The sequence below is a fragment of the Dipodomys merriami genome, unplaced genomic scaffold (genome assembly GCF_024711535.1).
Source record: "Dipodomys merriami isolate MVZ:Mamm:240054 unplaced genomic scaffold, mDipMer1.0.p SCAF_106, whole genome shotgun sequence".
Lineage (NCBI taxonomy): Eukaryota > Metazoa > Chordata > Mammalia > Rodentia > Heteromyidae > Dipodomys > Dipodomys merriami.
The window spans coordinates 3,752,859-3,857,562 of NW_027202338.1; the positions used below are offsets into that span (position 1 = coordinate 3,752,859).

At 48.7% G+C, this 104,704-nt stretch overlaps 2 protein-coding genes and 1 non-coding gene across 3 annotated transcripts; 1 reads left to right on the forward strand and 2 right to left on the reverse strand.

The window, feature by feature from the left end:
- Nucleotides 1-3,986: 3,986 nt before the first annotated feature.
- Nucleotides 3,987-10,823, reverse strand: LOC138814236 (AP-2 complex subunit sigma). Its single transcript, XM_070003251.1, has 5 exons — nucleotides 10,670-10,823; nucleotides 7,255-7,404; nucleotides 5,353-5,466; nucleotides 4,437-4,496; nucleotides 3,987-4,313 (listed from the first exon to the last, which is right to left on the reverse strand). Exons 1-5 carry the CDS (start codon nucleotides 10,670-10,672, stop codon nucleotides 4,212-4,214), a joined length of 429 nt encoding a protein of 142 aa, XP_069859352.1. The 5' UTR covers nucleotides 10,673-10,823; the 3' UTR covers nucleotides 3,987-4,211.
- Nucleotides 8,868-8,995, reverse strand: LOC138814671 (small nucleolar RNA SNORA18). Its single transcript, XR_011368048.1, has one exon. It is a non-coding gene; the product is annotated as a small nucleolar RNA SNORA18 (small nucleolar RNA).
- Nucleotides 10,824-21,212: 10,389 nt separating the features above from the next.
- On the forward strand, nucleotides 21,213-102,817 carry LOC138814247 (rho GTPase-activating protein 35). Its single transcript, XM_070003260.1, has 7 exons — nucleotides 21,213-21,552; nucleotides 68,948-72,818; nucleotides 78,111-78,255; nucleotides 97,562-97,639; nucleotides 98,844-98,975; nucleotides 101,638-101,743; nucleotides 102,363-102,817. The coding sequence occupies exons 2-7, from the start codon at nucleotides 69,135-69,137 to the stop codon at nucleotides 102,718-102,720; spliced, it is 4,503 nt and encodes a 1,500-aa protein (XP_069859361.1). The 5' UTR covers nucleotides 21,213-21,552; nucleotides 68,948-69,134; the 3' UTR covers nucleotides 102,721-102,817.
- The last annotated feature ends 1,887 nt before the right edge of the window (nucleotides 102,818-104,704 follow it).

Genomic DNA, 104,704 nt, shown 5'->3' on the forward strand with positions numbered 1-104,704 from the left:
AGGCCTGGCCCTCCCCGGGACTCCCCTCTAACTGACTTGAGGGTCTCTCAGAGAGACACCTCAATTATCTGTGCCCCAATATAGCAAGACTCCCCAGAGTTCCAACCACTTCCCAGCATCCCTGGGGAAAAGCTTGTTTTTTTTTTTTTTTTTTTTTAACTGGCCATGTCCCAAAGAGGAGGTGAGGCTCACATCTGGCCTTCCTGCTCCCTCCTCCCCACTCCACCCTCCCTCTTTCTTTCCATCCTCCTCTCCTCCCTCTAGGCAGCCAGATCCAACTTCCCCAGGGTGCCAGCACCTCCTGTCCCCCTCCCCCCCCTTCCCTCCCCACCTCCTCCCCACCCTGCCTCTTCTTGACATCTTGGCTTCCTTCCTTGGGGTGCAAATATTTGCTGGACACCAGTCCCTCCACCTGGCGCCCTGCCAGGGACTAGGAGGAAGTGAGGAGAGACCACATCATACCCAGAAGCAGAGGGTGTTTTAGAAGAGCTCATGGCTTCAGGAACCCTGGGTCTGGCTGGGAAGGGAAAGTCAGGCAGGAGGAACAAAAAGTGAGGTGGCTCAGAGGCACAGATGAGCTTATGGAGGCCAGCAACCAGAAAGCAACCCAGGGGCTAGATCTGAGGTACTGAGAAGAAATGGCTGAAGGGGCTGGGAAGGTGGCTCAGTGGTAGAGCGCTTGCCTTGCATGCATGAAGCCCTGGGTTCGATTCCTCAGCACCACATAAGCAAAAAGAAAAAAGCTGGAAGTGGCGCTGTGGCTCAAGTGGTAGAGCGCTAGCCTTGAGCTGAAGAGCTGAGGGACAGCACGCAGGCCCAGAGTTCACGCAGGCCCCACGACCGGACCCCCCCCCCAAAAAAAAAGAAGAAATGGCTGAAAAGGTGGTTTCCATTAATTCCCCCCGCCTTCCTCCCCCCCCACCCCCCACCCCCGCCCTGACTGTGGACCTTGAACTCAGGGCCTGGGCACTATCCCTCAAGGCTGATCCCTCTAACCACTTGCACCCACAGCTCCATTTCCAGCATTCTGATGGTTAACTGGAGCTATTGAAGTCTCAGGATTTGTCTGCCTGGGCTGGCTTGGAACCACGATCCTCAGATCTCACCCTCCTGAATAGCTAAGATTACAAGTGTAATGTGCCTGGCTTCTTAGTAATATTAGTGACAGTTTAAATAGTAATTTTTTTCTCTTTTTTAGGGGGGTGGGGTGGAGTGTGCCAATCTTAGGGCTTGAACTCAACCTGAGCACTGTCCCTGAGCTTTTGTACCTTTTGTACTCAAGACTGGTGCTCTACCACTGGAGCCACAGCTGTGCCTCTGCGGTCTTTTGGGACTCTGGGGTGGGTGACTCTTGTACTCAGGGGGAGGGGCCCACCTGGCCACACAGGAAGCCAGAAGGCCAGGCATGCTCTGACTCTCAACCATGACAGGACTGGGGCAGGTGGGAGGCTCTGCGCCAGCTCCTCTCCCATCTGACATTCTCCCTCTGGGCTGGGCCTGCCTTTCCTTTCCTCAGGCCAGGAACAAACTCTCCCGCTCCACCTTGAACCTGCTTTCACCCAGGCTAAAGAGGCTCCCTTCCCTCTGCCAGCTCCATTCCCCCCCAGCCTCTGACAACTACCAGCAGGCCCCTGCCCATCTTTTGTGTACTTTAGGAGGTAGAAATCCAACCTGCCATCCGGTGTGCCAACTGCATCCTCCTCCGCCCACCTCCCATGGCTTCACTTTCCCTTTTGGCACATTTTCCTATTCACTTGTTTGCCTAGTTCTTATTGATTTACTGGAGCTCTTTACCTATTGTAGATATTCCTCTGTCTCAGTGATATGGGACAAGTTCCAACATTTCTGTGTTTGGCCTCAAACTTGAGAAGTCTCCTGCCTCAGGCTTCTGTGAGTGCTGGGATTGCAGGCATGTACTGCTATACCTGCCCTTGTGCAGATAGAGCATGTCTGACACGGATGGCCATTCAGGTGCCTTTGCTTCTCAGCAATGTATTATACAAACAGGATTTGGACTGTTGAGTCAGGGAGGAAGTGTGTTTACCCTTGAAAGAAACTGCAGGGCAGATTGCCAGGACTGCCCTGGGCCTCCTCACCAGCTGCTCTGCGCTGGTGGATATTGGGTGTAACTTAACTAGCCATTCACAGTGAACTCAATTGCAAGCTCTCCACCTTATTTTTATTTTATTGCCTTGGGCTTACTTGGCAGGTGCTGTACTGCCGAGCCACCCCCAGGGTTTTGTCTTTGAGCTGTTTATTTTATTTATGTATTTATTAAGCCAATCCTAGGACTTGAACTCAGGGCTTAGGCACTGACCCTGAGTTGTTTTTTTTTGTCAGTCATGGGGCCTGAACTCTGGGCCTGGGCGCTGTCCCTCAGCTCTTCAGCTCAAGGCTAGTGCTCTACCACTTGAGCCACAATACCACTTCTGTCTTTTTTCTGTTTATGTGGTCCTGAGGAATGAAACCCAGGGCTTCATGCATGCTAGGCAAGCACTCTACCACCAAGCCACATTCCTAGCCCTGAGCTACTTTTTAAAAAAAAATTTATTTTATTGTAAAGATGCTGTACAGAGGGGTTGCAGTTATATGAGTAAGGTAACGAGTATATTTCTTGTCAAGAATTGTTACTCCGCCGGGCGCTGGTGGCTCACGCTTGTAATCCTAGCTACTCAGGAGGCTGAGATCTGAGGATCGCGGTTCAAAGCCAACCCGGGCAAGAAAGACCGTAGACTCCTATCTCCAATAAACCACCAGAAAACCGGAAGTGGCGCTGTAGCTCAAGTGGTAGCGCACTTGCCTTGAGCTGAAGAGCTGAGGGACAACGCCCAGGCCCAGAGTTCAAGCCCCACGACCGACAAAAAAAAAAAAAAAAAAAGAATTGTTACTCCTTTATTGTTCTCCCACTATCCCTTCCCTCCCCGATAAGCTTCTTATTTCTCTCTTTTTTTTTTTTTTTTTTTGGGGGGGGTCCGGTTGTGGGGCCTGAACTGTGGGCCTGGGCGCTGTCCCTCAGCTCTTCAGCTCAAGGCTAACGCTGTACCATATGAGCCATGGCGCCACTTCCGGCTTTTTTCTTTTTGCTTATGTGGTGCTGAGGAATCGAACCCAGGGCCTCAGGCATGCAAGGCAAGCGCTCTACCACTGAGCCACCTTCCCAGCCCCTGAGCTACTTATTTCTAAGATAGGGTCTCACTTTCCTGTTCCGGCAGCATTGCCTATTTTGGGCTTCCCGTTGTAACCAGGGTAACAGGCACATTACCATGTAATGTTCTTGGTTGAGATGGAGTCTGATGGGCTTTTCAGCCTCAAACCACAATACTCCCAAGGTCAACCTCCTAAGCAGCTGGATTACAGGTGAGAGCCACAGGTGCGCAGTCCAAGTTTTGGTGATTAGTTACAGCAACAGTAGGAAAGGAATATGCTGTTTTATGATTACACTGTAACAATGCTAATTAGAATGGAATTCACCAACTAGCTTCTCTCAGTGCTGTCAATATTAGCTGTGAGTATTATTTTATTTTTTTCCCAGTCCTGGGGCTTGAACTCAGGGCCAGGGCACTGTCCCTGAGCTTCTTTTGCCCAAGGCTAGCACTCTACCACTTGAGCCATAGCACTACCTTCTGTGGTACTGAGGAATTGAACCCAGGGCTTCATACATCTGCGCAAGCACTCTACCACTATGCCACATTCCCAGATCCTTATTTTATTTTACTTTGTGCCATTATTTGGGCTTAAACTTAGGGCCTGGATACTGTTCCTCAGCTTTTGTGTGTTCCAGGCTAGTGTTCTACCACTTGAGCCATAGCTCTACTTCTGGCTTTTGGGTGGTTAGCTGGAGCTAAGAGCCTCATAGAATTTCCAGCCTGGGCTGGCTTCGAACCTGGAACCTCAGACCTCAGCTGCCTCAGTATGGCTGACAGGCGAGCATGTGCATAGGGACTCTGGGCCCACGGCGGAGGGGTTTCCAGGGAAGACCTCGAGGACCAGGCAGGACCACAGGTTTATTGGGGTTCCACGCACACACGCACAGCATCACAGACAAGGAACAGCACTGCATGGTGACGGCCACTGGGAACACCAGGGCGGCCCGAGGCAGTGGGGGGGCGCGGTCTCCTGTCCCGCGGCCCGGACACCCCCGGTCCTTCCTGAGGTCCTTCCTGGGGCGGCTGAGGGGGGCAGGGGTGTGGGGTGCAGGGGCGGCGCCTCCCTCACTCCAGGGACTGCAGCATGAGCAGCTGCTTCAGCACCTTCGTCTGGCTCGTCTCCCGGATCTCCCCAGCCAGGAACATCTCATCCACCACCGTGTAAACCTGCGCCCAGGGAGGCCGGGAGGCCCATGTGAGGGAGTGGGGAAAGGGGGGAGGGCTCAGGCCTTCAGAGCCTGGAAATGGGACTCGTGGGGACCTCCACCCATCTCCTACCCCAGAGCCTACCTTGTAGAAGTTGAACACCAGGTCCAGCTCGCACACATTGTGGAAATACTCATTTAGGACCTGGGAAAGGGAGAGATGATAAGAGCTGGGCAGGGAGGGGGTCGCAGAGACACAGGGCAAGGTCATGAGCATGAGAAGGGAGGGTGACAGAGAAGGTGAGGACTGGAAGAGCCACGCAGAGGAGGAGGAGCAAAGATCATCCTAAAGAGATAGAACAGGGAAAGGTGTGGTGGGACATGCCTGTAATCGCAGCTACTGGGGAGGCTGAGATTGGAGGATCTTGTATTCAGGTCAGTCTGAGCTGCACAGTGAGACCCTATCTCAAAATGGCGAGGGGAAAAAAAAAAAAAGAACTGAAGAAGAGACAGCTAGGGCTGGGGCGTGGCTCAGAAGTAGGGTGCAGGGTTGGGAAGGTGGCTCAGTGGTAGAGTGCTTGCCTTGCATGCATGAGGCCCTGGGTTCGATTCCTCAGCACCACATAAGCAGAAAAAGCCAGAAGTGGCGCTGTGGCTCAAGTGGTAGAGCGCTAGCCTTGAGCTGAAGAGCTGAGGGACAGCGCCCAGGCCCAGAGTTCAGGACCCACGACCACCACCACCACCAACAACAACAAAAAAAGTAGACTGCTTTGGACCTTGAATTCAAAACTCAGTTCTACAAAAACAAAAAGGCAGACAAAGGCCTAAGGAGGAGACAAAAGAGGTAGAGACATATGGCCTGAAGACAGCCAATCAGGTTGGGAATGATAGCTCATGGGTGCAGCGGTACATGGCTGTCAGCTCAGATATTTGGGGAATATAAACAAGAAGGACATTGCAGGATCACTCTGGGTGTACACAAACACAAGGCTATTAGGCTATTAGCAAAAATGGCTGAGGGCGGGGAATAGCGAGGTGCCCCCACGCACACACCCACGCACCTCCACAAAGTTGTGGATGGCTTCCAGATAGGCGAGGTTGTTGTCGTTGACGTCCACGCAGATACAGAAGTAGAGACCGGCGTAGCGGCGGTAAATGATCTTGAAATTCCGGAACTGTGGGCAGAGGGGTCTTGAGTGAGGGCAGGCGTGGGGCACCCTGGGCTGGGTGGGTGGGCTAAGCTGGGCTGAGTGCCTAGCAAAGCCAGGCCCAACCCTGTCCTCCCACGATCGCTCATTCCAGGGGTGCAACAGGCAGCAAGGAGGGGGCAACCATGTTCCTTCCAAAGGTGGGAGCAGGGAGGACAGGCAGGAATGTTCCAGGAAGGGAGGAGCTTGCACAAAAGCCCAGAATGAGGGAAAGCCAGGCACATCCACCAGGCCCATACCTGGGCCTCTCCCTCTATGACCCCTGGGAGTCAAATTCCTTGCCCAATGGATGTGGAAGCAGTCGCCTGTGATCCCAGCACCCAGGAGGCTGAGGCAGGAGGATCAAGAGTTTGAGGCCAGCCTGGACTATGTTAAGACTTCAAAAAATAAAAATCCTGGGTAAATTCCTTTGGTAACTACACACATTCCGTGAGTAGCAGCTCTGTCCTGGGGGGGAAGGGGGGATCACCACTGTCACCAAGGCAACTCAGGCCTTGTAGCCCAGGCTGGCCTCAAATCTCCATCTTCTACCTCTGCCTCTGTGTGCTGGGATTACAGGCATATACTACCACACTGGATCAACATCTGAGACTTTCTGAGCTTCCTGTTACCACCCCATAAGGTTTAGATCTTGCTGGGGCGTGACTCAAATGGTACAGCACCTTCCGAATTAGCATGAGGCCCCGAGTTCAAACCTCAGTACTGCCAAACCACCATATACGTATGGACATGCATACTGGAGTGCAAAGAATTTGGCCAAAATCTGGAGGAAAAAAGTCTAGGCTGTCAGGGTGGTAGTGTGGAGCCACCTAGTGGCAGCTCTGGGTACCAACAACCAGTCCTGGTACTCGGAGCTCAGCTTCTGGTTAATTTCTGCAGGGGTACAGTGAGGCCCCCACACAGTCCCAGGACAAATGGCCCTCTGTTCCCAGCTGGCCCGGTCCTCCCCGGCCCTTTCCACCACACTACTGCCCCATCTCCACATACCCTCTTCCTCTTTTTTTTTTCCTTTTAGTTTGAGGTACTGGGAACTGAATTTGGGGCCTGTTGTTTTTTATTGTTTCTGAGATAGACTCTTTAAATTTTTTTTTTTTTTTGGTAGGTTGTGAGGCTTGAACTCAGGGCCTGGGCACTGTCCCTCAGCTCTTTAGCTCAAGGTAAGTGCTCTACCCCTTGAGCCACAGCACCACTTCTGTTTTTCTGGTGGTTCATTGGAGATAAGAGTCTCATGGACTTTCCTGCTGGGGCTGGCTTTGACGTGCAATCCTCAGATCTCAGCCTACTGAGTAGCTAGGATGTCAGGCATGAGCCACAGGTGAGCCTGGCTCTTTGAGACTCTTATCTCCAATTAACTTCCAGAAAACTGGAAATGGAGCTGTGGCTCACTAGCCTTGAGCACAAAGAGGCTCAGGGATAGCCCCCAAGCACTGAGTTCAAGCCCCACAACCAAAAATAAATAGCTGGGTGCTGATGGCTCATGTCTGTAATTCTAGCTACTCAAGAGACTGAGATCTGAGGATGGAGGTTCAAAGCCAGCTGGGGCAGGAAAGTCTGTGAGACTCTGATCTCCAATAAACCACTGGAAATAGTGGTGTGGCTCAGATGGCAGAGCACTGGCCTTGAGCTGAAGAGTTGAGGGACAGCACCCAGACCCAGAGTTCAAGCCCCACGACCACCACCACCAACAACAAAAAATAATAAAGTGAGAAGACGTGGGTGTGGGGGAGGTGCGGGAGGCAGGGAAGGAGCAGTCACCTCCACGAAGTTGGTGTGCTTGGCATCCCGGACCGTGACCACGGCATGGACTTCTTCGATCAGCTTTTGTTTCTCATCATCGTCGAACTGCATGTACCACTTGGCCAGCCGCGTCTTGCCCGCCCGGTTCTGGATGAGGATGAAGCGGATCTGGGGAGGCAGAGGAAGTAGAGTGAGAGGCAGGCAGGGTGGGAAGCCGGAGGTGGGCACTGCCCAAGAGCCCCACCCATCCTCACAGGGGAGATAGGGTGCAGCCCTCACACCCCCACCCCCACCCCTCTGGGCCCCTCCAGCCTCCCTTCTATCAATGGCTGATCAAGTCCCAGGTCCCATCACTGCCTTTTTTGGTTTAGTTTTCAAGATAGGGTCTCACTATGGAGTCCAGTTCCATGATCCTCCTGCCTCCATCTTCCAAATGTTGGGATTACAGAGGTGTACTCCCATGCCTGGCTCTAGCATTTATTTGCCTCTTGAAGCCTGTTTCCTCACTGGCCAAGCAAATTTCTCAAGATTTATTTTGCTAGGGTGTTTTCAAAATTAAGTTTATAAACTTTTTTTTTTCTGGTGGTCCTGGAGTTTGGTCTCAAGACCTTTTGCTTGCTAGCAAGTGAAAGCCATGCCCTTTGCCCTTTCTGCTTTTACTTACTTATTTATTTCTGTCATTTGTAGGGCTTGAATTCTGGGCCTGGGCACTGTCCAGCTCTTCAGCTCAAGGCTAGCGCCCTACCACTTGAGCCACAGCACCACTTCTGGCCTTTTCTGCTTATGTGGTGCTGAGGAATCGAACCCAGGACCCCATACATGCAAGGTTAGCTCTCTATCACTGAGCCACCTTCCTAGCCCCCTCTGCTTTATTTTGCTTGGCTGGCCTTGGACTGTGATCCTCCTTTTTCTGCCTCCTGCATAGCTGAGACATAAATGTCAAACACCATAATTGGCTTGTTTGTTGAAATGGGGGGGGGACAGTCTCTCTAACACTTTGCCCCCGCTAGCCTCAAACCATGTCTTCTTGATCTCTACCTCGCAAGCAGCTATAATTACAAGTGTGAATCATCTAGCTCTGTTCCTTTTTAATTTTTTTTTTCTTCTGTCGGTCATGGGGCTTGAACTCTGGGCCTGGGCACTGTCCCTCAGCTCTTCAGCTCAAGGTGAGCACTTTATTGGAGAGAGGAGTCTCAGGGTCTTTCCTGCCCAGGGTGGCTTTGAATCGTGATCCTCAGATCTCAGCCTGCTGAGTAGCTAGGATTACAGGCGTGAGCCACTGTCACCTGGCTTCAGTTCCTTTTTAGTACACAATTAAAAACCCTGAAATATAATTTACCTATCCCAAATTGCTTTTGTTTGTTCGTTTTTTTGCTAGTCCTGGGGCTTGAACTCAGGGCCTAGGCACTGTCCCTGAGCCTCTTTGTCCTCAAGACTAGCACTCTACCATTTGAGCCACAGTGCCACTTCCAGCCTTTTCTGAGAAGTTTATTAGAAATAAGAGTTTCATGGACTTTTCTGCCTGGGCTGGCCTCAAATGACAATCCTCAGATCGCAGCCCCCTGAGTAGCTAGGATTACAAATGTGAGCCACCAGCGCCCGGCACAAATTTATTTATTTATTTATTTTCCTTGTGTCTTGCAGTTACTTCCCACAGACATAGAGAATAGTCCTGTGAGTAAAGCACACCACATATTTATTCTGTGAGGCGTTTCCAACAATGTGTTGCCACAGATGCTCCATTGGGATAGACCTCACCTCAAATTTATTTCTTTAAGCCAATACTGGGGCTTGAACTCTGGGCCTACGCATTGTCCTCTTAGCTTTTTTTTTTTTTTTTTTCCTCAAGACTAGCACTCTACCACTTGAGTGGCAGCTCCACTGCCTTCTGGTTAACTGGAGATAAAGAGTCTCACAGACTTTGCTACCCACAATGGCTTTGAACTATCTTCCTCAGTTCTCAGGATGACAGGCGTGTGCCACCAGTGCCTGGCTTTGTTATATGACATTGAAGTGAGACAGCGCTGTCCAAGTCCCCTCTGTGAGGAAGCCTGGATTTGGGCCCCTGAGTCTGGCATGCTATTGCCCATTTTATTATGAGACAATTTATGGGTCAGGGAAAGGAGATCTCACAGCTAGACCCTCTAAGCCTCCAAACTCCTGACTTGTGTGAAGCCCTGACTCCTTAATGGGGGGAGGAAATGGGTCCTTCTTCTTACACTCAATCTGCACCCCTCTCCCCCAAGCTGGAAAGGAACAGGATATTATTACATTCTCCTTCTAAGAACTCCTCTGCGGAGGCAGCAAAACTCACTTCCTCACAGGACAGAGGACCAGGGCAGGACAGGAAGGGGCTGGGTGAGCACCCCAGAATTCAGAGACCTGAGAACACATGATTAGAGCAGCTAGAGGCAAGCCTGGGGGTGACAGCTCCCTCATTCTCAGATCCCCTCAACACCTCCTGAGGACCCTAGTGGGTCTGCCACTCCCTGGCTTGCTCCTTTAGTGGTTCATTTTAGACCTCCCCACCTCCAGCCTCAATGGGTTTTCTTTGGAGATACATAACCCATCTCCAGCTTCAAGGCCACATCCTTTGTTCCAAAGGTCACCACCTACCTCCAAGGACCTTGTTTCCTGGGGAGGCTCGTCCATGTTCTTATACCTTTCCTCCCACCCAAACAACCCTTCTTAGTTTCAAAGCCCCACGTTGGAGTGGGGGTGGGAGCAGGGTGGCCTCTAAATCCGAAATTCAGTTCTTGCCTCAAAAGTCCCCCTCAAATGTCACAATTTCAAGCCTATTCTGTACCCTGGCCCCAAGCCTCTCCTCCTGAAATCTGCTCCCTATTTGTTTCTAGGATGCACTCCCTAGCTCCAAGCCTTGGGGGTGCAGTTCACCTGCTCTGACTCCATCCACTGCTTCTGCAGTTCCAACCTCCAGCTTCCCAGTGTCCAGCCTCTTCCCGCCTCCCCACCCCCTCCCCGGGATTCTCACCTTCAGCCAAATCCTCTCCGGTCCTAACATCCCCTCTGCCCCTGCAGGGCCAGCTCCTGAACTTCGGGGACCCCCTCACCCCGGTTCTGCTCCAGCGCTTCCTCCCCACTACAATGCCTGCACCCACCCCCACCCCCGCCAAGATCGGACCTCACCAGCTGCGTCTCTAGTTTCCAAAGGCCCCTCCCAAACCTGCAGGATCGCCCACCCTTCTTCTCCAATGCCCCTTGAGCGGACACCCCAGAGCACCCCCGAGCGCAGAATCCAGACGCTGTTTCCCCTTCTGGATCTCCCCTCGGCCTCAATCCTCGCCGCCCGCGCCTGGCCGGGACCATCCACCACTGGGGGAGGGGACCGACGCCCGGCGCCGACCCAGGCCGGCACACTGCCCGCGCGCCGACCCTCCCTCGGCTCGTCCCCGGTGTGGCGCGCCCCCGTTACCATGACGACCCCCGTTCGGACCCCAGCGGCCCGGGTCCCCTCTGCTACTGGGCGGCTCTGGCTCCGGCTGCAGTTGTGGGGGCCCCCAAAGGCTGGCGCAGACTTCCGGCAGAAGGACCCGCCCGCCTTCACGCGCACAGCCTGTTGGGAGTTGTAGTTCCCCCCCACACACCAACAAGTCTACTCAAGGAAGAGTCGGGTCCGCCTCCCAACATGCTGCGCGACTGCCCTTTTCTACCAAATGATCCGAACAACAAACGCATGCTGGGAGTTGTGGAACTAGTTCTCTACGGAAGACTACAATCCCCACATGCTAGGCGGCACACACAAAGAGCGTTGCATTTTGGGAAATGTAGTTCGACTACACCCATCACCACCACCACCACCACCACCACCACCACCACCACGACCACCTGCCCCGCCAAAAAAAAAAAAAGAAAAAAAAGAGTGCTCGAAATAACCGTTTTAGGTAAGAAACTGCATTGGACTGAACGCCAGTGGCTCTAGCCTGGAGATGGGAGGACAAGAGTTCGAGGCCAGCCAAGGCAGGAAAGTCCTATACTCCATGTCTAATTAAGCAACAAAAAGGCAAACTAGCTGGGCACCGGTGGCTCATGCTTGTTATCCTAGCTACTCAGAAGGCTGAGATCTGAGGATCACGGTTCAAAACCAGCCTGGGTAGGAAAGTCCGTGACACTCATCTCCAATAAACCACCAGAAAACCGGAAGTGGCGCAATGGCTCTAGTGGTAGAGCGCGAGCTTTGAGCTGAAGAGCTGAGGGACAGCGTCTAGGCCAAGTTCAAGCCCCAGATTGAAGGCTTGGCTCAAGTAGTAACACACCAGGCTAGCCAGAAAGTTAACTATCTTTTTATGCTTATACATTGAGACCAAGGCAGTATCTTAACGACGTACCAAAACACAAAACCCAACCAAACCGGACGCTAATTTGCTATTTGACAGGTTCACACCTGTCATCCTAGCTACTCAAGAGGCTGAGAGCTGAGGATCATGGTTCAAAGCCAGCCCAGGCAGGAAAGTCTGCGAAACTCATCTCCCTCCAATGAACCCCCAGAAAACCAGAAATGGAGCTGTGGCTCAGAGAGGTAGAACAGTAGCGTTAGGGAGAAGAGCTTAGGGACAACACCCAGGCCTGGAGACAAAAATAAATAGATAGATAGATGGATAGATAGATAGATAGATAATATATTAGTTTTTTGTCAGTTATGGGGCTTGAACTCTGGGCTTGAGTGCTGTCCTGCGCTCTTCAGCTCAAGGCGAGCGCTCTACCACTTGAGCCACAGCACCACTTCCGGTTTTCTAGTGGTTTATTGGAGATAAGAGTCTCAAGGACTTTGCTGCCTGGGCTGGCTTTGAACCCTGATCCTCAGATCTCAGCCTCCTGAGAAGCTAGGAATACAGGTGTGAGAGCCACCGGCGCCCAACTAGATAATATATTAGTTATATCACTGTTTATGTTATATTATTGATTTTGTTTTGTTTTGTTTTTTGCTGGTTCTGGAGCTTGAATTCAGGGCCTGAGAGTTGTTTCTAAGTTGCTTTGTGCTCAAGGCTAGCAGTCTTCAACTTGAGCCAGAGTGCCACCTTCAGTACTTGATTGGAGATAAGAGCCTTACAGACTTTCCTGCTTGGGCTGGCTTTGAACCAGTATCCTCAGATGTCAGCCTCCTGAGTAGCTAGGATTACAGACAGGAGCCACAGGTGCCCAGCATGAACCATAATTCTTCTACTTGTGTTTTTCCAGTACCAGGGATCACAGGTATGTGCCACCATGCCTTATACTTACACTGAGATGGGGGTCTCATGAACATGTCTTGACTGGCCTTGAATTGCCACTCCTTGTCTCCCCATACCAAGTTAGCTGGGGATATAGGCATGATCCACCCTGCCTGTTCTGCTCTGTGACTTTTGGGTTATACAGTCTGGGGCTGAGGATAAGGATCAGTGATAGAGCATTTGTCAAACATATGAAAGTCCTTGAATTCAATCCCCAGGACTACCAAAAAAAAAAAAAAAGCTTCTACTCACAGACTTTGCTGCCCAGGCTGGCTTTGAACCCAGATCCTCAGATCTCAGCCTCCTGAGTAGCTAGGATTACAGGCGTGAGCTACCCGTGCCCGGCTCCCCCGCCCCCCTTTTTTTGTCAGTCATGGGGCTTGAACTCTGGGCTTCGGCTGTCCCTGAGATCTTCAGCTCTACCACTTGAGCCACAGTGCCACTTCCAGTTTTCTAGTTTTACTGGAGATAAGAGTCTCATAGACTTTCCTGCCCAGGCTGGCTTTGAACCATGATCCTCAGATTTCAGCCTCCTGAGCAGCTAGGATTACAGGCCTGGTGCCCAGCCCAATTGCATTCCTCAACCTACTAACTAACCTCTCAGTTGGTCCAAAAACCACTTGTTTTTTCCACTCCAGTGTCTCAGGCTATAGAACACATTAAATTTCTTCTGAAAGGTTAAAAAAAAAAGCTTCTAAAAATTAAAAATACATACATAGGGCTGGGAATGTGGCTTTGTGGTAGAGTGCTTGCTTAGCATGCATGAAGCCCTGGATTTCATTCCTCAGGATCACATAAACAGAAAAGGCTGGAAGTGGCGCTGTGGCTCAAGTGGTATGGTGTTAGCCTTGAGCAAAACTCAGTGTCCAAACCCTGAGTTCAAGCCCCAGGACTGGCATAAATAAATAAATAAATAAATAAATAAATAAATAAATAAATAAATAAATAAATAAATATACATATATGCAGTCCAGTCCAGAGCATTCTCTAAATTGCAATCCTCCTGTTATTAAAGTTTAGGGCAAAGCTCCTTACTTGGAGAGTCTCAAACTGGGCTCAGCCCCCTGGGTAACAAATGCCAATTGAAGAGACAAGTGGTGACAAAGGGTGGAGAAAGAAGATGTATTTAAAGCAGCTAATATGGGAAAGAATAAAGAGTTTCAGTGACCCCCCCCCCCCAACACTGTCTTTAAGGTACTGACATGAGCTACCAGTTTATATGTATTTAAAAAAAAAAACAAGCAAGAAGCACAGTTAATGAGTCTTGGTCCTAGTGTGGCCTGGTTGATCTTTATCACTGGCTACTGCTTGTTCTGATAAGAAAAGCATTGCTGCCTTGGGGTAGATGTTTATCAATTAGGCAGGCCTTCCCAAAATGACTACTGGGGAGAGAGAGAGAGAGAGAGAGAGAGACAGAGAGAGAGACAGAGACAGAGACAGAGACAGAGACAGAGACAGAGACAGAGACAGAGACAGAGACAGAGAGACAGAGAGACAGAGAGACAGAGAGAATCAGGAGGAAAAGGTTAAAGGTTAACAGAGCAAAAATAGAGCCAGAGGGGCCAAAACTTAGTTTAAAGGTCAGTAGTCCAGGCTTTCTTCACATCTGTAATGCCACAATGTAAGAGGATTAAAGGGTAAAGTGTAAGAGATCAGTTTTTTTCTGTAACTACTGCCTGCTGGTAGGGGGCGCTGCAGGACTCTTGGGATGGAGAATCACAAGGTCAGAAAATTGTTTCCTGTGGCTTTTGGAGGGGATGATTAAGATTTAAGTCCTTTAGTGATTAACATGCAGTTATGCAGAAGTCTGGTTCCCAGTTTTAAGACAAAAGAGACAGATGATTCAAAATGAGGTTGGAGACACCAGGCTTTTCCCCTGTTTTGGGGTAACCTTTGGGCCAAAGTGTTATTTAGCAAAAGTAGTTTCTAAAAAGCCATTGTAGTGCTGTCCCAGAGTCCAGAGAACTGGAATCACAGTTATGAACTACCATACTTGCCTATGCTAGCCTCAAACTCTTGGTCCTTCTGCCTCAGCCTCCCAAGTAACTGAGATTCTCATAAGAGATTCATATCCAGAATACAGAAAACTCCTACAGTTCAACAGCAACAACCACAACCAACTCCACAGAACTTAACCCCAACATAGACAGAGAACTTGAATAGATAGTTCCTTAAAATGATCTACAAATGACCAATGAATCACATGAAAAAATATTTAACATCAGTAGGCATTAGGGAAATTGCAAAGCAAAAGCTTAATCACTTTCCACCCATCAGTAGGATGTATACTATAAAAACAAAACAAAAATAAACGAAATCTGGAACCAAGCTAAGTTCTAGTGACTCAAACCAGTAATCCTACATACTTAGGAGAATGGGATCTAAAGTATAGTGTCTTGAAGTCAGCTAAGACATAAAAGCCTAATAGACTCCACCTCCAATTAAGTAGAAAAACACAGGGGTGAAGGTATGGTTCAAACTGCAGTGTACCAGCTATACATCAAACACACAGAGAAAGTAAAAGATCCTGAGTTCAAACTTTGGTACCTCTACAAAAAAAAAAAAAAAGTAAGTTGGGTGGGGTGCTAGTGATTCACACCTGTAATCCTAGCTACTCAGAAGGCTGAGATCTGAGGATCGAGCTTCATAGCCAGCCTGAGCACGAATGTCCATGAGATTGATATCTCCAATTAACCACCAGAAAACTGGAAGTGGTGCTGTGGCTCAAGTTGTATAACACTGGTCTTGAGCTGAAGAGCTCAGGGACAGTGCCCAGGCCCAGAGTTCAAGCAATACAACTGACAAAAAAAAAAAAGGCTGGACATTGGTGGCTCACACCTGTTATCCTAGCTGCTTGGGATATTGAGCAAGGATCTTGGTTCAAGGTCTGACTGAGCAGAAAAAGTTGTCAAGGCCTTTTTTGGACAGTAGGTGGCTGTGGTGGTACATGTCTGTCATTCTAGTGCCATGGGAAGGGTAAACAGGTGGATCAAAGTCCAGACAGGCATGCTGGCAAGAACTGAGACCCTGTGTGAAGAATATCCATTGCTGCTGGGTGCAGTGGATCACCAACTAGCTACTGAAGCCTAGCTACTCAAGAGATTGAGCTCTGAGGATCAAGGTTCAAGCCCAGCCAAGGCAGACAAATCTGAGAGGCACTTCTTTCTGATTAACAAAATTCAGGAGGTGGAAGTGTGGGTCAAGTGGCAGAACTCCAGCCTTGAGTGAAAAAACTAAGCAAGAGCTAAGGACATGAGTTCAAGTTCCAGTACAAACGAAAAGGAATAGTATACAAAAGGGTTGGAGTTGTGACTCAGTGGCACAGCACCCGCCTAGCAAATATAAGGCCATAACTTAATCCCTTGTCAAAAAATAAAATAAAAAAATAGAATTTGGAGGTAAAAATCTTACCTACGTTCTCTAGCACTGTAAAATAACTAATCCAGGTGCCAGTGGCTCTCACCTGTAATCATAGCTACTAGGAAGCTGAGATCTGAGGATTGAGGTTCAAAGCCAACTCAGGCAGTAAAGTCTGGGAGACTCTTCCCTCCAATTAACCATAACCACCAGAAAACTGGAATTGGTGTTGTGGCTTAGGGGTGTAGAGCACTATACTTGAGTAAAAAATGCCCAGGCCCTGAAACTGACAATAAACAAACAAACAAATATTACATAGTAGGAAATAAGGCATGAAGATTTGTGCATTCTATTCCCTAAAGATGCTCTTCACATAGAAACACATCAAGGCTGTTGTGGTTCTAGCTGGTCATCCAGCACACCGGAGGCTGAGGCAGGAGAATTGCCAGCCTGGGCAAATTGTCAAGGCCTGTAAAAAAAAGAAAACACAGGGTTGGGAAGGTGGCTCAGTGGTAGAGTGCTTGCCTTGCATGCATGAGGCCCTGGGTTCAATTCCTCAGCACTACATAAGCAGAAAAAGCCAGAAGTGATGCTGTGGCTCAAGCGGTAAGGTGCTAGCCTTGAGCTGAAGAGCTGAGGGACAGCGTCCAGGCCCAGAGTTCAGGCCTCACGACTGGCAAAAAACAAAACAAAACAAAAACAAACACAACCAAATTCATGGTAATAGAAGTGTAGAGAAAAGTTCCCTTTGTCAGTAGGAGAGAACCTGAAAGTATGGGGGTGTGGGATTCTGAGAGCAAGGTCTCCTTTGTGGGGGCGTTACAGGTGTGTTCTCTTGGTGAATATTCATTGAGATGCTTCCTTGCAATTGATGTGCACTTCATACTTCAATTTGTAAAGTTTGTGAAGATAGGTGGTTCGAGCCTCCTCCCCTTCAAATATTTAGCACCTGCCAGGCTATGTTTCAAGGCTGAGCCAGGTGCGCTGGGATTGAGCGGCAAATCGAAGCATCCCAGGCTCTCGTTCCTGCCTCTTGATTGGCTGCCCTGCTGGCCAATGACAGGCGAGCTGACAGCATCCTCGAACATCTATCTCCAAGTCCTAGCAACTGATTCCTGAGAATGGACACAGAACATTTCCCACCACACACACACCTACACAGAATTCTTTGGTGGACTTTTTTTTTTCTTCTTTTCTGTCCGTGCATCTCTGTAATGGGGATCCAGACTCTCACTCCTGCATAGTTCAGCCTCTGGCCTCTTTTTGGTGGCTGTAGCCTCCACCCATTCCAGCCTCTAGGGAAATGCTTGGGAACTCTTGATAACTGCCTAAAGCAGCAGCCAGGACTTTTCTCTGTCGGCTAATTGTTTATTAGCTTGTTTATTTATTCTGGATGGGAGGGTAGCTGGACCAGGGGGAGGGGCTGCCCCCAGGGAAGCCTGCTTCCGGTAGTTCAGGCTTGCTCAGCTGCAAGAATTGCTGAGCTAGAAAGGCCCTCTTTCCGGAGCCCCGGCTCCCTGTCTAGCCAGGGGATCTCAGGATGCCCGAGTTAGAGAGCTCCAGCCCTGCCTTTCCACCAGGAGACACAAAGACCTACTACCAGACAGCAATGACCCAGGGAGTTCAAGGGCTGGGTTAGGGACCTAGATGTGGCTGTAGGAACCTAGATGGGCCACCTAACCCAAGCAGGACATATGAACTAGTACTGAAATAAGGGTAGGATTTAGTAAACAAGGACCTTGTCTTTTTGGCTATGTTTCCAGGGTCTTCCACCCCTTTTATTATTGAACTGATTACTTATTTACTAATAAATACTCTGTGTGTGTGTGTGTGTGTGTGTGTGTGCGCGCGCGCGCGCGCGTGCTTGCGTGCGTGCGCGTGCCAGACTAAGGCTTTAACTTAGAGACTGGATGCTGTTCCTTAGCTTTTTCACTCACTGCTGGCACTCTACAGCTTGAACTACAGTTCTACTTCTGGCTTTTTGGAGATTAATTGGAGATAAGAATTTGAAGGGTTTTCCTATCCGGGCTAGCTTTGAACTGTGATCTTCAGATCTCAGCCTCCTCTATACTTAGGATTATAGAGATGAACCTTACTTTTAAGGTATTGCTCTATGTAATGAGGCTAAAGTCAAACTTGAGAGCCTGCTGCCTCAGCTCCTGAGTGCCAGGATTACAAGCATGTACCACCAAGCTCCCCAGTAAACAAGTATTGTGCACTATTTGCTATGCTTTGGAAATGAGCTTTCCAAGGACACCTCACCACTACAGGCCCTCAAATCATAGTGGAGTACTATGAAGAAGTAACTTGTATGTAGTCACTTGACCCTTAGTTTGAGTATCCAATATATCACTTACAGTATGTGCTACTTCTGTGCACTATAATTTTTTCAATAGTGTGCAAATTGATGTACTCTGTCTAAAATGTGTTAGGATATTCCTTAACACAGAATATTCCTTTTAATTAAAAGTGCAGAAGTTAGTCAATCAGGCCTCATCTGGGAGTCCACCCTGAGGAAGTGATTTCCCTTTGAAACAATGCATCAGATGAGGTTGACAGGATCCAAAAGGGGAAGGGAGAATCTGGGTGGAGTTAGGTACTGCCTGTTGGCCAATTTCCCAAGATTGCAAGGCCTAGTGTAGGTGTTTCAAAAAGATTAATTTGAGGTAAGGATATCACTCCCCACTCTTGCCTTTCCAGTATTACCTCCAAAAGCTTAAAACCAAAATTAAAAAGGAGAAGCAGACATTCTAAAAATCTGACTTGGCAGCCTATGTGAGTAAAAAAAGATTTAAAAGTTGCCACTAATCTAAACGTTAGATTTTATACATAAAAAAGCACTAAATTAGCTGGGCATGGTAGTGCATTCCTTTAATTCCAACTCTCAGAAGGCTGAGGAAGGACGATTGATATTACCATTCCCTATCTCTAACAAAACAGAACAAAATGTCATGGAAATGGTCATTAATCAAAAATGCTTTACTAAATGGCACATGTTTTTACAGCTTATGTCTTTTATTTACTAATGCTTGTAAAAGTTCTATGTGAAAACCATAATTTTTAGCACTTTGCAGATTGCATTAGTTCTCCCTTAAGGCTACTTTTGCTGTCCAAAGTTTCAGTTACTTATCTTGTCTTTTTCAAGCAAAATACCATATTCACATTAACCTCAGCAGAGTATTGTGGTGGTGTTGTTTTGCCAGTCCTGAGGCTTGAACTCAGGGCCTGGACACTTCTCTGAGCTTTCTTCCTCAAGGCTAGCAGTCTACCACTTGAGCCACAGCTCCACTTCTGGCTTTTTCTGTTTTTTTTTTTTTTTTTTTGGGTCCGGTCGTGGGGCCTGAACTCTGGGCCTGGGCGCTGTCCCTCAGCTCTTCAGCTCAAGGCTAGCGCTCTACCACTTGAGCCACAGTGCCACTTCCGGCTTTTTTCTTTTTGCTTATGTGGTGCTGAGGAATCGAACCCAGGGCCTCGAGCATGCAAGGCAAGCGCTCTACCACTGAGCCACCTTCCCAGCCCTGGCTTTTTCTGTTTATGTGGTCCTGAGGAATTGAACCCAGGGCTTCACGCATGCTAGGCAAGCACTCCATCACTAAGCCACACTCCCAGCCTATAATTATTCTTTATTTATGTTGTTAATCCCTTTATCTGTTGAACTAGTAAATTAAACCTTATTATAGCTACATAAGTAGAAGGGCAAAAAAAAAAAAATCATATATCCAGGTTTCAGGTGGTTTGGAGTATACAGTTGAGGACTATTTGAACTTTTTCTTTGCCAGTTGTGGGGCTTGAATTCAGGGCCTGAGTGTTGTCCCTGAGCTTCTTTGTGCTCAAAGCTAGCTCTCTACCACTTGAGCCACAGCACTATTTTCAGTTTTTGAGTGGCTAATTGGACATAAGAGTCTCAAGGGGACTTTTCTGGCTGGGCTGGCTTTGAACCATGATCCTCAGTTCTCAGCCTCCTGAGTAGCTAGGATTGCAGGTGTGAGCCATCAGCGACAGGATTATTTGAACTTTAATTCTCTAATCAATGCTTTGAGAAAGGGAAAATCACCACCCCATTTTGTAGAGGTAAATACCAAGGAGGAAAGAAATACAAAACAGGAATAGGAAACAGGCTTTTTACATGCATTCCACAAATTTTAGTGTTGGCGCCTGGAAAGCTCATCTTCCATAATCCATACTTCCGCGGGAATCTCAGGGGTGTCGAGGGTTACAGCGGTGCCCTACCATCCCCTCAAATGACATTTTGCCCCAGAGCTGGGGCTTGAATTCAGGGCCTGAGCACTGTTCCTGAGCTTCTTTTTGTTTCTTTTTGCTTCTACCACCTGAGTCACAGCGCCACTTCTGGCTTTTTCTGTTTATGTGGTCCTGAGGAATCGAACCCAGGACTTCATGCACGCTAGGGAAGCCCTCAACCACTAAGCCACCCTCCCAGCCCCTCAAATGACATTTGATTTGCATTAGTTTGCACAAGGCTGATTTTGTGGTCAAGGCTGAGCGCAGAATTGGACCAGTCTTTCTTCTGCCTAGGATCAAACGATCATGGAACCAGGAGCAACTTGTAACCAACGCACGTTGCCTACAGATTTTCTTCGCTGCCCAGCGAAGGAGCACGCGCTCTCTAGCCCCGCCCCTTCTTCCGGGACCATAGATGGCACGCCTTGGATTGGTCTAAAGCGGACCATGCCTCCTCTCGCTAACCAATCAACGCCTCCGCTGGTGCGCTCCCTCCTTCCCAGCCCCGCCTCACTGCCCCACGCTACGTCGCCCCTTCTGTGTCCTACTCCGTTATCCCGGGGGCTGCGGCTGAAGCTGCAAGCCCACCCCCCTCTTGCCTCTCATTGGCTGGCTAGGTCCCGCGCGAGCGGGATCGCGCCCTTCGCTTCCCCCTCGAGAGCTGGGCCAAGCCTCTGCTCTGGCTTTCTCTGGAGGCAGCTCGAGGCCGGGGCTCGGTGGCTTCGGGCGCGCTCCCGCGGGCCACTCCCTCTGTTTTGCGCCTGCCAGCCGCGCCGGCTGGCATTCTCTACAGCGCATGCGCACGTACCGACTCTCTCTCCTCCCCCCCCCCCGCGGCTTATTCGTGGGTGTCTCCTCGCGCTGTGTCTCGCGCGCCACGACCGCCGCAGTAGCGGCATTTTCTTGGAGGGGGGGCGCGCACGCGCACTTCACCCTCCGCGCCCGTTCTTGCAGCGTGCACTCCCCCCCCCTCCCTCGCGACTTGGTCTTCACGCGTTGGGTCATCCTTACTGCGGCGCGCGCCCGGGGGGCCGTTATCCACACACAGCTCCCCCCCGTCCGCGCGCTCCCCCTGCAACGGTCCTCGCGCCGCGCACGCGCAGTAGCGCGGGGGTCGCGCGCGCGGGAGCGGCGGCCGAAGGAAGGAGGTGCCCGTCGCCATTGCGCGGGAGGGAGTGAAGGAGGGAGGGAGCGAGCGAGAGAGCGAGGCTGGTCCGCCCTCCCCCTGGTTCCCGCCCCTCCCCCCTTCCCCTCCCCGCCCCCCGCCCCGAGGGAGAGCCGCGGCGCGGCGGGAGGAGGAGGTGGAGGAGGCGGAGGAGGAGGGAGCCCGCGAGGGAGGGTCCGCCCGGCCCCCCGCCGCCGCCGCCGCCGCCGCCGCCGCCGCCGCCGCCTCAGCCGCCGCTGGACGAGGAGCAGGGGAACATGGCGCCGGGGCCGCCGTCGCCAAGGCCGGGATCTTGGAAGCCCGGGCCACGCTGAGGGCGCGCAGCTGGTGAGTGCGCGAGCTCGCGGGACCCAGGCGGCGAGGCCGGGCGCCGCCCCAATGCGGGGTCCAAGGAGGGAGGGGGAGGCGGGGACGACGGGGCCCCGAGCCCGCGAACAATGGAGGAGCCGGAGGGGGAGGGGAGGGAGCGCCCCCACCCCCCCGGCGCCCCGGGCCCGGCCGTCCCCTCCGATCGGCGCCGGGGCTCCCGGCCTGCGTGGCCCGCCTGCCGCGCGGACCGGCCCCTGACCACCGCAGCCCGGCCGTCCCCACGCCTGTCCCCAACCCCCGACGCCTTGGGATCTCGGTGTCCGTCTCAGGGCCTCCCCGAATTCAGCTACCCCGATTCCAATTCTATTCCCCCCGCTTGCCCCCCCTACTCCCCGCTCCGTGTCCCTCTTCCCCGCGTAATACGCTTCGTCCCTCCGGGGCCCCCGCAGTACTCCTCGGACCCACCTCCTCTTTCTCCTCCTCCTCCTCCTCCTCCGCGGTCACCCCTCCGGCTGCACCCCCTTAATTCTGGCGCCCACTCTGGAGATGACCCTGCTCTCCCTCTTTCATGAGGCTCGGTCGCAGCCCCCTTCTTTGATCTGTCTGCTATTATTCCTGTTCCCTGAGCCTGTTGCACCCCCCCCCCCCCCAGGAGCTGTCCCTTTAGGACCTGCGTTCTACCTCCTTGGAGATCCATTCAGACCTGGGTTGAGTGCCAGTCTCTTGTTCCTGGGAATTTCCCTTAGACTTAATTCCGTCTCCCTCTTGGGCCCAGTTGCCCTGTGTGTTTCTGATCCCGGCCTATTGGCAGAACCCGCTGCACCCCCGGGGTGCTCCTCTGCTGCTTTCCCACCCTGGTCGGACTTGGATGCACCGTGGTCGGCTTCCTCCCTTCCCAGCTCTGGCTCCCGTTTTGCCAGTCGGGCCCTTTCCACGTTTCCAGACCTTTCTGCCTTTCAGTTCTGCTACCCCTTCCTTGCTGGATCTCACATCTGCTGTACGATGCCTCCGGGGCCTGCTGGCTTTCAGCCTCTGCCTACCGGGGTAGCACTCCCTCCCCCTGCTCCGACCCTGTAAGCGCTGACCTTTCTGCCATCGCTTACCTGACCTCTCTCCCCACTGTCTCCCTTAGCCTAGCTCTGCCCGGTATCCTCTGAGCCGTCCTCTCCTCTGCACTTTCATTTTGGCCCTCCTCTGCGCGGCTCCATTCATTTACCTCCTTTCTGTCTAGAACCTGCTGCTGCCCCCTTTTTGCTTCAATCCTCTCCCCCTCTGGTAGCCCTTCTCAGACTTGCCCCTAAACTCACCCTGTACCTGCTGTAAACTGCACCCCAGCCCACCCCCTTCTCCTTCTGCCTCTGGTAGGTCTGCTCCTGGATAGGGCTCACACACCTGCCCTTCTCTCTGGTTAGTTCTGCTCAGCCCCCTCCTGTTCATTTAGTGTTCCCTCACTACCTCCTCTCCCCAGCTGTCCACTTGCCTGCCTATGTTTTGACCCATTTTTAACTTTACTATTGCTGCACCTCTTGAAGTGATCCTCTGTAGCACTGGTCTTAGAACCGTGTTCTACCTCTGCCCCTCTCCGTTCTAAGTTCACCATCTGACTTTGTCCCTCCCATTTCCATTCAGTTCTGCCCTCCACTTTTTTTTATTTGTGCTCCTCTATTGCTGTCTTTTGCCCCTCTTTTGAGTCCTCTTCCCCCTAGTTCTGCCATGAACCTCCTCATTACCCCTCTCCTTCTTGGCACTGCCTCAGTTCTCTGATGGATGCCCATTGCTTTCCATTCCTCCCCGGCATGTTTCCTTCCTCACCTTGTCTTCCTTCCCCCTCCATGTCCTGTCAGGTTCCTCTCCCATCAGACTTGCCTCCCTGTGCTCTCCTCTGGTGGCCCGCCCATTCCCATTGAGGGCTTCCCGGGTTCAGGCATGTCTGTCTCCGCTCCTGCTTCTCAGCCCTCAGCCCCAGCTCTGGAAGAAAGGGGCTAGCCTGGGTTCTCTAGGCGCCGATCCAGGCTGCAGATTCTCTCCGGATTTTGTCCCCAGGGGATCTGTGAGATCTGGTAAATAGATGGGGATTGGTTACTGCTCTCACTTGTACTAAGGTTGGTGGAGGGTGGAGGGTTGAGCTGGTTCAGGTGTCCCTTTTTCCCTGTGCTGTATTTGCTCCCCCTTCAGGTCTCTGGGCCTTGCAGCTTTGTGTCCTTTGGAAAGGGGGTTGCAGCTGCCCACAGCTCTTTATCCTCATTCTCACCTCCCTCCCTTCTCTGAGCGTTGCAGAGAGACAGTTGTGTCCTCTCTCCTCTTCCTCTTCCAGCCTGGCCCCCCTCCTCTTGGGAGGACTTAGGAGTGGGCTTTTTGTTTTTTCTCCAGCTGACAAGTCATGTTCTTGTTTTACCTCTGGCGAGGGAAATGCCAGTTCTCAAGTTCTCCTGCTCCCACGGGGTTATGGCCATGCTTGCTGTTTACTGCTTGGCCCTACAAAAGCAGTAGTCTTGCCTCCCCTAATGGCCTTTGGTTTGCACTGTGACCTCGGGGGAGGGGCTGGGCAGGATGGGTTTATTTCTTTTTTCACCTCTGCCCCCTGTGCTCCAGCTTCCCCGTCTTCCAAACGGTCAGGGCTTGGGTTTAGAAAGCAATTTTAAGTTGTTTGTGGAGAGAGAGTGCCAAGTATCAGTCAGATTCCTGCCCTCTGGTATTGCAGGCATTCATAGTCACCGGAGCCCCATGTCTGTGGGAAGACTCCCTCTGGGTTCTCCTGCTTATTGATGTCCAAAGCGGGTGTGGGTGGGCCCTGACATTCCCCAGACATTTTGAGACACAAGTTGGGGTGCTCTGGGGTGCCAGAATGGACTGATGTGTAGTGAGTTTGGTCATGTCTGTGCACTGTGCCTTTACCACCTTTCCTGGGCTGTTCTCATCAATGGTCTTGGGATAGAGTGTGGGGTTTAGAAAATTCATTCAGAGGTAGAGATGGTTTGTGCAGAAAAGCAAACCAACCAGCTTCCTTCCTTCACTTATGAAGGGATCTTTAGCATGTTCTAGATTTATTTATTTATTTTATTAAGTAAATCAATAGCTTGATTTTTTTTCCCCCCTGTGGCCTAGGGCAATTGGATATTAAAGCAGCTATCCAGCTGTGAAGGAACATTTACTGGAAAGTCTTTCTTAAGGGAGCAATGATCAAATTGTTTATTTCAGCACTTATTTAGAAATAGTTCTGTGTGAATATATTTGGAATAAAAAACATTGACTGTCATCTACAGAATTGGACTATTGACTCATCAGATGTTAGGGCATTGTATATGAGACAGTGAAGGGTACTGGGTAGAAGATCTGTATGACTGTTCTCACTCCCCCACCTTTTTTTTGTGCCAGTATTAGGGCTTGAACTCAGGACTCAGGGCCTAGAAGCAGTCCCTGAGCCTTTTTCCTCAAGGCTAGCACACTACCACTTGAGCCATAGCTCCACTTCTGGCTTTTTTGGTGGTTAATTGGAGATCAGAGTCTCAAGGACTTCCCTGCCAATTGAGGCTTGGAACCTCTATCTTTAGATCTCACTCAGCCTCCTGAGTAGCTAGGATTTCAGGTGTAACCCACTGGCACCTCACTATTAAGTTTTCTTTTCTTGGTCCTGGGATCAAACTCAGAACCTTTCACAATCTAACCAGATGTTCTACCTTTAAATCACTTCCCTAATCCTAGAAATTTAAATTTTCTGGCAAGTAGCGTCTTATGATTTTTATGAGCTATAGATGGCATGTGTTTTCATTGTTATAGATGTAAAGAATTTTGGTTTATTTCCTGTGGTGAATCTTTGGTTTCATGTGAATTTATTTTAGAGTTTATACTCCCTTTGTTGGTATAATTGTTTTTTATTCTTAATGTGGAGGTAGCAACTAATTAAGAATAGAAACAATAGTGGATGTAGTGTTGCTTAGATTTGTGTTCCTCAGTTTTAATATCACTGACAGCATCAAAAGTTTCTGCATGCCCAGAGCCTAAGTTTACATAATAGGAAGAGGAGACATCAAGAACAAAGAGCTAGTTTTTCTTCCTAAGCTGGTAGCTGGTGTTCCAGAGAGAGACAAGCAGATTTCTCTGATGGCCACGAAGTTCTCTTCCCAGCCCTGACATTTACTTTTGTGATGGACTTTGGTGCTACAGAAATGTGAGGTGGTAGCCTTGTGCTTCTGGAGCAGTTTGGGTGCCAGTTGGGGTGGGGTGTGGAGCAGGCAGTGGTAGTAGATGACACTTTTTAACCTAGTAACATATCTTCAAGGGCTAGACTTAGAAACTGGTCTAATCAAAGCTTCTTTGCCACCACCCTCTTTCCTCTTCCCCCCTTCCCCCCCCCCATCCTCTCCTTGAACCTCATCTCTTTTCCTCCTTTTCCTCCTCCTCTTCCCTCTGCAAAAAAAAAAAAATTTTTTTTTTTTTTTTTTTGGCTATGCCCTTGTTACCTTCCCCTGAGCCTGCTTCTTAACATGGTAAAGTCATGACCATGGTCCTTCCTCTTCATACCAGACAAATGGAAGAAGTTGGAAATTGTTGGACGCAGATCCCTGGGCCTGATGGTGACTTTTGGGAAGGGACAGTGTGGGAGGTTGAGGCTTGCACACATGACACATGAGCTACAGCCTCATGAGTGTGTTGGGTCAGTGTGTTTGATGAGGAAACACTGGGGGTCCACACAGATGGAGGTACAGGAGGTGGGAGGGGCTCTGAGCCTCTTTCTATAGTCTGCTCTGCTTTCTGCCTTTGGTCGGCTGTGTTCTCCTGAGACGTTTAGCCTCTTACTGGCCTGCATGTGAAGTGTCATGACTATTGTCATCAATTGCCTGGTGTTCTAAGCAATGTGAATTGACATAGTCCTTGTGACATTTGGCTGATCATTCTGTCCAGTTGTTTAAAATTTCTTTTCTGTATTTCATATGTACAATAAGTAAAAAAAATGTTTTTGAGAGTCTTTGCTTGGAAGAGGGACGGTAACTAGTAGAAATGCCTCTTTTGGCTCCTTGGGTTTCCTGGAGCTTAGTTTGAAAATCATTGGCAAATCTGGACTCCTCATTGGCAGGCCAGGAAGTGCAAGGCTTGCCTGGAGCACTGTGGCAGGCTCCTGTGGAGGCGAAGAACACTGGGCATGGGGCAAGGGCCTGCCTTCTGTCTAGCCCTTGTCCTAATTAGTTAGGACAAATTGCTTCTCCTCTCTGGGTTTCATGTTGCTAGCCTGCAGTCTACTGTGCTGTCCAGCCCCGATGGCAGGTTCTTTTTGTCCTAGGTCACACGTCATGTCCTTGTCAAAACCAGTCACATAGAATTTCCACAGGGCTCTTCCTAGGGGGTAGGGAGATCTAGAGGAAAGTAAACCAGATTACCTTGGATATTTTTTTTGTTATAAAATACATTGTCTTTTTCTCAACCATTCACATAGAAATTAGTCTACAATTTGGGAGGATGGGCTTTCCAGGTTGTGTTAGCTACATAACTAAAATTACCCACCTCTTCAACACTATATGGAAAGTTTTCAAGCTGAGTCATTGTTGACCAAGGCTCTCAAATTGCAATGGTCTGAATGGCACTTGAGTTGGTGGTATTAAGCAATGCAAACAAATCATTCGTGTTCATCTTCCCGTAAGTTTATTTCTGTTTAATTTTTGATATAACATTTTTTGGAGACTAACTTGGCATCTGTCAAGCAAGTTTTTATTTATTTGCTTCTCTGATAGTGAGAAAGCTATTCAGTTGATAACATAGCAGAAAACCAGTTACTTTGAGCCATGAAGCATCCTCACAGAAAGTCATGATTACTTGTGCTGAAAATAGCCAGACATCACTGTGTGCTTTGTCTTCCCCATGGAAGGGCACATGGCACATTGTGGAGTGTGCAGCAGCTGGCCCATACTGGCCTGCATGATTCCTCTGGAGGCCTTCATGCCTCTTCTGTCCTTGGGGCTCTGCTGTCTTACTTGGAGATGGTATCTTTCTCTGGTCACTGTAGTAAGTTGGTAACTGGATTTGAACACTTGAGAGGCAGCTTCTCACAGTATAAAAAAAAATGCTGGAGAAACTCCCATCCTAGTTGGCTCCCACTCTGCTTTCCTTTATAGCTAGCAGCCCTTGATTATCTTGTCTGCATGGGAGACTCCTGAGGGTGAGGACCCTGGTGTGGAATGCCTTGATCACATGAATATTGTCCCCACTGCACCTAACAGGTGCCAAAGCCTCATCTTGGAGGTTGTATACCAACTCTTAATGGTTGTTCTCAGGCTCTAGATGTTTGGAGGGCAACCCTCCTGGCTGGCATCGAGTCCCATTCCTTCTGCATCACTAGTGTCGTGGCCAGGCTGAAAAGCTCAATGAGTGGTAGGATGGTATTAGGAACCCATGTGTGTCTAGGGTATCAAATAAGATATGGTTCATCCTTTTAAGGATTTTATATTCTGTGGATAATTATGTATTAAAGTGTGAAGGAATGAAGTGTGGAGTAGACTATTCTCATTGATGGCTGGCAGTCCCATATTAACAGTCTTAATGATGTCATCTTTAGAGACTGAACTCATTGTAGGCTCCATATCATGGTGCTTTGATTTTTTTTTTTTTTGCAGTCTTGGGGCTTGAACTCTGGGCCTGAGCATTGTCCCTGAGCAATTCAGCTCAAGGCTAGCACTCTACCATTTGAGCTACAGCGCCACTTTATCATGGTGCTTTGAAAAATACCTACAGTCATGCTGTGCATCAGTGGCTCATGCCTGTAATCTTAGCTACCCAGGAGGGTCAGCTTGGGCAGGAAAGCCCAATGAGATACCTATCTCCAATAAACTAAAAAAAAAAAAAGCTGGAGCTGTGGTTCAAATGGTAGAGCTCTAGCCTCGAACAAAAAGAAGTTCAGGGGCAGTGCCCAGAGTTTAAGCCCCAGGATTGGCACCAAAAAATCCTCACAAAACTATAGTCATAAGTTTTGGCTTATCTTTCTAGCAAGCACATTAGAAAAGGTGGACATTTTTTTCTGACGTAGGTTCAAATCTAGATGTAACAAAACTATGTAAAAGTAAAATAGAACCTGGTACCGGAGGCTCACGCCTGTAATCCTAGCTACTCAGGAGGCTGAGATCTGAGGATTGTGGTTCAAAGATAGTCCAGTAGGAAAGTCTGTGAGACTCTTATCTCCAATTAACTACTTCCCCCCCCCAAAAAAAAAGCTAGAAATGGAGCTGTGGCTTAAAGTGATAGAGCACTACCATTGAGCAGAAGAGTTCAGGGACAGTTCCTTGGCCCTAAGTTCAAGCCCTATGACCGACCAAAAAAAAAAAAAAGGAAAGTAGACTAAATGAATTAGAATGTTTGGTTATGTAATGACTCCTTACATCTGTATTTTCTTTGGCAAATAGAAAAGTATTTGGTTAGCTTCTAATTGAGAGTGCTTTTGGTGCTGCAGATGGGACTTGGGATTGAACTCAGGACCTCACACATGCTAAGTAATAGCACTACTAGAAGTAAATAAAAATTAAAACAAAGTCATTAAAATTAAAAATTACATAGAAATGTATAGGTGTCTGGATAGAAAAACACTTTGCTCCTTAAATTATTTTTGTGGTGCTCAGTTATAATGAGTAGCTCTTTTTTTTTTTTTTTTTTTTTTTTGACAGTTGTGGGGCTTGAACTCTGGGTCTGGGCGCCGTCCCTCAGCTCTTCAGCTCCAGGATAGTACTCTACCACTTGAGCCAAAGCGCCACTACTGGTTTTCTGGTGGTTAATTGAAGATAAGCATCTCACGGACTTTCCTGCTCAGGCTGACTTTGAACTTCGATCCTCAAATCTCAGCCTCCTGAGTAGCTAGGATTACAGGCTACAATTAATAGCCTTCTGAAGGGTAAAAAATTTAAAAGTTGCATGTACAGTTCTTTTTCCCATCTCTGTTTAAAAGAAAGGTCAACACTATGGCTTCTCTTGCAGCCTGTGCTACGTAGGAATGAGACAAAGGAAAATCACTGTTAATTGCCATAGGTAATTAAAAAGGCTTCTTTGTTCAGTAACAAATTGATTGTGTACAAATGAAAATCAGCACTGCATTAATACAAGATTATTAGATTTTGAAATCTGCATCTTCAGCTAGAATGGCTTTCATCTCACTGAGAATAGTGAGCCAAAATGCCTGGTGGTAAAAAGTACCTCTAGGTCTTAATTTTTCAAAAGTGCCTACTAAGTTTGTGAGGAAGTTAGTGAGTACTGGCCTTTGTGATCACTTCTGCTGAGCCACACCTCCAGCCAAGATTGGAAATCTTTTTTTTTTTTTTTGGGTCCTGTGATGGGACCTGAACTCTGGGCCTGGGCGCTGTCCCTCAGCTCTTCAGCTCAAGGCTAGCACTCTACCACTTGAGCCACAGTGCCACTTCCAGCTTTTTTCTTTCTGCTTATGTGGTGCTGAGGAATCGAACCCAGGGCCTCAGGCATGCAAGGCAAGCGCTCTACCACTGAGCCACCTTTCCAGCCCAAGATTGGAAATCTTAAAGAGTGCATTTCTTTTGCTCAAGGCCAGCATTCTACCACTTGAGCCACAATGCCACTTCTGTTTATATGGTACTGAGGAATTGAACCCAGGGCTTCATTCATGCTAGGTAAGCTCTCTACCACTAAGCCACATTCCCGGCCTCTTCCGTAATTATTCTTTTTTTTATTTTTTATTTTTTGGGTCCAGTCGTGGGGCCTGAACTCTGGGCCTGGGCGCTGTCCCTCAGCTCTTCAGCTCAAGGCTAGCGCTCTACTACTTGAGCCACAGCGCCACTTCCGGCTTTTTAAAGATTGATTTACTTAATCTGTGTATGTATTTTGTTTTGTTTTTAGACAGCCATGGGGCTTGAACTCATGGCCTAGATGCTGTTCCTGAGCTTTTTTGCTCAAGGCTAGCATTCTACCACTGAGCCACAGCACCACTTCCAGTTTTCTGGTGGTTAATTGGAAGTAAGAGTTTTATGAACTTTCCTGCCTGGGCTGGCTTTGAACCATGATCCTCAGATCTCAGCCTCCTGAGTAGCTGGGCAGGTGTGAGCCACCAGTGCCCAGCTGTTTTTGTTTTTTTTTTTAAACAGGGTCACACAATGTGGACTGCCTCAGCCTCTTGAGGGCTGGGATTACAGGTGTTCTCTACCACTCCTGACTCTCTGCTTACAGTAATCTGCATGGATCAAGAAGTAGAGATGCAAACAAAGATTGTATCTAAAAATGTTAGCTATGGTGATGTTTATAAATTTAAGAAAGAAAAAAAAAGAAACCAGCTGAACATTTTAACCTTAGGGGAATATGGAAAAGCATGGAGTCATTCAGAAAATATGTTTTTGGAGAGTTCTTGACATGGGAAAGTGCACACAAAATAAAGTTAAGTATGGGAAAAAGAAAGATATAGAACCATAAATAGTATGAGTTCAAGGTATTTTATATATATGGAAAGTCATATATATGGAAAAAAATGGAAGAACTGCTGGGCGCTGGTGGCTCACGCCTGTAATCCTAACTACTCAGGAGGCTGAGATCTGAGGATGGCAGTTGGAAGCCATTTGGGACAGGAAAGTCTGTGCGACTCTTATTTCCAATTATCCAGCAGAAAACTGGAATTAGCATTACAGCTCAAAGTGGTAGGGTGGTAGCCTTGAGCAAAAAAGAGCAAAAAAAGCCGGTCCCTGAGTTGAAGCCCCACAGTGGACCTACCCCCTCCCTCCAAAAAAAAGTGGAAGAACTATGGTGAAATGCTTTTAGTAGGTACCTCTGATGGAGGATTTGGGATAAATTACTATACTTTTTTTTCTCCCTGAGTTTCTACAATTATTATTATTTTGCCAGTCCTCTGGCACTTGAGCCACAGCGCCACTTCCATTTTTTCCCCTTGATGTGGTACTGACGAATGGAACCCAGGGCTTTGTGCATGTTAGGTAAGCACTCTACCACTTAGCCACATTCCTAGCCCTGAGTTTCTACAATTATTTTGTTATTTAAAAAAAATAATAATTAGCAAGCTGGATGCTGGTGGCTCATGCCTGTAATCCTAGTTACTCAGGAGGCTGAGATCTGAGGATTGCGATTCAAAGCCAACCTGGGCAGGAAAGTCGGTGAGACTCTTATTACAATAAATCACTAGAAAACCGGAAGTGGCATTGTGACTGGAGCGGTAGAGCGCTCCCATTGAGCTGAAGAGTGCAGGGACAGCGCCCAACCCCAGGGTTCAAGCCCCATGACTGACCAAAAAAAAAAAAATTAGCATATATTTGTTGTTACAAAGAACAACTTTCACAAATGTATACAATGGATCCTGATCTTCCTAACCGCCTCTTACCACCTTCCCTTACCTAACTTCCACTGCCTTTTAAAACAAGATAAGGTGGCCCACGTTTGTAATCCTAGCTACTAAGGAGGCTGAGACATGAGAATTCAGGTTGAAACCAGCCTGGCAGAAAAGTCAATGAGACTCGCAATCAGCCAGCTAAATACTGGTCTCTAGATGTGGTTCAAGTGATAGAATACCAGCTGTGAGAAAAAAGCCTAGCAAGAGCATGATGTCTTGAGTTCAAGCCCCAGTATGAGCACAAAAGAAAACCAATTTCAACAGGCTTCTTGTTCTATTTTCATAGAACATAGCAAACTACTTCCACTCTAGTTTTCCTCATTTACTCTCTTTGATAGTCCTCATCCTCCTGCTGGTACTACTCCCTAATTTCATTATTAAAAAAAAGTAGGGCTGAGCGCTGGTAGCTCACACCTGTAATCCTAGCTCCTAAGGAAGCTGAGATCTGAGGATCATGGTTCAAAGCCAGCCAAGGCAGGAAAGTCCATAAGACTCTTCTCTCCAATTAACTACCAGAAAACCAGAAGTGTCGCTGTAGCTTAAGGGGTAGTATGCTAGCCTTGAGCTGAAGACCTAAGGGGCAGCGCCCAAGCCCAAAGTTTAAGCCCCATGACCAACCAAAAAAAAGAAAAAGAAAAGAAAAATGAGGTTTAGTAGAGTAGCTGAATTGGTAGAGTCCCTACTTAACTGTGAGGCAATGAGTTTATTCCCAATACTCTCTCCCCCTCAAAAAAAAAAAAGATAACATAAGTTCATTGTTTTGCAGTTTGGCTATATTATGTTAATTGAGATGAGAAGTGAGAAAGTAGAAATGGTAGAGATTTGTCAGACTTTAGTCCCTTTAGGGCAATCACTCTTAGAGAATAATCCAATTAAGTATTAAGACTATTAACAATAATAATCACCAGAAGATTACAGAGTACTGTCTTCCTTTCTTGGAATATAACCCTCTGAGGTGGGTGCTGTTTTCAGCTTCTGGATGGAAAAGGAGGCACTGGACGGTGCTGCCTAAGGTTACATGGCTAACATATGCTTGAGGCAGACTGGCTGAGACCCCTCTGTTCTTGAGCCCCATGGAGATGCTGAGAAGTAGTGTCCTGCCTGGGTGGCAGTCAGAGCTCAGCTCTGACTCTGGCCCGGAGCCTCCATGTGTTCTTGTACTAAGGGACAGAGCCATTGATCAAAGTCAGGAGCATCCCACTTTGTTAGGTCTTCTTTTTTATGGGCCATAATCTTAGTAAGATTTAAGTGATTTACTTAATGCCTGCTTAATTAGTTTTTCTCAGATAATTTAAATAGCCTAAGAGTTACTAAGAGAAGCAGTAATACATTAGTTCCACATAGCTTCAGAGAATAGAGGGACATATTATTTTTCTTTTTTTTTCCCCATCCAACCACTATTGGGTGTCTGGTTGTGGATGGGACTAGTTATACAAACCACACTACCTAGAACACAAAAACAGTTCTTCCTTTACAGCTAATAAAAGGCATACCCTTGGTCTGAACCAGAAAGTAAAAATTTTAGAGGGCCAGTGACCCAATTCTTTTCCCTGATCTTATCATAAAGAATCAAGTGTGACTAAACATTTCAATGCAAGAATGCATTGACTCGGAAGACAGATTTCATCTTATTTTGAGAAAACTTTTTAAAAAGAAGGTTTTTTTTTTTTCTTTTTCTTTTGTATTTGTTTTGGTCAGTCGTGGGGGTTGAACTCAAGTCCTGGGTGCTATCCTTGAGCTTTTGTGCACAAGGGTAACACTCTACCACTTTGAGCCACAGCACCACTTCCAGTTTTCTGGTGGCTAATTAGAGATAAGAGTCACACAGACTTGGCAGCCCCTGGAGGCTTCAAACCACAATCCTCAGATCTCAGCCTCCTGAGTAGTTAGGGTTACAGGCAGGAGCCATGCAGTGCCCAGCAAAGAAGCAAGTTTTTGTTTTTTTTTGTCAGTCATTGGGGCTTGAACTCTGGGCCTGGGTGCTGTCCCTCAGCTCTTCAGCTCAGGGTGAGCGCTCTACCACTTGAACCATAGTGCTACTTCTGGTTTTCTGGTGGTTTATTGGAGATAAGAGTCACATAGACTTTCCTGCCTTGGCTGGCTTTGAACAATGATCCTCAGATCTCAGCCTTCTGAGATTACAAGTGTGAGCCACTGGTGCCTGGCTCTTTCTCTATTTAGATTGGATCCTGGGACTTAAACTCAGTACCTGCCACTTTTGCTCATTGGCTAATGCTCTACCAACTGAGCCATTCCTCTAGTCCCAAAGGATTGGTTTGTTTGGTGTTTTGTTTTGTTTTGTTTTGTTTTTGGTCAGTCGTGGGGCTTGAACTCTGGGTCTGGGTGCTGTCCCTCAGCTTTTCAGCTTGTCAAGGCTAGTGCTCTACCACATGAGCCACAGTGCCATTTCTGGTTTTCTAGTGGTTTATTGGAGATAAGCATCTCATGGACTTTCCTGCCTGGCCTGCCTTGAACTGTGATCCTTAGATCTGAGCCTCTTAGGATTACAGGTATGAGCCACCATTGCCCAGCTGGTTCTTTTTTTTTTTTTTAAATTAATTTACTTTATTGTTATTATAGAGGTGATGTACAGAGGTATTACAATGACATGAGTCAGGTAATGAGTACATTTCCTTTTGAACAGTGTCTTCTGTTCCCTCATTCTCTCCCAGTCCCTCCCTCCCGTCTCCACCCATGAGTTGTATAGTACACTTTCATCCATGTCCAGTGAGCTCCACTGCCACATTTTTTGCCCCTTTTGCCTCAAGTTCTGTGTCCTCTCCCTCCTCCTCCTAAGATACGTACATGAATATATCATACATAAAGTAAAGAAGACAGAATCATCAAAAAATTTAAAAGGAGCCCTTAGTTTCCATATCTTGGAGTTCGTTTCAGTATGTATATTATTTTATACAAATATGAAGAGGCACTTAGGCATTGAGCCTTTGTGTTTCTCTCCTAACAGTATCCTCCTTTGGTCTCACTGTGTGTGAGTATCTAGAATTCTGTATAATTGGTCATATCCTAGTATGTTTTAGATCTAACTTCTGCCTATCAGAGAGAACATGCACCATTTCTCTCCCTGAGCGTGGTTTATCTCACTTAGCAAGATTTTTTCTAGTTCTATCCATTTCCCTGCAAATGACATCATTTTGATTTTTCTGATGGTTGGGTAAAATTCCATTGTGTATAGGTACCACATTTTTTGGATCCACTCATCTATTGTGGGGTACCTGGGCTGTTCCTTATCGTGGCTATTGTGAAAAGTTCAGTAATGAACATGATGTGCAGGTGTCCTGATTTCCTGGCTGGTTATGCTCAGGATAGATGGCCAGGAGTAGTATGGCTAGGTTATAGGGAAAGTCTATGTTTAGTTTTTTGAGGAACCTCCAGATGGCTTTCCAGAGTGGTTATACTAGTTTGCATTCCCACCAACAGTACAGTAGAGTTCCTTTTCCCTCACTTGGACACCAACATTTGTTGTTTGAATTCACAATGTCGACCAATCTTACTGGGATGAGATGGAATCTCAGAGTTGTTTTGATTTGTATGTCCTTTATGGCCAGGATCATGAACGTTACCATTCCCTCTTCTTCTGAGAAGACTGTCCTTAGTTAGCTCCCTTGTCCTTTTAGTGATTGGTTCATTAGGTTTGGGAGAGGTTAGTTTCTTGAGCTCTTTGTATATATTGGGTATTAAGCCTTTGTCTAATATATTGCTGGTAAAGATCTTTTCCCAGTTTGTTGGCTGTCTCTCTAGTAACTATGTCTTTAGCTGTGCAGAAACTTTTTTTTTTTTTTTTTTGTCGGTCGTGAGGCTTGAACTCTGGGCCTGGACGCTGTCCCTCAGCTCTTCAACTCAAGGCGAGCCCTCTACCACTTGAGCTACAACGCCACTTCCGGTTTTCTGGTGATTTATTGGAGATAGGAGTCTCACGGTCTCTCCTGCCCGGGCTGGTTTTGAACCGTGATCCTCAGATCTCAGCCTCCTGAGTAGCTAAGATTACAGGCGTGAGCCACCAGTGCCCGGCTTGCAGAAACTTTTTATTTTGATGACTGGTTCTTTTTTTTTTTCTCTCCTGGAATATAGTTGCATAGTGAATGCGTTTACATTTAGGCATCAGATGAAATTATAAAGTATTCTGGCTGGTCTAGTTGTGTTTGCACTAAGACTGGTAATCAGTACACTGGAGGCTGAGGACTAGGGTTCTAGGCCAGCCTGGGCTATATCATGAAACCCCATTTCCCTATGTCACCAAGCCAGCCAACTAGCCAAACAAAATGACAAGCTCTCTTGTTCCCCTCCCGCCCCCACCCGAGCTGGGGACAAAGCTCAGGACCTCAAGGTGCTTGTTAATAAGTACTCTACCATTGAGCTATACCTCTAGTCCCTTGGGCCTCTTTTTATTTCTAGAATAGTCCTGACAGGTCAGTCTGAGCTCAGTTAGTATTTGTTGAATGACAGATACATAGTTCTGAGCCAGAAACCTGGAGACGAGGTTATTTTGGTTCCTAGGTTCTGGGGTCTCTCAGGTGAGGTGGAGGCTGCTGTCATTTTGCTACTTACAATTTCCTGACCTTGGACAGGTTATTTTTATTCTGAGCTCTCCTCCCTAAGGTGGCTAAGACCTATTCTGACTGCCCAAAGTCATTTATATTTTTGAAAACTAAATGCCAAGGTTACACATGAAAACTCTCCAAATGTGGAACAGCCTTAGGTTAGTTGGGAGAATGAAAGAAAGGCTTGGTTAATGGACTTGTTGGGGTTGGAGTTAGCAGCATATTAGATGCAACACAGCTCTGAGAAATTTTGGACAGCTATTGGCTTCTTATCTCTTAGTCTTTGCACTGTTTGTAACCTGCCCCCAGGGTAGCTACAGCCCAGCAGGTTTGGGGTCTTATCAGTGAGCTGATCATACTTGTAGATATTAACTCAAAGTCCTTGGCCTGGGAGCTGTTGTTGAGGTTTGTTTGGCATTCTGGCCTCGGGATAGGCCTGTAGCTCTGGTCTCAGCCTGACATGGCTGAGTCCCAGCCCCTCCCCCTACCAGCTCTGCACCTTCAGGCAAGGCCTCAGGCACCTTTTCCTGCCTTGGGGCCTGACACTGTTTCTTTGGGGCCACTGTGCAAGTGAAATTTAGGAAAGGGATGTAGGAAGCTTAAAATAATGCATAGGTCCCAGTGAATACTCAGTAAGTGTCCTTTAGTGTTGTAGACTTGGGGGCTTCCTGCTCATCCTGTGCCCCTCTGAGGCCTTGTTATTACTGGGTTTCCTCACTGGTATAATGGCTTGTTTTGCATAGTGATCTGTAAGTATGGTTTTGTCACAGTGGTTAGGATACTTCCCCTGGTATTGCTCCCTAATCCCTGATCCCAGATACCCCATCCTCTTTCGAGACACATCAGTCTTTTATTTAGTGCCCATACAAACAATGCACAAGAATTGTGCATCTTGAAAGGTGCATCTTTTTTTGTTTACTATCCTAGAAGGTTGTTCCATTCCATGTATCATAGAGGGAACATCCTCATTATATGTTACATGTTATCCTATTAGATAATTCAGCCAGTCTCCCACAGGTGGGTATCTGAGTGGTTCCACTTAGCACTGTAGGAAGGCCCAAGTATAGTATTTTGCATGTGGACAGCTGTTCCCGCAGGCCAACTCCCAGGAGTGCAGTCCCTGGCTGCTTCTTGAAACTACAGATTTGTTCTTTTATTTATTTTTTGGTCATGGGCTTGAAGTTAAGGCCTGAGCACTATTCCAGAGCTTTTTTGCCCAAGGGTAGTACCCTATCCCTTTGAGCCACAGCTATACTTCCAGTTTTCTGGTGGTTAATTAGAGATAAGAATCTCATGGAGGGGCTGGGAAGGTGGCTCAGTGGTAGAGCGCTTGCCTTGCATGCCTGAGGCCCTGGGTTCAATTCCTCGGCACCACATAAGCAAAAAGAAAAAAGCTGGAAGTGGCGCTGTGGCTCAAGTGGTAGAACACTAGCCTTGAGCTGAAGAGCTGAGGGATAGTGCCCAGGCCCAGAGTTCAGGCCCCACGACCGGACCCAAAAACAAACAAAAAAAAAGAATCTCATGGAGGGGCTGGGAAAGGGCTCAGTGGTAGAGTGCTTGCCTTGCATGCTTGAGGCCCTGGGTTCTATTCCTCAGTACCACATAGACAGAAAAAGCTGGAAGTGGTGCTGTGGCTCAAGTGGTAGAGCTAGCCTTGAGCTGAAAAGCTGAGGCACAGCGCCCAGGTCCAGAGTTCAAGTCCCATGACTGACAAAAAAAAAAAAAAAAAAATCTCATGGACTTTCTTGCTTGGGCTGGCTTCAAACTGTGATTCTCAGATCTCCTTCTGAGTAGCTAGGATTATAGGCATGAGCCACTAGCACCTGGCCAGATTTAGTCTTTTTGCTTTCCATGATACCCAGTGTAGTGCCTAGCTTGTCATGGGCACCTGACAAAAGTCTGTATAAAGGATAGAGCAGTTTAGCTGCAGGGACAGTTAAAAAATGGAGCCTGGGTTTTTTTTTTGGGTGTGCAGTTAAGTCCTACAGCTTATAGCACTTTCTGCTTCCCCTCGAGTCAATGGGCATACTGAGCCCATAGGATGATATTGGAACATGTCTGCTTGGGATGGATCACCATTCAGAACCTACTCCTGATATGGCAGAACATTATTCCTTTCCCCTGTGAACCAGCAAAGTCCTTTACCTTCCAGGCGTTTACTTGTTTTGTTAGTGTGGGGTTACTGGCCCAAGGTTTCCATACTGACTTTGATTATTGGGAAATGTTCTTCCTAGTAAAAGGCATTTGGATGGACACCGCGTATTCTTTGCTTTGTTCCCTTGATGCCTGGTTTAGTTTACCTGTTAAAAATTTCCAGACCTGACAGTTAATTCCAGTTCGATTTTCCCCTTCTCTCTCTCCCTCTTTGTTTTTGTTTTTTTTTTTTGTTTTGGTTTTGGTTTTTGGTTGGTTGTGGGGCCTGAACTCTGGGCCTGGGAGCTATCCCTCAGCTTTTCAGCTCAAGGTGAGCGCTCTACTTGAGCCACAGTGCCACTTCCGGGTTTTTCTGCTTATGTGGTGCTGAGGAATCGAACCCAGAGCTTCATGCATGTAAAGCAAGCACTCTACCACTGAGCCACCTTCCAAGCCCCTCTCCCTCTTTTTTAATGAGGTCCTACTAGATTTATAGTGCAGTTGTTTCCATTTCAGACAGTTTTCATCTCAGCTTATATTAGCAAAACACAATCAAAACTTGTCACTTACTCATTTCCTTTTTTTCTTTTGCAGTACTGGGGTTTGGCCTTGTGCTTGCTTGGTTTCTTTGGCTTGTTCTCTTGGCTGGCACTCTTCCACTTGAGCCAGACCTCCAGCTCTACCTATTCACTTTTCTTCTTGAAGTATTCATTGCCTCCTTCAAGTGTCCTGCCTTTTAGGTTTGGGGAAGAGCCCTGGAAATTGTGAGGCCACCGGTGTGTCTTGTCAGTTAGCCTGGAATGTGCAATTTAATGCCACCCAGGCTTTGTTGACACCAGCCTTGCCTGGTAGAATTTTGTTCACTAGCCACATGCCACTACTTGAAATATGGTTAATGAGATGGAGAAACTAAACTTTTTTTTTTTTTAAGGTCTGTTGTGGGGCTTGAACTCTGGGCCTGGGTGCTGTCTCTCAGCTCAAGGTGAGCACTCTGCCACTTGAGCCACAGCATCACTTCCGGTTTTCTGGTGCCTGGGCTGGCTTTGAACTGTGATCCTCAGATCTCAGCATCCTGAGTAGCTAGGATTACAGATGTGAGCCACTGGTCCCGGCTGAAACTAAACTTTTGATTTAATAAAATGACCCAAATATTAGAGAGTGCAGTGTAGGTTTACAAAAGAGAGACCCTTTTTCCCTTCCTTGCTCTTTCCCTTCTCATCCTTTTCCCCCTTCCCTCTCTCCCTGTAGATAGCATGTTTGACAAATAGCTTCTAATATATTAGTTCAAAGATTCCTTAAGTTATGCCTTTCAGTGATAGCCACTGTTAACTGATGTGGTTTAATAGCTGTGTATATGTGTGTGGCTTTTTTTGTTTATTTGTTTTTATTTTGAGACTAGGGTGTCTATGTAGCCTAGACTGGCAGTAAACTGTCCATCATATTGCCTCAGCTTACTAGGGTTAATATAGTATGCTATCATGCCTAACAGTTGTTTTAAAATTTGTAGAAAAAAAAATTACAGTTTGGCCAGGGGCCAATGGCTCACGCCTGTAACCCTAGCTACTCTGGAGGCTGAGATCTGAGGATCACAGTTTGAAGCCAGCGTAGGCAGGAAAGTCTGTGATACTCTTACCTCCAATTAATCACCAGAAAACTGAGTGGAGCTGTGGCTTAAAGTGGTAAAGCACTAGCCTTGAATGGAAAAAGCTCAGGGACAGTGACAGCGCCCAGGCTGAGTTCAGCCTCACAACTGAAAAAAACAAGGAAAAAAATTGCCGTTTATATCAGCAATGTAGTGATTTATACTTAGGATCAATTCATCCTTCTCCTCATTTTTCTTTTCCACGCAGTACTGGGGATTGAACTAAGGGCCTCCTCACACATACTAGACAAGTTTACCGCTGTGCTTTACTTTCTTTTTTTGTTTTGTTTGGTTGTGGGGCTTGAACTCTGGCCTTGGGCACTGTCCCTGTGCTCTTTAGCTCAAGGTGAGCGCCCAACCACTTGAGCCACAGTGTTACTTCTAGTTTTCTAGTGGTTTATTGGAGATCAGAGTCTCACAGACTTTCCTGCCCGGGCTGCCTTTGAACCGCAATCCTCAGATCTCAGCCTCCTGAGTAGCAAGGATTACAGGCGGGAACCACTGGCACCCATCGGTGCTTTATTTTCAACTCCAGTATTCATCCTTGATTCTAGGAAATGACCATTATTCAAGGTTGCATAGGTATGGGAGTTTTGGAGGTGGAGGCTTAGTGTACAGGTCATGTATATAAACACCATATGTGACTAATGCTGGAAAAGTCCCTGTATAAAGATTACGGTGATGTGATGGAATTCTGTCCTAATAATAAGAGACTTTCATGAAGATCTAGGGGAAAGATGAGTCACCCTTCTCTTCACTCTTGAATCCTATGTAAGGTTTATAGCATTTTGTTTTGAGGATTGGTTGAGGGGTCTCTACTCCTCAGGGTGACTGGTATGGAGATTGAACAGGTTTTAGCTCCTAGCAGAACTGAAGAAACAAACAGGTATGCTTGTATTTCTTTCTCCTTCCACAGTGGAAGCAGCATGATAGGCCAAGTTTGTTTTGTGTTGTAATGTGTTTCAGTCACACTCCCTAGAGTCCTCCTCCTCCTAGTTTTCTTCACAACTTTGTGCACTGGAAGGATGCCCCTGCTTCCCGGGAGCTGGGGAAGTTTGGGGGATTCGTGACAAAATGAGCTAAGAGGAATTTCAGAAACCCTTTGATTTAAGTGGAATGGGATGTAGGATCTTGTTGGATACTGGAATACCAAACAGAATTCATGGAAGATCTGATCAGATCTAAAAGCTAGTTTAACTTTTCCTTTTTAGTGCTGGATGGAATCCAGCTAGACAAGTGCTTTACCACTGAGCTATATACCTACCCTTTCTAGTATTTTTTTTTTCTTTCAAAGTTCTTCGTTTTTTTCTTTTTTCTTTTTTTTTTTTTCCTGGTCCTAGGACTTGAACCTCAGGGCCTAGGCTCTTTCCCTGAGCCTTTCTGTGCTCAAGGCTAGTGCTCTCCCACCTGAGCTACAGCAACACCACTTCCAGCTTTTTCTTTTTCTTTTGTTGGTCGTGGGGCTTGAACTCTGGGCCTGGGCACTGTTCCTGAGCTCTTCAGCTCAAGGCAAGCACTCTACCACTTGAGCCACAGTGCCACTTCCAGTTTTCTTGTGGTTTATTGGAGGTAAGAGTCTCACAGACTTTTCCTGCCTGGGCTGGCTTTGAACCACAATCTTTAGATTTCAGCCTCCTGAGTAGCTAGGATTAAAGATGTGAGCCACTGGCGCCTGACTACCAGTTACTTCTTGGGCAGGGTCTTAATCATTATAGGTCTGAGAACTTGAGCCAGGAATGTAGTGATGACCAAGTAATGCTCAGGAAAAAATTCCTTCCACAGCCAGAAACAGGACTTGCTCCCACCCTCTCTGGTCCTGTAGCCCTTGTGCACTGCACCGGTAGTAGCTGCTGTGGTTTGCTGTGTAATAGCATGCAAGCCATAGGGGGTCTGTAGAAAGCGTGTTTTGTGCAGGCTTCTTCTTGTATTTCAAGCTCCCAAGGGTCTAATTTAGGAAACATTTTGATTTTAAAAACCTGTTTGAGTTATATAGCATTATCTTTTTTGTACTACTTGAATTTACGGCTCTCATTTTACTATAAAAGATAATATGTAGGTTCTTTTAAACATGTTATTTAGTAAACCAGTCAGTAATTACTAATTATCTAAAATATGTACATCTCTACGTGGAGCATTGTCAGATGAGGCTCCTGCTTTTCAATTTCTTAGGTTTAGTTAGAGAAGAAAGAATATGTGTCTTCACCCCACCATCTGTTACTGTCACTTGGCAGGAATCAGGTAGAGAGAGGAGGGGACATTGCAGTGAGCGATAGGTGCCACACTCTGAACACTGTTTCTGTCTTTAAGTTCCTTTAACATTGGTGTGGCCTCTAAAAAAAATGAAATGGCTGGCAAATTAGGGTTACCTCTAGTCAGACATTGCTAGAAGTGCAGATATTAGAGCGGAGGCCTGGCTCGTTTCCCAGTACCACAAAAAAGAAAAAAAAAAAGCTTCCCCCCCTTTTTTTTTTGGTCAGTTGTGGGGCTTGAACTCTGGGCCTGGGCACTGTCCCTGAGCTCTGCAGTCAAGGTGAGTGCTCTACCACTTGAGCCATAGCGCCCAGTTTTCTGGTGGTTCATTGGAAATAAGAGTCTCAGGGACTTTTCTGCCCAGGCTGGCTTTGAACCGTGCTATCCTCAGAGCTCAGCCTCCTGAGTAGCTAGGATTACAGGTGTGAGCTACCAGCACCTGGCAAAATGCACATTTTTAAGCAAAGGTTATAAGGTCTGTTGGTGCAAAGGGTGTCTCTGATGCTCTCTGATTCTGTGTTAAATTTTGATTCTGTGGGGAGAGGAGCTGTAGCTTTCATCAAATTCTCTAAGGAATCCTTGACCCAAAAAGCTTAGAGCCACTGGTTTAGAGTAACACTGAATGCCCTGGCCTCATTTTCTCTCCCTTTTACTGTACTGATTTAGGCGGGGTCCTGTTGGTTTTTTTCCTGAGTCTTATTTGGAGGTGGGTAGAGCAGAGAGTTCTGCAGTTGATCATCGAGGAATGAGTGTGTAAGTCGTTCTTTTGGGGAGCTTGCTTTTCTGTTCTAAACCTTCATCCCCTCTCATTGTTCACTAACCATGTCTTTGTATTTGAAATAGTAATTACTTTTCTCTGAGCTCCCAAGTATTCAGTCTCTGGTCCTGTGTTTCTGTGCTGGGGCCTGTGCTGGGAGTGTTCTGCTAAGCTGAAGTTGTAGGGTGCTGCCTGTCCAGGGTGTCAGTAATGCCCAGTATTAGAATGGTAGCGGCTAGTTTCATTGTACATCTGACCTGCAGCATCACTGCTAAAGTGATGGGGGTAGACAGATAGACAGCCACCTCGGGGAGGGATCTGTGTTTTATTGGAATTTCACTGTTACTTATCCTGTCACCTCATTAATGTGCTGCAAAGCTTTACACACAGGGGTAAAACAGATTAGGTGCTTAGAGGACTGCTGAACCGCAAAGGTCTGCTTGGAAACACCAGTGATTTCTGTCCCAGTGTGACACTGGTATTCATGTGACTCCATTTTTCTGCTTTTCTGTGGATCAAAGTCTAAGGTTTGTGTTGTCCTTAGTTACTGGGCAGGTTTTTTATTGGGCACCTGGAGAGTGTGATGGTGGGCTCTGGACCCTTGGACTGGACTGTTTACCTGTTGGAAGAATAGGGGAAGATGATTGGGTTGTGGTGCTTTGGTAATACTGTGTGTGTGTGTGTGTGTGTGCGCGTGTGTGTGTGTGTGCACGCGCGCGCACACGTGTGTCAATGTTGGGGCTTGAACTCTGGGCCTCAGGTTCTTGCCTAGCTCTCTTATTCACAGCTAGTGCTCTACCACTTGAGCCATACTTCCAGTCCACTGTTTTGCCAGGCTACTTGGAAATGGAAGTTCCCCAGAATGGTAGTATCTTTTGATTTCTCCAAGGAATCATGGTGATAGGTTGTGCCTGGCGTGTGATAGTGGGGCTTTGAAAGTCCAAATACCTGAGTTAGAAACTTCATTCTGCTGCTTTGAAGGTATTTAGCCTTGCCTAGGCCTCTTTATTTTTATTTTTATTTTTTTATGTTTTTTGGGTCCGGTCATGGGGCCTGAACTCTGGGCCTGGGTGCTGTCCCTCAGCTCTTCAGCTCAAGGCTAGCGCTCTACCACTTGAGCCACAGCGCCACTTCCGGGTTTTTTCTTTTTGCTTATGTGGTGCTGAGGGATTGAACCCAGAGCCTCAGGCATGCAAGGCAGGCGCTCTACCACTGAGCCACCTTCCCAGCCCCGCCTCTTTTTTTTTTTTTTTTTTTTAATGCCTAAAGTAAGAATCACTCTTACCTGCCTTACAGGATTTTGGTATGATATGAGTTTCTGAGTGTGTAAACTGCTCTGTCAAGGCTGACCATGTACTTAGGGTCTAGTAAATGGAACTAACAGGGTTACTGACTGGTGAGAAATACAGATCTTGGAGGATTTCCCTCATTCTGTACATTCATTAAAAATAATTATTGTAATTGAGCACAGTGGCTCACACCTACTGTAAGTCTAGCTACTCAAGAGGCTGAGATCTGAGGAATGGGGTTCAAAGCTAGCCTGGGAAAGAAAGCTCAGTGTGACTCTTATTGCCAATTAAAACAACAAAAAGCCAGAAGTGGAGCTGTGACTCAAGTGGAGAGTGCTAGCCTTGAGCGTACGTGCTCATGGACAGAACCCAATCCCTGCGCTTAAGCCCCAGGACTGGTGCACACACACAAAAAGAAATAAGAAAAACAAATAGAACTGGGTACTAATTCATTTGGTAGAGTGCTTGCTGAACAAGTGCAAGGTCCTGAGTGAAACCCCAGTACTGCCAAAACCCAATGGAAATTGATTGATGGATTGATTGATTGATTTTTGTTGCTGTTGGTGATGGAACCCTGAGCCTCATGCAAACTCCTACTAGGCTGCAGCTCCAGACAGCGATAAGTACTTGCAAGCACAGGTCTCCTGCTTGTACGATTCCCTCATTTCTCAAAACAATGAGCAAGTTAGTGATGCAATCAAGAAGCAATTATTGCCTGTGGATTTCAAGGAAGATTATATGCCATGCAAATGGGAAGCTCATGGATGAAGTTTTTTTTAGATCTAGTGAAATTTTTAAAAATGACTTACTCAGAGGCTGGTGGAGTGGTTCAGGTGATAAAACACCTGTTTAGCAAGTGAGAGGTCCTGAGATCAACCACCAGTTCCACCAAAATGACTTTTTCATAAAGTGAGGTTCTTACCGTATAAAGATTAGTGTGTGGAACAGTGATTTCTAAATGGCCCTGATTTATGACAAATGTGTTGCTTTTGGTTGATCCTCTGAGCAATTTGTATTTTTTCCTTTGAGATTTTAAATGGATTTGATTTTGTTTACACTTGGTTGTGTGTGTTTGTTTTAGTAGTGCTGGGCATGAACCCAGGGCCTGACCCACATTCCACCAACTCTGCCCTGAGCCTCACCCCCACCTGTATGTACAACTTTTGCTGAGAGTAGGGCCAAGCACGTACCCCCCTCCCTCATTGTAGGTCTTGAACTTGGGGTCTGGGTGCTGTCCCTGAGCTCTTTTTGTACAAGTCTAGCTACTCTATTACTTTGAGCCACAGTCCACGTCTGGTTTTCTGGTGATTAATTGGAGACAAGAGTCGAACAGACTTTCCTGCCCAGGCTGGGTTTGAACTACCAGATTTAGATCTCAGCCTCCTTAGTAGCTAGGATTACAAGTATGAGCCATTGGCGCCCGAGAGGGCCAGGTTTTTCCTGCGTCATGTCTAATTCTGTTTCTGAGTAACTTGTTGAGATGCTGATGATAGAGATATATTTTCACCTCCCCACTGATCTTTACAGAAGATAGTTTTGTTCCTTTAAATTTGAGACTAGTTTTCTTCTTTTTGTAGTTAATTTTGTCCTTGTCCTCATTGGGACCAAACTCCTTGGGGTTCATATGAGCACTGGTGTCAAAAGAAAGAGGTACTGGAAAGAAAGAGGTACTTTTTCTGATGTCTTGCAAACTATTTTCAAAACTGTGAAGCTATACAATTGTCTTTTATAAAAACTTATTTCATGGACTGAGAATAAGGCTTAGTGGTAGAGTGCTTGCCTAGCATGTATGAAACCCTTGGTTAGATTCCTCCATACCACATACACAGAAAAGGCCAGATGTGGTGCTGTGGCTCAAGTGAGAGAGTGCTAGCCATGACCAAAAGAAACTCAGGGACAGTGCCCAGGCCCTGAGTTCAAGCCCCAGGACTGGGGGTAAAAAAGTTATTTCAGGTTGGGTGCCAGTGGCTCACACATGTATTCCTAGCTGATCAGGAGGTTGAAATCTGGAGGAGCACAATTTGAAGCCAGCCCCAGCAGGAAAGTCCTTAAGAGTCTTATCTCCAATTAATTAGCAAAAAGCGGGAAGTAGAGATGTGACTCAAGTGGTAGAGTGCCATCCTTGATGGAAAAAGCTAAGGAAGAGTGCCCAGGCCCTGAGTTCAAGCCAAGAATTGGCCCAAAAGAACAATTAACTAAATAACTATTTTGGTGATACTGATTTTTTTTTTTTTAATGGTTGTGGGGCTTGAACTCCAGATCTGGGTGCTGTCCCTCAGTTCTTCGGCTCAAGACTAGAGCTCTACCACTTGAGCCATAGCCACTTTTGGTTTTCTGGTGGTTAATTGGAGATGACAAGAGTCTAACAGACTTTTTTGCTCAAATTGGCTTTGAACAACAATCCTCAAGGGCTGGGAAGGTAGCTCAATGGTAGAGTGCTTGCCTTGCATGCATTGAAGCCTTGGGTTCGATTCCTCAGCACCACATAAGTAGAACAAGCCGGAAGTGGCGCTATGGCTCAAGTGGTAGAGCGCTCAACTTGAGCTGAAGAGCTGAGGGACAGCGCTGAGGCCCAGAGTTCAAGCCCCACAACCGACAGAAAAAAAAAATCCTCAGATCTCAGCCTCCTGAGTAGCTAGGATTATAGGCATGAGCCACCGGCACCTGACTAAATGACACTGAGCTTTGAACTTAGGGCTTTATATTTGCTAGGCAGGTGTCTTGCTATTTAAGCCACTCCCCCAGAACCATAATTGCCTTTTTGCAATGTAAGATTTTTTCTTTTTCTCCTTTTTTTCTCTTTTCCTTTCCTTCCCTCCCTGCTACCCAGTCTCTCACTATGTAGTTCAGACTGGCCTCCAACCAACCCATGGTTCTCTTGTCTTAGTTACTCAAGTGCTAGAATTACAGGCAAGTGCCTCCATGCCCACCCTTACATAATTACTTTTTTTGGTGATTTTTTTATTTTTTTGGTTGGACTTAGGGTTTGAACTCTGGGCCGGCCTGGGCACTGTCCCTGAGCTCTTAAGCTCAAGGCTACCACTTGAGCCACAGTGCTACTTCTGGTTTTCTGTGGTTAATTGGAGATCAAAGTCTCATGGACATTCCTGCCTGGGTTGGCTTTGAACTGCGATCCTCAAATCTCAGCCTCCAGAGTAGCTAGAATTACAGGTGTGAGCCACCGGTGCTTGGCTTTGTGATTTTTTTTTTAAAAGTACTCTTCTTTTATGGGTAGAAATGAATTTTTATGGTGATATGAGATAAACATGAGGTTAAAGTTAAAGTAAAATATTTACAGGATTATACCCTTTCCATGGTTTGGGGAGTGAGAAAGTTGCAAGTTACGTTTTTTTCACAATTTAACATTAGGTCACTGAAATGACAGCAATTCTTTTTTTTTTTTTTTTTTGGGTCAGGTTGTGGGGCCTGAACTCAGGGCCTGGGCGCTGTCCCTTGAGCCACAGCACCACTTCTGGCTTTTTTCTTTTTGCTTATGTGGTGCTGAGGAATCAAACCCAGGGCCTCAGGCATGCAAGGCAAGCGCTCTACCACCAAGCCACTTTCCCAGCCCCTGAAATGACAGCAATTCTTATTAAGGATGTTTAGAGACACGCCTTCCCCGTCAGTTCTCACTTTGGGCATGGTCTTTGTGGTTTCTAGGAAAAGACTGCCCTTTCTCCCATGAGCCTTAGGTGCTGTCAGTGTTCACATGGAAGAGACACACAAGACTCCTGGCCTTGGGCAAGTGTTGATGTCCAGGTCCCTGTGCTTTTACCTGTGCAGTGGATACCTACCCTTCCCTAGAAGCAGTAAGGCACAGAACATACTATTACCAGGAGCAGTGTAAAGTACCAAACAAAATACCACGGGCAACTTGTTGTTGAGGTTGTGCACACAGGCCTTGGAGCCTGTCCCCTTGCCGTGGGCTTTCCATGCTCCCAATAGGCTGAGCTGCATGCCTTTCTTGTCCAGCCTGCATTGTGGCGTAACATGGAATCCGGCCACATAGTCTGGCTTATGCAGGAATATTTGCTATCATTGATTTGTGCAAAAGAGAGAAAACAACAGAGAGAGAAAGCAGGAGAGACTGAGATGGAGAGATTGGTGTAAAGCCAGCGAGAGTGTGACATAGGTTCCTTTGTCCATTTTGTTGTGCAGTGAGACCTCACATTAGCATGCTGGCTTGCTTTACCTGTCCTTTTCTCACCTGGCCCAGCGCCCTCAGGCAATGCTAAACAGGGGGTGAAGCTGAAGCCCTGTATTACGAAGTGCTGTTTCATTATGAGGAGTTTATTTGTTGAAAAGTGATTATTAAAAAAAAAGAAGACAAAGGAAAAAAAGAAGAGATGATTACCTGTGAAGCCTTATTATTATCACGTTTTATCAGTGAGGCACCTACACTTAGTAAGTCCTGTCCCACTGGAACATTATATCTCTGAAAGTACCTGAAGCCATTCCTACTAGGCTCGGGGCAGAGTTTTCCAGAGTAAGGTTGTAGGAACAGGGCTGGACCCACTGGGTGTGGTTGGAGGAGGCTTGAACACAACAGGGGCTGCTGGCCACTTTCTTTACGCAGTGTGGAAATCAGCCCTCTGTGCTGTGTGATCAGCTTCATTCCTGCATGATTCCTCACTGCTGCAGCCACCGCTGCTACCAGTTACTGCTGCCTCTGCCAAAGAAAAACCTACAGATGAAAATGTGGTAGATCCTTTTCCTGCCATGCAGTCTCTAGCCATTGGCAGAATCTCTTTAGAGGCCAGTTGCTAGAGAAGCCTGGGAAATGTAGTCTATAGTTTCAGTACTGCTGATAAGAGAGTATGTATGGAAGGGCATGGGTGGCCAAGTGATTGTCATAGGTACTTGTCATTGTTCCTGTGTGCTGAGAATATGCAGGTGGTGGAGCCGAGGTTCTGGGCCTTCCAGATAAAGTATGACAGTGTGAAAGCAGGAATGTACAGGGCAGCAGGAGCAGCATGTTTTCATTGAAGAGTCAGAACTAAGGTTAGAAAGGAAGGTAGGATGCTGGGCACCAGTGGCTCAACTCTGTAATCCTAGCTACCTAGGATGCTGAGATCTGAGGACTGCTGTTCAAAGCCAGCCGGGGCAGGAACATCCATGAAACTCTTCAGTTAACCACCAGAAAACCAGAAGTAGCATTGTGGCTCAAGTGGAAGAGCTTAAGGCTCTTCGCCTTGAGCTGAAGAGGTCAGGGACAGTGCCCAGGCCCTGAGTTAAAGCCCCACAACTGACTAAAAAAAAAGAAAACGGGCTGGGAAGGTGGCTCAGTGGTAGAGCGCTTGCCTTGCATGCATGAGGCCCTGGGTTCGATTCCTCAGCACCACATAAGAAAAAAGAAAAAAGCCAGAAGTGGCGCAGTGGCTCAAGTGGTAGAACGCTAGCCTTGAGCTGAAGAGCTGAGGGACAGCGCGCAGGCCCAGAGTTTAGGCTCCACTACCAGACCCCCCCAAAAAAAAAATAAAAATAAGAAAAAAGAAAGTAAGGTTGGGTCCAGTTGGGGGGTAGGGGAGTGTTGTAATAAACATAAGCATCCCTCCTCCTCCAGATTTTCAAGATTAGCCTAGAGAACTGTACACAGTGGTTTGTCTTAAATTCCTGTGAGGACACTCATGGTAGCCCAAGGTTTGAAATGGAAAGGCAGGACTATTAGAGTTGGAGATAACTGTCCTTCTAACACAGACTTTTGAGGGAGATATTCTTCACTGGACTGGAGCAAGTAATTGGAATAAATAATAAATTTTGATATTCTGTTTTTTCTACAGTAATTGAATTTGCTGATTGGGGATTACTTCGAGATAATTCATTTATTGCATTTAGCAAAATTTCCCCCTCTTTGGTCATGGGCTTGAACTCAGGGCCTGGGTGCTGTCCCTGACCTTTGCACTGAAGGCTAGTACTCTACCACTTTGTTTATTTTTTGTTGTTCTTGTTTTTGTTTTGTTTCACCAGTTCCGGGGCTTGAACTCTGGGCCTGGGCACTGTCCACAAGTCTCTCTGTGCTCAAGGCTAGCGCTGTACCACTTGAGCCACAACATCACTTCCTGCTTTTTTAAGTAGTTTATTGGAGTCTCAAGTAGGTTATAAGAGTCTCATGTAGTTTCCTGCCCCAGCTGGCTTTGAATCACAATCCTTAGATCTCAGCCTCCTAAGTAACTAGTATTACATGTGTGAGCCACCTTTCCACAGCTAGCAAGTACTTACTGAGCCAGGTACTGTGTGATGTTGAGGTTAGAGGAAGAGGGATAGATAAGGTTCTTCTTAGATAAGGCTTCCTCTTCTTGCATTTAAGGATTGAAGAAGATCTGGATGCCTCTGGTGGCTCACACCTGTAATCCTAGCTACTCAGGAGGCTGAGATCTGAAGATTGCGGTTCAAAGCCAGCCCAGGTAGGAAAAGTCTGTAACTCTTGTCCCCAATAAACCACTAGAAAACCAGAAGTGATGATGTGGCTCAAGTGGTGGAGAGCTCGCCCTGAGCTGAAGAGCACAGGGACAGCGCCCAAGCCCAGAGTTCAAGCCCCACGACCGACCAAAAAAAAAGAATTGGAGAAGAAGTGAACATTAAAGCAAAATACAGTTCTTTTTTGGTTGCAGGGAGGGGCCTTTGTAGCTGCTGTTCACAGAGCACCTTACTAGCCCTCCCATTTTTGTGCCTTTGCTGTCAGCCTCCTTCCCAGCGGGACCTGGGGTGAGCATCCTTTCCAGATTGCACTGCTCCTCCCACACACTGAAGGGCTTACCTTGCTCTGCCAGAGCCTGACCTCTGTGAGGACAGACATCTTAGCCTTTTGCTCACTGCTGCTGCACACACTGGGGCTTAAAACAGTGCCTTCTGCACAATAGGGGTGCTTGCTGAGAACGTTTTCATTGTTTGGTTAGATGAATGAAAATAAATGAATAAGGGCATCTGGTAGTGGATGGAAGGCCACTGTGGCTATATTCTAGTGAGAAGAAAGTAGAATGGTGGAGATGAGGCCATTCAGTGGCATAAAGGTCATGTCTGAGAGTTTGGGTTAGCTGGATGCCAGTGTCTCAAGCCTGTAATCCTAGCTACTCAGGAGGCTGAGATCTGAGGATTAGGATCTGAAGCCAGCTGGGTCAGAAAAGTCCACGTGAGATTCTTATCTCCAATTAATTTCTCAAAAAGCAGAAGTGATAGAGTGCTAGACCTTGAACAAAAGAGCTTAGGGACAGAGCCTAGGTCCTGAGTTCAAGCCCTATGATTGATAATAACAACAATAAAAAGCTTGGCACTCTGTAGTGTTTGATTTGTAGACAGGCAGAATGGCATGGAAAGGACCACAGGAGGCTTCAGGATCTTGGCCATACAGCTTCTCTGGCAGTGGACATGTTGACTATCATAGTTGTTGAATTTGAGTGTCTGTTTGAAGGGCAGGGGCTAATTGTTGTGGGTCTGATCATAATTGTACGTACTTAGGCCATCATTAGTCCCAAGAGCCCCACCTTCTTTCTTGAAGAACATCACTGCCCAATGCTTCTGCTGATGGGTCAGAGCTTGGCTGTTCAAGTTTGAATAGCTCCCCAGATCAAATGACCTAGCCAGGAAGAGAGTCCAGGCCTTTTGGCTGCTCTTTGCAGATGTGTTAATATTACCTTTCTCAAGATTCTTCTGAATCAATTTGTTAACACTGTTAAGTGACTTTTTTTTTTTTTTTTTTTGGTCGGTTGTGGGTTTGAAGTCAGGGCCTAGGTGCTGTCCCTGAGCCTCTTTGTGCTCAAGGCTAGTGCTGTACCTCCTTTTTTTTTTTTGTCGGTCGTGGGCTTGAACTCTGGGCCTGGACGCTGTCCCTCAGCTCTTCAGCTCAAGGCGAGCGCTCTACCACTTGAGCTACAGCGCCACTTCCGGTTTTCTGGTAGTTTATTGGAGATAGGAGTTTCATGGTCTCTCCTGCCCGGGCTGGCTTTGAACCGCGATCCTCAGATCTCAGCCTCCTGAGTAGCTAGGATTACAGGCGTGAGCCACCAGTGCCCGGCTTAGTGCTGTACCTCTTGAGCAACAGCGCCACTTCCAGTTTTTGAGTGGTTAATTGGAGATAAGAGTCCCACAGGGACTTTTCTGCCTGGGCTGGCTTTGAACTGCAATCTTCAGATGTCAGCCTCTTGAGTAGTTAGGATTACAGGCATGAGCCACTGGCACCCAGCTTTGCAAGTGACTTTCTAAACTTTTGAGTTTGCTATTTGTGATTGTCCTAGTGCTTTTTTTGCTGGAGAAATTTGAGGGCCTGTTTACATGAAGTCCTTTCTGCCTTTGCTTTTCAAAGCAGAGTACCCTTTGATAGGTAGGCATGTGTCTGCCTCCTGATGGGTTAGTTGGCAAGCAGGAGATGCAGTACTTACTAAAGGTCACTTTAGAAGAATATTAGATAGGCACTTAGCATTCTTGGCATTCTTATGGAATGATACAGGTTTATGGCCTTTTTATTGGGTTCTTAAAATCAAATAGTCTTTAATTAGAAGCAAGCACGTAGAACATTTTGTGATCCAGATAACACTGACCTCACTGTATTGTGCACCTGTAGAGACTGTAAGGGTTAGCGGCCATGGAAAAGGGTTGTATACAGACTAGCCTGGTTCAGGCCATCTGCATACTGCAGCCCTTACTGGTGTGGAATGTGGATTTACATGGCTTTCAAGTTCAGTTGACTTGGCTTTGGCTCTCATGATTCAAGTGAAACTGGATTTGAATAACTCACACTTTTTTTTTTTTCCCCCAATCCTGGGGCTTGAACTCAGGGCCTGGGCACTGTCCTTGAGCTTCTTTTGCTCAAGGCTAACACTCTACCACTTGAGCCACAGAGCCATTTCCAGCTTTTTCTGTTTATATGATACTGATGAATGGAACCTAGGGCTTCATGAATGCTAGGCAAGCACTCTACCACTAAGCCACATTCCCAGCCCTCCCTCACACTTTTTGACCTTACATATAATAATGAGATCTGACAATCCCATATATATATATATAAGTTATACAGGGGGTTCATTGTGAAATTTCCACATGTATACAATGTATCCTGATCAAACTCATTCCCTCTATTACTGTCCCCTACCCCACTCCTTTAAATAATTTTAGCCAGAAACAGTGGCTCACATTTATAATCCTAGCTACTCACAAGGCTGAGATCTGAGGATCGTAGTTTGGAGCCAGCCTGGGTAGAAAAAAAAAAAAACCCACAAGATTTTTATCTCCAGATAATCAGAAAATAGCCAGGAGAGGCATGCCTGGCTTCAGTTTTAGAAAGCCAACTGTGAGCAGAGTATCAGGCACTGTGTTCAAGCCCCAGTATCCCTCATCCCACACACAAAAATCACAGCTTTCATTGTTTTATTTTCCTTTCTTTTTTCTTTTCTTTTTGGTGTAAACAAGTTATATAAGTTTACATGTCTACACCTGTGCTCTTGAGAGTCAATAGCAGGAAGGGATTGTCAAGTTATAGTAGACAGCGAAATTAAGTCCCTGCCAGGCTCTCACTCAGTGGATTTTCTGAGCAGAAAGCAGACATATCAGGTGAGCAGAGCAGTGGTCTGAGGAGCTGGGTGGAGACACCTGCCTGGCTTCCAATCCCCGTCATTCTGTAGAATGTAGAAGTCAATTTAGCCACACTTCACGTTTTCATTTCAGAGTTTAAGATCTGAAACAACCTGTCTATTATAGGTGAGGGTTTTGTGATGGTGATGACTTTTGATCCATTTTTTCTGGTAGGTTAGAGACCAGCAGTCACTGTTTTTGTGTTCCTTCTAGGACAGCTCAAAAGAAAGCAGGTGCTCTGAGCTCCTCCAGTGTGTCAGGAGGGAGTGGAGGTGAGGTCAAAGGAAGCACACTGTGGGCTTACACTGGAGAAGGCAGTGTGGGCACTCTGTAGGCGTGCCACTCAGCACAGCATGTGTATGTTCTGAATGGCAGCCAGGTATCTGAGGTCAAGGTGATTTCCTCTAGCAGGTAAGACAGCTGTAGCTGCAGTGGAAGAATAGGTGGGGCCTGTTTCCTTAAGTCTTGAGGGCTGCAGGACTGATAAGATGTGACTCATGGATTGCCCAGAATTTACTGGCTGGGCACTTTCTAAGGAATGGTGGCTGATAAGGAGGAACTGGTTACTATTCTGGTCTATAATCTAAAAGGAAATTATGGAGCTAGCATTTGATAGAAGAAGCTGTTGATTAAGCTCTGTATTATAACAACTGTTTTCTTAGTTACTTTTGGCTTCCAGCCAGGCATGTTTTATAGTTTGGAAGTGTGGAGGGGTGGAGAGGTAAGTAGAATATCACAGATACACTTAGGATGGAGGAGGAGGTTTGTTACAGTGACCAGTTGTTCCCTTTAATGTTACTCAGTTTGGAGACACTATCAACCCAGATTGGCTTGGAACTCAGGACCCTCCTTCCTCTGGATCCTAACTTCTGGCATTACAGGTGTACTCTTTACCAGTCATCTTGACTCATGGATCATAGTTAATTCTCCTGACACTTGCTGGTGTGAGCGTGCTCTAATTTTGAAATTTGTCCCTTCTCTGTCAGCTTCCATGTCTGGGCTTCCTCCCTTTACGGGGACAAGTGGACCATGTTCATCCCGAAGTCTTTTTCAGTAGATCTCAACAAGAATCTTAGGAATTTTCCTCAAATCAGCCAATTTTCTTCAGATTTTGCTTATTTATCTGCCCTTTCCCCTGGCCCACTCCCTTGACAGGGTCATCGGTTTAAGTATGGGAAGGAAATTGCGGCCTTGAGTACAGTCAGAAAGAATCTGGCTCCCGGCGTTTCCTGTTGAGCCACCACTAAATTATACAGACTAGGCCTGACAAGGCTTTCAAAGGAGTGCTCACACCACCTCCGTGTCAGCATTTCCATGCAGTCAGTTGGATTTGGGTTTTGCATGCCTGGGAATTACCCTGCTGTGCTTCCTGTCCCAGGTGCTCTGCCCTTCACAGCCCTGCCTTGCCTCTCTTTCCCTAGGTGGTAGAGTGACACCTGGGTTTGGGGCTTGGCAGGCCAATCAGCTACTTCCTTTCTTTGTCATTGTCACCAATCTGGAGAGGCTTCTCCAGTGAGAGGAAGAGAAAGGGTTTATGGTGCATGACACCATTTTCTGACTCAAGGTCTTGTCAAAAATTTTGAAATTAGAGCACTAAGTGAGCACTATTAACTTTTTGAAAAATCTATAGAACCTAATGTTACTCATCTCCCTCGTGGCACCCTTTTACTTCATTTGAAACAACGCGAGCATGTAAGTAAATATGGAGACCAGACAATGGAAAAGATGAATGTGGTTGCTGATTTTGCTAGTGTTCTTTAACCTGAAAGTCCTGTATACTTGCTGGGCTCAGAGGTTGGCTTCTTTGTTGTACTTGTATGTGACATGAACCTCACCTTCCGTTCAGGCGCATCAGATAAATAGAAGCTAATCACTATTTTTTTTTTTTGGGTCCGGTCGTGGGGCCTGAACTCTGGGCCTGGGCGCTGTCCCTCAGCTCTTCAGCTCAAGGCTAGCGCTCTACCACTTGAGCCACAGTGCCACTTCCGGCTTTTTTCTTTTTGCTTATGTGGTGCTGAGGAATCGAACCCAGGGCCTCGAGCATGCAAGGCAAGCGCTCTACCACTGAGCCACCTTCCCAGCCCCTAATCACTATTTTTTGAAAGGTTGTGCATGTGGTATAACTTTTATTACTTGTTGCAGCCTATTTCAGAACTAGAATTTATCAAGTAATGTAAATGTAGTGAGAATTAATTAGAAAGTATTAGTTCCATCAGGGGAATAGTAAGGCTTACTTATACTGTTGGAGTTGGACTGGGCTGATCTCTTCTCTTTCTCAATGACAAGAATGCTGGTGTCTTGCATCCTGTCTGGAATGGTGGTACTTCCATGCTCCCCATGTATTTAGAGACAGGTTTATGCAGACAGTTCTTCCAGAAAGAACCTTTCTCCTTCTAAGAAGTGAGCAAAACAAACCCTGACTATATCACCATGCTTAGAGGAAAATGAAAAGTAGTTGTATAGATTCTGTTTGCTATTTTAAAAACCTAGATATCTGCAGGTAAGCCCCAACAGTGTTTCAGGGTGTTAGTTTGCTAGGAGAAGATAGATGGTCACACCTCAACTTTTTGGAGTGCCTCCCAGTTTGAATTTTCCTTCTTGGTTTTGCATTGCCTTTGGTGTGGAATACTTACCATAAATCCTGTTGTTGTTGTTGTTGTTTTCCTTAACACAGCTCTTAGAATATAGGCATAAACTCAGGTGTCAGAGTGTTCCTTCTAAGTAGGGTGCTGTCTCTTCACTCTGGAATTTCTGCCTACCAAGTAGTGTTGCTCAAGCTCAGCATCTCCTCTGTCAGCCCCAGGAGCAGCGTGGCCCTCGTAGATGGTCCACTGCCATTCACAGGAGGTTCACCCAAGGCATCATGACTCCTTGCAATAGGGGCCAGTTTCAGCTAGTGCCAGGGTGAGGAGCGAAGCCCTGGAGTGGAAATCTCTAGTCCATAGGCTTTTGCTATGAGCCCCAGTGCGCTCTAATCCTGCTCTGCAGCTGTAGATCCAGGTGCTTAGCTTGGTTCCTAGGTAGCATAGGAGGATGTTGGAACGTTGGGCATCATGCCTTGTGGGTGTGTGTGTGTGTGTGTGTGTGTGTGTGTGTGTGTGTGTGTGTGTGTGTGTGTGTGTGTGTGTGTGTGTGTGTGTGTGTGTGTGTGTGTGTGTGTGTGTGTGTGTGTGTGTGCGTGTGCGCGCGCGCGTACTGGGGCTTGAACTCAGAGAGTTCAGAGAGAGGCTGTGTAAATGTCCTCACGCCCCCAGGCCTGTCTGCCTTACATTTCCTGTTCCCTTACTGTCATGGTGGCTGCACCTTGGGTGTCCCCCATGGATGTGAGCATCCCAGTGCATGGGGCTTCCATGTCTTCATCACCCTCTCAAGCTTATCTGCTGTGCACCTGAGGTGCTGAGTCCCACAGGTGGGATTGGGGTTTGAGCCCAAGACACTCTTAATCTTTATCTCATTTTTTTTTTGGGGGGGGGGTCCGGTCATGGGGCCTGAACTCTGGGCCTGGGCACTGTCCCTCAGCTTTTCAGTTCAAGGCTAGCACTCTACCACTTGAGCCACAGTGCCACTACTGGCTTTTTCTGCTTATGTGGTGCTGAGGAATCGAACCCAGGGCCTCAGGCATGCAAGGCAAGCACTCTACCACTGAGCCACCTTCCCAGCCCCTTTATCTCCGGTTTTTTATCTTGGTTCTGGTTCATCTTTATCTTCTTTGATCTTTATGTTGCTCCAGGCAGCTTCAGACAAGATTTTTCATAATTCCACCTCTCCTGCATCCATTTTAGCCAGTATAGGCAGCAAGAGCAAGAAATTGAGTGACTCATGCTTTCTTACAGTTTTCCATTTTGGGATCTAATTCTACATAGCATTGGTGATTTTTCACCTTTAGTGAAAGTTGTGGCTCTGTCCCACCCTCCACCCCTTTATCTCCCTCACAAATCACATGTCTGTGGGCCCTTCAGTGCTAGAGCCAGGGCTATCTTAGAAAATCTTTTTTTTTTTTAAATTTAATTTTATTTTATTTGTGAATATACTGTACAGAGGGGTTACAATTACATGGACAGGATAATGCGTACATTTCTTACCAAGCATTGCAGCCTCCTCCTTTGGTTTACCCTTCACATCCCTTCCCAGCCTTCCCCCTCCCCCCCGAATCCCAATCCCCCAATCCTTCTCCTCCCCCCCTCCCCCCCCCGACGTTGTAAAGCTCGTTTTGGACATGACAACTTGTACTTCTCATTGTTGCAACAGGTCCGCCTGTATATCTTAGAAAATCTTGATTCTAGCTGGGCGCCGGTGGCTCACGCCTGTAATCCTAGCTACTCAGGAGGCTGAGATCTGAGAATCTCGGTTCAAAGCCAGCCCGGGCAGGAAAGACCGTGAGACTCCTATCTCCAATAAACCACTAGAAAACCAGAAGTGACGCTGTAGCTCAAGTGGTAGAGCTCTCTCCTTGAGCTGAAGAGCTGAGGGACAGCGCCCAGGCCCAGAGTTCAAGCCCCATGACCGACAAAAAAAAAAGAAAAGAAAAAATCTTGATTCTGAGATTATTGGAATAAACTTTTATTTTTTCCCCCACTGTACTCTCACACTGCTTCTGAGAATGAGGGTGTAGTTAGTCCCACAGTCAGTTTTGTGGGGTATACCACTGTGCGCCCTTAGACTCAGCTCAGTGTCCTCACAGCCTTTCCTTCAGTCTGATCATGTTGCTGGAGTGGCTAGCAGAAAGAACTCAGAAAAGCACTGATGTTTCCAGTTTGTAGTGGAGGATGAAGATGGAGAATTGCCTTGGGCAAGGTGCAGGGAGAGCATCCGTGCTCATCCCCAGAAGCTCAGAGAACTGTCCCACTTTGGTTAACTCCTTGGGCCATCAGTGTTCAATGTAACCTGCAACCCCTCTCTTTCTCAGGGATTGAGAGCTGAAAGTCCCAACTCTAGCCCTGTCATCCTAAAGCTACTTAGGGACTTTTGGCTCTCAGTCAACTCATTGCTTACAAAGGGACATTGGTTACTGAAGATTGCAGGGATGTGGGAAGCTCTGCCAGCAGCCGGTGCAGAAGCTAGGTATATGCTTCATAGCATGGCATCATAAGATGGAGCCCCAACAAGAACAGTTGTCTTTGTATATTCCTTGATCAGATGGCTTGGCTCAAACTGTGCAGCTACCTGGTAGAAGCTGCTGAGGAAAAGTTTAAAGAAGTGCTTTTGCTAAAAGCTGTCTCCTTCATTCATCATGGGAATCAGGTTCCATCCTGTAAATAACTTAGCTTGGAAATTTTCTTCGTTCAGGACCACTTTGTAGATTTTTTTTTGTCCATTGTTGGGCTTGAACTCTGGGCTTGGGCACTGTCCCTGCGCTCTTCAGCTCAAGGTGAGCGCTCTACCGCTTGAGCCATAGCACCACTTCTGGTTTTCTAGTGGTTTATTGGAGATAAGAGTCTCACAGACTTTTCTGCTCGGGTTGGCTTTGAACCATGATCCTCAGATCTCAGCCTCCTGTATAGCTAGGATTACAGGTGTGAGCCACCGGCTCCTGGCTTTTTTTTGGGGGGGGGGGGCAGGTCTGGTCGTGGGTCTGAACTCTGGGCCTGGGCACTGTCCCTCAGCTCTTCACCTCAAGGCTAGCGCTCTACCACTTGAGCCACAGTGCCACTTCCAGCTTTTTTTCTGCTTATGTGGTGCTGAGGAATCGAACCCAGGGCCTCATGAATGCAAGGCAAGCGCTCTACCACTGAACCACCTTCCCAGCCCCTACGCCTGGCTTTTTAAAAAAGAAATTTATTTATTTATTTATTTATTTATTTATTTATTTATTTATTTATTTATTTATTTATTTATTTATTGTCAGTTGTGGGTCTTGAACTCTAGGCCGGGACACTGTTCCTGAGCTCTTCAGCTCAAGATTAGCATTCTACCACTTGAGCCACAGCACCACTTCTCAATTTGAAGAATTTTGTGGACTTTAAGACATGAGGATGGTGTCAGGATGGAAATGGGATCTTTGTGTGGGCTGGTGAGTGTGATTGGGCAGCATGGTTCTCTTCTCTACCCTGGCACACAGGGGTACTTTTACCAAGGCTGTGGGTAAAACAAGAGGGGTAGGAGGACGTTGGGTTTGGTGTCTCACTCCTGTAATCCTGGCTACCCCAGAGGCCAAGACTAGGAAGAACAAGGTTTTGATCAGCCTGGGCAGAAAAATTGGAGACTCCCATTTCAACAGAAGAAACTAGGTATAATGGCACATGCCTGTCACCTAGCCATGGTAGGAAGCATAAAATAGGAGGACCATTGTCCAGAGTGGGCCTGTCTCATAATAACAATACGAAAGAGGGCTAAGGGTGTGGCTTAGCAGTAGAGCACCCATGCAGCAAGTTTAAGGCCTAGACTTCAAATTCTAGAACTGAATAAATGAAAAAAAGAGAACGGGAGGGACATTTGTAAAAATTATAAATGGAATATCAGAACCTTTCATAGTTGTTCTTTCAAAAAGCAACTTAAGTCAGGTTCTCTCCTAAACAGATATCTGAGTTACCAGTCCTCGGAAAGCTTTTGGTCCTTGTCTTTTGCTGATTGGGCTTTGTGGAGGGCGCTGTCATAGGTCTGCAGAAAGTGTGGGAGCCAGCTGAGTGTTCTCACTGGTTTCTGAGATCCCATCTGTTAGGTGATTTGAAAGCAGGTAAGCACACATGGAACCAGCCTTTCTAGAGATCCAGATGACCCATTTGTGAGATTTCTTGTACCCAGAGCCCAAAAGACACAGTTGGATTGAGTGCCTGGCTATGGGTAGGAAGGAGTTAGGTGTCCATAGCCCACACCTGTGAGTGTTCCTCCTCCTCCTGCTCCCCCAGCTTTTCTGGAGGTGTCAGTTGCTCTGTTCCTCCTTTGTAAATCACAGCTCTCCACAGCTGGAACCCTCAGTGTTGTTAATTTAATTTGTATTGAATGGAAAGGTAGCTGTGTGCTTAACACTGCACAGTAGCAGTTTCTATAGTTTCCTTATCTGACAGACAATTAAGTCCTTAGACTGTCAGTTTGACTGTCAATTTGTTGAGTGAGGAGTTGAGGTGCAGTTCAACCAACAGTAAGTAACAGAAGGGATTCTCCTAAGCATGATTCAGTCTCTTCCACAGCATCCCCAAAACAAGTCTAGAACTTTCCCATCTTAGCCCCCATTCCTACACCCCTTCATGCCTTTACTATCCCTGGGCCACCTCTCCAAGCCCAGCCAGTCTTTCAGGACCTGTTCAAAATTGACTTCTGTTCTCCCACCCTCTCTATCTACCCAGTTCTACAGATTAAGAGTGACAGAAAATGGCTGTCCTTGCTGGGTGCCAGTGGCTCACACCTGTAATCCTAGCTACTCAGGAGGCTGAGATCTGAGAATCAGAGTTCAAAGCCAGCCCGGGCAGGAAAAGTCCGTGAGACTCTTTATCTCCAATAAACTACTCAGGAAACTGGAAATGGTGCTGTGGCTCAAGTGGTAGAGTGCTAGCTTTGAGCTGAAGAGCTGAGGGACAGCGCCCAGACCTAGAGTTCAAGCCCCACAACTGACCAAAAAAAAAAAAAAAAAAAAAAAAAGGTCTCACGGACCTTCCTTGCCGGGGTTGACTTTGAACTGTGATCCTTAGATCTCAGCCTCCTGAGTTGCTAGGATTACAGGAGTGAGCCACTGGCACCTGGCTTGTTATTGTTTTTAAACAGTACTAAGAATTGAACCCAAAGTCTCTCAGATGCTAGACAAACCCTCTGCCCTGAAATTGAACTACATTTACATCTCCTTAATCCTCTCCCTTAAAAAAATTTTTTTTTGGATAGGGTCTTATTAATTTACCCAGTCTGGCCTTGAATTTGGGATCCTGCTGGCCACAGCTTCTTGAGTGACTGGCATTACAGGTGTTCACCAACATGCCTGGCTAATGCTCTCTTCTTGGAGCTTTTTTTTTGGTGGGGGGGCACTCATGGGGCTTGAATTTAGGGCCTGGGCACTGTCTCTGAGCTTCTTTTGTTCAAGGCTAGCACTCTACCATTTGAGCCACAGTGTTACTTCTGACCTTTTCTGTTTATGTGGTACTGAGGAATCAAACCCAGGGTGTGCTAGGCAAGCACTCTACCACTCAGCCACATTCCCAGCCCTTCTCGGAGCTTTAATATTCCATGCTTCTTTGTATATTTGGAAAGGAAAGTCCGTTGGAAGGCTCACTGTGAGGAGCTTGTCTAGAAGGAACATGGGGCTGGGAATGTGACTTCATGGTAGAGTGCTTGCCTTGTATGCATGAAGCCCTGGGTTCGATTCCTAACTACCACATAAATAGATAAAGCTGGAAGTGGTGCAGTGGCTCAAGTGGTAGAGTGCTAGCCTTGAGCAAAAGAAGCTCAGGGACAGTGCCCAGGCCCTGGGTTCAAGCCCCAGGACTGGCTAAAAAAAAGAATGTGATTCTGTTTTATCCCAGCTCAGTCCAGCCATGTGTCTACTTAATGTGGACACTACCAGCTCTAAGTGTTGAGTGCCCTTGTATCTGGGCACAGCAGTTGTGTCGTGGTCATGGTGGGAATTCTCTTTCTTATGTATGCATGGGTCACTCAGATCAGGGCCTGGGCACATTCCTGCTGCGGGAGGCAGGGGAGCTTGCTGCCCTAGCTGCCCAGCCGGTGACAGTGTGAACTGTAGCAGTCAGTAATCCTGGATCTTAGTGGCTTTTCTGGGTCCCAGGAATGTGTGCTCTCTCGGGAATGTGCCATTTCTTCCTCTGCCTGTTGTAGAGGCGCTAACAGAACGACCACCGCTTCCTGTTCCAGCACAAGCACTCTGGTAAGGAGCCAGTGTCCTAGTTAAACCAGTCATAGATTGTTTTATTACAATGTATATTTGTGACAAAGAATTGAAAATAATCCTGAAGTAATTCCTCTCCCAAGTACTTGACTCCTGACATCAGATACAAAATTGTTAAAGGTTTGCAGTGTTGTCTTTTTAATATAAGTAGCTATGTAAGCTTCAACTATGTAAAACGTTACTTCTTTGGACCTCCCACTTGCTAGACAGGCAGTCTGCTTGAGCCTCTACCCCAGCCCAAGGAGTAATTTCAAGGGTCATTTCTCCCCTCTGTTGCTAAGTCCTCTGTTTTAGGATTGATTCTGGAAGTTACTGGAAGGCATGCTCTGATTTCACTATGAGTGTGTTAGCCCCATGCTGAGAACAGCAGCCCCCAGAGTTAAACCAAGAAGACATTTTGATGTCCCCCAGTTTACCTTCTTGTGGCCTTCAGGTCATTCACAGTGACTGACTCTGCTAATTTTATTAACCCACCTCTTAGAAAAGTGGAACATGTATGTGACTAGGCACTTAAAGTTATTTCCTTTACACCAAGTGTTTGAGGCGTTTTTTAGATTTATAACGGCCTTTGTTTACCGTGTAATTCAGTCCAATTGAGGAACTAGTAAAACTGCATTGTCTGGACATCAAAGCTAAGAAGAGTGTACTTATACCAAGGAAACTTATTGGGTTTCTAACAAGTGGAAAGTTACCACTTTCAAAAGTTAACCATGTCTATACCAGCTAATTCTTTTTTTTTTTTTTCCGGTTGTGGGGCCTGAACTCTGGGCCTGGGCGCTGTTCCTGTCCCTCAGCTCTTCAGCTGTCGACTAGCGCTCTACCACTTGAGCCTCAGTCCCACTTCCGGCTTTTTCTGCTTGTGTGGTGCTGAAGAATCGAATCCAGGGCCTCATGCATGCAAGGCAAGCACTCTACCATTGAGCCACCTTCTCAGTCCCCCTCCCCCCCCCAGCTAATTCTTAGTTTTAGTTTTTGGTAACTCTTTTTCCCTCTTCCCTGGTGTAGGGGTTTGAGTCCTAGTGTACTGCTAGGCAGAGCTCTACCGCTGAGCAACATCCCGGAGAGGTGACTATCATCACATTTCTGTTGTCAAGATAATTCTGCTTTTAAAATACCAGTTGCAGCTAGGCATGGTGGAAGTGGAGATCTCCATTTGGGGGTCAGCCTTGTCTACATGGTGAAACCCTGTCTCAATATACTATCCTTTTCCTCCAAATCCTGTTAGTGCTGTCTGCGTTCTTCAGAGGTGGCTGTGCTCTTTCTGGTCCCCCTTGAGAACTGTCTGTCTGGCCATTAAAGATAACGCTGACTGAATAAGGAGTTGATGGACTGGGCATTGTAGTTGGTTTCACCATTGAGGTAGTAATTTTTGTTTCTTTTTTCTTCTTCTGAGCTTTTGAGGCAGGGTAGATTATTAGCCCCACTTTACAGAGAAGATCTGAGTCACAGACATGAATGATGACTTGCTCAGGGCACATAGCAGTCACTTCAGGCATCCTGGGACTGGCATTGCCATGCTGAGTTTCAAGACTGGTCAAATGAGAGACCTGGAGACTCACCACCCTGGGCTTGGGAGCAGATAGAGAAGGGAAGGGCTCTGTTAGGTCGTGCAAGAGGCTCTGTCAAAATTGTGTCCTCATGGGACAAAGCACAATTGTCTGTGGACTACCAAGTCATGCACAGCAGGACGCTGACTTGCACAGCTCTTCCTGGTCAGGATTTCAAGGATGGATGGGAATGGGCTTTAGGAGTCACAAGTCCCTCATAAGTGTGTTTCCGTGAATGCTCCCAGAGGATGAAGGGTACATTCTTCTAGGTGTTTGGATGCCCAGAGCCTGGCTTAGTCCTGGGGAGCATGGCATTGTCTGGAGCCATTCATTGCCCACAGCCATTGACATGTCTCTTTAAAAGCTAATCACGTTTGGTCTTGGAAGGTCTGGCTTAGCATTAGAGATGAGAGGATGGTGATGTTTCCAAGAGGCCTGGGACCTCTGGAGTTGGGTCATGTGCTTTCCCACTTGTTGCCCCTGGTGCCAGCAGAATTGTGTGATGATGGGACGCATGGAAACAGGAAGCCGGTGGGAATGGCAGGTCTTACTTACCAGATACTGAGCTTCAAAAGGCTGTTGCCCTGCACTTGTTCAGTTCTCCTCTCTGGGTCTCCGGAGTCTATGTGGGCTCAGCGGTCCCAGGATTACACTTGAGCAGGTAAGGGACCAGGAGAACCAGGAGGATCAGGCAGCCAAGTAGTCAAGATCCTTTTTCTGGAAAGTGCTTAGGTGCCATTTTCCAGCCACGCCCTGGAGTTCCTGGAGCCCTGAGGGAAAATCCATATTATAAAGTGGCTTACTCCTGTCCCTGCTTATCTGCACATACTCCTAACCCACAGCTTTACTCCAGCTCTTCCCCTAACTAGGCCAGCCTGTTTTCTGGGGCGGAGTGGGTCTTTGTATATTTCATTCCTTTTGTCTAAAATACCCTACATACTTGGAGGTATCACCTGAGAAGCAACTTCCTCTAGAGAACAAACCCACCTGAGTGTGAAAGTCTGGCTTTGGGGGATCCTGTGTGTGTACTTAGTCTTGCCTGTCATTCCTTCCGTGGTCATGCTTGTTTTGGGTCTTGTGCTGTACTTGGCTCTATGCCTTATCCCCCCCAGGCTCATGCTGCATTTTTACCCTCGAGAATTTTTTTTTTTTTAATTTGAAAGAATGACAAAGTCACAATAGTGAAAGTAACAGGAAGAGCTGGACGCAGGTGGCTCATGCCTACTTAGTAGGCTGAGACCTAGAGGAGCAAAATTCAAAGCCAGCCCCAGGTAGACAAGTATGTGAGATTCCATCTCCAAAATATCCAGCAAAATGTTAGACTGGAGACTTGGCTTAAGTGGTAGAACATTAGCCCTGAATTAAGAAAGCTAAATGAGAGCTCAAGGCCATGAGTTCAAGCCCCAGTCTTGACAGGAAACAAAAAAAAAGAAAGAAAATAGCAGAAGGAATATCCAGTATACTTTAGTCAGATTCACCTTGCTAACACTTTACTCATGTGTTTGTACTTTTTCTCATCTTACTGCTGTTTTTTTTTCAATGACCATCTGTATTCATTTTCAAAATACTTAATGAGAATTTCCTAAAGTGGGAATATTTCCTCAGATGACAACCATTAGTTTCACAATTTTACATCAGTGCTTTATTTTTTTCCTGCTTTATCCTTCCTGTATCCCCCCGCCCCATTTTTATTGTGGAAAATACATGTAACATAAAATTGAGCATCTGGAGCATTTTTTGACATAAAGTTCAGGGATATTAAATCCATTCATGACATCCTTCATCCATTACCACTAACTTCTATAACTTTATCTTTTAAATGGGAACTGTAGTTCCCTTTGAGCAGTATTTCCCTGCATTCTAAAATTTGTTTGCAAAGGGTTTGGATACATACCTAGGAATACAATTGCTGGGTGGTGGTAACTTTAAGAAATGCCCGGATTGTTTTCAACAGTTGGGGAACCAGTGTACATCCTGCCAACGGTGCCCAGGCTCCATTTCTCCACTTCTTCAACCCTTGCTATTTTCTGATTTTATTTCATTTTTAATGTTTGTGACACTCATCTTTGTGAGTGTGAGGTGATATTTAAGGGTTTGTTTCTTTTCCTACTATTTAGTGTGGTTGGACATCTTTTTGTGTGCTTTGTGACCATTTGTGTATCTTCTGTATAGAGATGTCTACAAATCTTTTGCTTATTTTTGAATTAGGTTGTTTGATTTTTGCTGTTGAGTTTCAGGAGTCCTGTTTTATTTGGGTCTTAATCTTTTATCAGAAATATGACTTGCACAGATTTTCTCTATTCTGTGGTTTGCTCTTTTACTCTATTAATGTAGTGTCTTGTGCAATTGCCCTAGTCCTTTGGTGTCATATCCAAGAAATAATTGTGAAGTTCCATGTCTTGAGTCTTGCTTTTAAGTTTTTTTCTTCTTTTTTTTTTTTGGGGGGGGGGGTCGGGTCGTGGGGCCTGAACTCTTGGCCTGGGCACTGTCCCTCAGCTCTTCAGCTCAAGGCTAGCGCTCTACCTCTTGAGCCACAGCACCACTTCTGGCTTTTTTTCTTTTTGCTTATGTGTGCTAAGGAATCGAACCCAGGGCCTCATGCATGCAAGGCAAGCGCTCTACCACTGAGCCACCTTCCCAGCCCCTTAAGTTTTTTCTTGAGAGGTTTTGTTTTTTGTTTTTTATTTTATTTTTCCAGTCCTGGAGCTTGAACTCAGGGCTTGTGCACTGCCTCTAAGCTGTTTGCTTAAGGCTAGCACTCTACCACTTGAACCACAGCACCACTTCCAGCTTTTTCTGTGTATGTGGTGCTGAGGAATTGAACCCAGGGCTTTGTACATGCTAGGCAAGTACTCTACCGCTGAGCCACCATCCTAGCCTTCTTGAGAGTTTTATAGTTTGAGGTCTATTTCCATTTAGAGTTGGTTTTTGTAAGGTGTAGGTGAGGGTCCCCCTTTATTCTTTTTTTTTGGGGGGGGTCCGGTCGTGGGGCCTGAACTCTGAGCCTGGGCATTGTCCCTCAGCTCTTCAGCTCAAGGCTAGTGCTCTACCACTTGAGCCACAGCACCACTTCCAGCTTTTTTCTTTTTGTTTATATGGTGCTGGGGAATCGGACCCAGGGCCTCATGCATGCAAGGCAAGCGCTCTACCACTTAGCCACCTTCCCAGCCCCCCCTTTATTCTTTTGTATACTGATGTCTAGTTTTTTAGCACCATTTGTTGAGAGCACAGTCCTTTCCTCATAGAAATCAGTTAACATATGTAGGTATTTTCTAGTGCTATTCCATTGCTCTGTCTTTATGCCAATACTGCATTGTTTTGCTTCATAGTAAGTTTTTGAAATCAGGAAATGTAAGTCTTCCAGCTTTGTTCTTTTTCAAGGTTGCTTTTGCTGTGCAGGAGTCTCTTGAGATTGCACAGGAATTTTATGAGGGGGTTTTCTTCTTGTGCAAAAATCATCTTTGGAATTTTGATAGAGATTGCATTGTATTTTCAGGTTGCATTGGGCAGTATTGACACCTTAACAATACTAAGTTTTCCAGTCCTTGAACATGAGATGTGTTGTTGTTTAGCAGTTTGTTTTAGTAATAATATGTAGTTTTCATTGTACATTTTTCTTTGTTAATACTTAAGATTATTATTTAAGTATATATATTTAAGTAGTTGTTATAAAGATGATGTAGAGGGGTTACTGTTTTTGGGTCCAGTCATGGGCTTGAATTCTGGGTCTGGGCGCTGTCCCTCAGCTATTCAGCTCAAGGCAAGCACGCCCCCACTTGAGTCATAGCGCCACTTCCGGCTTTTTTTTCCTGGTTATGTGGTGCTGAGGAATCGAACACAGGGCCTCATGCATGCAAGGCAAGCACTCTACCACTGAGCCACCTTCCCAGCCCCAGGGGTTACTGTTTTATAAGTCAGGTAATGAGTGGGTTTCTTTTTGGACAGTGTACTCCTTACTTTGCTCTCTACCAGTTTTTCCCTCCCATTCCTGCCCACAAATTGTATAGTTCATTTTCAACATAGTGTCTAGTGAGTACTACTACTGCATTTGGTTACTCTTTGTCTCTCCATTTCTGTGACACCTCCCCTACCCCGATCCCTGTTTTCTGCAATTGGTAGTAATTCTTCCCTGTATTCAATTAGTTTGGTCCCCAGTTTCCCTAGACTTAGCTAATCATCTTTCAAGATGACACCTGTGTCCCTGTTAGATGCTGTATCATCTTTTTCTTGCTCATGATACACCCTGCTCTGTTTGTACATTGAGCCATTTTCCCAAGGCATACCCATACCATGCTTCAGCCTTCAGCACACTTCTGATTTGTATTTTTCTGCTTCAGCATCAGCTCTGCTTCTGTGTCTTAGGCATGCATATCTTCACCTAGCATAAAGCCTGCCGTGTTAGGTATTTAAATATTTGGCGAGTCAAATAGTTGATTGGTTGAGTGCTTAAAATTAAAATTTCTAACACTCTGATGCTCATAGTTTTGTGTGTCTTTCCTTCCCTTCGTCTAGGAGGAAATGTCGACGCTTGGGCGATGAGAAGCAGTGGTCGCTGGGGTGCTGCGCTGTGCAGCACCATGGGCTCTGACTCTTGTACCGCGTGGGCAGCTGGCCTCCACTGCCGCTGTTGATAGCCCTCCCTCCACAGGAACACTAACCTGATCTCGGACGTGGCTGATTGTGGCAGGATGTGTCGACGATGATGATGGCAAGGAAGCAAGATGTCCGCATTCCCACCTACAACATCAGCGTGGTGGGATTGTCTGGGACCGAGAAGGAGAAGGGCCAGTGTGGCATTGGGAAGTCATGTCTGTGCAACCGCTTCGTGCGTCCGAGTGCTGATGAGTTCCACTTGGACCACACCTCCGTCCTCAGCACCAGTGACTTTGGCGGGCGAGTGGTCAATAATGACCACTTTCTCTACTGGGGAGAAGTTAGCCGGTCCCTCGAGGACTGCGTGGAGTGTAAGATGCACATTGTGGAGCAGACTGAATTTATTGATGACCAGACTTTTCAGCCTCATCGGAGCACCGCCCTGCAGCCCTACATCAAGAGAGCCGCTGCAACCAAGCTCGCATCGGCTGAAAAACTCATGTACTTTTGCACTGACCAGCTGGGGCTGGAGCAGGACTTTGAGCAGAAACAAATGCCCGATGGAAAGCTGCTGGTCGATGGTTTCCTTCTTGGGATTGATGTCAGCCGGGGCATGAATAGGAACTTTGATGACCAGCTCAAGTTTGTCTCGAATCTCTACAACCAGCTTGCAAAAACAAAAAAGCCCATCGTGGTGGTCCTGACTAAGTGCGATGAGGGTGTTGAACGGTACATTAGAGACGCACATACTTTTGCCTTAAGCAAAAAGAACCTCCAGGTTGTGGAGACCTCGGCGAGATCGAACGTCAACGTGGACTTGGCTTTCAGTACCTTAGTGCAGCTCATTGATAAGAGCCGGGGAAAGACGAAAATTATTCCTTATTTTGAAGCTCTCAAGCAGCAGAGTCAGCAGATCGCCACAGCGAAAGACAAGTATGAGTGGCTCGTGAGTCGCATTGTGAAAAATCACAACGAGAACTGGCTGAGCGTCAGCCGAAAGATGCAGGCCTCCCCCGAGTACCAGGACTATGTCTACCTGGAAGGGACGCAGAAAGCCAAGAAGCTGTTTCTCCAGCACATCCACCGCCTCAAGCACGAGCACATTGAGCGCCGGAGGAAGCTGTACTTGGCAGCCCTGCCCTTGGCTTTTGAAGCTCTCATACCGAACCTAGATGAGATTGACCACCTCAGCTGCATCAAAGCCAAAAAGCTTTTAGAGACCAAGCCGGAGTTCCTGAAGTGGTTCGTTGTGCTTGAAGAGACCCCGTGGGATGCCACCAGCCACATCGACAACATGGAGAATGAGCGGGTTCCCTTTGACTTGATGGACACGGTTCCTGCGGAGCAGCTGTACGAGGCCCACTTAGAGAGGCTGCGGAATGAGAGGAAGAGAGCGGAGATGCGGAGGGCATTCAAAGAAAACCTGGAGACCTCGCCGTTCATAACGCCCGGGAAGCCTTGGGAAGAGGCCCGGAGCTTTATTATGAATGAAGACTTCTACCAGTGGCTGGAAGAATCTGTGTACATGGATATTTATGGGAAGCACCAAAAGCAGATCATAGACAAAGCAAAGGAAGAGTTTCAAGAGTTGCTTTTGGAATATTCAGAATTGTTTTATGAACTGGAGCTGGATGCTAAGCCCAGCAAGGAAAAGATGGGCGTCATCCAGGATGTTCTGGGGGAGGAGCAGCGGTTCAAGGCATTGCAGAAGCTGCAGGCGGAGCGTGATGCCCTCATCCTGAAGCACATCCATTTCGTGTACCACCCGACAAAGGAGACGTGCCCCAGCTGCCCAGCTTGTGTGGATGCCAAGATTGAGCACTTGATCAGTTCGAGGTTCATCCGCCCATCTGACCGCAATCAGAAGAATTCGCTCTCTGATCCCAACATTGATAGGATCAATTTGGTTATCTTGGGCAAAGATGGTCTTGCCCGAGAGTTGGCCAATGAAATTCGAGCTCTTTGTACAAATGATGACAAATATGTGATAGATGGCAAAATGTATGAACTTTCCCTGAGGCCGATAGAAGGGAATGTCAGGCTTCCCGTGAACTCTTTCCAGACGCCGACTTTTCAGCCCCATGGCTGCCTCTGCCTTTACAATTCAAAGGAATCGCTGTCCTATGTCGTTGAGAGCATAGAAAAGAGCAGAGAGTCCACACTGGGAAGGCGGGACAATCACTTAGTCCACCTCCCCCTGACATTAATTCTGGTCAACAAGAGAGGAGACACCAGTGGAGAGACTCTACATAGCCTAATACAACAAGGCCAGCAAATTGCTAGCAAGCTTCAGTGCGTCTTTCTTGATCCTGCTTCTGCTGGCATTGGTTATGGACGGAATATTAATGAGAAGCAAATCAGTCAGGTTTTAAAGGGACTCCTGGACTCTAAGCGTAACTTAAACCTGGTCAGTTCTACTGCTAGCATCAAAGATTTGGCTGACGTGGACCTGCGGATTGTTATGTGTCTCATGTGTGGCGATCCCTTTAGCGCAGATGACATCCTCTTTCCTGTCCTTCAGTCCCAAACCTGTAAGTCTTCCCATTGTGGAAGCAACAACTCTGTGTTACTTGAACTTCCAATCGGGCTGCACAAGAAGCGCATTGAGCTGTCTGTCCTTTCTTACCATTCCTCATTTAGCATCCGGAAGAGCCGGTTGGTTCATGGGTACATAGTTTTTTATTCAGCCAAACGTAAGGCCTCCTTGGCTATGTTACGTGCCTTTCTTTGTGAAGTGCAGGATATTATCCCCATCCAGCTTGTAGCACTCACTGATGGCGCTGTAGACGTCCTGGACAATGACTTAAGTCGGGAACAGCTGACGGAAGGGGAGGAGATTGCGCAGGAAATCGACGGGAGATTCACAAGCCTCCCCTGTAGCCAACCTCAGCATAAGCTTGACATCTTCCACCCATTTTTTAAAGATGTGGTGGAGAAAAAGAACATCATCGAGGCCACACACATGTATGATAACGTTGCTGAGGCCTGTAGCACCACCGAGGAGGTGTTCAACTCCCCCCGGGCAGGCTCGCCACTCTGCAACTCAAACCTGCAGGATTCGGAAGAGGACATGGAGCCGCCGTCATACAGCCTGTTTCGGGAAGACACGTCACTGCCTTCCCTGTCCAAAGACCATTCTAAACTCTCTATGGAGCTGGAGGGAAACGATGGGCTCTCATTCATCATGAGCAACTTTGAGAGTAAACTGAACAACAAAGTACCTCCGCCAGTCAAACCAAAGCCTCCTGTCCATTTTGAAATTACGAAGGGAGATCTGTCTTATTTGGACCAAGGCCATCGGGATGGGCAGAGGAAGTCCATGTCCTCTAGTCCCTGGCTGCCACAGGATGGGTTTGATCCTTCTGACTACGCAGAACCTATGGATGCTGTGGTCAAGCCGAGGAACGAAGAGGAAAACATATATTCGGTTCCCCACGACAGCACTCAAGGCAAGATCATCACCATCCGGAATATCAACAAAGCTCAGTCCAACGGCAGTGGCAATGGTTCTGACAGTGAGATGGACACGAGTTCTCTAGAGCGCGGCCGCAAGGTGTCCATTGTGAGCAAGCCTGTGCTGTACCGGACCAGGTGTACCCGACTTGGGCGGTTCGCTAGTTACCGAACCAGCTTCAGCGTGGGGAGTGACGATGAGCTGGGGCCCATCCGGAAGAAAGAGGAGGACCAGGCCTCCCAGGGATACAAGGGGGACAACACTGTCATTCCCTATGAAACCGATGAAGACCCCAGGAGGAGGAATATTCTTCGCAGCCTAAGGAGGAACACCAAGGTAAGACTGGGCAGAGTCAGAGCAATGGTTGCTCAGTGCAGTGGCTTTCGAGAGAGGTGATGGATGATGATCACTTTGCAATGACAGCTCATTCTGCTAAAGAACTGCTTTGTGGCTCACGCCTGTAATCCTAGCTACTCAGAAGTCTGAGATCTAAGGATCAAGGTTTGAAGCCAGCTCAGGCAGGAAAGTCTGTGAGGCTCTTATCACCAATTAACCACCAAAAAAAATAAAGAATTGGAGGGGCTGGAAATGTAGCTTAGTGGTAGAGTGCTTGCGTAGTATGCATTAAGCCCTGGGTTCAGTTCCTCAGCACCATATAAACAGAAAAAGCCGGAAATGGTGCTGTGACTCAAGTGGTAGAATGCCAGCCTTGAGCAAAAGAAGCTTAACTTAGGGATGGCACCCAGGCCCTGAGTTCAAGCCTCAGGACTGGCAGAAAAAAAAAAAAAAATTGGAAGTGTAAACCATTAGTCTTTTTTTTTTTTTAATTTAAATTTAAATTTTAATTTTTTGTGAACACACTGTACAGAGGGGTTACAATTACATGGGCAGGTTAATGCGTGCATTTCTTATCAAGCATTGCAGCCTCCTCCATTGTTTACCCTTCACATCCCTTCCCAGCCTCACCCCCCCACCCCCCCACCCAATCCTCCCCGCCTTCCCCCCCACCCCCACCCGCACCAACATTGTAAAGCTCGTTTTCGACATGACAACTTGTACTTCTCTAAACCATTAGTCTTGAGCAAAAAAGCTAAGGCCTAGTACCTTGACCCTGAGCTCAAGTCCCAGTACTGGCATACACAAAAATTGTGACTAGTGAAATAAGAGTCTCATCGACTTTCCTGCCAGTTTTCTTGCCATATAGTGTCAGAAAGAGCAGGGCAGTACCATGTGGCTCTACCCCATTGCCTGCTGATGACCCTTGATTACCCCACGTCCTGTTTACCCCTTGAAGGGTTCTTGGTTCGCTCCAGTATTTCCTACTCCAGGTCAGCATGAGGCAGGCCAGCGAAAGCAATCGTAGTGGAGAAGCCAGAAAACAGCTCCCTGGAGTTCCTGAAGCTTCTGTTTAATGATAGTGGAACATTTTGCATTTCTTCTCTTCTTCCTCCACTCCCAGTAAAAACTGTTGCCAGAACAGCGTATCTGAATGATGACATTCAATTTGTGGGAGTGTTGGCACACCTGGGAATTAGGAAGGTGGCATAATAGCATACTGAATTATCACTCTTTTCTGACTTTTGGTGACATTTTTTAATACTTGCTGCAAGTGATGTTTTTAAAACACATCCCCAAACAAGCCCTGCTTTGCACCACTTGCACTTTGGTGCAAGCACAGCCGGAGCCTCTGGACCCTGAGCCTTGGCTAGCTGTGCTCCTGTCCTGCTGTGGTCAGGCTTGCTCACCTAGGACCACATCCTGGGCTGCTGGGTCAGATGGCTAGAAGCTGCCACTTCCCTTCTGGCTTTAGTGCTGCAGGCCACACCTCTTCAAGTCAAATAGAAATGATTCCTCTGATAACTCTGGCCGCAGGGTAATCGCATGGCAGCCTTGGCTTGGAGTGTCCTTTGAAAAGAGTGAGTAGAAGGTGAAATTGTCACTTCCTGTCTTGGAGAATGGTGCTTTGAAATGAGTGTGGCTGCTTTGTCATCATGGTGCCGGGAGCAAATGGCCTTGCCGTTATGAGCTAAGAATGCAGACTGACACTTGTTTTACTGGAAAAGCAAAATACCATCAGGACAGGGAGTGCCAAACCAGCCCTTTGGTGAGGGATTTGGCCTTTGAGCATGCCAAAGAGAAAGGAGCCAAGGCACTCTGGTTTCAGCTGGTCATGGAGAACATTGGTGCCTTCTGATGCCAGAGACTGCTGAGGAAACAGCCCCAGTCTGGCCCAAGGCTGTAGCACCCACTCTGGGCAGCACACAGTCACAGCCACTGAGAATACCATCCTCCGCCCAGGGAAGGCTGGGCTGCCTCAGAGACCAAGGGCACTGACTAGCAGCTAAACTGCGGTCACATCCCAACTCCCCACTTCATCCATTGGCCATGGGGCACCTGGATCAAAGAGGGAGACCTTTATGCAGGGTTATGAGGAATGAAGCCCAATGTGGCTAGGCTCCCACAGCTGGACCTAGAAAAGGGAGGAGACTGAAGCCAGGCCCTGTGGGAAGGTCCAGCTGACCACCACCACCACCTCCCCTTTCTAAGTAAAATTTGGCTCTCTTGTTCCTTAGCGGCTTTCTCTGCGCTTATCCTGACAATCACCCTGTGGCCCTGGCTGATTTTGCTAGAGGAGTGCTTTACTGTACAGCTGGAGGCAGGGAGGAAAGGGCGAGCTTTCATCTCCGGTGGAAGTGCAGCCTCTGAAGCTCCCTCTGCTTTGGGTCCCTTTCCCAGAGGAACCATTCAGCAGCCATCCTTGGTGGGAGCCTTCCGCAGTCAGCTGAATGAGCGAAGCTGCATCGCACTGGGCTGTGAATGGAGCTTTGTCTGCAGTGCTAGTGAGCACACATGGGCTCCGGCTCTCGCGCCCAGAGCCCCGCCTGAGCCTCCCAGCTCCACAATTGTGTCTTTGGGGCTGACTCCAGTTACTGCACTTGGTGTGTTTGACCATGATTTAAAAAGACATTATTGGCTATTTACCCTTCGATCAGACGTGTTCTTATTTTTGTGTTAAAACAAAACAAGACAAAAAAAAAAAAACAAGACAAACAGAATGATAAAGAAAATCTTTCACCCACTGAAGCTACCACATGACAAGACAACCTATTGAAAAGCTCCCAGTTCAATCACGCATTGTTTAGTGTATAAGGCTCCAAGTAACCAGTTTGACAGTTTGTCGTCCCCCCCCCCCCCACATACACATACACACTGAATTGGCTTATTTCATTGCATTCAGTGAATTGGCTGGTTGTTGTAGCTTTGTGTGGACACAGCTCTCATTTTGTGAGGCCCAGAGCGGAGTTGCAGTTTCTAGTGTGAATAAAAACCAGCTGGGGAGTGGGACTGCTCATCCCGGGAGGGATGTGGGTTTTGACAGGCAAGCTCAATGCTGGAGACCTCAGCTGTGCATAACTTGCGGGCTTCAGGAAAGGTTAGTCCTAGCCTCCATGGGCTGAATGGACCAGTTCCTCATCCCTGGGCCTTGAGACTGTGCTCTTCTGACCTTGGATTCCCTGGCCTGCATCCCCCCTACTTGCTGCCCTTCAGGGAGAGGACTGGACTCACCCACTCCTCACCCAGGGTGCAGGAGAAGACTTGTGCGAATGCTAAATGCTATAGTGCCCAGCATACTCACCTTGTTGGCACCTGGCAGGGATGGTCTTTATCAACCAGAGGCGGTACAGGATACTGACAGCATTGTGAACCAAGTTTTACCCTGAGCTGGGACAGCTAGGAAAGCCCCGTGAGAAAATGGGAGAAGGAAATGACTTGGGAAGAGTCTGGCAGGTAATGCCCACGGAGCAGGGCTTTGTGGGGATACAGTGTGTCCCACTCAAAGCAAGAGCATAGTCCCTGTTCAAATGCTTGCTGGAAGCTAGGGAGCACCCACCATGTGCCCCATTCCTTGGCTCAGATACTCTTTCCTTCTCTCTCTCTTTTTTTTTTTTTGCCATGCTGAAAACTGAACCTAGGGCCTCACACATCCCAGGCAAGTGCTGTACCAATTGAGCTATGCCCATAGCACCACAGGATGCTGCTACCTGCCTGTCTGGGCTGACCTTGAACTTGGATTCCTCCTGCCATCACCTTGAGAATAGCTGATCACAGGCTCACAGGCGGGCACTACTATGCCTGACTCTTTTCTGTGTTTTAAGGAGGTGATTTTGTTCACCTTTAGAGATGAGATGACTTTAGGACTCAGAGATTAAACACTTGCCCAAGCTAATGCTGCTGAGAAGTAAAGGAGCTAAACGTTTGAATCCAGTCTAATGGCCACCACCCTAGTGAGTCTCTAGAGGTCTGCAAGAAACCTGCCAATCTTCCCAGTCAGGAACATGCACTTAGACAGTCTGCCTGTTTAGTTTGTACTTCCAAATCAAGGGCCTTGGTCCTTTAAGTGAAATTTTATTCCATACCCCATGTCCCCAGCAAATAGTATATGCTGTTTGTCTCAGCCTGCAAAGCTGAGGTAGGTAGGGGCAGAAGCAAGATGTTCTAGTGTGTGTTGGTTCTGGGCTTGGACTCTAGCCCTAATGTTTGGGTACTTTGACATGAATAAAAACATTTATAGGCACCAGAAGAGAGTATATGAAGTTGACACCTAAACGTTGGCACCCTGAACAAACTACATAGCTACTGTTCCCCAGGAGCTAGAATGAAGAGTGCATCCAGAGAGTGTAGAACCCTGCAAGGCACTGCTTTGTGCTTACAGCCCTCGGGTCCTTTTTCTTCTCCCAGGGTGACATCTAGTGCACTGTTGGCTGTGACCGTGTCTTCCTTCACCAGTTAGAGTAAAAAAAGTTCATTGAGAGTGGGAGACCATCTTGGACATGGTATAAGCTCTGCTGCCAGTTTGCTATGCGATCCTGGATAATTCACTTAAAAAATGGCAAGCCAGATATGATGGCACATGCTTGTTCAATTCCTTGAGACAAGGTAGAGATTGCAAGCATCTAGATTCAAGGCCAGCCCAGTCAGAAGGTAAGCAAGACCCCCCCTCTCAACCAACAAACCAGAAAAAGTGGTGCATTGATATAGTCTGGTTATGGGGGAGGCATACATAGGAGGATCTCAGTCTGAGGCTGGCCCGTCAGAAAAGATGATCCTGAACTTTCCTACCTAGGCTGGCTTCAAACTGTGATCCTGAGTAGCTGCGATTGCAGCGTCCAGCGTAACCATCTTCTTTTTAGTAGATATTTTAACAGTAGTCCCAGTACTGGCACAAACAAATAATGAAATAAAAGGGATGAATGATTTGAAGCAGATCATCTCAGTATTAATAGTGCTAAGAGCATTGGGAGTTAACCCCAGGATGGTGCACATGGGATTGTTACGTGGGGCAGCCAGCTGCAGCACCGTGCATGCCGGATGTCTCCTAGAGGAAGGGGACTGCTTGTTTTCCAACCCATTGTTTCTGAAGATTGTTTTAATAACAGTGGCACCTCAGAGTGTGACTGTGGCCGCTTCCCACTGTCTTGTATGGTATTTGGAAGCCATAACATGCAAAACTAGCCAGATGAGTTTTCCAGAAGGCCCTGTACCACTGTGCACTGCTGTCTAGTGGTCTTCGGGTATGTGCCGATATTCTCATTTTGTGTTTGTTTCCTTTTTCTCTTTTGTGGACAGAAACCAAAGCCCAAACCCCGACCATCCATCACAAAGGCAACCTGGGAGAGTAATTATTTTGGGGTGCCCTTAACAACTGTCGTGACTCCAGAGAAACCAATCCCCATTTTCATTGAACGATGCATCGAGTACATCGAAGCTACAGGTAAGAGGGCAGCCGGATCATAGTCATCAGACTGCTTGCCGTGTTCAGGAAGCTGTGGGAGGCTGTGTCCTCTGGAGTTCTGGAAGCTGTGCTTTAGTGTGGGATGTTCTGGGTGGAGAAGGGCAGAGTGTTAGACTTGTGGGGCCTCCATGCTAGTGGCGTGAGAAAGTCTGTCTCAGGACCACAGGTGTGGCAGGGCGCATGTCCTCCCTTCTGTGCCAGCTCCACAGCAGCCAGTTGAGGGCAGGACAGGGGTTGTCATCATGTCCTCTGTGCTATTCAGACGTGTGTCACATTTCATGCGATGACTGAGACACTCAGGTATTGGTAGGACTTTTTTCCTGAGGTGTGAAAACAAGTACAGCTGCCTGACCGTTTGGGATAATCATAAAGGGAAACTGTCTTAAAATGCTCTGCAGGGGCTGGGAAGGTGGCTCAGTGGTAAAGTGCTTGCCTAGCATGCAGGAAACCCTGGATTCGATTCCTCAATACCACATAAATAGAAAAGGCTGGAAGTGGGGCTGTGGCTCAGCTGGTAAAGTGCTAGCTTTGAGCAAAAAAGAAGCTCAGGGGCAGTGCCCAGGCCTTGAGTTCGAGCCCCAGGACTGGCTAAAAAAAAAAAATCTGTAATGTTCTTTTTTTCCTTTTTCCCCAATGCTGGGGACCAAACCAGACCAGGGCTTACATATGTGAAGCAAGTACTACTGCTGAGCCACATCCCCAGCCTAATGCCATGTTCTTGAAACAACAGAATTTGACTTGTGTTACATCTTCTGTTTATGTTGGACACTTACACCTATAATCCTAGCTACTCAGGAGGCTAAGACCTGGATGATTGAGGTTCGAAGCCAGACTGGGCAGAAAATCTGCAAGTTTCCATCTTTAATTAACAAAATGCCAGAATGGAGGAGTGGCTCAAATGGTAGAGCACCAGCCGTGAGCAAGAGCCCTGATCAAGCCCCAGTAATGGCACACACACAAATTGTTTATATTCAATTAGTGCTCTTACAGTCTCTTTGGCCTTCCAGTTTCCCTTCATTCTTCTCCTGCATTTTGTCCTGGTAGTGGAATATGATTCCCCATCCCTGACTTCCAGGTAGCTAAGATGATGGGCTCGAGCCATCGCTCTGACTTAGGTAAAAAATATTCATCATAAAGTTTTGTTGGGTCCATATTCCTCTTTGCTCAGTTGGCTTGAAAGTGTCATGGCTGAGTTTACACCAGGATGTAATCAGTATGCTCACTGCATTTAGTCCCTTTCCATCCAGAACTGTCCTCTCTGCTCTGTTTTAGTGGTGACCTCTGAAGAGTCTAGACTGCTGTCTTGTCGAATGGTCCTTTGTGTTGTGCACCGTCTAGACCTTTCCATCATTCTCAGTCCTCTTCCAGCACTGTCCGTGACGGCTTCTGAAAGAGACTGGGCTAAGCTCCCAGGAGGTGGCGGGTGCAGACCTGCCGCCTCCCTCTCTGGGCAGGGTGTGTCTGGGACTTGGGCACAGGGCAAGTGGGTGCTGCCACCTGGCTTCCAATCCCCTCTCCCCACTCATCCACGCATGCTAGGAATTGCCGTAGACTGCATTGTTACATGGAAGCCCTGGCAGGCACTCCTCGCCAATGGCAGATGACTTTCCCAGTGAACCTGTTTGCCAGGCATGGCCAGACAGTGCAGAGTGAGAAATCATCATGTCCCTGCTGTTACGAGCCCTCTACTTTGGCACTCTGACACTTGTCCTGCCAAATAAAACATTGCATCATCCTGGCTGAGGCAGAGCATGGGAGCTCCCCTGCTCCCCTGGAAAGGACACCAGGCAACCTCCAGTTCTGGTGACACCACCAGCAGGGACAGGCACCAGAGAGACCCAAACTTTTCTTAGAAGGAGGTGGCCCAATTATCACAGATGGGACACCTTGAACCCTCTACTTTAGAGATGTTTTCCTCTGAGCAATCTATTCACTGTAAAACCAATGACTCCCTGTAGGTGTGTAACCAGAAGTAAATGGCGCAGAACCCAGTGTTAGGGCTTGTGTCTCCACGCCTGGCACATGGGTTTATGAGGCTGAATCCAGGGCCTTACATTCTGCCTGCAGTGCTGTACTACAGTTTTAGTAGAAACAGCAGGGAGGGTTGGTATCTGAAGCCGGTCCTGGGCAGTGTGTGGAAAGAAACCTTGTGGCCAGGTTCCTGGGAGTGCTGTGTCCCCTTCCTGTCATTTGGGAGTAAACAGCCAGCTCCTTCTAAACACAGATCACAAAAAAAAGGACCATGGGCCAGGCATGGTGTCCACCTGCAGTCTCAGGCAGTCTCGAGGGTCTCGAGTTCAACTTCAGCCCAAACTTCATAGTTAGCCCCTTTCTCAAAAAGCAAAAAAGAATCATGTTTTCTCCCCTCAGAATCTGCTCTTCCTGGGTTTGTGACCTGACTGTGGTTGAAGCTTCTCCCTGCACTTCTTCTTGAGTTTGACCCGCTCATTGCCCCGGCTCTATACCCTGAGGTCACTCTTGTCAACATGACAGCCAATGGGTAGAAAAGCTCTTGTGTGGACGTGGGGCACTTTTGGGCCCCACTAGCTTTTCACTCAGCTCTGGTTACATGGAGGAGGGCAATGTCACCACTGCAGCTGCTCTGGGACCTCCCTGAGAGCGGGGAAGGCAGGTGGGGAGACCTGAGTCGGGGGGCGGGGACACCTCACATTTCTGGCTCCAATGATTTTTTTTCCCCCTTCCTCATTCTCATCCATGTGGAAATTGTGACAGCATGGAGTCACTGTTCCCTTCAAGGGCTCTGAGCTTCTCTAAGAGATAGATAGGGACACCAGCCAGGCTAACCTGGTTCACAGCCAGAAGTAAGCATATTCCTTTCTGTGTGGCTCTGTGTGTGTGTGTGTGGCTCTGTGTGTGTGTGTGTGTGTGTGTGTGTGTGTGTATTTGTATTTGTATTTGTATTGTGTGTGCACACATCCGACAGTACTAGGACTTAAACTCAGGGCCTCATGCTCTTGCTTAGTTTATTTCACTCAAGGCTGGTGCTCTACCACTTCAGCTACACCTCTACATCTGGCCTTTACTGGTTAATGGGAGATAAGAGTCTCTTAGACTTTCCTGCCCTGGCTGGCTTCAAATATCACTCTTCAGGTCTCAGGCTTCTGCATAGCTAGAAATATAGAAGTAAGCCAGCAGTTTTGGTTTGTGATTGTGTGTGTATATGTGTGTGCACGTGCGCACGTGCTGCTCTGAGACTCAGAGCTTTATGCTCTTAGTTGACTTCTTTGCTTATAGCTGATGGCTCTACTACTTGAGTCAGGTCTCCAGTTCCTTGGCCAGTGTTTATTGAATATTTTCTTTAAGTAGGCCCCTACTAATTCCAGGCATTATGTTAGACTCATTGTGTTGCTCTCAAGTCCAGGGGTAGATGAGGTAGACATGATCACATTAATGCATAATTAATCAGGCAAAGAGCATTACTGTTAGCTTCAGCTTGCAGCCCTTCAGGGACTGATATGTACCTCAAGACACTTTTCCATCATGGCATTCAACATGCTAAGATAAACTCGTCAGGAGTGCCTCCCACCAGGTTCACTCCAGTGTTACCTCAGTAACATGCACGTGTGTCTCTGGCCTCCTAGCTGTGGCTTTGTGGTAGGGTGTCTTTTAGGACTGGGTGAGGATGGAGACACCAGGGCAGCCCAGGCCACTGTGCAGCAGCTGGGAGCTCACCTGGCTAGGTGCTTCCTGTGGTTCTTTTTCTGCTGTTTCCAGTGGGATAGCCCCAGGGCCTCAGCTTCTGGGCCACATAAAACATGACAGATGAACTTTGGCCCATGGTGCCTGGGGTCTCCTCATGACGCCTCACAGCCGGACTCCTAGATAAGATGCTGGGCTCTGCTGGCAGGGTGTGAGTCAGGTAGGGAACACTTCCCTCCCTTGCAACGCTCTCAGTGAATGGCCTGTGCCTGAACATCCAGCTCTGTGGCCTTCCTCCTGATGTGGCTCATTTGTTCACTTAAGTGTGTAGAGTGCCTGCTCGAGCCAGGTTTAAATTTCACCCCTAATTGATGAAGCATCTTTAGGGAATGTGTTCGCCATTAGGCCCAAGGCCTTTGGGAGATGGATCTCCTCACCAGACCCCAGGGCAGAATGTAACTCCTTCGCAGCTTGATGCTGCTTGCAGAGAGCCAGGCGGGCTCTTGAGCCTGCCCACATTTTGGGCCTTTGGATTCCTTCCAGATGCTCTGTACGGGATGAGCCTCAGGTCCAGCCTTGGCCCTGCTGTGATGCATAACTGTTTAGCCTTGCCATTATGTGAGGCTCATGCAGTCACTGAGATGATCTGGTGTGGCACAGACCCTGTCAGGGTAGCGGGGCTGTGGCTTGGATGCCTCTCTAGGCCCTCGTTTATTGCCAGCATAGAGCCCGCAGCCAGAGTATTGCCGAGCCCCCTTATCTCACTGTGGGTAAGGGGAGAAGCTGGGGGCTGAGGAGGCATGGCATTTGACCTCTGATGAGGTCACACTGCCATTGTGTGGGGTACAGCCTGGCTTAGAGGACTCAGTACTCCCACTCTGCCTTTCTTGCAGACCTTCCTCCCTCTGCTCCTCCTCCTCTCTTACCAGAGGCTGGACCCTCATATTGGTGGGCTAGAGCCACACAGGGGGAATGCGGGGTGGTAGGCAGGAGGCTCATTTGTCCCTCTCTCCTGCCACCCCCACTTGGCAGGTTCCCTACCTAGCAAGGGGAAGAGACATGAGTGAGCTCCCCCACTCCTGCCCTCTGCCCTGTCCACCGTGGAGAGAAGGTGGCTGGGAGGAGGGTACTGCTGAAAGCCGAGATGTCTGGCACCTCATGTCCCTGCCCCCAGAAATGGGAGCGTTGAAGGTGTGTTGTTGGAGCCTCTTGGTCATGGAGCAGCCAGGACCGCTGCCAGGCGCTTGCTGTGGTCATCAGCACACAGCAATGCTGCCCAGCGCGGGACCTTGGGCTCACACTGGCAGAGCAGAAGTGGGGCAGGCCGAGGGGGAATTGAGGCAGCCAGCGTCAGAGGGCTGCACAAGACAGAGTGAATCGGCCGGGGTGAGGAAGATCAACTCGTGCTTTTGTGTCCCGCCTGGCTCTCCTAGCCTTGCTGCTTTGAAATATGAGATGATTGCGTATCAGACCGCTGAATCCCATTTTTCAAACAGAGATGCTCTAAGACTTGGTGATTTCACCCCAGTTTGGGTTCATCCACTTTTGGCTGGAATCCCTGGCTGTTTAAATTCAGTGGCCTCCCAACAGTCTAAAGCAAAAGAACTCACAATTTATCTTTGCACGTCATTGCAGTTTGGTTGAAATGAGACCTTGCTGGTATGTAGTCCGAAGCTCCCGATAAGGAATTACAGTCGGTGTTTGTGTTTGGTGGTGTTTTATGTGCTTCAAAAGCCACAACAGAGAGCTCTTTCTTCTGTGGTGGTTGTCCAACGTGGCAGACAGCAAGAGAGGGCTTCTGTAGGGCCACAGCCTCAGGAGTGCTCTGCCTCCTGGCGGCCCCCATTGCAGCACATGCTCCCACGGGGTACCCCGAGCCCACAGTGGGAGCCTCCGCAGGCTGCAGCAGAGCAGTGAGTGTGGAGTTGTCGCATCACAGAGAGCAGATGGGGCATGTGATGGAGGAAGCTGGGGAGTCTGAGCTGCCTGCCCCCTGCTGCTATGGCTACCACTGGCAGGGCAGTGGCAGAATGCAATGAGCAAGCCCAGGATTAGACCAGGGAGAGGCGGTAGCTATCAGCATGGTGAGGACAGTCAGGGTTTCGGAGACAGAGGCCTGCACGTTCCATGAACTGTGTGTTGTTTGTGCCCTCCCGGGATGGGTTTCAGCCCACACTGCTGGCTAGCCCTTGGAGCTTCTCAGAGCTGTGAACAGTGAACAGCACTAGTTCCCACTTCCTGTGTTTGGGACCGGGAAGCGACAGGTGGCATGCAGACCCCTGGGAGAAACCAGCTGCAGGCAGTGGGGGTCAGGCTCTTTGCCTCAGGCTTGGCTCTTTGCCCCAGCCTCCCTGTGATCTGGGGCAGGTGCCTACTGTGTCTCTACTGAAAGGGAAGGGCAAAAGAGCAACAAAATTGTCATCTTAGGTGTTTTTTTTGTTTTTTTTTTTTTGGTCGGTTGTGGGGCTTGAACTCTGGGCCTGGGTGCTGTCCCTCAGTTCTTCAGCTCAAAGCTAGCGTTCTACCACTTGAGCCACGGCGCTACTTCCGTTTTTCTGGTGGTTAATTGGAGATAAAAAGTCTCACAGGGACTTTCCTGCCCGGGCTGGCTTTGAACCATGATCCTTGATCTCAGCCTCCTGAGTAGCTAGGATTACAAGCATGAGCCACCAGTGCTCAGCTGTCATCTATGCTTTTTTTTTGGTGCCAGTATTGGGTTTGAACTCAGAGTCGGTGTTTCTCAAATGCTTGCAAACTGTGAAACCTAAGATGACAAGTAGAGTGCAGTGGGGCACACTTGTAATCCCAGCTACTCAGGAGGAAATGAGTATGAGCCTCAAAAGTCAAAACAAACCAGCAAGCCTGGTGGCATATGCCTGCAATCTCAGCACAAGCAGTGGAGGCAGGAGGGCCTGGAGAGTTCCAGGTCAGCCTAGCCTGTACAACAAGAAATACACACTCTCCCCGCCGCCCCCCCCCCCCCAGTCCCACAAAAGCAGATGTGATTGAGCCAGAGGCATAGCTCCAATGATGAGAACAGCAGCTGTGCATGGAAAAAGCCAAGTGAGAGGCCTTGAGCTGGAAGTAGGTCCCTTCGCACTTGATAGATAGGGCCTTGCTGTTGCTCTATATCTAATCACCTTTGCAGTAGCCTCAGGCTCTAATAATGCTGTAAAGATAGCTCAGCACTTTTAGCCTTGGAGGCAGCAGAGCTGGCTCATTTAGAGCACCTGCTTCACATGTTCCTTCCCCAGCACCAAAACCCCACCAGACAAACAGAAGACATAAAGGTGATTGGCAGCCTTGCTTGCTGTCCAGCTAGGAGGTAGGTTTCTATTTTGTCTAGGTCCTCGCAGACCCCCTTCACTGTGGCTCCCCAGCTTTTTGAGTCAGTGGACATTTCGGCCAGTGGCCCTTAGCATTTAAGGATGACAAGGCTGACAGATCATTTTTCTGCCAAACAAAGACAGAAGGGGTTTGAGTTGTTGTTGTTTTTTTTTAAGTAAAGCTGTCTTTCATGATTCCATGAAATAAAGAATATTTTATTAACTCAGAAGTGGGAGAGGTAATTTCAGAATACAACCAGCCTGTGTTAATATTTTTATGTCAGCATTTGGTACAAAACACAGGACATGCCAGGCACTGGTAGCTCACGACTGTAATCCTAGCTATTTAGGAGGCTGAGATCTGAGGATCAAGGTTCAAAGCCAGCCTGGTCTGGAAAGTCCATGAGATTCTTTTTTTTTTTTTTTTGTCAGTCATGGGGCTTGAACTCTGCGTTTGGGCGATGTCCCTGAGCTCTTCAGCTCAAGGCAAGCACTCTACCGCTTGAGCCACAGCACCTCTTCCGGTTTTCTAGTGGTTTATTGGAGATAAGAGTCTCACAGACTTTGCTGCCTGGGCTGGCTTTGAACCGTGATCCTCAGATCTCAGCCTCCTGTATAGCTAGGATTACAGGCGTGAGCCACTGGCGCCTGGCTCTTATCTCCAATTAACCACCAGAAAACCAGAAGTGGCATTGTGGCTCAAGTGGTAGAACGCTAGCCTTGAGCTGAAGAACTGAGGGACAGTGCCCAGGCCCGGAGTTCAAACCCCATGACTGACAAAAAAGAAAAAAAAACACAGGACATGGTTTGTTTTCTACTCCAGCCTCCTTAAGCTAGCTACTTCAGTATCATTCTGCTATTGCTCGTGTATGAGTCTAGAGAAGGTCTTTTATTCTGCTATTTTTTTTTGGAGGGGGGTCCGGTCGTGGGACCTGAACTCTGGGCCTGGGCGCTGTCCCTCAACTCTTCAGCTCAAGGCTAGCGCTCTACCACTTGAGCCACAGCGCCACTTTGGCTTTTTTTTCTTTTTGCTTATGTGGTGCTGAGGAATCGAACCTAGGGCCTCATGCATGCAAGGCAAGAGCTCTACCACTGAGTCACCTTCCCAGCCCAATTCTGCTATTTTAAAACTAAGTACAGTCCTTTAACATAAATAAATTTGAGAATGTCTCTTCCTTCTGTTTTGCCTGCGGAGGAGAGCTTCTGATGACCACACTGGCTGGACATCTACAGATTTGGGTCACTTAAAGGTAACCTGATCTGCACGGGTATGGCTGCCGGATACACAGGGATGTTCTCAGCCCTCTCCATTAGCCTTAGCTGTTTATGCCTTTCTGTGATTTTATTAGTGTTCACTCAGGTCTCTGCCCCCAGCTGCCATCTTCTGCATGTAGGTAACTGCTGGGAAACTTGACACGCTCAGTGACCTGCACAAAGGAGAAGGGGCCTTCAGCTAGGAGACCCTTGACACTGGTCCCCTGGCTTCTTTAGGTCACACAGGAGAAATTCACAGCTTTCATTCTATACTTTAGAAATATTAGAGAGTTTTGGTTTTTTTTTTTTTGGTCTATCATGGGGCTTGAACTCTGGGTCTGGGTGCTCTCCCTCAGCTCTTCAGCTCAAGGCTAACACTCTACCACTTGAGCCACAGTGCCACTTCCAGTTATTTGGTAGTTCATTGGAGATAAGAGTCTCATGGACTTTCCTGCCCCAGCTGGCTTTGAACCGTGGTCCTCAGATCTCAGCCTTCTAAGTAGCTAAGATTACAGGCGTGAGCCACCAGTGCCCTGGGAGAGTCCTTTTATTTGTTTGTTTATTGGCAGTGATAGAGTTTGAACTCAGCTACAGCCTCCAGCCATTTTTTGCTTTGTTTTTTAAGGTGGGGTCTCATGTTTTTGCTAGGGCCAGCCTCGGACCCAGATTCTCCTACCTATGCCTGTCATGTAGCTGGAGCTACAGGTGATCACCACCATGCCTGGCATACTGACTATGGTAAAGGTCTTGCTAACTTTCTGCCTAGTCTGGCTCTCAACTTTGATCCTCCCTAACTCTGCCTTCCCATTGCTAGAATTACAGGCATGAATTACAGGCTAGAATTAAACCATGTCTGGTCTTCAAAGTGGTTTTTGAGACAACTCCTGATCCTCTTGCCTCAACCTCTCCAGAGTTGAGACTATAGGTATGTACCACCATGCCCAAACCCTGTTTGGAATTCTTCAGTGGCTCTCCATCACTCCAGGTTAGCCTTACCTAACTTAGGTTACAGAGTACAATTTCCAGCAGTTCCGCAACTCGATTGATTGCTCACCTGCTGAGTCTTTCCTTTTGCTTCCATTTCCGAAGTCCTTCCCAGATCCCTCTCTGAGCTCCCATCTGAATCAGAACCCTTACCCCATGGTCTGTTTTGCCCTGTGCCTTGGTCTGTGAGCCCTTACCTTCCTGGACCCTAGCTTGTCTGAGATCTAAGCTCCCTGAGGCGGGGTCTTCACCACTGTCTCCTCCAAATGGAGTGCACCGGGCTCCAGTGAGCGCTTATGAATGATGCCAGAGGACGAGCAGTTGCGTAAAGAGAGGGAGGACCGTGGGTCACTCTGCTGTTTGGCGCATGGTTGGAAATGCCATGTGGAGGGTACAGGGTGGGTTGTCCATGTGGGGCAGCCTGTGAGTCTTCTGCACTGGAGGGGTTGAGGGAAGCTTAGTGTCCCCTTGTAGGACCTGTCAACAAAGCATCTTTCCCAGGAGGGAAGATCTGGAGAGGTCGATGCCTGGTGTTGGACACTAATTGATGATGCACAGCTTTTCCTGCAATTAGCCTACCGAAAGTGCCACCCGAGTATTAAATGGAAATGGCTACTGAGTGCTTGGAAAAAGTAATCGGCAAGTATTTTCAGCTTTGTCATTGTGCTGCCTGGGCAGCCTTCCCACCACTGTTGGTGAGCTCTGGTTTGCCTCATCCAGTTGGGCAAGGTTCTTTTTTTTTTTTTTTGTCGGTCGTGGGGCTTGAACTCTGGGCCTGGGCGCTGTCCCTCAGCTCTTCAGCTCAAGGCTAGCACTCTACCTCTTTGGCCACAGTGCCACTTCCAGTTTTCTGAGTGGTTTATTGGAGATAAGAGTCTCACAGACTTTTCCTACCTGGGCTGGCTTTGAACCGTGATCCTCAGATCTCAGCCTCCTAAGCAGGTAGGATTACAGGTGTGAGCCACCGGCACCTGGCTTGGGCAAGGTTCTTGATTTCCCCCTGGCATGTCACACATGAGTGGCACTCTTGGGAGAGCACTAGCACATCTTTCCTTCTCCAGGTCTCCTCTCCTTGTAGGGCTGTGTGCAGGTTAAGGGATCATGTGTCTAAGCACTGATGCAAAGCTCACCTGCCAGGTCCAAGCTCAGGAGTCCTGCAGTCAGCAACCCTTCAAGGAAAATGGGTGCAAAAGAGAAAACAGGGCCTTGGATTCCAACCCAGAGTCTTTTGCCCTCTTGGTCTCTGGTCACTGGGACAGGTCAGGTAAGACCCTGACGTGTCATGGAGAAGTAGGATCAGGCCAGAGAATCTGGATCCTGCTGCTCAGAGCTTCCCCTCCCCCCTCCTCACCCCACAGCTCCTGACAGTCTTAGTGACCACCGCAGGCAAAGGGCCCAGCTCCACAAGACCGCCTTCACTTGAGACGCCTGCCTTCTGGTTACCAAGCAGACGGCAGCTTGCCCACTGTCAGGCACAGACTCTTTACCAGTCACTAAAGAACTCAGGAAAGCACTTCCCTTCATTTACCATGACCAGTTGACTGTCAAGGATCCAGCTTAGGATAGCCATGTGGAAGGGATGCACCAGGCAAGGGATGGGGGAGGGGGAGATGTGGAGTTTCAATGCCCCCAGAACATGCCACCCTCCCGGCCCTCGAAAGTTCTGCAAGCACTGTGGTTTGGGGGGTTTCTGTTATGTGGGCATGATGGGTTACCTCACTGCATGAGTACCCAAAGATGCTGCAGGCACCAGAAGAGGTACAGATGTGAAGTTCCTGTTGTGCCACACTGCCCATCACCCACTCCCCCCAAAGCTCCGAACTTAAGACCTTACAAGTAGGTCAGACCCAAAGCTTAGAGATGCATCAGGAAGGCCCTGCCCAGGACGGTGGGGGCCTCAGCTCAGTGAGAAGCTGCTGTTTAGTTATTTATTTACTTTTTTTGTGTGTCAGGCTTCTTCTTCACTGAGCACCTTCACCATTTATTAGCTGGTCTCCCACAAGCTGGAAGACAGTATTAATCTCGAAAGTAGTACTAATCTTTTTTACAAGAGGAAGCAGAGCTCCAGGAGACCTTTAGGGCAGAGAAGCTCACAGCGCTTGGGTGAACAGAGCCCACTCTCCAGCAGCCTTCTGTGCTTCATGCTGATGGCTATGAGCGTTATACCTCACCCACGTTCATCATGGCCACTGGGCAGAGCGTGGGGAAAGAGAGCAGGCCAGACTGTCCATGTACTTGGGTTGGTCATTCAGCAGCCAGAAGGCCTGGCTGTGGAGTGTCCCTGAAAGGGCAGCTCCATACAGCTGTGGCTGCAGTCAGTAAGGGGCAGCTCAGACACAGTGTGGTGGTTGCCTTATTTATGTTCCTTTGAATAGTGGTGGTGTGATATTTATCAGGTGCACAGTTTCCATATGGTGTCATTTTTATTTATAGAGTGACTCTGAAGCCGGGTGCCAGTGGCTCATACCTATAATCATAGCTACCCAGGAGGCTGAGATGTAAAGATTGTAGTTCAAAGCCAACCCATGCAGAAAAGTCCCCATGACATTTTATCTCCAATTAACCACTCAAAAAATGGAAGTGGAGCTGTAGCTCAGAGTGGTAGAGTGCTAGCCTTGAGGAAAAGAGCTCAAGGACAGTGCTGGCCCTGTGTTCAAGCTTCACGACTGACAAAAAAATAAAAAAAAGAGTGAATCTGTGCAGCTTAATCTTCCCTTTTCTAATTCTAGGTTTATTGAGAAGTTGCCTATGTGATCCTGATAGCTTTAAAACAAAGCTTCCCCTCCCCCCCCCTTTTTTTGGTCACCTCCCAGGACCCCATTCCTCACTACTCTCCTGTTTTTGTGTTGCTCGTAAGTGAAGCACAAGATTTTTGTATTCCACAAATTCCTCACTGCCACACAGGCCAGCAGCCAGCTCGCTAGCTCTTGGCTGTTCCAGATAAGCAGTTCGTTTAGCCTTGCTCGCGGATTTCCTCAGGACCCAGCGCCCTGCCTGGTCAGAACAGCAGGCCCTGGCACACTGCCTGGAGAGCCCGGCAGCCAGAGAGAAGTCAAGCGTGGCTCACGGAGTCATTTTGCCTCCATCCAAGACAGAAATAGTCTGGGTGGCAGCCCAAGTCCCTGGCAGCTTCGACAGGCCTGCCCCGCCTGGCCATCCCCGAGCTCTGCCCCCTCTGTGGTGGGAGGAAGCAAAATGTCACCAATCACAGCCCAAGTCCCCAAGAAGGAGCACTTTTCATCGTCAGAAGCTTAGAAGTTGAAAAGCTGGCAGGAAGGCCAGGCCCTTTCCCTGCACTCTAGGAAAAAAATACAAACATCAACATGTGGCCTCGGAGCTCCTGTCAGCAGGCTCACGCCTGCCTGTCCCCACCCAGCCTCACCTCCTCAGAGCACTGTCCACTTCCGGCCCTGAGCAAGCAGAGCGCAGACAGAGGCAGTGGCCTGTCCTGTGGCCATGGCCCCGGCCCCAAGGAGCAGCACCTGTTCTCAGCATGGACCCTCCGGGCCCATGGGGGATGGCACAGCCCTGGCTCCCGCCCAGTGTGTGCACCTGCCTATCTGCCCCTCACACTCCACCCCATGTCACCTTACTCTGCCAGGGACCACCTCCTGGAACAAGAGGTACAGGAGGTACAGGTTGGAAGAGTGGACCCGGACTGCCCAAACTTCACTACCAGCCTGCCAAGATGGCTGCTGCACAGTGCGGAGGGTGGTGCCCTACAGAACAGGGTGGCTGGGAGGCCTCGAGGAGGGTGAGTGTGTGCCGACCTGGACCAGAGGATCAGCCCTTCGTGAATGTGGGCAGTGGAGGCAGCGCTGTCTAGCAGGAAGCCTCGTTTACTGTGGGAGTCTTGCTCCTCTGCTAAAGCCTGGAGGTCAACAGGGGGAACAGCCAGCAGGGAGGCCAGAGGCCCAGAGTGCACAGTGGGGAGGAGAAACTGGGCGGGGCCATGTGGCCCGCTGGAGCTCCTGAGGCCACATGTTGACATGGTTGTACTTTTTCTAGAGTGCAGGGAAGTGGGGGTGGTAGCTTTTCAACTTCTAAGCTTCTATGAAAAGTGCTCCTGTGACTAGTGACATTTTGCTTCCTGTCACGGGCCCTGGGAACCTTCTGCCATTATAGAAGCTTGAAGGCATCTATGTGCACCCTCGGGGCCTTTCCACCCCGGCAGCGATGGTGGCGGAGGTGGGGATGCCCTGGCCCAGGGGCTGGCAGCCTTCTGTTTTGTGGGTAGCTAGAAGCCCCTCAGTGTCGCACTGACATCACCCCCATGCCACTGGTCTTGTGTAGGTGTTCTGGCCCAGGGTACTCCACACTCTGGCAGGACTGGTGCCCAGCTGACCTGTTCTACAAAGCACAGTCCACCAACCTGGCTGTGGTCACACGCAGTGCCCATTTCAGGCTGCTCTGCAGTTCTCCTTACAGTGCATGTTCTCCCAAGTCATGACAGCGAGCCCATATCTGGCTCATGCTTAGCTCAGGACAGGGTCCAGAAGCCCTGTCTCAAGAGTTCATGGCAGCTCAACCAGATGCCAGACACCTCACACCTGGTGCAAGGTTTTCCCCCACTTCCCTCCAGATGTCCCCCCTGCCCCCCTCCACCCACCGCACCCCCCAACCCCCATACCCCCCCCCCACGCAGCCGAGATTATGTCATGGTACTGGGAAGTTGTGCTAACACCTAGTCAGAGCATTAGTGGCATTCTATTCTGGCGTTGACAGAATTGAGTCCTGGTTGAGTACCAGGGAAGACAGCTGACAGGCACAGGAGTAGCCCAGCCGTCCTAGCATTCAGGGGAAATGAGAGCCAGAAAGTCCCAGACACAGTCCTTCTGAGGGAGGAAAGACAGAGGGGAGCCCCACTTCCACAGCGAAGCCTGCTTGCTATCTGAGGTGCTAAAGGTGAAGGAAACAGGAAGCTGATGTGGGGGAGCACTCCCAACTCCTAGCCAGCTTGGCTAAAATGGCTAAAAATGCCATTTACCTGACAGAGCCACTGGGCAGTCTGCAGCCGAGTCAGTATTTCTAAGGCAGTGTGCCTTATGCCTATGGTGCCATGCTTCCCAGCTTCTGGGCACATGTGTTCACAATCCCACATTTTTCAGAAGTGCGGCAGGTACCCCAGAAGCCAGAGCTGGGATTGGAACCGAGGGACCCTGGTGCCACAGCTATCTGTAGATGAGCTTGTTGGGGCCAAGCTCTCAGAGCTTCTCTGTGCCTACAGGCAGGCAGGCGCAGGCTGCACTCACAGCCGCTTCCCTCCATCATCAGTTGCTTCCCTCCCATGTCTGGTGGTAGAGACGGGCCTTAGGATCAAAGCCCATGTCTCCTGGTAGCACACATCAGAACTGTGCCCTGTGTGCCTGCTGTTGCTAGATGACTAGGCTGATGGCCGAGACCTCACCAGATACACACTGCCACCCTGAGGGGAGCCTGCTGCGGCTCTGCCCCAAGAAAGGAATGAATGCAGGCCTCCAAATGCTGATTTGAGGGTAACCCTCCTTCCCTCGCACCCTCCATGTCCATTGTGGGGAGGGCCTGTGCTGAACATGGTTGCAGTTATGTTAACCCCGTCTGGGCTGTGCCAGGGCACTGGCATTGCCAGTTCCTTTTTTTTTTTTTTTTTTAAACCTAAGTGCTGAGTTTTTCTATCTAAGTATAGAAAGTGAGAAATAAGCAAGTCCAAGTTTGTCTTGGAGGAAGTACCAGTTCATTGCTAGAAAGGCGGCTCCAGGGGACCTAGGACTGGGGTGAGTGGCAGCAAGGCTGACATGGCCGCCATGGAAGGAAGGAGCAGGAGAAAAGTCCAGAGGAGCGGGAGATTCTTGTCCCCCTTGGTTGCTATACTCCTGTGGGCACTCAACCCTGCTACTGGCAACTCGGGGCAGAAGTAGGCCAACCTGCGAGGCTCAGTGCATGCCTAGGGAGCCCCCGCCTGCTGATGTGAACAGAGTTGTTCTGAGGGGTGTCAAGCCTGAATGCTCTGTGAAGGGTGATGAGCCAGGCGGACACTTGGGATGTGCAGGCTCTGGCCTGCATGCAGAACTCAAGCTCTTTCACCACAGTCACACGTGGCCTTGGTGAAGAGAATAAAGTAGCTGGGTGTCAGTAGCTCACACCTATAATCCTAGCTATTCTGGAGGCTGAGATCTGAGGATCACAGTTTGAAGCCAACCCAGGCAAAAAAGTCCATGAGACACTCATCTCCAATTACCTGAAAACCAGAAGTGGCACTGTGGCTCAAATTGGTAGATCCCTTACCTTGAGCCCAAAAGCTTAGGTAGAGCACCCAGGCCCTGAGTTCAAGCCTCATGACCACCACCACCAACAACCAAAAGAGTAAATTACTCTTTTGTTTCTGTGTCAGTGCATGCGCGCGTGTGAGCATGTATGCAAGCATGCGTGTGTGTACTTGAACGCAGGACTTTTCACTGTCAGCATTTTCACTCACAGTTTGTGCTCTGCCACTTCTGTATCTGCTCTGCCTAATGTATTACCCCTGGTTTTGTTGTCTTGTAGAATTTGGGAACCTTAGAGGGGTCCCACAGTAGTTCCCCAAGAATGTGTTAGAAATGCAGTTTTGGGGGCTCCCCTAGCATCCAGACCCCAGCGCCTCCACCTGACTGATGGAGAACTGGCAATGTAGTTCTCTTCTCTGATGAGAGAAGAAAGAGCATGTGTTGTAGAGTCAGGTTCAATGACGTTTGTATAACTCGCCCTCTGCCATGTGCTCACTGCTTTCCCTGTTGACCTCGGCATTCTCATCTGTTGTGCTGGCTCTCAAGGATCTGTCGGGAGAAGTGGTGTGGAAGTGCGTGCAAGGCACTTCCTACCCAGTGGGCCTCCTACCCAGTGAGCGCTCAGCCACAGGTTTGTTGGCATGACTCTTGTTTGAGCCGTCCTCTCAGACCAGATACAGCATCCCAGCCTCTGTGCGCTGCCTGACAGCTGGGCTAATAGTTATCTTACAAATTGACAGCGAGCGTATTTGTTAGAGCTCTGTTCCCTATAGCTGCTGATAGAGACTGTCTGATACAACGCTGGTTCACATACTTGAAAACACTGACCTTGGCCACTTAGGGCCTTTTCCTCATTCTGTTCCCAAAGATGAGCTTCAAGTAGAAGATGCTTGAAACCGTAGGAGTGTTTCAAAGAAAGCAGGCAGGCCTGGGCCCAGGGTAGGCTTTAGTGGAGTGAACCTTTGGGGTCTCAAGGACAGGGCTGCTGCCTGCAACAGCTTGTAAGGGAAGCCCACTTTGTGAGGGCCCTGCTTTCTGCTGGTGGGGTGTTTCTCTGGCGTGTGGGTGCCTGAGGTCTGCTCCAGGCCCCCATCTCTTTCCCTGACTGGCTGCGGTCCTGGCCAGCTGCCTTGTTCTGTCCAGCATCCGGGTTCTCACCAGGACCAAGTGCATGAAGCTTCCATGGTGCTGTACGCTCTGCTCTCAGTTTCTGTTTGTTTTTCATTGATGTCTAAGTGGTAGTTGGGATCAATTGTACGAGCTAAGCTAATGATACCTTTCCTAAATGATGCCATGGTGTTGGGTACGACAGTGGCAGGATTGCTATTTTAAAATGAGATTTTGTAAAATAAACACCCCCGGTTTACAGGAAATGCTAAGGTGATGATTAATGGTGCTCTAGAGCTGCCCTGGTACTTTCCCAGGCTTCCATTTTGGTGGTGAGCCCTGTCGTGCGTTCTCCACTGCCCACACCTGACCACCCCATGTAGCAGGCTGCGGCCTGCGCCTAGGGCAGGGGCTCAGCAGCCTCTCAAGACTGCGCCTGCTCTCACAGGGGCTCAGGCCTACCAGAAAATGATGCATGCCCAGCCTGGCGGGACTGGGGGAGGGTAGAGGGCCTGGGAGCGGTGACTTAGTCCTGGCCCTTTGTGCCGTCATCTTTCCTTAGGGAGGCTCTCATATTGACAGAAGAGAAGAGCACTTAGAACAGAGTTGTTGTTTCAGACTAGGAGGTGAAAACCTAAAAGCTGCTGACATGCCCAGGGCTTGTCACGACGCGGCGAGCCTGTGTGTCCGCCCCGGTGCCTCGCTTGAGCTACGAGATCAAAAGTTGGAACCTGTCTCTGGGGAAACAGGCCAGGATAAATACTGGTGCAGGGGATGCTAGCGGGTGCTGCGTGAGAGTCCTCGGGGCGGGGGGGGGGGGGGGCCGCAGGGTGCGGCGCAAGGACACTCCATGGTTCTGCTGTAATGTTCTCAATTCACCTTCCAACAGTCTGGGCCCTGGAAGAATGCAGGCTTTGATGTGATCTGGTGGCGGCCTCTCCCAGAGGTGGCTGACATGAGCCTAATGGATGGCAGGCCCCGTTCTCCCATTACGGGCAGCAGAAGGAGCTCGTCTACTTCACTGTTGTGTTGCTGTCTTGGTGGCCACACTAGACTTTCCTTTCTAAGAATGGGAGGATGGGCTCAGCCAGTGCCCACGTCCACACTAAGCCAAATAGCATGTCCTCTGTGGAGTGGGGTCAGTCTTTCCTCTGATACTTCAGATTCCATCATTTAAGCCATAGATTTTGCTGTTGGACTTCATGGGCCTAAGGAGCCTGACAACAGATATATGCTGTCTTTAAAAAAAAAAAAAAAAAAAGTAACAAGGGGTTGGAGGTGTGGCTCAGTTGGTACAGCACTAGCCAGTGAACGAAAGCATCAGGAATGGAGTTCAGAAGTCCCTGTCTGAGACCTTAAAAAAAAAAAAGTAACAAGTATTTGTTACTCTTTCAAGCAGAGTGAGAAAAGCACCCTGTGGGAAAACTAAAGCACTTGAACAGCAAATCCACACAGTAAGAGAGAGACAGGTACTCCCAAGAATCTATGGCTGGGGGCATGGCTCAAGGAGTAGTTACTGTCCAGGCCCAAAGTTCAAATCCTAGTACTGACAAAAGTTCAAATGAAGTCCAACGGTGAAACTGAGAGCTGGCAGAGCACTTCCCTAAGAGTACCTGAGATCCATCTCCAGCACTGCAAAAAAAAATAAAAAATAAAAAATAAGAGGAAATATAATTGAAGAATATTTCTAACAGTGAAAACTTGAGACAACCTGAAGGAGGATAGTGTTGCTTATAGAGATACTGTATGTGTTAGTGTCTTTAAAATCATGTTCTATAATACTCGTTTTGTTTTGTTTTTGACTTGCTGGCCATGACATTCTCCCCCACGGAGCCCAGCCTGGCCCCAGAGCCATTACAGGGTGTGAGGGCATTTGGTATCCAGAATAAGCTTACAGTAACTTTGTAATGAAAATGGAGTATTCAAATAAAGTAAAGAAAATTTCAAGAGAAAACCAAAATGTGGCTTGAAGTTATCTTCAGCTTCCATATTGTGTATCTGTTTTGTTGTTGTTTTTTGGTCCATCATGGGGCTTATACTCAGGGTCTGGGTACAGTCTCTGGGCTCTTTTTTTGGGGGGGGGTCTGGTCGTGGCCTGAACTCTAGACCTGAGCACTGTCCCTCAGCTCTTCAGCTCAAGGCTACCGCTCTACCATTTGAGCCACAGCGCCATTTCTGGCTTTTTCTGTGTATGTGCTACTGCAGAATCGAACCCAGGGCTTCATGCATGGTAGGCAAGCACTCTACCAATAAGCCACATTCCCAGCCCCTAGTGTGTATCTTTTTATGTGTGTGCTGGTACTGGGCTTGAATTCAGGACCTCTTGATCTGGCTTGGCTTTTTGGCTCAAGGCTACCACTCGAACCACAGCTCCACTTCTGGCCTTTTATGGTTAATTGGAGATGAGAGACTCAGGTTTTGCTGCCCAGGCTGACTTCGAACCATGATCCTCAGATCTCAGCCTCCTGATTTGCTAGAATGAACACATATAGCCACCAGCACCAGGTTTGTATTATTTTAATTTTTGTGAAAAAGTAAGTAAAAAATAAAGCACATGGAAGAAGACTAAAGCTGGTGAAAACTCAAGGAGAATGCTAGCCTCGCCCTGCTCCTGTCCCCCAGTGGGCGCCCTCAGGCTCCTGGTGCCCCCGTCCTGGTGTCCAGGCCTGGTGATCTCCAGTTCACAGGACCTGCTCTGTTCTTCCTCCTCAGGACTGAGCACAGAAGGCATCTACCGGGTCAGCGGGAACAAGTCAGAGATGGAGAGTCTGCAGAGACAGTTTGATCAAGGTAAGGCTAGAGCCAGTTGAAGTGATGCCATAGCTAGACTGCCAGGTGGGAGTCCTGCCACCCATCCAGAACCAAAGCAAGAGAGGTGCTGGCTTCGTGACTTAAGAGACCCTGTGTGGCCCCAGGTGGCTGTGCCTCCTGGTCACACTGCCAAAGGAGGGGAGCAGGCCTTGTGAGCCTACCATCCCTGCCAATGCTGTCAGCATGAGCAGCCTCATGGAAGGGGTGTGATCCTCAGCTGGGCAGGGACAGTTAGGAGTTAATGATCTATTTTTCAGGCCCAGGGAATGTTGTCCATCATGGCTACCCTTCCCCCCCACCCCCTATGGACTCCTATGAGAGCCACCCAGGCCATAGGAGAACTGAGCTCAGCTGCCTCCCTCCCCCACCCGCTAGGGCTTCTGCAGGCAGAGGGAGGGAAGCAGGTGGGGGCACAGAGGCCTGAGAGGCGCCACCGGAGCATCTCGCAAGCCTGGTCAGGCTTAGCTAGCCCATGGATGCTTTGGGGATGCACTGTGCGGGCACACATTGCCTTGCTGGCTGTCGGGTGCCTGTGAGAATGCCTCCCTAGGTGACTTGGTCAAGTGCACAGCACCGAGGAGGGTGGGTTCCCACACCAAGACAGCCTGCTCATGGTGTCATCTGTGGGACCTCCTTTCTCATAGTCTATCATTGACCTAAACTGCTTAGGGGCACTCAGGGTCTCAACAGCTGATAGCCCCAAAGTGAACCCCGGTCACAGCCCCTGATCAGCAGTTTCTGCAGAGTCAGGAATGCAGCAGGGCTGAGAGAGAAGTGAGAAGAAGGAGTCAGTGCTACAGCCAGGGGGCCAGAGGGGGGACACGAATGATTTCTCCCACTGTCAGGACAGGGACGGGGACGGGCAGCATGTGGTGGCAGGGCTCATTTCCCGTGAGCCAGTAGGAAGCGCGCCCACCTTTCAGGAAAGCTCCCTTGCTGGTTGGCAGGAAAGAAAGTTCAGAAAGGCCTGCCAAACATCATAGCCATAAGGAATGCTGGTACTGTTGGTGAACCTTGGAACTCTAGTAACAGCATTCAAGGATGCCACCTCCTATAATACCCACCCATACTGAGGCCAACCCTGGGCAGTGCCCAGACCTCGAACTTGGTCCGGCTTCTCCAAGCCTTCTGTTTTCCTGCGGTTTCTGCTCGTTTCCATTGGTGTGGCCTCACTTCATTTCAGACCACAACCTGGACTTGGCAGAGAAAGACTTCACCGTGAACACTGTGGCTGGGGCCATGAAGAGCTTCTTCTCAGAGCTGCCGGACCCCCTGGTGCCGTACAGCATGCAGATTGACCTGGTGGAGGCGCACAGTGAGTACCCGCAGCAGGGACCAGCGGGGTTCCCCCCCGGGGCTCCAGTCCGGAGCAGGCACATGTTCTACTTCTGGGGCTTTCATAAGTGGGCCCCAAACTTGCTAGACTGACACACTGTCATTTGAGACATGCCTCAAGCCCTGAGTTTTGCTGGTTATTATGGGTCTCACAAACTTTTCAGGCTGGCCTTGAGCCACAGTCCTGTTCTTAGCCTCCAGAGTCAGTCTAATTGATTACAGTGTGAGCCACACTCGTAATTCCTCTCTTGCACCTACCTTTTGGAGCTAAGAGATGAGATTTGTCAGGGGCTGCTGCAGGCATGGCTTCTCTGAGCCCACCATCCACAGATGGATGCTGTCTCATAGGAAAGCACTCCGTAGTCCCTACTCCCAGCCCAAGCTTGCTACACACACACACACACACACACACAGCGTACACACACACACACACACACACAGCATACACACACACACACACACACACAGCATACACACACTGCATGTGCAATCTTGTGGGCCTGCGGGAGGCTCCATTCCTCTTGACCTGGCGCCATCTAGAGGCATGTGGAAGCCCAGCACCCGGCGGTGTGCCATTGTTTCTGCAGGACCAGCTGACACAGCACCTTTTTGTTTGGAGAAGGGCAGGAGAGGGGTGCAGCGATAGGGGACCCACTGCCCTTCCTACAGCGCTTCCGCTTCCACGGCGGCTTCCACGCTCAGGAGGTGGCTGCACAGTGCCACTTCAGCAGCCTGGGAAGGGCGGAGGCCGGCAGTTTCCTCTCCCATTGTGTGCTCGCGTGCTGAGACTCCTCGGGCTCTGAGCCCGGCAGAAGGCAGAGCCCAGCAGAAGGCGGAGAAGGAGAGGGGCTCCCCGCTGGGCACCGCAGAGTGAGGGCACTCAGCCCAGCCAGACACAGCCAATGAAAAAGTTGCTGTCAGGGGATGCCTTGCCCTGAGGTAGCCAAGTACCAGGCTGCCTGGGTTTCCATGGCAACATCAACTGGACCAGCTCTTGATACCTGAGAGTGGCTGTGCCTGTGCGTTGAGGCTTGGACCTGGTTTGAAGTGCTATCATGGTCAGGGTCGCTGTCTTATTGTTCTGTTAGTGCCAGATGTTCACAATATTGAGCATGGTTCCAAATGTGCCACAAAGTAGAGCTCCAGAAGCGAGTGGCAGCCGTGCATGGCCTAGGCACAACTGTGTGGTGTGCCCGAGGTCTCCTTCCACCCAGGATTGCTGTCATGGCCCATCCCTCCTGCCCGTCACTCGCCTCATGGCCAGTTTCTCAGCCAGGACCCTTGCACTGAGGTTCAGGGTGATGCAGCGTGTGTGAGAAGTCACCCCTGTGTGAAAGCCCCTGCCTTGTGCACAAAGTCTGGATCCAGCCCCAGTAGCATGGGAGGAAGAGAAGAGGACAGGCAGGTAGCAGCAGAGTTGGCCTGGTGTTGAGGCTGCAGTTGGGACAGCTGTGCCGCTCCCTCCTCACACTTCGCCTGCCGCAGGAAGCTGCGCACGGGTGAATGGTGAATGGTAATCAGAGCAGGCTCCGCAAGGGACCGCCGCAAGGAAGAAAGCCAGGAAACGCCCATCCTTGCTGTTTGTCCGAGAGGAAGGGGAAAGGGCGCCTGCAGACAGCGGCCTGGCCACCCTGTTTCCTGCCTCAGGGAGGAGGCTGAGCCCTGGCTCTTCTGTGAAGGTGCCACCCCCACTAGTGCCTGATGAAAGCAGAGACTGGTGCCCGCTGGGATCCGGAGGGGCACACTCCTGTGGGGGTTGCTCTGTAAAGCCTGCCAGGCGGGCTGGGGAGAAAGCATACCTTCCAGAGCAAGTCCCAGGATCAAGACTAAGGACGCTGCCGCTCACCTTAGCTCCTATGTCCGTCTCTGCACATGCACCAGTGCACCCTTACCTGTCTGCATGACAAGGACACCGACCCAGGGGTCACTCGCCCTGGGCCTTGACCCACATGGCCTCCCTCCTGCTGTCCTTGCTCCAGGCCTTGCTCCCTGTCATGACCCTATAGGCCTGTCAGCTGCTGCAGGAGTGGCGACCAGGAGACCGTGGCCGCCTTCCTGGCACATGGTGGGGATGGAGTGAGCGCCCAGGAGGCTGAGGCGTGTGCATACATGTGTCCATGGGACAGGAGGGCACCTGTGGCTCTCCTTATGGCATGAGTAGGCAGCAGCACTCACCATCTGGTTAGGAAGCCGTCTCAATGCGGCTTGCCTGTCTCCAGGGGCAACCGGAAGAAGGAAAAAATTGTGTTCTTCGTGATGGATTCCTGACTGTGGGGGGGGCTTGGGGGCCAGGCACACCCCTGCCCTCCAACAGGGGGGCCTGGGCACAGAGAAGACCTGGCCACGAAGCCTATGCCATGCTGGGTGTGCAGGCCACAGGTGCAGGAGCCCTCGGGGGCCCACAACAGCATGGAGCCCAGGGGCTGCCAGCTGCCAAACTGCCATGTCTGCTCTCCAGACTCTGCCACAGACCTTTTTTGGGGGGAGGGGGGACGGGAGGGATTAAAGGTTATAATTTGGACAGATACTTACCAAATTATCTTCAGCAATACTGAGGTTTGAACTTGGTTTCCCACTTGATAGGCAAGTAGTCTCCCACTTGAGACACATCTCCAACCCAATCTTTGCTTTTCTCTCTTCAGAAATCAATGACCGGGAACAGAAGTTACATGCCCTCAAGGAGGTACTGAAGAAATTCCCAAAGGAAAACCATGAAGTCTTCAAATATGTCATCTCGCACCTGAACAAGTAGGTTCCAGGGCTTTCTGGCTTGTTACTCCTCCTCTGAAAACTGACAGTGGAGTGAGGCCTCCGTCCTCAGCTCCAGTGGGGCCTGCATGATAGCCATCTTGAGCCAGGGCATGCCAGGGTATGTCTGTAATCCTAGCTACCCAGGAGGCTGAGAGAGAGAGAGAGAGACACACACACACACACACACACACACACACACACACACACACACACACACACACACACACACACACACACACACACACACACACACACACACACACACACACACACACACACACACGTAATCCTAGCTACCCAGGAGGCACACGCACGCATGCACGCGCTATATCCAGAAATCTGCCTGGAAGCAGAAGTCCTCAGAGCCTCTCCTGTACCCCCTTTCCCCAGAGGGTGAGCAGGAGACAGGGAAAGCTTTAGCTGAGAGACCACATTACTGGTACCAGGAAGACAGGTCACCAGCTCCACATGTGGTCACCTGCAGTTGGTTTGGTGGCACGGTAGCCAGTCTAGCGAGTCCCTAAGATGGTCCCATCATCCCTAAGGGTTTGTAGAGTTGAAGGGGGGGAGGGGTTCCTGCAGGGTGGGGCTTTGACGTGCTGTGGTGTCGCTGCAGGGTCAGCCACAACAACAAGGTGAACCTCATGACCAGTGAGAACCTGTCCATCTGCTTCTGGCCCACCTTGATGAGGCCCGACTTCAGCACCATGGACGCACTCACAGCCACGCGCACCTACCAGACAATCATCGAACTCTTCATCCAGCAGTGCCCCTTCTTCTTCTACAATCGGCCCATCAGCGAGCCCCCGGGCGCCGTGCCCAGCTCCCCCTCAGCCATGGCTGCCACGGTCCCCTTCCTCACCTCCACCCCGGTCCCCAGTCAGCCTTCCCCTCCCCAGTCGCCTCCACCCACCCCCCAGTCCCCTCTGCAGCCGCTGCTCCCCTCCCAGCTTCAGGCCGAGCACACGCTGTGAGCCGCCGTGCCGGGTCGCAGGAGAGTCCGTCTTGGTGTTGGCATTGGGCCTTGAGCAAAAGCAGGTGCCCTGGGGCAGGCACAGCGAGGGTCCCACCCCCCACACCTTCGCCGTGGCCCACTCAGGCTGGGCTGCTAGCCCTGTCCGGGCCTGGAACCACGTGGAGGACTGGACTGGCCAGGCAGCAGCCCCGCGGCCCCCCGTGGGCCCGCGCCGGCCTCCGCCCCTGCATGTACAGAGCCCACCACTGGAACCACACGGCCTGCGCCCCGGGCCCCGAGGGCCACACCCTGTCCCCCCGAGCGCCCCATAGGACGCGCAGTGCTGTAGGGGCACCCCAAGGTACAGGCTGGGGCAGATGGGGCGCTGTGCCCTGCGGCGCCCCTCCAGGAACACTGAAGAACAGTGGGACACCCTCCCGGAAGTAGGAAGAAAACGACAGACCTCAAGATTCCACTCCCGCCTCTGCTGTGCAGGAGGCCCACGGCCGCGCGAGCCGGCTGGGTGCCCACGCAACACGGTTAGGGAGCGCCGCGCATGCGCCTGGGGTGGGAGGTGGGCAGCGGGGCCAGGGCCGGGGTGCGGGGGCCTCCAGGTCACGCGTGCCTGGCGCCGCTGCCACCTCCCCGGTCCCCCGAGCCCTCCCACTTCCGCTCCCCACCCGTCCTCGTGGCTGAGCCACGGCCTCCGCAGCCACGGAGCCCGACACTAAGGTACCCTGGCGTCCAGGTCTTGACGTTGCACTTTAGAAGCAGCACGCGTGTCCCGGGCGGAGGAGGCCCCGGGCCGCGGGTCCTTCCCCTGCGCAAGCTGGCGTCGCCATCGTCCTGACAAGACAAGGTGCTTGAAACACTAAGTCACCCCTGCAAGTCTGTCCCCCCACCCCAGAACCCCACCCAAGGTACAATGTGTTCATGTGCGTGTTTCCCCCGCGGGCCTGCCCCGTGTGGAGAGCCGGGATGGCAGGGAGGCGCGTGCCGCCCTTGCCGCGGTGCAGAGCGGTCCTGGGTGCCAAGCCTCTGCTTCTAGGCCGGGAGCGCAGCTGGCCGCTTCTCTCCCGCCCCGCCTCCCCGCGGCTCTAGGCCGAGCCTGAGTCACGGCAGCGCTGGGCCCCCGTGGCAGCGCTGGGCCCACGGGGGCGCAGCATGCCGCCCGGACCCCGCTTCACTCCGGGCGGGCCCACTGCGCCGCCTTCCTGGGGACCGTGTCCCCCAGAGCACCGCTGGCAGCCCGCAGCTTACTGCCAGCTGGGGCCGGGGGCGTGGCTTCCGTCACACCCGCCCCACCCCTCGCCGGAGGGGTCTGGCGGAGCCCACGCGGCCGTGGCCCCTGGCAGCCGCGGGCACCGGGCCCTCGCCCCTGGCCACACGGCCACGCTGTGGGCAGGGAAGGACTGCCCGGCCCGAGCAGGCCCGAACCCGCGTCCGCCCAGTGCTGCCCGCGGGGCCCAGCAGGCCTAAGTTATTGTTTGCATTGCGAGTCCTGTCCCCTGTGTACACCGAAAGGAAATAATGTCGGGATTTATGGGAATAAAAGTCCTTTGAAGATCTGGAACCGCGCTGCTGCCGGCTTATTTTTCTGGTACTTGTGTTTTTCATGTTACGTTGAATTAACAAATATTTTGAGTTTCCTGCGAAAAACAACACATGAATGGTATTGAAATGTGTTAGTAGTCTGGCTGCGTGCCCAAAACTTTGTTTCACAGCGAAAGTGAAGAACTGTATGTAAAGAAAGTATACCGATGATTTCTTGTATCCTAGGGGCTCTCACCAAGAGCTCTTCTAGTTGGTGTTAGGAATGTTGGCTTCATTTCCAGACTTCTCTTTATTTTCACACGTCGGGGGTTGTGGGTTTCGAGGCTCCTGCCTGATTAGTGCATGGTCAGCCCTCAAGGCTGAGGCATCTCTCACTGAGGTGTTTTTGTTTGGTTTTGTTTTTTAAAATCATGTATTTGCTACAAAGTATTGTACTTGTGTCAATGGGA

What these genes read in the sequence shown, in the direction of transcription:
- LOC138814236 (XM_070003251.1), bottom strand. An exon ending in AGCACACCAACTTCGTGGAG is followed by an intron (nt 5,467 to 7,254) that starts GTGACTGCTCCT and finishes CTCTGCCCACAG; the next exon opens with TTCCGGAATTTCAAGATCAT. An exon ending in TGGTGTTCAACTTCTACAAG is followed by an intron (nt 4,314 to 4,436) that starts GTAGGCTCTGGG and finishes CCCTGGGCGCAG; the next exon opens with GTTTACACGGTGGTGGATGA.
- LOC138814247 (XM_070003260.1), top strand. Translation starts at nt 69,135, where the DNA reads ATGATGATGGCAAGGAAGCAAGATGTCCGCATTCCCACCTACAACATC. An exon ending in GCAGAGACAGTTTGATCAAG is followed by an intron (nt 97,640 to 98,843) that starts GTAAGGCTAGAG and finishes ACTTCATTTCAG; the next exon opens with ACCACAACCTGGACTTGGCA. An exon ending in TGACCTGGTGGAGGCGCACA is followed by an intron (nt 98,976 to 101,637) that starts GTGAGTACCCGC and finishes TTCTCTCTTCAG; the next exon opens with AAATCAATGACCGGGAACAG.